The sequence below is a fragment of the Cryptomeria japonica genome, chromosome 2, assembly GCF_030272615.1.
Source record: "Cryptomeria japonica chromosome 2, Sugi_1.0, whole genome shotgun sequence".
NCBI classification, from domain to species: domain Eukaryota; kingdom Viridiplantae; phylum Streptophyta; class Pinopsida; order Cupressales; family Cupressaceae; genus Cryptomeria; species Cryptomeria japonica.
The window spans coordinates 185277128-185421306 of NC_081406.1; the positions used below are offsets into that span (position 1 = coordinate 185277128).

Genomic DNA, 144179 nt, shown 5'->3' on the forward strand with positions numbered 1-144179 from the left:
CACGTCTCCATGTTGGGGCATCATTCTTCCGTCTTTTACCCCCCACCAATTTTTTTGTTGCATTAAAGAGGGGCAAAATATAGACACCTAAAATTAATTAAATTAATTATTTAATTAATTTGGCCTTTCTAAATAATTAATTAATATAATTATTTCATCCCTATTCCTCTCAGAATTAATTAAATTTAATTAATTTTTTAATTATAGTCTAATACATAATTTATCAAGATAAATTAATTATTCCCCTTTTCTTCCAAAGTCCCTTTAATCATCAATTCCTCTAGAATCCCCTTAGGTTGTTAATTAATTAACTTAAGTCATTTGATTCCTACAAATCACTTCTTCTAATCATCACTTAGCCTAATTAATTCTTGTAGAATCCTAATTATCAATATTTCCCAATTTTACATCCATCCACTCATTCTCTCTCCTCATATAATATCCTCCTAACTTTCCCACTTGATCTCATAATCCCTCCTTAACTCAACTAATACCCTCACTAGTCATTTCCACATTGCTAATCTCCAAAATTAGGAATGAGTCAACCATTTTCCATAAATGGTTTGTCCTCTCTCAACCTCTAGCCTTAAATGCACCAACTTTGGTCATATCAAAGGATTTCAAATCCTTGCTCTTCCCCGTGCTCCCTCACTTCCCAACAAATTTTTAATTCCTTTTCTATTCCTTTCTCCCATTCAACCTTCTATTTTGGAATTTTTTATTCCTTTGTCCCCTCCCAAGGAATTTTAATTTCCTTTTATTCCTCCAAAGTGTATTGGAGACTCTTCCCTATGCACTTTGGGGAGTGTTGAGACAAGAAATGCCTTTATGGAAAATATAATGGTTTCCACACCTTGTACTCTCAATCCCTTCCATCACTTTACTTCAATCTCCTTGCTCCATTCCAAATCGACTTGGCTGTCCGTTTTCCTACTTTCAAATCTATAAATTGGGGTCTCCTCCCCTCATTTACACATCCACTTTCCATGCAATTTCATGTTGCCCATTTAAGTTTATAATCCATCCTTAGCATCTACATGATAGGAAAATTTATCCATAGTTAGTTATTTATATTTCTATCCATCCACCATGACATCTATCATCATTGTTTTTGTGTTGTGAAGAGAAATCCACATCGCCACCATAGGACCAATCCAATCAAGCTAAGGAGGGGTGCATCTTTAGCTTCACTGAAGGTCCAATCCAACGAGCAAGTGACAACATTGTGAAGGTATAAAGGTTTTATGGTATTTACTTGAATCTTAATCTTATTTTGATTAAAACTAACTTTTACATCATTGCATTGTTTTCCCTTGGTTCAAATTGGTCAAAATTTGGACCAATTAAGGGGCATTACTAATGTTTATATCATAATCCCTTGTGTATCCCCCATGTTATCTAAACTTAGAGCAATAATATCCAATGTAGAAACCATCACCATTGAGCACAATGTAATTCTTTGGTGGTGAAAGGCCATGAGGAAAAATATGTGGATGGCTTGTCCCATGATGAGGCGAAAAAACTCAAGATATCCAAAGGAAAAATTTCCACCCCATTTGTTAACTTTTGCACCAAATATCCCATAGATATCTAAAAACCAAAACTTTCCATCAAATGGTGTCAAAATTATGCCATGCAAAATAACTTTTGGGATCATTGGTGGATTGTTTTTGATAGACCATCCAACAACAATCTTGATTTGCCATTTTAATTCATCAAGAACTTATGTCAAGTTTTATTTAGGCAAGAACGTCAATTGCTTTGACATCAAGTATTTTCAGGGCATGGGGGGAGGTATACCCTAGGATATATCTTGGGTAGTTCAAGTTGTATAGGGTCCATATCTTCCCCCTCCTCACATTACTCACCTACCTCTAGTACAACCTCCATATATTATTGTTGAGGCAATGCACAAACTATATTGGCTATTAAAAATTTGAGTAGCCTTTTTGGTTTCTTAGGTGACAACACTAGCTCATCCACATGAGGGTGATGCTAGCATTGGATCAGGTGGCATTGACACATCCTCCTCGCATCCACTTATTTATGTGTTGTATACTTCCACTATGTGCCATCACATATGCTTAGGTCCTCTTGAAAAATCTATTGATCATCCTATCAACACATCTAATTATGAGGTGCATGATATGGTTAATGCACTAGATGAGACGATAGGAACTAGAGCACACCCTGGGGAGTACTCACATGCTAGAGATGAGGATGTACCTTCATAATACACTAATGATGTAGTGGTAAGAGTTAGCTTGTAATTTCACAGTGCATTTTATTTTAAATGAATATTTACAATAAATAGTATTAAGTAATAATATTTATATACATGGTCTATTTAGTTGTTGATGTCTGAAGGGGACATGACACAAGTCTAGGATGTCACCCTCTGAGCGATTTCATTTGGCCTTGACAACTACATGTTTATATTTTTGCACCTAGTCATTCATATTTTCTAATGTATACATGCTTGTCATTTAAATTGTTATCAGTTAAATTATATATATTAACTTATATGTTTATCTTATTTTACTCCTGTAGGAAACACTTAGTGTGAGTCCAATGTCTCACAATCCATACTCTAGAACCGTATTCAAAGACAAGGGGAAGGTAATTTAACGTAAATTTGATTGAATTAAGAGTTTACATAACTTATAGTAATTATACATGTCTACATAGATTGATAATTTCACATACTTTTCTTTTTTATGTATAGGGTATTGTTGATTTTGCATCCTTGTTGAATACTTCCATAATACCTAAAGAAGAAGAAGAAGAGATGTCTCTGGTATGTGTTTATTTTATTTTTTGTTAAGTAAATATGTTCCTATCACCAACAATTATATGCTAACTTGTATCAATGTTATGTTTGTGAACATATATAGGTTGCCTACAAAAATATCAATAACATCCCTTCTCTATGACATGCATATTCTAGGACTCCCAACCATCCTATGTGAAGACATGGATATGAGGTAATCAAGAATTCAATTTTAGAGTTCAATTATAGTTCAATGTATATTGATTTTGATGTTTACTTTCTAAATGTAAATTATATAACATAACTAAGCTCAAGTTTGGTTTGAATTTTTCTTATGAAGATCCTTCAAAGCCAAAGGGTGGTTTTGTTGGCAATAATAATGAGTGAAAACTGAGAGAGTGGGGGGGGTGATGAATCAGTTTTCACCAAATATACAAACATAATCATGATAACAAATATGATAAACTACAACAATACAATAAATAAGCAACATGATAACACAACACACAACACCAAGATTTTGATGTGGATAACCTGGTTAAGGGAAACCACAATGGGAACCTACCCACAAAAAGATGATACTCTACAGTAGTATTTGAACATATTACAATAGGGAATTCACATACATTAAAACACATTTCCTAGAGCTCCTTGCTCAAAAGATAATGACCTAGAAGGATACAACCTTCAGCGAAGTCTCACTGACTTACAACAAGATTCAAAATACAATCTGGAAGGAATGAACAACAATAATAGCATCTCCAAATGCCTAATGACAGTTCCAACTAAGCACAATGTTTTCTCTACAACACCAAACTCAACTCAATCACAATTTCAAAGGATGAATCACTTCATCACACATACACCACTCTCTAATAATGCAGACACAACTTCGATACCTAATTTACATGATAATATCACCTATTTATACAATTCATCAACCTTGACAACAAGGTCAGCTAAACCCTCCACTCACAATTAAAAACTCACATCACAAGATATAAGGATCAACCATCAGACCAATATAATTGTTTATATGACATAGCATGGACCTAAACCAAATATCTAAACACTCAACACCACCAAAAATCATGCCAAGATCAACTGCAACATACTACACCACCAGGAAAACTATATAACATGAATAACATCACCGGTTCAATAATAAATGTGGATCATCAAAAGAAATAGGAAATTCTTAGGAAACACCAGCAAGCACGTTAGAATCATCAGAAATAGTTGCACCAACACCACTTATAAAATCTTCATCGATCAACATCAGAAACTCAAGAACACTCAAACAACATCAACTGTCACAAAGAAAAGATAGCTTGCAGAGCACCAAATAATGAACCATCTAAAATAAAGATATGAAATACCATCCCAAACAATATCCCAAAATCTTAGAACAAGATCTTATCACACCGAAATATACCAAAAAAAATACTAAACTCTACAAAGCACCGATCAGATAAACAAACTACAAAACTGGATCATCTGACATGATCAATTAGGCTTCTTGGATCACCAAGACCAATACAGAAGAATATAATGATACAATAAATAATCCATACACCAAACCATAATCCCAATAAAAAAATGTGCAATCACTAGAGCAGGAATATGTTGAGATCAATGACAACAACATATCCCAGAAGAAACAATGTCCAAAAATCTCCCTCTTTGGCAGTGATGGCAACATATGAATGTGAAAAACAATCAATGCAAAGAAATAAATTATCTCCAACAAAATATCCTAAGATTAATAAAATAAAATAGTTTTTTACATGCTTCTCTGCCACCAATGCCAAAGACAAAATACAAATTATGCTTTACTCCCCAAAACTCATCCTCATGAATCTCTCCCCCTAAAACACATAACCAGGCTACTCTACTAGAGAAGTAGCACAAACTCATCAATACGGATAAAGAGATATGACTATGAATTATACTAGATTGATGCAACTCAATGCATCTAGTTCTCATCAGGAGGGGTGGATACCCCAAACTTGTCTCTCAAATAGACAAATGTATCTATAGGCAAAGGCTTAGTGAAAATATTCACAATCTCTTCCTTTGTAAATACATACTCCAACTTAACTTCCTTTTCCCTAATTTTTTGTCTCAAGTAATGACATTTAATTGACACATGTTTAGTCTTTAAATATTGCACATGATTCTTTGACGTTTTAATAGCAGTAAAATTATCACAGTATATGACAGTATGCTCATCATAGATAACTCTGGTATCCTTAAATATTTGCTTCATCCAAACTACTTGAGTGCAATTATTGTCGTGTATCTGTTATATCTGTAGCTGCAACACAAAACACTCAATAAATCATTATAAGCAATGGTTAGAAAATTAATCAATGAAAGATAAAACCATAGCTAATTGATCTATTGCCTCCTAGTAAATGCGAGTATGAATTTTACTCTCAGATCTGGTTATGCAATTTCCAGTGACTTGACTACATTTAAATGGAGGATTTAAATAATGAAGATGCATTATCTAGCAATGATAGCATGATTAAGCTAAATGATTTCATGATTATTCTAAAAAATAAGCTAGAAGGAAGATGCAATTAAGCTAAAATTGAACATGATAACAATGCTAAAATGATAAGCTAGATGCCTATAGTAACAATGCTAGAATGCAAATGAGATGGGATTTGGGATGGGATCCTTTGTGATCCAAAATGGGGTCTATTTATGGGAATTTCCAAGGCTAGGGGTGAGGTGGAAGGAAACAATGGTCAAGATTAAGTCTGAAGATATCAATGGTTAAATTGGAGGAGGTTGGTAAAGAGTTTGGATTAAAGGGAAAAATGTCATCTCCATGGTGACAAGTGTCAAGAGGCTTCTAGAAGAAGTTGGATGAAAGGGAACACTTAGTGACAAGTGTCACCAAGCTTTGCTCATGAGACGAAAATGTGTTCAAGGAAAGGGGACATGGTGTGTTGGTGTAAATAAATATTCATTTTGGATATTATTACAATTACTTAAGTTAACTTAGGATAATGCATCTCACCGTAATTTGGAATTGAGACACTTAGGGAAGTGTGCACTTAGGGATAGAGCTTGTAGGAGAAATTCCACCTTTTGTGGTATTATTTTGCTGTTACACTCCACATTCGGTTAGTCCAAGGGTTAGTCAAAACAACATAAAACTAAACCATTAAAAAGCATTATCAAGAAAGATTAAGCATAGAAGCATATTAGAGATAAAAATGAATAAAGATTAAGACTTCACTCATGATGCTCCCTACGCCATTAGCTCTCCCTTGTTCCTCTCCTCTCCAAGTTCCCAAATGAGTGTAGCTCTTAGTAGCTTTTTGCACTATTTTTGGACGTCTTATAGAGATTCAAGAGTATGAAGTAAATGCTCATGAAAATGCAAACATGAACAAGCTAAGAAATGAGATATTATGTAACTAACTAAGATTAATTCTAGACCAAAGTGAATTATGCTAAATTCTCTCTAGATTTTATTATAAGCTAGATGCATGCAAGTTTTCAGGATCTGGAGTATGAAGAAATGGGCTCTATTTATAGGAAAAATGGAGCAATGGATGGTTGAGATTGAAATATTCAATCAAGGGTTGAGTTTGAAAGTTGGGGATCCATGTGCACAATTGGCACCAATGAAATGGTGACAAGTGTCAACATAGGGTTGGGTTGAGAAAAGAGGTTGGAGGCATTAAAGGCCTGAGAAGACCTCATGGTTATCTAAAGGCTAAGGGTCAAGTCTAAATTAAGCTTACCCACTGGATTAAGAGTTAATCCAAGGATAAACCTTTGTGCAAATGTTTAAGAGATAATCATGGTCAAAGCATTAATGGCCTGATGAGACCTTTGGGTTGGATAGAGGTTGAGTCAAAACAAATGTTTTAACCATGTGGGAGGGTTTGAGTTAACCATTAATGGTTATTGGAGACTTTGGGGATTAAGTGGTTGAAGGTTGAAAGCCTTCAATGGTTATCAAAGACTTTGAGCCATTTAGTGGTTGAAGACTTGAAGCCTTTAATGGTTATCAAAGACTTTGAGGTTTTGAGAAGTGACTTCCCTTTGCTTAGGGATGTGACAAAGTTTAGAGGATGGATTAGACTAATTAGGAATGGGTTAGAAGAATCTAGAAGGGGAATAGATTTTGCAAGTGGATTTGGTGGGTGGGGGAAAATAGGATTTTATTAAAATAAAATTCATTTATTCCAATAAATGTGTGCAAGTTGCATTTGTAGGAAAATGCAAGTGGGGTGGGGGATAATGATTTAAATAAATGTTTTATTTAATTTATTTAAAAGAGGAAAAGGGTATTCTAATTAAATAAATAGATTTTATTTATTTAATTGATTTGAATTTGGTTTAATGAATTAATTAAAATAAATTAAATAATTTATTTAATTAATAGGAGAATGTTTGGAGATGAATTAATTAAATATTTATTTAATTAACTGATGGCTAGTGGATTTTTAATCAAATAAATAGCGAATATTTATTTAATTAAGCTGGACAGATTTATGTGACTACATTTGCCCCTCTTTGATACGGTGCGGTTTATCACGTCGTTTCAAAGAAAGAAAAACTGGTGTGAAGAAAATGCCCCATAAAATGTAAATTTAATGGATGGTATGCCCCCTCAAGAGATGGGCCAAAAAATTTCAAAAAATTGGGTGATCTCTCGAAAAAGAATGAGAAGTGAAGGGGAGGTAGAATAGAAGAAATTGACAACAACAGTGAAAGAATGGAAGAAAAATAGAGTGAATATGGAGAAACAACAAGCCAGCGAGTACCCTGAGGTCATGCAAGAGATACATAGCAGATGTAGTGTGGGGTTTGGATTGATGCTATACAATTGATCAAAATTGGTTGGACAATCTGGTGCAATTGGTTTAATTGCGCCGGTCAAGTCAAAGCATGACAGTTGATGTCAGTTGGTCGCTTGGACATGATAAAGTCTGAGTAAGTGAATCAAAGTGACCTGATGTGACTTAAACAATTGATGTAATTGCCCAATGAAGTCAAGGTATATGAAGCAAAATACTCATTGAGACGTAGACAATTGATGTAATTGTCCATTGGATTGTGTTTGATTGGTTGATCAATTGATAGTGTGTGCGTGTGATGGATGGTTGTGGGGAATCATGGCAGCCCCGTTGAGACTAGGTCATTATGATAAATGCCTGATGTAGTCTAGGATTACCATAATCGATTACCTGTTGAGACCCGAAGATACTTGATGAGAGTATCTGCTGATAGTCTAGGTGTGTGTGAGTCGATGTACCTGTGCAGACAGAGTAACTTGCTTGGCTTATTGGATGACTTAGCATAGGAAACACAATCCCTCCTATTTAGAGATGGATGGTGATGAACGTGGCTTGATTGGGTTTGATTGAGAAACGATGTAGGGTATGTGATGCTGATTATCATGATGGGGAGGGTGAGGGGGGGTGGGTTCGATGTTAGACAGAAGAAATGGAGAACCTATGACTCATTCCTATGGAAGAAGAGGAAAATAGAGTATGCATTATTATGACTATGTATGCATGATATGTAGCTATTATGAATGTATTGATGGGTGGAATGCAACGAAATGCAATATATACAGATGAGATGAGATGACGATCCATAGTGCTCTATTTTCATCATTGAGCTTTAAAATGTTGGAAGAGAATACAAGCATCTTGACATAATGATTCAAGATGACTTGAGTATTCCTTACATGGATTTTATATAGCAAGTTAATACAAGCAACTTGATATAATGGATCAAGTTGACCTGAGTATTGCTTGCGGAACAGACAAGGATTATCTCCGTTCATGCATGACTTGGATCGTCCTCCTTGATCTTAGGCTGATCATATCCTGAGACAAGTGCATACCGTACTAAGAGATAAAAACCTTTATCCACTTTGGATGAGGTAGGAGGAACCAAAGGAAGAGAATTGTACCTACAAACAAACAGTATATACATAAAGAATAAAGAATAAGGATCCTTAGTAATGGTTCATGCCCATATGGTCGAGGTATACGCTGTAGTCAGCAAGCCGTAATGATCTATGACTACTTTTGGCATAAGATCACGTAGCTTGGTGAACTTCCCACGTAGACACCATTAGTACATGCCCCAGAACTTCATCGGAAATAATGCGCAAACAAAACAAAACAATGCTGAAAAGATCCCGATACAGATAAACAAATGATTGTACTCACAAATCAACCAAGTTTTTGATAGCTTAACATAATTTTCTTGTCAAAGAAAATGTCATTTGTGTCTTTGTTTTTGGTAAGGAAGGATGCATCCTTGTTGAAGACAGTTTGATTGTTGATGTGGATTGTGTGGTTGATTGATAAGTGGTCATTGTGTGATTATTTTGTCAATGTTTGTTTTGGTATCTGCATGGATGAGTGTGTACAAGGTGTTGCCATGTTTTTGTGTGATTTTTGATGTTTTCTGATGTTTTTGGATTTTGTGAGACATTTTTGAATGTTTTTGGTATTTTGTGAGACATTTTTGAATGTTTTTGGATTTTGTGAGACATTTTTGAATGTTTTTGGTATTTTGTTGAAACATTTTTGAATGTTTTTGGATTTTGTTGAGACATTTTCCAATGTTTTTGGTATTTTGATGATTGCTTGAATGAAGAACTTAATGAATCATAAGACAATGTAGAATCCACTTCCATCAATAGTTTAAAGGCATTGCCCCTAGTTTTAGACATGACTTATGAAAAAGCGGGACGCAAGATGCATGAAGTATTTATCATAATTGCAGAGAAATAACAAGCCATGGTTTTTCGGATGGATGGATGTATGTATGAAGGAGATGTGATCGCAATAAGTCTGAAAGACAATGGAGTTAGAGCTTTTACGAGTGACGCCTGTTTGCCAGGTTTTCACCATCGTACTTACCCAAGGTGCCACCGGAGTGGTTGTTCACCGTTTGGATGCATGATTTTTCTTTACTTTTTTGAATGTTTTTGTATTTCTTCATGACATTTTTCTGAATGTTTTTGGTATTTTCTGGTATGCAGGGGAGCTTGATGCTCTGTACACCTTAGCTATAAAACCATTTGAGGTGCATGTTGTTAATTGGATCTGCAAGCGGTTCTCCCTCTGATGTAGCCAACTGATATGCCCCGAACTCGAACACAGCAGTGACAACATATGGGCCTAGCCAATTCGATTCAAACTTGCCCTGATGTTCTCTGTTTGGTTGGTTGTGAGGATTCTCTCGAAGAACAAGATCTCCTACCTCAAATGTATGAGGTCTAACTTGGTGATTGTAGCTTCTACTCATGCGCTGCTGATAGGATTTGAGGTGATTATATGCAGCTTGTCGCTTCTCATCAAGTAGCTCCAAGTCCTGAAGACAGGATACTCTGTAGGCTTCATCATCGATGAGATTGTGCAAGGAAACCCATAGTGATGGGATCTCGACTTCAATAGGTAAGATAGCTTCTGCACCATAGACCAATGAATAAGGAGTTGCACCTGTAGGGGTTCGAATGCTAGTTCGATATGCCCATAGCACTGGATTGAGTTGAACATGCCAATCACGGCCGACATCATTGACTGTTTTCTTTAGGATCCTCAATATGTTTTTATTGGATGCTTCGGCCTGACCATTTCCTTGTGGGTAATAGGGGTGGAAAAGCGGTGTTGGATATGAAACTTCTCACAAAGTTCACAGACATCTTGATTTTTGAAAGGAAGACCATTATCTGTGACGATGGACATGGGCACACCATACCGGTAGATGATGTAGTTGAGGATGAATAAGGCGATCTGCTTGCCGGTGACTTGGGTAAGTGGAACAGCTTCGATCCACTTTGTGAAATATTCAGTGGCAGTAATAATGAATTTATGGCCATTAGATGAAGATGGATGAATCTTACCCACAAGGTCAAGGCCCCATTGACAAAAAGGCCATGGTGTCGTGATTGGTTGCAGTTCCTGAGCTAGTGCATGTATCAGGTCGCCATGAACTTGGCATTTCTTGCACTTCCTGACAAAGTAGTAGGAATCTTTTTCCATAGATGGCCAATAAAATCTAGCTCGCAGGAGTTTCTTGGCTAGTGATGGACCACTTGAATGAGTCCCGCAAATTCCTTCATGGACTTCTTCCAAAGCCTTTGTTATCTCACCTTGTTCCAAACATCGAAGGAGAGTACCATCAAGACCGCGTCGGTTTAGGGTTTCGGCAATAATGGTATATCGAGCAGTTTGGCGAATGAAGGTTTTTTGTTGGTTATTTGATTGGTTGGAAGGAAGGGTGTGATCATGGAGATAGGTGTAGAACTCACCATACCATGGGGATTCAGAACCGACAAGGCGACATATCATTTCAGATTCAGGGATATCATAAGCGGGGTTCCAAAGCTGTTCGACCAAGAATTCATAGCGTGTTGAATTTTGTGGAAGATCTAGGAGAGATGCGATGGTAGCCATGGCATCAACACCTCGATTCTGATCTCTTGGTATCTGCTCAAAAGTGATAGTAGTAAATGATGTCTTTAGAGTGTCCACCATTTGCTTATATGGCATGAGTTTATCATCTTTGGTCTGATATTCATCTGTTGCTTGTCGAATGACTTGTTGGGAATCGCCATATACTTGTAGTTCTTGTAATTTCCATTGTACAGCTAGCCTGAGTCCCGTGATCAAGGCCTCATATTCTGCTATGTTGTTGGTACATGGAAACGTGAGCCTATAAGACTTCAGGATGCTGTCACCTTGGGGTGTGATAAACAGAATGCCTACCCCCGAGCCATGCCTAGTGTATGACCCATCAAAATATAGTTTCCATGGTTGTGCTGTTGTGATCATGAATATCTCTTCATCTGAAAAATTGGAAATAAGAGGATGATCGCCTGTGAGGGGTTCATCGACCAACTGATCTGTAATAACTTGACCTTTGATAGCCTTTCGGCCACATACTCAATGTCAAATTCACTTAGAATCATCACCCATTTGGCCAAGCGACCTGTCATTGCTACTTTGCTGAGTAAATACTTGAGTGGATCAATCTTTGCAATGAGTTGTACCTTGTGTGTCAATAGATAGTGCCTCAATTTTGTGGCTGCTAAGATCACTGCTAGGCAAGCTCGCTCAATAGGTGTGTAATTGAGTTCATAGCCAACCAGTGTGCGAGAGATGTAGTATACAGCACACTCTTTGCCTTCTGCATTATGTTGTGCCAGTAATACACCCAATGTTGTACTTGTTGCTGAGATATAGAGTAACAACGGTCTACTTGGATCTAGTGGGATCAGCAATGGTGGATTCATGAGATAGTCTTTAAGCGTCTGAAATGCTTGCTGGCATCTGGCATCCCACTGAAAGTGGGTGTTCTTGTGTAACAGATGTGTAAATGGGTGACACTTATCTTGAGACAATACCTTTGCTTGAGACAATGTATCCTAGAAGTTTCCTGGAGGTTACTCCAAAGACACATTTCTTTGGGTTGAGTCGAACATGGTATTGTTCCAGTCTATCAAAGATTTTATCTAAGATGTGGAGATGTCCTTCTCTGGTGAGTGATTTTGCTAGTAAGTCATCAACATAATCTTCCATCATAGTATGCATCATGTCATGGAAGATGGTGGTCATTGCTCTCTGATAGGTTGCTCCTGCATTCTTGAGACCGAAAGGCATTACATTCCAGCAATATGTGCCCCATGGATAGGTGAAGGTTGTCTTATGCTGATCTTCTGGTGCGATCTTTATCTGATTGTATCCTAAAAAGCCATCCATGAGTGAAAGCATGGCATGTCCTGCTGTCAGATCCACTATGATGTCGATATTTGGAAGGGGGAAGTCATCCTTAGGACATGCCTTATTCAGATCTCTGAAGTCAGTACAAATGCGGATGCCCCCTTTTGGTTTTCCAACAGGCACAATATTGGAGATCCACTCCGCGTAATCAATTGGTCTAATGAAACCAACGTCTAGGAGTTTCTTGAGTTCTGTTTTGACTAGTACTGCAATCTGAGGATGCATCTTATGAAGCTTCTGCTTGACAGGTTTGGCTCCTTCTACTACGATGAGGTGATGCATGACTAAATCAGGATCAAGCCCAAGCATGTCTACATATGACCATGCGAAGTTGATCTGACGCTTCTGGAAGAACTCTATAAATTTAGGTTGTTCCTCTAGAGTGAGAAGAGATGCCAGATGTATGATATGAGGATTTTCAGGAGTCCCCACATTGTACTCTTTGGTTTCCTCGATGAGAATTGTTGATCGTTCCTGTTGTGTACTATCAGGGAGAATGTCAAACCCTTCATCCTTAGGCACCTCAGAGAGGTTTTCACCATTGGATACGCTCTTTCTTTTTACTTTTGTCGGATCAAACAGTGCCACAGTGTGGTTTTCACTGGAAGATCCATGTTTTATTGTTATATTTTTGCAGCTAAAAGGTTTGGCATCCACCCCGAAGTATGCTGCGCTATTAAGTTCAATGGCGAATCCAGCTTTGTGATCCCCGCTTGGTAGGGTATCCCTTAATTCCAAAAAGTCAATGATAGCCTCATCATTTTGGAAGAAGTCAAGACATGGGGGATTTGGTTGGTTCCATTCAATGAGTTCAGGGTGGACAATGGGCATTACTTCATCGACTAGGTTAAGTTTGTTAGAGGTATCAGTGAGGGTTAAGATGTTATGGTGAAGGTCGTTGATGGTACTCTCCCTGTCAGAATCAGGTGTAGGATGAGACATAGGGTCTGTGGAAGACGTTTCAATCTCAGGAACCCAAGTGGTCTTTATCTGTGCTTCTCCATAAACAGGGATGTCTTTGCATGGTGGAGGTGACGATGTGTCTTCCTCATCTGAAGTGTTAAGCTGTACTGAATCAAATTCCCACTCATGTGAGTCGGTCTCTGAATCACTTTCTAGCATCCGATTACTATACCATACTGGGATGTCCTTTGAGTTAAATACTGCAGGTGTGATCGGTTTATGTACCTTTGTAGTGATCGGTGCTGTAGGAAGGTCAATGGGGAATAAAGGATCTGGTACAGGAAGTATCGACAGTGTTGCCTCAGTGGCTTCTGCGGGAACTGCTAGTACCATAGATGCTGTTGCAGGTTCTGATACATTTGCTGCTACTAATGGTACTATGGATGTAATGGCTGCTGCGAATGGGATTATTGGTTTGAGTGGTGGGATGATTGGCATTGGTGATGGCTGTGTTGGGATTCTGAGCCTCGATGGGGCAGTTGGGATGGTGGTTGATGCCACTTTGATAATGAAAGGTGGCCTTTTGGCAATAGGCTGACATAATGGTTTGTTGGGTTTTCCTTTGAATTTGAGCTTAGGAAATATCTCCTTTTCAAAGCCTAGGCCTGTATTACCTTTGGGTTTGAATTTTGGTAGTAGAGGTTCATGTCGTCCTTGTTTACAATATCCCAAAGCACTCTGACCATCATACCCCATTCTTTGCATAATGAGGAGACCTTTTCCATACTGGTCCGTAGGAAGTGTAACTCGCGGTATATCAGTGGTGATGGGATCTTTATAGATCCATTCCGCCAGGTCCTCATCTTGTGTTTCTTCCTCTTGACTCTTTCCAAGAATGAAAGGTGTCAAGGCACATGCTGGTATGTTTAGTGGTTGCTAGAGTACCTGCTATGGTTTACCATGAGTTCTAGGAGAAGTGGGCATCTGTCCCACACAAAAGAGTTGACTCAAGTTGTATTCCCCAGGACCTTCCTCTGCTACCTTCATCTCAAGCTTTTCTTGCTTGGGTATAGTGGTGTTTGAACTGGCAAGAGAGGCGGGACTTATATATGATGTGGAGGAAATGGCTTCTCTATTATTAGGAATAGTAATCTCTGGTTGATGGTTGATATTATGGCAATACGCAAAGGGATTTGTGTCACCCAGAATTGTGATCTCTACACCGTTATGTGGGAACTTGATACATTGATGGTAGGTAGATGGAACGGCTTGCATGGCATGTATCCAAGGTCTTCCTAATAATAGATTGTATGGCAGAGGAAGGTCCAGAACTTGATAGATGATGTGTTTTACTATAGGGCCCACTCGGATTGGTAGTACCACAGCTCCTTTGGATGAACGCTCTGCATCGTCATAGGCTTTGATTGTGATCTTCTTACGAGGATCCACTGATTCTACCACATATCCCAATGTTGTGACCAACTGTAGTGTACAAATATTTAGGTCTGCTCCATTATCGATCAAGACTCGCTTGATCCTATGCTGGTTAATAAATCCTTCGATGTGGAGTGAGGCGTTATGAGGTTGCTGGAAGGAAGAGTTGTCACTTTCAGAAAAAGTGAGACAAGGTGATGACTTTAGACTTCCAACCATTGCTTGAAATTGGTCTGTATTCAAGTTTGCAGGGACTGACGCCTCTTGGAGTGCTTGATCCAAGATAGTTTTATGAGATGGTGATAGACGCAAAAGCTCTAAAATGGATATAAGCACAGGGGTTTTGTCTAATTGTTCCACAAGATTGTACTGCTTTGGGATGGAGGTGGTGCCTTGTGGAGCTGCCTTGATGGTAACTTTGCCGTGATGCGTAACAACATTGCAATTTGAGTTGGGATTTTTGAAGGTTATAGTTGCAATTTTTTCATTGGCATCATACAGATGATTTACAGTGTAATTATACGCAGCCTGTGTATAATCAGTGGTATCAGTGCCTCGCCTGGAAGTGGAAGGATCCCTTTGATCTTGTGATGGAAGTGGATTTTTGAACATCAAATGATCATTATTGGTTGTTTTAGGGTTATGTCCTTCAATTTCAATTTCTCCTCGATCAATAAGATCCTGAATGAGATCTTTCAATCCGTGACAATTACTTGTCTTGTGCCCTCTTCCTTGATGGAATTCACAGTGTTCAGTATCTCTCCACCATGCTAGTTTGACTTGAGGCTCATAGTTTGATAGCTTAAGTAGAGTGACCAAATTTTGAGAGAGGAGTTGTCGCAATACTGTTTCAATGGGTTCCCCTAAGGGAGTGTATGTGCGTTTCTGTTTTTGCTGACAAGGTCTAGGTTCATCATGAGATGTGATGCGACCTTGATTGGATGGAACATTTGTGTTATTCTGAGGTGGAGGATTTTGTCCTGCAAACCGAACCACAGGTTGTGCATTTTGGATAGTCTGGGCATCCACAACCCCATCGTTGACGATATTCTTGTTTTTATTCCAGAAGTTTGGTTTATCGCTGTTGAAGCGTGGGCGAGGACCATCTTTTGGTTCGTTAAAGATTTTTATGAGTCCTTTCTTGATGAGTGCTCGTTCACATTTTAAACCCTTGGTGATCATATCATTAAAAGAGTCTGTGTCTTTGACATCCAGGTGAAATTTCATTTCTTCGTTTAAGTTGGAAATGAATATTTCCACTAGTTCTCGTTCAGGTAACTGAAGAGAATGTCTGCTAGACATTTGACGCCATCGTTGTAGGAATACTGAGAATTGTTCACCTGGTTTTTGTTTGGTGTTGCACAGATCCACCATGGTGATGTCGCATTCAATGTTATGAGAGTAATGAGCTAGGAACTTCTGGATGAGTTCCTCAAATGTTCTAATGCCACCTGGTAGTCGAGAAAACCATGATGTGGTTGTTCCTCCCAAGCTTTGGGGAAAAAGGTGCATTAGGTAGGTGTCTTCATATGCCACTTCAAGACAAGCGAAATGAAATTCTCTGACATGATCACGAGGATCTCCCTTTCCTCTATATTTTTCAAATTTGGGTGTTTCGAATCCTCTTGGAAAGGGTGGCATGTAAAGATTCCTGTCAAAAGGATAGGGACAGATGTCATTGAGGGAGAATTGGTTAATCTTGACACCACTATGAAGCTGTTGGGTGAGAGTCTCGACTTGTTGCCGCAACATCTCCATTTCATTTGGAGGAGGAGGTGGTGGGTTACCTCAAGGAATGTTATATTTGATGGGATCTCTACCTCTTTCCTCTTCATGACGACTTTGTCTTTCTGATGCTTGTCTTAATTGGGCAAGATCAAAGTCAGAGGGGAGTTTGGCTCCTTCTTGAGCGAGTCTTAAGAAGTGAGCATCCGCATTGCTCCTGAGTATTTCATCAAACAATCTGTTAAAGAGAGGGTTATGCTGAGCCCTTTCTATTGTTGCAGGAGTGGGAGTACTTGGGTTTTCGTCATCTGCATTTCCTCCAAGTGCTTCTTGAAATTCATTGAGATTTTCCTCTTCTTCTTCTTCCCTTTCTATTTCTCGTTGCCTGGACTGTGATCGGGTTTGAGCCATTTTGTTTATGAGTCTTTGTTGAAGTTGAGTGAAAATGATGATGAGTTTTTGATGAAATGAGAGGTTGATGGTTGGTGAATTGTGTTGTATGTGGATCTCTAGCACTTTTAAGGTAGATGTAACCGAAATTCCTTCTTTGAATTGCTTGCTTGTTTGATAAGATTGGATGTGATAAGGTGTAGAGAAATCTGAGATGTGTTACAGATTTAACTACCTAGTAATGAGAGGATTCACTCATGAACTAGTTTTAACCTGCGTAGATGTGTTTCTTAGGATGAGTTTATCCTAGATGTAGAAGCAATCTAAAAAGTGATGTGATGTGTTTGATTTCAAGCAATATCTAAAAAGAGAACTTGGGACAAGAACCTCTTAATGTTTTGAGAGTTGGGACGGATTGATGATGAAGTGATGATGTATGAGAAAGATGATGGATGAAAGTGTTTTCAACTTCAGTAAAAGCTTTGTGTTACAAATGGAATGAACTCTACCTCTTCTCTTTCAGGTGTTGGAGGTATTTCTTGAGCTATGTTGTAGGTGATGCAGATGTTGGGGAAAAAGTTGGGATTAATCTTTCCTCCTTGATTTTTGTGATAACTCAGAGCTCTATATTGCATAAAAGCTCTGCGGTTCAATGATTCTGAATCAAATTTGTTTGTTTTACCTTGAAGGTATAGACGCATGCGATGTAGAAAGACTCTATGGGAGACAAAGATTTGTCGATTGATATAGAAGAATTTCCTCCTTTTGATTAAAGCCTTTGAGCTTAATGGTCTTCTTTTCAAGTTGATATTCTGATGACACTTCTTCTTTCGCAAGATGTGAAGAATGGTCATAAAATTTGACTCTTTGTTATTTGTACCTTGTTTTTTTTTGATGTTTTTTGGTTGTTTTGACAGATGTTTGGTTGGATGAATACTTTGTTTTTGGGATGTGATTTTCTTATTTTTCTTTGACAAGAAAACAAAGCAAGCACACAAACACAAGAATGTTGCCCCAAAGGCACAAATGAGTATGGGTCTAGATTAACCCAATCCTTGGACTTGTATATGACCCTTCCTTTAGATGTATTTTAAGGTGTATTTCCAAAGCCTGAAGTCGGCTCAATTTGCACTTGGTCTGTAAAATGAACACACTTCAAACACTTTTTATCCCTAAGGTCAAATGGCCAATTGTGATAAATTTAGCCCACATCTTGATATTTCTTTGACTTTGGTACTACATACCTTATGAATCCCGTCGTGGTAGGTAAGGATGTGATATACTAAGTCTTGCACGAGCATAGAAAATAGATGATCCCTATGATGGGGGAGTCACCATTTTTATCAAGCCACAAGTGACTTTTCAAAAAGCTATGTTTCTACTCAAGGAAATAAGTATGGTGAGTATCTTGGGAGCAAAACCATCTATGCTCTTGCACTAAATTATATCGCAAATATCCTCAATCAATAGAACGGGTGGGCTACTATTTAAAGGTGTTTAGTCATGTTCGATGTTTTTGGACATAAGTTCATTCTGCAGTGACTCACTTAAGAGCCTTGTAACTGGTGGTGGGGCCCATTTTTCCTTTCGGCCAGTTACATTGTAGGAACAGCTATACCCAAGGCTACAACTTTCACTCACACCTGATTTCTATAGCGGCTCAAAGGATTTACCACTCGAGGTCGTTCCCAAGAGTATCGATCCCTTGGCAGGCCTCTCTTAAAAAGATAAAATTTTGAGTGTTACTAACACTTTTCTCTTGCACCTAGGACCACGAAAGCCAAGGGAGAGGATAGTGTGTATTAGAGGTAGGACCACTCGACTGACTTTTTGCACAAGTGTGCCAAGCATGAAAAACACTTGTTCTTTTTAACCCATCATCACAATGTGATCTAACTATTTGGAGATGTTGCTCCAACAGCCATGGTGTTCTTTTTAGCCAAGATAGCAAAATAAAGTGTTTGTTTTTATCCAAGATTGCAAGAATGATAGTTTGTTTTAATCCAAGATAGCAATGTGCAATTGTTCGTTTTAGTCCATATGGTAAGATGTGTTTGTTCTTTTTACCCAAGATTGTAGCAAAATGACAATGTGATTGTTTCGTTTAACCAATTTTGCAAGATGTGAATGTTCTTTTTAACCAAGATTGCACAATGTGATTGTTCATTTTAAACCATTTGTTGAAAAAAATGAAATTGCCTATCCAAGGATTGATCAATTTTGCCTCATTAAATGATTTAAAGAAAATATTGCAATTTGACCATCTTCAAACCCAACAAGACAATTTGTTAAAAATACGCTCCGTGATGTCCTGCACAAGATGTAAACCCAAAATTAGTCTCTAAAGTCAAAAATAGATTGATACTATCGAACAAATTAACATGTTGAGAAATATTAATCTAAAAAATTAATCTAATCACACTTACCAAATTTAGACTTAAAAAATAAAAAAAAATCTAAATAAAAGAACAAAACTTAACTACCAAACTAAAATTTAAAAATTAATTAACAAACTTAAGTTTAAAAACTAATTTAAAAAAAAAAAAAAACTAACTAATTAAAAAAAAATTAAAACTAACTAAATAAAAGAAACTAATTAAAAACTAACTAATTAAAAGAAACTAATTAAAAAATATCTTTACATACAATTATAAAAGCTATTCTAAATCAGAAAAAGAAAGTAAAAGAAATACTCCTTTAGCTTCACCCACGTGGGCCTTGAAAGATGTTTCTATTTTTTTTCTTAATTGTTTTTTTTTTTAAAGAACCTTTTTGGTAGGATATGCCTAATAAGAATGTTTTAAAAAGTATTTTGAAACTTTTAAAGCAGGGGCAATTGGCAGGTATAGAGCCGTATTCTATAGTCTAACAAAAATGCCTCACAGAGATGTCAACTCGGAAAAGTAATGACTGGAGGATATTACCAAAAATGAATTTGTTGTAGAAGGCTTTCGAAACTTTCAAGTAAGATGTAAATGACAGGGGCAAAGCCAAATTCGATAGCCTTTGGACAAATATGAATGCAAAACATGGAAGCATAGATTAAGGCATGGTTTTGACAGAATGCCATTAAAGAGATGTCATTTCATAGATTGGATATGCATAAAATGGATTTGTTGGAAAGACTTTAGAAACTCTCTTACAACCGTAAGTTGCAAATATGCACAAAATGATTTGTTGAAATGGTGTTAAAATGATTTTCTGTGCAAAGTGGTTTCTAAGTATGAAGCTCAATTCCCAGTCTCTGTGAGCAGCCGCCCTTGCCTCAAAGAGATGTCATTTCAAGGATTGCAGTGATTGTACACCATGCAGACAATAGGTTCAATGAAAAGACGTTTAGGAGCTATCAAGCAAATACAATTCGTAGGTGGAAAGTTCAAATTTGACATCTGTTGTTAGCAGCCTCACTTGCCTGTTCGACATAAAAGCCTGAAAGAGATGTCGGTCTCTTGGACTATGTGTTTGCAGGATATGTACGAAATGGATTAAAATGTTGCAATAGCCCTACAAAACGTGACGGGTCAAGATCTTGCAAAATGTAAAAGCATAAACAACAGTATAGTTCGATAACAAGCCATTAAAGAGATGTCATATCATGGATAGGATATGCATGAAATGAATTTGTTGAAAAGGTCTTTTGGAACTGTTCAGTGTCAAAGTATACTGCGCACTAACTTGTAATTGGTGAAGCCAGTTGATGTATTTGAGATTGATTCGCTCTGCAATCCTCTTGCACACGAAGTATGAAAATTGCCACAGATAATCAAAACACCCGGTCAATACAACATATGATCAAGCCAAAAAAAAAATGTGAATAAAAATGGTAACAATCCTCGGAGATGCAAACAGAGTCTTCCTCCCTACCTATGTTGTAAATGGAGCTTATAAACAAGGAATGGACAAGGATCGCAGCATAAAAGCACTAAATTGAACTGTTGGACCAAATGCTTGAAACTAAAAAGATGAATGTGATCGACAGATTTAAAACTACAACTTTTGCCAGCATCCTCCACAGTTTTGTGTGAATAGTGTAGCATCAATTTTGAGCACTAATGATGGAGTAATGTTATAACTCTATTCTCGTAAACCAATCACAAGCTTATTTGAACAGTTTAAAATATGAAACATGCAACTTTATAATGTATTCATGTGTGACTCCTCAACTTGAATCCGAATGAGAAATGAATAGAGGATTGAATTAAATACCAACCACCATTAAGTCAAAATAGTTAGAAAGATTGTTAGTTGCCATGACAAATCACAGATGCATTCATTTTACTAATAACACATCAAGAAAAAATTAGGCATACGAAAACATGAATGAGAAAGTATGATTAAAATCTCCCTCATGACGTTCTCATTATTCGATTCACGTTGGGTTCACCAAATGTAACACCATAAAACGGTTATTCCAAGGGTTAGTCAAAACAACATAAAACTAAACCATTAAAAAGCATTATCAAGAAAGATTAAGCATAGAAGCATATTAGAGATAAAAACGAATAAAGATTAAGACTTCACTCATGATGCTCCCTACGCCATTAGCTCTCCCTTGTTCCTCTCCTCTCCAAGTTCCCAAATGAGTGTAGCTCTCAGTAGCTTTTTGCACTATTTTTGGACGTCTTATGGAGATTCAAGAGTATGAAGTAAATGCTCATGAAAATGCAAACATGAACAAGCTAAGAAATGAGATATTATGTAACTAACTAAGATTAATTCTAGACCAAAGTGAATTATGCTAAATACTCTCTAGATTTTATTATAAGCTAGATGCATGCAAGTTTTCAGGATCTGGAGTATGAAGAAATGGGCTCTATTTATAGGAAAAATGGAGCAATGGATGGTTGAGATTGAAAGATTCAATCAAGGGTTGAGTTTGAAAGTTGGGGATCCATGTGCACAATTGGCACCAATGAAATGGTGACAAGTGTCAACATAGGGTTGGGTTGAGAAAAGAGGTTGGAGGCATTAAAGGCCTGAGAAGACCTCATGGTTATCTAAAGGCTAAGGGTCAAGTCTAAATTAAGCTTACCCACTGGATTAAGAGTTAATCCAAGGATAAACCTTTGTGCAAATGTTTAAGAGATAATCATGGTCAAAGCATTAATGGCCTGATGAGACCTTTGGGTTGGATAGAGGTTGAGTCAAAACAAATGTTTTAACCATGTGGGAGGGTTTGAGTTAACCATTAATGGTTATTGGAGACTTTGGGGATTAAGTGGTTGAAGGTTGAAAGCCTTCAATGGTTATCAAAGACTTTGAGCCATTTAGTGGTTGAAGACTTGAAGCCTTTAATGGTTATCAAAGACTTTGAGGTTTTGAGAAGTGACTTTCCTTTGCTTAGGGATGTGACAAAGTTTAGAGGATGGATTAGGCTAATTAGGAAGGGGTTAGAAGAATCTAGAAGGGGATTAGATTTTGCAAGTGGATTTGGTGGGTGAGGGAAAATAGGATTTTATTAAAATAAAAATTCATTTATTCCAATAAATGTGTGCAAGTTGCATTTGTAGGAAAATGCAAGTGGGGTGGGGGATAATGATTTAAATAAATGTTTTATTTAATTTATTTAAAAGAGGAAAAGGGGATTCTAATTAAATAAATAGATTTTATTTATTTAATTGATTTGAATTTGGTTTAATGAATTAATTAAAATAAATTGAATAATTTATTTAATTAATAGGAGAATGTTTGGAGATGAATTAATTAAATATTTATTTAATTAACTGATGGCTAGTGGATTTTTAATCAAATAAATAGCGAATATTTATTTAATTAAGCTCGACAGATTTATGTGACTACAAATATTCATTTTGGATATTATTACACTTACTTAAGTTAACTTAGGATAATGCATCTCATCGTAATTTGGAATTGAGACGCTTAGGGAAGTGTGCACTTAGGGATAGAGCTTGTAGGAGAAATTCCACATTTTGTGGTCTTATTTTGCTGTTACACTCCACATTCGATGGGTCATCCACCTCTTGTGGAATATTATATTATTTCTCCTACCTACCCTTAGTATTTCTTACCTAACCTTGTTTCTCATTGAGCCACATGTCATATTTGTGTGCTCATACATCCATATGGCCATGCCTATATAAGCAGGCCTCTATTCATTGTATTGGTTAATCCAGTTGATCATTTTGTATATTTATGAGAATACAGTTTGTTCTTGTCATTCTATTGTCTCTTTTATGCTTTTCATTGTGCCCTTGATCTTGGCAAAATACAACATGGTATCAAAGCTATTGGGGCTTCGTTGATTAGTTTTTGGAGACATCGTGGAAGGCTTTTACTTTCGGATTTGGGGATCTTCATTTTTTGGGGGCATCATACAGCGATTTGGACATCATCGTTGAATCTGGGAGGCCATTTCCATAAATTTCGACTATAAAGTCGACCTATTTTGGTGAGAAATTTTTTTTTCCCATTTTGGCTAAGTCGTACAGATTTCGAAAATTTTTTTCTTTTTAAAAAAAAAATTATTTTTTTCAAAAAGAAGATTTCAGAAAAAAAATAATTAAAGAAAAAAGGAGTTTCTTTTGGGGGTCCGCAAACCCCCCCGTACCCTTTTTGCCCGCAGGTGTTGCAGGCGCTGCCGTACCCTTCTGCAGGTCCCACCGCTGCCGCTACTGTGCTTCGTTCGCTGGCTGCACCGAACACCGTGCCACTACCGACCACGCTGAGATCTACCACTGCCCGCTCTGAACGCATCGCCGACGCCTCCACCGCCCACTGGCTCCGACAGCTCCCGACGCCTCCCCCGCTTCCCGGCCGCAGCTCCCAACGACTGTCACCGCCGCACCAAGATCCACCACCGCCGGTCCTTGGCTCCCGGCCCATCGGGATCTCCCATCTCCGGCAGCACATTCTCCGTCGGTGACCACGAAACCCAAGTGGCAACTGCGTCCGCCACGTGGCAGGCAGCCACTGGCCCGCGAGAAAATAGTCCAACTTTCCACCACGTCAGATCCGTACAATCCATACTGCACAGTCACAGAGCCATGCAGACGTCCGTACAGTGCCACGTCATCCGTACGGTCTACACAGTCACCTGTACAATCAGCAGTTCGTACAGTATGGATGCCTAGTCAGTAGGGAGGCGAAGTTTTTGTGATGTTCTTACGACCGTCAAATTTAACATAGTGACTTGTTGGCGTCAGCACCACATCAGCACTTTTTGAAAAAATTTTGACCCCTCTCCATTGGGCTTTTCAGTTTTGCAGTCCAACTTTGGAAGGCCATATCTTGCTCATTTTTTCTCCTTTTTTGGTGCAATTTTTTTTTAAATGGGCTTAAATTTCATGATCTTCGCAGTGGTGTGGTTATTTTTTGATTTTGGTGAATAGGTTTTTTGAAATTTTTGGATTCTCTCAACTGTACCTATCCAATCCTCAATTCTGCAACTTCAAAGGCCTCGTTTGAACTCATACGACCTCCTTTTTAGGTGCCCTTTTTTTTGAAAATGCTTATTTTTTTGTCTACTTTCAGAATCTATGATCAGATTTTAGAGATTTTGAGTGAAAATTGTACTTTCAGATATTGGTCTTATTTGGCCTATTAGGTACTTGTAAATTGCTTGGATCTTAGTTAGATCTCTTGCATTATCAGTTTGAGACTCTTTTGGCCTTATTGAGGCAGTTGTAAAATTGTAAATTAGAAGTCCACTTTGCCATTTTTTGCAAGTGGCCCATTGTATACGCACTACTTATAAAGTGCCAAATCATCACATTTGGGGGGGGTTCTTTGATTGAGTGAATTTGGGGGGGTGTCTTGTGTGATTGTGCCTCTCTTTGTGCTCTTTCCATTCTTGTTGCAATGAGTCCTAATAAGTTTCCACCATTAACTCCACATAATTATGCATCATGGAAAATTAAAGTATGGAGTAAACTAATGGAAAAGGGTCTCACACACTACATAGATGGAACAATAACATCACCACCTGATCCTAAGGCTGATCCAAATGCTCAATTAGAATGGCTCACAAAGAATTGCATGGCTCTTGGAACCTTACGCGAGTATGTATCAGATGACCTCATTTTCCACATTGAGAAGTGTAAAACAATTAAAGAGGCTTGGGATATGTTTCAAAAATTATATGGACAAGTTGATGAAATCAGAGGCTATCAGATTGATAATGAGCTCACCAACTTAGATCCCAAGAATTTTGATACAATCCAAGATTATGTAACCAAAGCAAATGAGCTAAGAGCAAAGCTAAAGGATTGTGGAATTGACAAGAAGGATGCTCAATTGATATTCAACTTGTTGGACAAGCTTGCACCAGAATATGTAGCATTTGTATCTAGCTTCCAAACTCATCATTTGACAGTGGGGAGTTCTTATGTTATGCCTTCTTTTGATGCTTTCATAGAAATGTTGATATTGGAACAATCTAATTTGTTGAACATGGGGTTTCTCAAGTCTTCAAAGTCCAAGGCTTTGGTAGCAAATCAAGGAAATCAAGGAAGTCAAGGCAAAGATTCCAACAAGAAGAAGAAGCAATCCAAGTCTAAACCACACCAGGAAAAAGGACAATCATCCTCTCCATCACAAGGCGATTTTTCATCCTCTTCCAAGAAGGGGACACCACCTAAGAAGGATAAACCAACTTGTGCATATTGCAAAAAGTATGGTCATGATGAGCATCGATGCCACGCAAAGCAGGTTGATGAGTTAACCAATCTTCTCAAGAAAAACAACATCAACTTGCCATCCGCCTACACAAAGAAGGATTCAACTCCTTCCTCTTCCTCACAATCTAAGGGAAAAGGGCAAGCATTTGTGGCTACAAAAGGTTCTTCACAGCAATGGATACTTGACTCAGGTGCCTCATATCACATGGGTTCTACACAGGAGCAGTTTTCTTCATTGGAGCCGTCCAAGGTACCACACATTTACATAGGTGATGACACACAAGTAGAGGTTGAAGGGAAAGGTTCAGTTGACATGGATGATGGAACATTTGAGAATGTTCTCTATGTTCCTAACTTGTCTACCAACCTTCTCTCCATCTACCAAATCACTCACTATGGAAATGAGAAAAAGGTTGAGTTTACACCAGATTCAGTTGTGGTAAAGGAACTTGATGATGATGCCTTGGTAGTAGTGGGACAAGTCAATGACAACTCAAGGCTTTATTCATTCTCCCACTTTGTGCCAAGTTCACCTTCTAGAGCCTTGCTTACTCATTCAAATTTAGAAAGTAAGCTATGGCATGAGCGGTTTGGTCACCTCAACTACCACTATCTTCAGTAGCTAAGCACTAAAGACATGGTCATAGGTCTACCTCGAATCAGTTTTTCAGAGGGTGTATGTTTAGGTTGTTCCATGGGCAAGCATCCCGAAGAGAAGTTTGATAAAGAGAAAACTTGGAGAGCTTTGGAAGTTCTTCAACTTGTTCACAGTGATGTAGCAGGTCCATTTCCAGCACCTTCATTCAGTAAGGCCCGCTATGTTCTTACCTTCATTGATGACTACTCCCACTTCACTTGGGTCTACTTTCTCATTCATAAGAGTGAAGTATTTGATAGATTTCAGGACTTCAAGACTCGTGTGGAGAAGCAATCAGGGAAAGTGGTCAAGATTCTTCGCACAGATAATGGAAGAGAATATGTGAACAAAAGACTTGAGGATTTTTGTACATTTGAGGGGATTGATCTTCAACATTCTATTGCATACACTCCACAGTAGAATGGGGTTACAGAATGCAAGAATCAAACTCTCAAAGAAATGGCTCGTTGTATGATACATGCACATTCTCTTGATCCCGCCTTTTGGGCAAAGGCTATTAGTTGTGCCACACACATCCAGAATCGGGTTCCTCACAAAGCTTTGCAAGGTATTACTCCTTTTGAAGTTTGGGCTGGTAGGAAATCGATTGTGAGACATTTCAAAGTCTTTGGGTGTCCAGCATGGGCTTGCATACCTCCACAGAAATGCAAGGCATTGGAACCTCAGAGTCGACCTTGCATATTTGTTGGATATCCTAAGGGTGTTAAGGCATACGGATTGATGGATCTAGAGACACATGAGGTATTCATTGAGAGGAGTGTTCACTTTGAGGAAAGCTCTCCTAGCTTAGGCTCTCTACTCCTCCACCTTCCTCCATTGTGGATAGTGATGTTAGTGATTCTGATGATGAGACTACCTCAACTCCAACTCGTAGGGTTCCACCTCTGCAGGGTCCACTTGCAGTTGAGGAGCCTTGTTCTCCCCCTCTACCTAGACCTCATTGGGCTCGATAGACACTTGAGTCCACGAGTTCTCTTGTTGGGGATCCTTCGGATACACGGAGAACTCAATCACAACATTAGGATCTTCCACATGCATTCATTGCTACCACTTTCGATCCACAGACATTTAGGGAAGCATCAGGGGTTCTTGAGTGGGACCAAGCTATGGAGGAAGAGTATAGTTCCTTGATGAGAAACAACACATGGGATCTAGTCCATCTCCCTAAGGGGAGAAAGATGGTTTGATGTAAGTGGATCTATCGGACCAAGTTTGTAGCGAATGGTAGTGTGGATAAGTATAAGGCTCAGCTTGTTGCAAAAGGTTTCTCGCAGGTTGCAGGTGTTGACTATACTGAGATCTTTGCACCTGTAACCAAGATGAACTCCATTCATTTGACACTTTCTATTGCTGTAGCTCATGGTTGGGCTGTACATTAGATGGATGTGAAGAGTTCTTTTCTTCATGGTGATCTTGATGAGGAGATTTATATGGAGCAGCCACAGAGTTTCATCTAGGATACTTCCTTGGTTTGCAGACTAAGGAAATCTCTCTATGGCCTTAAGTAGGCCCCTAGGGCTTGGTACGCCAAGATGGATTCCTTTCTTCTCTCTGTCGGGTTCACCAAGTGTCATTCCGATCCGAATGTTTACATTTTGTGACAGGGTGACTCTCACTTGATACTTGTGCTCTATGTTGATGACTTGATCATTAAAGGGAGTACTTCATCCATCATTAGCAGGGTCAAATCTGCTTTGCATGACAGATTTGCTATGACTGACTTGGGTCTTTTGCACTACTTTCTCGGGATAGAGATCTCACAGTCACCTTCCGGGATCACACTATCATAGCCCAAGTATGCTCTTGATCTACTTGCACGCTTTGATATGGCTAATTGTAAGCCTGCCCTGACTCCCTTTCTTTCAGGAGTCAAGCTTGAGGCTCAGTGTTCTTCTACACCAATTGATGCGACTTTGTATCATCAGCTTGTGGGCAATCTCATCTACTTGACTCATACACGCCCTGATATTTCATTTGCAGTTGGCATGGTTTCCTGCTTCATGCAGGAACCACATGAGCTTCATTGGAAAGCCGCCAAACGCATTCTACATTACATCCAGGGTACACATCACTATGGGATTCACTATGCAGCAGGCACAGGACTTCGCCTGGTTGGCTACATAGACTCTGATTGGGATGGCAATCTAGTTGATCGTAAGTCTACTTCTGGTTATAGTTTTCACCTTGGTTCGGGCCCCATTTGTTGGCAGAGCAAGAAGCAACATGCTATTGCTCTCTCTTTGATTGAGGCTGAGTATCGAGGCGCTGTTAACGCAGTGACTGAGACCATTTGGCTCCAACAGATTCTCATAGAGTTTGGTTTCACCACTCCACGACCGATAGTTCTACATTGTGACAATTAGAGTGCTATTGCAATCTCGAAGAACCGGGTCCAGCACCAGTGGACCAAACACATCAAGATTCATATGCACTATATCCGAGAGCTCATCCAGGAGCAGGTCATTGATTTGCAGTATTGTCCTACAGCAGAGCAGGTTGCAAACATATTCACCAAACCTTTCACTGAGAGTAAGTTCCAGTAGTTGTGAGCTCTCTTGGGGGTACGGGATGTGTCATTAGGGGGGGTCAGCTGACTTCTCCTTCCTCTCTTATGGGGGGGACTTTTTCCTCTTTGAGGTTTTGTCCTTCTTCTTTGAGAGTCTTTTGTACATTCATCTCTCTTTTTGGGGGGAGTTTTTTTTCCCACTGGGTTTTCTCCCTTTCTTCATTTGTGAGAGATTGCATTGCATTGTTTTGCTTGCATTTGCATGTTGTACATGGGTACCTATCATGGCCTAGTAGTCGGGACCCATCTTGCATTGTTGACTTGAGTCTTCATTCCCCTAAGTTGCACTTAAGGGGGGGTGTTGGTGTAAATAAATATTCATTTTGGATATTATTACACTTACTTAAGTTAACTTAAGATAATGCATCTCATCGTAATTTGGAATCGAGACACTTAGGGAAGTGTGCACTTAGGGATAGAGCTTGTAGGAGAAATTCCACCTTTTGTGGTCTTATTTTGCTGTTACACTCCACATTCGGTGGGTCATCCACCTCTTGTGGAATATTATATTATTTCTCCTACCTACCCTTACTATTTCTTACCTACCCTTGTTTCTCATTGAGCCACATGTCATATTTGTGTGCTCATACATCCATATGGCCTTGCCTATATAAGCAGGCCTCTATTCATTGTATTGGTTAATCCAATTGATCATTTTGTATATTGATGAGAATACAGTTTGTTCTTGTCATTCTATTGTCTCTTTTATGCTTTTCATTGTGCCCTTGATCTTGGCAAAATCCAACATGGTGGTTAGATGGAATGGGTTAGGTTTAGAAGGGGTTAGGAGAATTTGAATTTAAAAATTCAAATATTAGCAAAAGGCTAATTAATTTGAACAACTCATAAATTGATTTGTTTTAATTAACTAGGGGATTATGAAGAAATGAATTTGATGGGGGAAATTAATTAATTTGAAAATATTAATCAAAGGGGATTATTTGAAAATGAACCTATTAAATAAATCCTTAGATTTATTAATAAGTAGATGAAAAGGGGGATTTAATCAAATTGTTGATGAATTCAATAATTTCTTATTCAATTAATTATCTTCAGACCATTTTTAGGTGTATACATTTTGCCCCTCTTTGAAGTGAGATGTGATGATGCATTGATTCAAAGAATAATCTCATTTTGATTATGATTTGATTTGATAGGATGCCCTAGCTCTTGATTGCTAGATTCTAGTATGATGATTCCCCCTCGGGAGATCAATTGAGATAATTGATATGTGGAGTTTTTGGATTTTTGTGAAATTGATGTCCCCATTAGAATTGATTTGATTTTTGTAATGTTGATTGATGAAAATGCGAGTTCTTTGATCTGGATGATACGATTATGATTGATTGATAAAGCTTGATTTGATATGATAAGATTGATTGAGATTTAGTCTAGTTTCAGGAAGGATACCTCCTATATAAGACAAAGTTGATCAGAGCATCTGGTTTCAAGAAGGATACATCATGTATAAGACTTGATCAGAATGTCTGGTTTCAAGAAGGATACGTCCTGTATAAGACTAGATCTGAATGTCTAGTTTCAGGAAGGATACATCTTGTATAAGACATAATCAGATAGATTAGATGTAATTGATTGACAAACTTGATAAGGTTGGTTGGATAAAGAACTTACAGTTTGTTGGTATTAGGTTGCAAGATGATTTTGATTTGCTGATGTTGATTCTGTTGAGAGGATAGCATTATATTTTTGTTGGGTTGTCAATATCTGAAGAGATATGAGTCATTCGTTTGATTGCATATACACTTGTGATGATACTTTGATTATTCCTGTGATATATTTAACCTTGGATGAAAGGATCATGTGGGATCCCATACAAGAATAAAATGCAAGGTAAAATGCAAATGAAAATGCAAAGCTACGACCGGACCAGTCACTGGATTATTACGTTTTTGTCATCATTGACCTTTTGAAATGTGGGAAGTGAGTGCAAACATCAATGGTATAATTAAACCATGATGACCTGAGCAATATTTTCCTAGATTTTGATATAGAAAGTTACCACAAGCATTGAGGTATAATTGAACCGAGATGACCTGAGTGTTGCTTGTGTAAAATAGGCAGTATTAATCATTTTAATACATAAATCAGAAATGTCTTCAATGATACTCCAATGATCATGTCCTGAGACTAATTTTCACATATTAATGATTAATTTTTAGATAGCAGACAAGAAAAATATCATGTTCGTTGTTCCTCTAGTCAAAGACATCCTCGAGTCACTCAAAAATCATGATAGCGAAAAGCAATATAGAAAAGTTGAACAATCATGTTAAAATAATTATCCAAAGGATATTATCCATGCGTTTAGACTGACTTTGTGATAGTTTCATGGTTGATAATTTGATCTCATGTTCCATGTTGGATATGTCTCAGTTTTGGCTTGATAAGAGTTGTCTAACTATTGTTTTACTTGTTTGATTAAGCTCAAAAAGATCAAGAGTTCAACCCCAGCTAGGTGTAGAATTTTGCCCCAAGCCTAGAAACAAAGTTGTTATGATATATCCAATGATCCAAACCATGGCAAGAAGCCACTTGGGATGCCTGTGTATGTACGAAGGCTTCATTATGGTCAGCGCTGATGAAAAATGAATGAATGCAAGCAGGAAGATGCACAAACTAATAGATGGAAGAGCTAGTGGACAGATAGCACCCATTTGCCAAGTTTTCACCATCTATTTTTATTGCACTTTTTCTCATATTTTTTTTTCTTTATTTTTTATTTTTTCTACTTTTTCACTGTTTTTGATCTTTTTTTTTGCTTTTTCACTATTTTTGAATTTTTCTAATTTTTCAAACATAAAACTTTTTTCAGATGCATGTTATTGATAGGTTCCTCGAGCTGATCTTCATCCTGTGTTGATAACTGATATGCTCTTGATCCAAATACTGTTGTGACCACAAATGGACCTAACCAGTTTGGTTCAAAATTTCTTTTCTTTTCTCGATCTACTTGGTTGCATGGATTTTTCTTTAATACTAGTTCCCCCGCTTGAAAGATTTGTGGTTTGATCCTGTGATTATAACTTTGACACATTCTTTATTGATATATCTTTAGATGATCAAAGGCATTTTGTCTGTGTTCCTAGATTAGTTCTAACTCTTGTAGTCTAGACATTCTTTGTTCTTCATCTCAAATAAGACCTTTTAAGGATACTTGTAGAGAGGGTGTCTCTACTTCGATTGGTAATATGGCTTTTGATCCATAGACAAGGGAGAAAGGTCTAGCACTTTTTCATGTGCGGATACTAGTATGGTAGGCCCATAGAGTAGGGTTTAATTGGATATGCCAATCTTTTCCAGCATCATTCACTGTCTTTTTGAGGATTCTCATAATAGTTTTGTTAGATGCTTCTGCATGCCCATTTCCCTATGGATAATATGGTGTGGAGAATTTGTGCTGGATTTTGAACTTCTCACATAGCTCTTATGCATCTTGATTTTTGAATGGTCGCCCATTATCAATGATAATGGTTATTGGTATTCCATAGCAACAGATGATGTAGTTCAAGATAAATGCAACAATTTGTTTTCCTATGATGTTTGTGAGAGGTACTGCCTCAATCCATTTTGTAAAATATTTTGTAGCTACAAGGATGAATTTGTGACCATTAGATGAAGAAGGGTTTATCTTTCCTACCAGATCCAGACCCTATTGGTAGAAAGGCCAAGATGTTGCTAGAGCATGAAGTTCTTATGCTAGTGCATGAATCAAATTCCCATGGATCTGACATTGTTTGCATGTTCTAGTTATCTGAAAAGAATCTCGTTCCATAGTTGGCCAATAATAGCCCAAGAATATGAGTTTTTTTGAAAGGGTAAGACCACTTGAATGAGTGCCACAAATGTTGTTATGGACTTCATGTAAGGCCTTCTCAGATTCTTCTTGTTCAAGACACCTTTAAATAGTACTATCTAGACCTTGTTTAAATAGGGTATCCACGATGAGAGTAAAATGGGATGATTGACGAATAAAGTCTCTTTTGGTTCTTTGATAAATCAGGAGGTAGGGTGTTATGTTTCAGGTATGTGTAAGTTTGGCCATAGTGGGAGGAATCATGTCCCACAAGTTGACAAATGGTTTAAGAATCAAGACAATTATAGGTAGGGTAAAACAACTCTTCCACCAAGAATTCATAATGCTATTGTTTTTCCTATGTTTGAAGGAGAGAAGCAAGTGTAGCCATGGCATTTGCTACTTTGTTGTCATTTCTTAGAATCTATTCAAAAATTATTTCTACAAAGTACTTCTTGATATCATCAACCATCTTTTTGTAAGGCATTAATTTTTTGTCCTTTGTTTTATAGTCATCATTGATTTGATTAATGATGAGCTGAGAGTCTCCCAAGACTTGAAGTTGTGTAATGTTCCATTCTATAGCCATTTTGATACCTATAACCAAAGCTTCATACCATATTGTATTGTTGGTGAATAGAAAACTTAATTTGTATGCTTTTGGGATTGTATGACCTTGTGGTGTGATGAATAGAATGCCTTCTCCTGATTCACGTTGTGTTCTATTATTGATACTTGCTCTTGGACTGATATTTGGGTGATGTATTGTAAGATATGGATCGAACCCTGAAATGTCTATATATGAACATCTTTTGATTTGCCTCCTTTTGAAGGGTTCAAAATATTTCTGTCTTGCTAGTTTTGATAGAGAGATTGTTGGATGTAGATTAGTTGTGCCAATGATAACTACCTCTACTGGTTCTATTAGGATAGATAACTTCTCTTGATAAAATTCATGTAAGGTGTCAAATCTCCCATCTTTCGGCACCTCGAGGAGGTTTTCACCGTTAGACAAGTCCTTTATTTTTACTTTTTCTTGATCTAATGTTGCCAAGAAATGGTTTTCAACATTAGACCTGATATTGTTTTCTTTATTTTCACTTTTGCGACTATGAGATTCGGCACCCACTTGACATGAAGATATGTTAGTAGAATCCTTGGTGGAAGTTGTTATGGGTTTGATTTCATTAAGATATATGGATATGACATGGTCATTAGGTAAGGTATCAATAGTAGTAGGTTATTCATTTTCCTAGTCCATAGGTTCAGGACAGATTAATGGTAAAGGATCTTTAGGCTAAGATGTTTCAAAGATATTAGGGGTCATGATAGAGATGACAGAGCTTTCGATATGTATGTCGATGTCTAGAAGGATACTCTCATCAGAATGACCTCGCATAAGAAACTCTTGATCATCCTCAGTTAAGTCCATGTCAACTGAATGTAATTTTGATTCAAGTAGGCTAGTTCCTAAGGTTTGTTCTACATACGTGTGAACTACATCGACTTCTACATCTTCTTTTTCCATTTCAATTTCAAGTTGCCCTAGTTTGTTTTTCCATGATAGCAAATATTCTCTGGTCCCTTGATCTCTTAGCTGTATTTGTTTTTCCATGTTTGACAAAATTGATGCAAATGATTGTTCCTTGAATTGTGTCCTTGAAGCTTTTACCTCTCTGTTATATGAAATAATGACCTCTTGAGCTGATTTCAAATTATTACAACATTGCAATGGATTTGAGTCTGTTGATGTTGTGATTTCTTGTCCATTGTATGGAAATTTTTGTTAGGTCCCAGAGAGAACTGAGAGGGGGGGTGAATCAATTGTCAAATAAATTCAAACCAAAATTAACTTAACCAAAACTTAATGTACAAAATTTATGGCGGTAGATAGTCTTAATAGTTAATTGTAGTAGCGGTAAAGAATAATGCATGAAACAAAAAGACAATAACATCCACAACACATAACACCAATATTTGTACATGGAAACCCTGTAAGGGGAAAAATCATGGTGGGAAACCTTACCCACAATCAGATGATACTACTGCAAATAGTATGTGTGTACAATAGGGGGTCTGCACATGCAGAAAGGCCAAGCGCCTAGAGATCACTGCTCAATCACAAAATGAGAGTCACATTGACTACAATTGGATGATTAAATCCAATGATAATGTACTGCTCAAAATAGCATCTCCATATGCTAGATTCAGTACCGGTTTAGCTTTGATACACCTTCTTCAAACCTTCCTTCAATCATGAATGATGTCTACATGTATAGCTCTTCTTATATTCACATACACCTTATTACAACCCTTTTCCCTACATATCTTAATCTCACAAATGAGATCTTACATTTATACCATAACCTAAGACCAATTGAGTAGGTTAGCTCACTAAAAGATATTACAATAAAATCAATTATAAATGAAACAATATCCGATGCATGATGTCAGCTCAATGCATTTATAATAGCAACAAATTATCTTCTTGACATGCCATGCTAATCAAGAATAGATATGCCTACCGGTGTATATCCTGGACCTATTTGCTGGTAACAACAAATATGTAAACTTGAATAAGCCAATGAACAAATCACTAAAACAAAGTGTCCAAATGATGTTTTCAACATAACCAAGTAGTCTCCAAGTGATTCCAAGGGCCGGTGAACAATATAACCTATCGGTGAACCAAATGCCAATGACTGTGCATAAGTCACATGCTTGTCGGTGAACATAACCAATTTGGCTAGTATTGATAAATGTTGACATCAATGACAAAACCATATCAACATATCCAAAATACCAACAATCTCCCCCTTTGGCATTGATGTCAACACAAGATGGAAAAACCATCAAAGTACCAAAACAGAAATGCCAAAAATTAAAAACCAACAATCTCCCAAAGAGATCATAACCAGAAATCAAAATACATCATATATCTCCCAAAAGTAAGAATCTCTCCCCAAGGGATAAAGTCTCTCCACCTAGGAATAATATGTATTTTTCATGTTTTTTTCCATATCAATCTCTCCCCCTTTGACATCAAATGCCAAAGCAATACAAAAACCAGGTTCAAATACAAAATACCAACTCATTACAAAATACCAACTAGTCCCCTTAAGAAATAGTTCTCCTCATCAAAGCCAGAATAAAATATTTCTCTGTTAATTATGTTGGTCAATGACAAACATCAACTATCTAAGTCTCTACTGGTGGGGTTATAACCCCAAGTTGATCTCTAAGATATTCAAAAATCTCCATAGGAAAAGGCTTAGTGAAAATATAGACAATCTTCTCTTTAGTATTGACATAAACCAATTTCACTTCATTTGCTTCAACATTTTCTTTCAAAAAATTGAATTTGATAGAAACATGTTTAGTTTTAGAATGTAGTACCGGATTCTTAGATATATCAATTATTGTTGTATTATCACAATAGATAGTTATAGGTTCCTTGCATTTTACCTTTATGTCTTTCAACATTTGCTTAAGCCATAATACCTGTGTGCAATTAGTTGCTGCTGCAACATATTCTGATTCTGTTGTTGATAAAGATGTACAACTTTGTTTCTTACTTAACCAAGAAATTAATCTGCTACCAAGAAAAATGCTCCACCGGTGGTGCTTTTTCTGTCATCTACATCTCTTGCCCAATTTGCATCTATGTATACACATAATTCAAAGTTTTCATCGCTAGAATACCATAAGCCAAGATTTGTAGTGCCTTGTAAGTACCAAAAAATCCTTTTTACTACTGATTCATGATTTTCTTTAGGATTACTTTGAAATTTTGAAACAATACATGCTACATTGATAATATTAGGTCTTGTTTGTGTCAAATACAGTAAAACTCCTATCATAGACTTGTACCTAGTTGGATTAATAGGTGTTGATTCATCCCTTAGTGATAATTTGTTGGTTGTAGTCATAGATGTGCTTACTGGATTAGAGTTCTCCATACCAAATTTCTTTGGTAACTCCTTCAAGTACTTAGATTGACTCAAGAATATACCTTTATCAGTCTATGAAATCTGCAATCCTAAAAAGAATTTTATCTCTCCAATCATAGACATTTCAAATTCTTGTTGCATTTCATTAGAAAAGTCTTTACATAATCCATCTTCTCGTCCAAAGATTATATCATCAACAAAAACTTCTATAACCAAGATTTCATCATTAGTCACTTTGTAATATAAGTTACTATTAGCATTACCTTTAGAAAAACCAATCTTAAAAAGATACTTAGCCAATCTAGCATACCAAGCTCTTGGAGCTTGCTTCAACCCATACAAACCTTTCCTTAACCTGCAAACCATATCTTTGTCATCTGTCAAAGAAAATCCATCAGGTTGTTCAATATAAACTTCTTCTTCAAGATCTCCATTCAGAAATGCACATTTAATATCCATCTGATATATTTTGTAGTACTTGTGTGCTGCAAAAGCTAAAAATAATTTGACTACCTCAATTCTAGCTACCGATGCAAAGGTTTCATTATAATCAATTCCTTCTTTGTGTGAATATCCCTTACACACTAGTCTTTCTTTATTTCTAATTACTTTACCATCTTCATTAAGTTTGTTTCTGAATACCCATTTTGTTCCAATCACATTTTTATCTTTAGGCCGAGGAACTAATGTCCATGTGTTATTCTTTTCAATTTGTTCTAATTCTTCTTCCATAGCTTTAATTCAGTGTTTATCTTCACATGCCTCATTAACTGATGATAGTGCAATTTGAGAAATAAGACATACCTCTTCATTTTCCAGTCTTCCTCTAGTCATGACTCCTTGATACTTGTTCCCAATTATCTGATCTTCAGAGTGGTTCAATCTTACATACCGGGGTGTCTTTGTTTGTTGTTGTTCCTCAGTTACTGTGGAATTTTTAGATGATGCTGGTGTAACTAGATCTTCATTCTATATTGGTGTATTCAATGTAGGTTCATTTGTCAGTATCTTTGTTACCGGTTCTATGTACCTTAAATTTCCTCTAAATTGCTCATCAATTTTCACATTTGTCCTCTCAACAATTTTCTGCAATCTCTTGTTAAAAAATCTATATGCTTTGCTTTTAGATGAATAACCAAGAAATATTCCTTCATCACTTCTAGGATCAAATTTTCCAATATACTCATCTCTTCTAATATATCATTTACTTCCAAATATTTTGAAATATTTAAGAGTAGGAGTATTACCAAACCATAATTCATGAAGGGTCTTACCGGTTTCACCTTTCATGTGAACTTTTATGAATGTGTAAACCGATGTACTCACTACTTCTCTCCAGTATACATGTGGTAGATTTGCTTCTGATAACATACTTCTAGCTGCATCCAAGATGGTTCTATTTTTCCTCTCTATAACTCCATTCTATTGGGGTGTCTGGGGTGTTGACAACTATCTTCTGATCCCATTCACTTCACATAATGTATTAAATTCCCTAGATGTGAATTCACCTCCTTGATATGATCTTAGAAATTTAATTTTCTTCAGTTTCATTCTCTACCATCACCTTGAATAACTTGAATTTTCGAATGTGCTTCTAATTTCTCCCAGAGAAAAGTAACCCAACACATTCTAGAATAGTCATCAATGATTAGCATAAAATATCTATCTCCTTGTAAGCTTCTAGTTCTTGCTGGTCCACATAAATGAATAGGAATTAAGTCAAGAGCATTATTGGATTTCTCTAGAATAGTCTTAAAAGATGCTCTAACCTGCTTTCCAAATTGACATTCCTTACATACCAGATTGTGGGGTTTGAAAATCTTAGGTGAATCTCTTACTACCTTAGTTGTACTGATTTTCACAATGCAATCAAAATTTACATGACAGAGTCTCTTATGCCATAGCCAACTTTCATCAATATGTGCAATCAAGCATGTCTTTTCACTATTGTTCAAATGAAAGATATTAGCTCTAGTCTGATTATCGGTTGCAATTTCCAAACCAGTTTTGTTCATGATTTTGCATTTACCATTCTTGAATTGTAACTAAAATCCTTTTTCAACTAACTAACCAACACTCAAAAGAATATGCTTTAAACCTTCAACATAGTAAACATTATCAGTATTGTGCTTACCATCAAGACATATGGTGCCTTTTCCTTTGATCAAACAAGCCTTATCATCTCCAAATCTTCCTAGACCTCCATTGTATTCCTGAAAGGTTAAGAATTTACATTTATCAATAGTCATATGATGTGAACATCTTGAATCAATGATCTATTCATCCTTATCTTCAACTTTTTAGTTGTTAGGGCCTGCTCTACCGGTTGAATAGTAGGTGTCGGTTGATCTTCTGTTATAGCAACAAAAACTCATCCATTGTCTGTCGGATCCTCATCAGAATCATCAATGACTCCTTCATTAGCAAGATAACAAGATTTGTCTCTATTTTTCTTAAATCTGTATCTTTGATATTTAGGGTTAGGCTTGTATGTTCTTGTAGCTTCTTCTTTTAATCTTGCATCTCTATTGGGACACCTAGATGCCATATGACCAGTCTTGTTGTAGTTAAAACATTTAAATGGTTCTTTACCTTCATACTTACTTCCAATAGGACCTTTAGGCATTTTCCTTGCAAATAGTGCTTCAAGTTCTTCAAGTTTTTCATTTTCTTTCCTAATTTCTTCAAGTTCTCTTACATAAAAGGCTTTCCAATCAGATTTGTCAAATGATGATGATGCGGATGATTTTGATGCCTTGAAAGATAAATCTATTTTTATAATAGTAACAAGACCAAATTCCTCAATTTCAAAAGCTGAAAGTTTTCCAATCAAAGTATCTCTAGTTACTGATGTATAGGGCATTGTTCTCAATTCATTTATAGAAGTTACTTTCATTTTGTATACTGGTGGCAATGCTTTTAAAACTTTTGAAACAATTTCATCTTTAGTTAAGGTTCCTCCTCAACATTGCATACCCAAAACAATTTCATTTACTCTTTCCATAAAAGCAAAAATTCTTTCATCCTCTTCCATTTTCAGATTTTCATACCTGACCCGGAAGGATTCAAGTTTTGCAATTTTGGCTATGGTATCTCCTTCATTCAATGTTTCAAATATATCCCAAATAGATTTAGCAGTAGACCTATCTAATAATCCCATGATTTGCTGATCTGACAATGCACTCAAAAGTGCTTCTCATGCTTTGCAATCATTTTCTTCATCTTTAGTCAGATTTGGTGGATTAGGCTAACCTTGAGTAGGAGTAGTATAACCATTCTTTGTAACCTCCCATATGTCTTTTCCAATGCAATTCATATGTGTCTCCATCTTGATCTTCCATATGCCATAGTTGGTTCCATCAAGTTTAGGACTGCCCTTACTGAAATAGTTAGAAGACATTGGATCTCCTCAAGCTGTTAAACTTCTGCAAAAAGAGGACTAGGCTTTGATACCAATTGTTAGGTCCCAGAGACAACTGAGAGGGGGGGTTGAATCAATTGTCAAATAAAATCAAATGAAAATTAACTTAATAAAAACTTAATGTACAATACTGGTAAACCAAACTTTATGCCGGCAAACAGTCTTAACAGTTAATTATAGTACTGATAAAGATTAATGCATGAAATAGAAAGACAATAACATCCACAACCCATAACACCAATATTTGTACGTGGAAACCTTGTAAGGGGAAAAAACATAGTGGGAAAACTTACCCACAATCAGATGATATGATTGCAGATAGTATGTGTGTACAATAGGGGGTCTGCATATGCAGAAAGGCCAAGCGCCTAGAGCTCACTGCTCAATCACAAAATGAGAGTCACACTGACTACAATTGGATGATTAAATCCAATGATAATGTACTGCTCAAAATAGCATCTCCATATGCTGGATTCAGTACTATTTTAGCTCTGATATTCCTTCTTCAAACCTCCCTTCAATCTTGAATGATGTTTTCATGTATAGCTCTACTTATATTCACATATACCTTATTACAACCCTTTTCTCTGCATATCTTAATCTCACAAATGAGATCTTACATTTATACCATAACCTAAGACCAATTGAGTAGGTCGGCTCACTAAAAGATATTACAATAAAATTAATTATAAATGAAACAATATCTAATGCATGATGTCATCTCAATGCATTTACAATAACAAAAAGTTATCTTCTTGACGTGCTGTGCTGGTCTAGAATAGATAAGCCTACCGGTGTATATCCTGGACCTATTTGCCGGTAACAACAAATATGCAAACTTGAATAATCAAATGAACAAATCACCAAAAAAAAGTGTCCAAATGATGTTTTCAATGTAACCAAGTAGTCTCCAAGTGATTCCAAGTGCTGTTGAACAATAAAACCTATCGGTGACCCAAATACCAGTAATTGTGCATAAGTCGCTTGCGGTGAACATAACCAATTTGGTCAGTATTGATAAGTGTTGACATCAATGAAAAAACCATATCAACATATCCAAAATACCAACAAGTTTAAGCATTAATGACCTGTTGATGTAATAGCTTATATGTCCTGAATCCATGGTCTCCCTAAGAGTATGTTGTATGGTAGGTCCACATCTAGAACTTCGCATGTTGTGTCTTTCTTCAAAGGTCGCACTCTGAGGGGTAATGTCACCATTCCTTTAGATGAATGCTCTTCTTCATTATGTGCTTTGATGTTTATCTTTTTCTAGGGATCAACTACTTCTTCTAAATAGCCTAGAGCACATACAATATTCATAGAGAAAATGTTCAAGCCAGCTCCCCCACTCGTTTAACAAGCGTTCTATGAATGTGAACTTCAATTTTCAAGGGAGCTCTATGGGGATTTTGCAAGGAATCAATGCTTTGATATGAAGGAGATGAGCTTTGAATGGGATCCTCTAAAATAGGGTTAATGGCAATTATGGATATCCCTTGGGGAACTTCAGCTTTGGATGTATTCTTTGGTAATGATGCTATGGAAGATTCTTGCAAGATTTCAAGAGGTGTAGGAATAGATGCCTTTGGAGAGTCAATTTGTTTATGGGGATATGAGCCATTTCTAGACATGGGTGTATGATTTTGATCTTCTTTAGCCAAATCTTTTAGGGATCTCTTTATGAGTTGCATAAAAGAGCCACCTTTCTTTTGAGATGTATTTGAATCCTTGTGAGGTTTTAGCATAGTTGGATTTTGATTTTGAACTTGTTTGATTGCTCTGATATGTTGACTTCTTACTTGTATTTTGCTTTGGTATGTCATGTTGTTTCAAATGTTTATGTTTCTATTTTAGGGGTTCGATTGTCCAAAAGTTGTTTCGATAAGTGATCAACTGTCAATGTAAACGTGATAGTGTGATATGACAGGAAAAGATGATTCAAGTGTTTAAAAGTTTGCAAGTTTTTTGATCTTCGGATTTGGAGTGCAATGATGATGATTTGACAAAGATCAAGTCCAATAGGAATAATATATCCTATGATGTGGGACAAGATTGTCCTGACCAAACATTTTAGTTTCATGATAGAGGATGTTATATCCTGATGAGAAACTATGTTTGAGTGATCAGTTTACTAAAGAGGGTGATAATACACTTTAAGATGTTTAGATTTTGAACTTGTTGAGGGTAATGGCTTAAAAACCTTGAGGTGTATATGTCTAGAGTTTGATTTGATGGGAAATAACTTGTTCAAGAAATCCAAGTAGACAATTTAAGCACTAAATGATAGATAACAAATGTTTATGATTAGTATAAATTGATCAAGAAAAATGACAGACCTGAAAAAGTCATGCAAAGCAGCAGTTCTGGACTAGTAAACACAAAGTTTCGTACGATAGATTATGTATTTTAGAATGACAAGAGATATGAGCCCATATGACAAAGAATAAGTTTTCATGTAAAAAGAAAAGACTCGTATGACAATATTTTCTGAACCATATGACAAAACAGATTCCTTGTATGACAAATCACCTGACTTGTATGACAGACAATAGGACAATGAAAAATATGTTTTGTTTTTGCCGAATTTGATTAGTGAATTTTGGTGTTTTACTTATGTCTTCTAGTTTTAGATGTTTGATTTTTCAATTGAGGGATGAACACATAGAAAACACATGATGTGATAAGTGACTCCAAGCATGCTAAACCTAAGGAAGTTGGTTGAGCAGATAAAACCTTTTCTTGCAAGCTTAGGCACACACCTAATAGCTAATCAGAATACGACCACTAAGTCTCATGCAATGGATTCTCAACACCGTATTATCTGACTCCAAATGCTAATGGGGACACTATATGGCAAGTGTCTTGGGAGAGTTACTATCTCTCTTGCAGAAAGATTATCACCTTTTTAGAGGTGAATCGGGTAGCTTCTAATTTAACTAGAACTAGTAAGGGATCCGTTCAGCATGTTGGGGTATAATAATCAATTAAGAGCTCTCCCAGCCTTAAAAACCAAGGTTTGATATACCTGAAGGTACAGAGGAGAGCTATTCCTGGGTACTGCCATTGACTTGATTTTGATCAAATCATATTTATTTTATAGTGGGTTGGATTACTTGGTGTTAGCCGTTCTCACTTAGGTCATTCCCCTCACACCGGTCGTGATGGCTTTAAGAGTTTTTAGGTCCTTGGGAGGGCAGGCTTACTAAAGATATGCACTAATGAAAGAAAAGATGAGTCTAGCTTTTTGATCACCTAAGAAAGGTGAGAGCATACTCGCCTATCATCAAAAACACAACATACATGATTGCTCATTTTTAGCCAAAATCAAGTGTGCCTAAAAAAACTTTAAGGAATACACAAAGTTTTGTTTAATTCTTTTAGGCGGCCTGCAAAATAGATCCATCAGTAGTCATTGATTTGTTTTGAATTTGGTCTTTGACAAGCGTATTTTTGACAATCATTTTGTAGAAAAGAGTAAGGACAGGCGTGAATGTGGATTACAAATGCATTAAATTTGTATTTATGAGAACTAGAAAGGATATGAGAAAGATAAATCTGAGGCTCCAGCCCCACGGTGGGTGCCAAAATGCCCTATATCTATGAAGTGTGTACCTATTATACCTACAAATGCAACACAAAACACTCAATAAATCATTACAAGCAATGGTTAGAAAATTAATCAATGAAAGATAAAACCATAGCTAATCGATCTATTGCCTCCTAGTAAATGCAAGTATGAATTTTGCTCTTAAATCTGGTTATGTGAATTCTAGTGACTTGACTACACTTAAATGGAGGATTTAAATGATGAAGATGCATGATCTAGCAATGATAGCATGATTAAGCTAAATGATTTCATGATTATTCTAGAAAATAAGCTAGAAGGAAGATGCAATTAAGCAAAAATTGAGTATGATAACAATGCTAAAATGATAAGCTAGATTCCTATAGTAACAATGCTAGAATGCAAATGAGATGGGATTCGGGATGGGATCCTTTGTGCTCCAAAATGGGGTCTATTTATAGGAATTTCCAAGGCTAGGGGTGAGGTGGTAGGAATCAACAGTCAAGATTAAGTCTGAAGATATCAATGGTTAAATTGGAGGAGGTTGGCAAAGAGGTTGGATTAAAGGGAACAATGTCATCTCCATGGTGACAAGTGCCAAGAGGCTTCTTGAAGAAGTTAGATGAAAGGGAACACTTAGTGATAAGTGTCACAAAGCTTCTAGAAGAGGTTAGATGAAAGGGAACACTTAGTGACAAGTGTCACAAAGATTTGCTCATGAGAAGGCAAAGTGTTCAAGGAAAGGGGACATGGTGGTTAGATGGAATGGGTTAGGTTTAGAAGGGGTTAGGAAAATTTGAATTTAGAAATTCAAATAATAGGAAAAGGCTAATTAATTTGAACAACTCATAAATTGATTTGTTTTAATTAACTAGGGGATTATGAAGAAATGAATTTGATGGGAGAAATTAATTATTTTGAATTAATTAATCAAAGGGGATTATTTGAAAATGAACCTATTAAATAAATCCTTAGATTTATTAATAAGTAGATGAAAAGGGGGGATTTAATCAAATTGTTGATGAATTCAATTAAATTAGGGAGGAGGATTAATTAAATAATTTCTTATTCAATTAATTATCTTCAGACCATTTTTAGGTGTATACAGTTACCAACAACAACAATGTACTCAGCTTCACCAATAGATAAGGATATTGAATCTTGTTTCTTACTAGCCCATGAAACCAATTTCTTACCCAAAAAGAAAGCACCACCGAATTTACTCTTCTGATCATCAACATCACCAACCTAATCAGCGTCAGTGTAAGAACATAACATAAAATCATCATTCCTCAGATAACACAAACCATAATCCACAGTTCCATTAAAGTACCTAAATATCCTCTTTACAATAGTGACATGACTCTCTTTCGAATAACCTTGATATCTAATAGCCATGCACACAACATGCATAATGTTCGACCTATTCTGAGTAAGATATAGCAGTCCACCAACCATAGATTTGTACAAAATTTGATTAGCTTTCAGAGGTTCATCATTCTTAGATAATTTGCAGCTAGTCACTATAGGAGTTCCAACCAATTTGGAGTCATCTAACCCAAACTTCTTCAACAATTCCTTCACATATTTAGTTTGAGATATAAAAATACCTTTTCCATTATGTGAAATCTCACAACCTAAGAAAATTTTCATCTCACCTATCATAGACATCTCATATTTTTCTGCATATGACCGACAAACTTCATGCTTAAGTTATCATCACCTCCAAAGATAATATCATCAACAAAGACTTAAACAATCAAGATGTTATCACTTTAAATATTAAAGTATAGATTGTTGGCATTTTGCATATAGATTGCATTAATGATATGTTGTCATTGATGTCAATTGAACTGGTGAACGGTATTCATAATATTGTTGATGTTATTGTTGTTATTGCTTTTGTCTTGTAACTAGTGTGATGAACTTGGAAGAAGATGTTATAAATCGGTATGTTAGTTTGTAAACCGATGTATAGGGTTAAAGCTTTCTATGTTATGTAACCGGTAAACCCTACCATTTATTTTTGATAACCCTAACCAATCAAGTTCATTGGTTTAAGATCTAATGTTGAGCGGTAATGATGGAGACACATGTGATCATTATATGAGGATAAGTTCAAATTATTTCGGCACATTTTTTTTCTAGTGAAGGAGAAAAGTAGATTGCATCAAATGCATAGCACATGATGAGTTACAAATTCTGATGAAGCAGTGATCATGGAGCAGTTGGAATTTTCTTGATTAATGTGAAGAGATTCTTATGATTTCTAATGGTCAAGATTGTACTGACTTGTTTGTAATCTCGATGATGAGAATTAAGTTTTTGTTGTGTTACCGAGCTAGTTGATTTGTATTTAAGGTCAATGAAGTTAATGTGTTACGCTGTTGGCAAGATTGGTAGAAACTAGTTGAGTATGAGGTTGCCTAACAGGTTGATAGATCTATAGTTTGAGTAAAGGCAGATTAAAGCTTAAGAAGGATCTGATCAAGCAGATGTAGTGCTACTCAGACAGATCAAGAAAACCTGTTGTTTTCTAATAGTTATAGCAAAATTAAAATCCCCTAATTGGGCAAACTCTAAAAAGCTTGGTTACTTCATAAATCCTCTAACAAGATGGTCCATTAGTTTGGATTCTCAAACCCTCTACCGAGGTTAGTCCTAATAGGGTATTTTTCTTTTCATCAAGGCATTTTTTGTAAATCCCTTAACCGGGTGATTCCTAATAGAATCAATTCTTAACATGACTTATTGTAAAAGCTTTAACAGGCTTGGCTCCTAATAGGGCAAACTTTAGAAGAGTCCAAATAGATATCCTTGCGAGTCTCATCTCACTATGGTTTTTACCTATTTGGATTTTCCACGTATAAGTATTTGTGTCAAGTGGTGAATGCTTTTGTTGTTATGATCTTGTTTGTTGATTTGATTAACTACTTAACTATTCTGATAAGGCATGATAGCTAGAAGCATTAAGAGATGAACATGTTGACATATGATTAGGCATTTTGATGTTTACAAGATTGAATTTATTTATTGTTAATTTGTCATAATAGTCAAATTGGTTGATGTTGAGTAATCTAATGAGATAGTATCTTGATAGTGTTATTTTTTGATAGGTTTATTTTGAGTTTGGGAGTTTGTATCAATTTTTCAGTTTATTGATTCACCCCCCCTCTTAGTAATGTACCAGATACTTATTCTTTCATCATACCATCAATTGGTATCAGAGCATCTCAAGGCCTCTTTCACCTAAAGCCTAACATATTGAGGAAAAGATCTTGTCGATCATGATGAAGAAGGAAGGTCCAAAGTTCAACAAATATAACTATAAAATATAGAGTGATAAAATGAAGATTTTCATTAAGAGTCTTGGAAGTCAATATTGGGATCATGTAGAAACGTTGTATGTTGCACCTACTGGAACCCCAAATGGTGATCAAAAGAAAGAACATAAAGAGAATCATCAAGAATTAGAGGCTATTATAAGTTCCCTGCTTGATGTTGAATATGTAGATGTTCATGGCCTTGAAATTGCATATGAAGTATGGAAAAAACTTGAAGAGATTTATAGCGGTGATGAACATGTTATGATTGCTAAAGAGGAGAGTTTAAGAGGAAATTTTGATGATATGAGAATGTTTGAAGGTGAGAATACCCAGTAGTATGGTCAAAGGATAAATGAGATAGTTGGTGAAATAAAGAGTGCAGGAGGGAAAGTGGAAATTACCACACTGATCAGTAAGGTACTGAGAACCTTGCTACCAGTCTATGCTATCCGAGTTGAAGCTATTCAGGAGCTAAAGTCCATTGACAAAACAAAGGTAACTCTTGACTCTATCATTGGAAATATTACTACTTTTGAACTAAATGGCTATGATGGTAGTGTACATAAATCAGAATTTGCATTCTGAGCTTTTGTTTCTAACCCATCTATGCAAAGTAGAGATATCAACCATAACTATGAATCTAGATCCACTGAATATGCTGATAATGAAGACAACTTAGTGGAACTTGAAGCATTGTTGGCAAAATGACTACCTAGAGGCACTAGAAATTATAGAGGTAAGCTAATAGTGAAAATGAACACAAGATAGACAAATTCAAGAAGTATAAGGGTAAAGGCAAGAGAGATTGTCTTGTATCTATTGATAGTGGTATTACTGATAATGATGCTAGTGAAGATATTGTGTTTGTGGCTATTAAGGAGGAGAAATCAAACCAGAAGGCATTAGTGTCCGGGGTGGATAATCTTGATGATTCATTCATTGATAGTGGTTGTTCACATCACATGACCGGTGATAGGAGAAAATTTATTTCCTTGAAATAATTTGATGGTGGCGTTGTCAGATTTGGCAATGACTCATCCTGTATGGTTAAAGGTAAGGGAGTAATTTCTCTTAATGAGAAGAGCAGTGCTGACGATGTCTATTGGGTTGAAGGTCTAAAGCATAATCTTATGAGTGTGGCACAACTTAATGATAGAGGATACCCACTGAAGTTTAGAAATGGTATGTGCAAAACCTCTGACAACAAAGGTGAATTGATTGCAACTGGAAAATAGACTAGAGGTAATCTATTTCATCTTAATCCTAAAGTTAGCAACTATTTGATTGGAAAGATAGATGATAGCTAGCTTTGGCATAGAATATTTTTTCATATAAACTTTGATAACATTGTTAAAGTGAGAAAGTCTAAGACAGTAAGAGGTTTACCTTAGATAGACAAACCAGTTAATGCTCTTTGTAAATAATGTCAGTTAGGAAAGATGACTTCTTCAACTTTCAAGAGTAAGTCCTTCTTAGCAGAGCACTTGCTAGATTTGGTTCATACAGATCTATGTGGACTAATAAGAACAAGAAGCATTCAAGGTGATAGATATTTCATGATCTTCATTGGTGACTATTCAAGGATGATGTGGGTCACATTCTTGAAGGATAAGAATGAAGATTTTGGTAAATTCAAGGCATTCAGAACCTTAGCTGAGAAAGAGAGTGGAAAAAAGATAAAATGTTTGAGAACAGATCAAGGCAATGAATTTACTTCTGAGGAATTCACTAAGTATTCTGATGAGAATGGTATCAAGCGGTAACTGTCTGCACCAAGGATAAAACAACAAAATGGTATCACAGAAAGGAACAACTAGTCAGTGGTTGAAGCAACTAGGACAATGTTGATACAAGGAGGTGTGGCAAAAACATTTTGGAAAAAAGCTATAAGTACAACTGTCTACACAATGAACCGAGTTCTAGTGAAGAGAGGTAAGGACAAGACCCCTTATGAATATTGGTATGGAAGATCACTTGATGTTAGCTATTTTAAGATCTTTGGTTGTAAATGTTTTATTAAAAGAGGTGATTACACAAGGAAGTTTGAAGCTAAGAGCGATGAAGGCATATTTCTTGGCTATTCTACCAAGAGTAAGGCATACTAGTGTTTCAACAACCTGACATAGATAATTGTTGAGAGTGTTGATGTTCGAGTAGATGAATGTCCTGAAACTTTCAGAAGGAACTAGTTCAAAGAAAAAGGATGAAGATACTTGCATTTTTCTTTTGGAACCTGAAACTGTTAAATCAGAAATTGGTAAAGCAAATTCTGATGTACTTGTTCAACTGAAAAAATAAATTTAGAAGAAGAAGACAATGAAGGAGACGAACTTGAAGAGAATGATCATGCTATTTCTAGATATGTGAGACTAAATCATAGTCCTGAGCAGATTATTGGGGATAAGGATGCTAGAGTACTAACTAGAAGGAGAATAAGAGAGAACTCTTGCATGATCTCCACCATTGAGCCAAGAAGTTATAAGGAGGTATTTGCTAATGATCATATAGTGAAAGCTATGGAGGAGGATTTGGATCAAATTGAGAAGAACAACACTTGGACCCTAGTACCACAACTGGTAAACAAGAATGTCATAGGTACTAAATGGGTGTTCAAAAACAAGTTAAATGAAGATGGTGTTGTAGTTCACATCAAGGAAAGACTAGTTTGCAAAGGTTTGCACAAGAAGGAGAAGATTATGGAGAAAATTTTACACCAATAGCAAGACTGGAAGGTGTCTAAACATTACTTGCATTTGCAGCTCATAAGAAGTTTAAGGTATACCAAATGGATGTTAAGTTTGCATTTTTTGGGATATTGGAAGAAGAGGTATACATAGAGCGTCCTGATGGTTATGCATTGATAGATAAGGAAGACATGGTATGCAAATTACATAAAGCTTTATATAGATTAAAGTAGGCACCCAGAGCATGGTATAAAAGGATTCATACACATCTGATGAAGATAGTATTTGCAAGAACTAGTTATGACAACAACATTTGTCTCAAATTTGAAGGAGATGAAATACTGGTCAGTGAAGTATTTGTTGATGACATTATATTTGGAGGTAATGATGTCATGAGTAAGAGTTTTGTAGATGAAATGAAGAATGAGTTTGAAATGTCATTAGTAGGGGAAATAAAAAAAATTCATAGGCTTTCAAATACAGCAAATGAAGAATGGTATTTTCATTACTCAATCTAAGTCTATGAAAGAGGTTTTGAAGACGTTTGGCTTGAGTGACTATAAGCCATTTGGAACACCAATGGTTATAGGTTGTAAATTGTCCAAGGAAGACGCATCTAAGTCTATTGATGAAAAAGAATACAAGTCAATGATTAGCAAATTACACTATGTTGTTCATAGTTGACTAGATATTGCCCATGTAGTTGGTATAGTTGCTAGATTTCAAAAAAATCCAAAGGAAGCATATTTGATAGCAACCAAGAGAATTTTTAGATATCTAAAAGGTACAATTGACTATGGATTATGGTATCCATATGGAGGAAATTTTGATTTGAAGGTGTACCTAGATGCTGATTGGGTAGGTAATATTTATGACCAGAAGAGTACTACCAGTGGAGCATTCTTTCTAGGAGTAAGGCTAGTTTCATGGAGTAGTAAGAAGCAAAGTTGTACTTCACAATCTACTATGGAAGATGAGTGTGTAGTAACCTATATGAATTGCACACAGACTGTTTGGATGAGGCACATTTTGGAAGGTTTTAAGATGAAGATCTCAGAACCTATAAAGATCTTATGTGATAATACAAGTACCATAAATATTTCTAAGAATCCTATTTTGCATGCAAGGACTAAGCACATTGAATTGAAGTATCACGTTTTGAGGGAAAAAGTTCAAAGTAAAGATGTTATCTTAGAGCATGTTTCTACCAAGGAGTAGCTTGCAAATATTTTTACTAAACCTCTACCTAAGGCTACATGTTAGTGTCTTAGAAGACAACTAGGGGTTGTATCCCTTCATGAGGTCAGTTGAACATGATGCTAATTGCATCAGTCCCTGAATCACTTGCATAATTTTACATGGATTGATGTAGAAGTGGATGTATTCCATAGGGGGAGCATCAAGTTGTAGTATGTTGTTGATGAATAGTGTGAGAAGAATTACATGTTATACTTTGAATTTGGCATTGTTGTCGAAGGGGAAGAAGAATTATGTGTCTAATTAGGGAAACTAGTGGTAGGCTGAAGACATATAGAGCATGGTGAATAATTGGTAATATAAACTAAGATTCCTATTCACCAATCCACAACAACAATCAGAGGCATTGATATTTATATTGCCATCAATGCCAAAAGGGGGATATTATTGGCATTTTGCATATAGATTGCATTAATGATATGTTGTCATTAAAGTCAATTGAACTGGTGAATGGTATTCATGATATTGCCAATGTTATTGTTGTTATTTCTTTTGTCTTGTAACCAGTGTGATGAACTTGGAAGAAGATGTTGTAAACCGGTATGTTAGTTTGTAAACCGGTGTATAGGGTTAAACCTCTCTATGTTATGTAACTGGTAAACCCTACCAGTTGTTTTTGATGAATCCTAACTGATCAAGTTTGTTGGTTTAAGATCTAATGTTGAGCGGTAATAAAGGAGACATGTGTGATCATTCTATGAGGATAAGTTCAAATTGTTTTGGTGTGTTTGTTTTCTAGGGAAGGAGCAAAGTAGATTACATCAAATGCATAGCACATGATGAGTTACAAAGTCCAATGAAGTGGTGATCATGGAGCAGTTGGAATTTTCTTGATTAATGTGAAGAGATTGTTATGATTTCTAATAGTCAAGATTGTATCAAACTGCTTGTAATCTTGATGATAAGAATTAGGTTTTTTTTATGTTACCGACCTAGTTGATTTGTATTTAAGGTCGATGAAGTTATTTTGTTAAGGTGTTGGAAAGATTGGTAGAAACCATTTGAGTGTGAGGCTGCCTAACCGGTGGATGGATCTGCAATTTGAGTTAAGGCGGATTGAAGCTTAAGAAGGATATGATCAAGAGATGTAATGCTATTCAGACAAATCAAGAAAACCTGTTGTTTTCTAACAATTATAGCATAATTAAATTCCCCTAACCAAGTAAGCTCTAACAAGCTTGGTTTCTTCATAAATCCTCTAACAAGATGGTCCATTAGTTTGGATTCTCAAACCCTCTACTGAGGTTACTCCTAATAGGGTATGTTTCTTTTCATCAAGGCATTTTTGTAAATCCCTTAATTGGGTGATTCCTAATAGAATCAGTTCTTAACAAGACTTATTATAAAAGCTTTAATAGGCTTGGCTCCTAATAGGGAAAACTTCAGAAGAGTTTAGATAGCTATCCTTGTGAGTCTCATCTCGCCGTAGTTTTTACCTATTTGGGTTTTCCACGTATAAATATTTGTGTCAAGTGGTGAATGCTTTTGTGGTTATGATCTTATTTATTGATTTGATTAACTAGTTAACTATTCTGATAAGGCATGATAACTGGAAGCATTAAGAGATGAATATGTTGACATATGATTAAGCATTTTGATGTTTACAAGATTGAAGTTATTTACTGTTAAGTTGTCATAATAGTCAAATTGGTTGATGTTGAGTAATCTTATGAGATATTATCTTGATAGAGTTATTTGTTGATAGGTTTATTTTGAGTTTGGGAGATTATATCAATTTTTTAGTTTGTTGATTCACCCCCCGCTCTCAGTAATCTACCAAATACTTAATCTTTCATCATACCATCATAGATTACTATCAACAACACCTTTGTTAAATCCCAATTTCAGCATATACTTATCTAATCTAACATACCAGGATCTAGCGGCTTGTTTTAATCCATAAAGATCTATCTTCATTTTACATACCATGTCTCCATCATTTGATAATGAAAATACATCAGGTGTATACTTCTTGCTATTGAAATAAATTCTTGTTTTCTTACCCAATTGACATTCCTTACATACTAGATTAGCAGGCTTAACAATTTTAGGTAGATCTCTTACAACTTGAATAGAACTAATCTTAATCATAGAATCAAAATTAACATGACACAATTTCCTATGCCACAACCAACTTTCACCAATTTGAGAAATCAAGCAAATTTTGTCACCAACATTCAAATGAAAAATGTTACCTCTAGTCTTCATTCCAGATGCAATCTCTATACTGGAGGTATTTAGGATCTTGCATTTATCATTCTTGAATTGTTAATCATAACCTTTGTCAACGATCTGTCCAACACTCAAAATATTATACTTCAAACCTTAAAAATACAAGACATCATTAGTATTATGCTTACCATCAAAAGAAATAAAACCTCTACCATGGATCACACAAGCCCTGTCATCTCCAAATCTCACTATTCCACCATCATACCTTTCTGTACTCACAAATTTTCTTATCTCAAAAGAAGCAATCTTTCTAACCAACATATCTCTTGTCACTGTAGTCACACTTTGTATCTCAACTATATCAGCTACCTTATGTTTATAGGAGGGAAGCAAAGATCTCAACACCTTAGTAACAATTTCATCTTCTTCAAGGGTTCCATCGACACATCTGATTCCTAAGACAAGGTCATTCACCTTAGCCATAAAGGTATTTATATTCTCATCTTCTCCCATCTTTAGCATCTCATATTTTCCTTTCAAACTCTGCAACTTAGCAACTTTCACTTGTTTATCTCCTTCATACAGGGTCTACAACTTCTCCTAGATCTCATGTGTGGTCTGAAGTCACATTACATTTGTCATTTAAAAATCAATTAGGGCACTTAGTAATGCTTCATTCACTCTAATGTTATGTTCAACTTTCTTGATCTCATCAGTAGTAACCGGTCCATTTGGAGGATCAGAATAGGCATTCTTTGAAATCTTCCAACAATATTCTCCAAGACATCTCAAGTGCACTTCTATCCCGTTCTTCCATATATGATAGTTACTACTATTAAATCTTAGACTCTCCTTCTTAAAGATAACACTTCCACTTCCAGTTACCATCCCAGATCTCCTCAAGTGATTAAAATTCTTCTGAAGGATCTAGCTCTAATACTAATTGTTGGCAACAACAATGAGGGAAAACTGAGAGGGGGGTGAATCAGTTTTCACCGGATGTACAAAATTAATCACAAAATTAGAATTGATAAACTGCAACAATAAAAAAAATAAGAAACATGATAACACAACACACAACACCAATATTTTGATGTGGAAAACCCAATTAAGGGACAAACCACTATGGGAACCTACCCACAATAAGATGATACTTTGTAGTAATATGTGAAAATATTACAATGGGGAATTCACATGCATTCAGACACACTTCCTATAGCTCACTACTTAAAATATAATGACCCAGAAGGATACAACCCTCAAGGAAGTCTCACTGACTTACAACAAGATTTAGACTACAATCTAGAAGGAATGAACTGCAATAATAGCATCTCCAAATTCCTGATGACAGTACCAGTTAAGCACAATGTCTTCTTCGCAAGACTAAACTCTTCTCAATCACAATATCGAAGGATGAATCACTTGATCACACATAAACCACTCTCTCATAATTAAAAGACAACTTTGATACCTAATTTATGTTGGCATATGTGCAATGTATGATGACATAATGGTGTATGTTGTCATTGCTGTCAATATGCTAAAGTATGAACCGATATATTGAAGTAAGTAAACTAGCAAGTGAACTGGTATGATGGTATAAAGTGAACCAGTATGATGAAGTGAACCGATATGTGAAAAGGTGAACCGATATATGTAAAAAGGTGAACTGGTATGTTGGAATGTGAACCAGTATATGCAAAGTTTGTATCAGGATTTCTGGTTGATGCATTCTAAATCTCTGTGATTCAACCAATGACATCCTACGATGAGTTAGCATTGAAATGAAGATGAGATCGCGTTGCCATGTCAGCCTTGTGCATGTGAAGAATCTTCTTGAGGATCTTGCATGAAGAAGATTGCTTCTATCCACCTTGGGAATGTGCAAAATCTTAGTAAATGCTCGAGAGCGTGTGATGGGTTATTAGCTTCTAGAAGAAGCAAAGAATGAATGATGGAGAACATCTTCAGATCTATTCTAGATTTTTTTACTCTATGCAATCTGATGAAATGGTCAGAATTGGACCGATTGTATTGTTAACCCAGATGCTTAGGGTTTAGGGTTTATGTTACCAACCTAATTGTTGTCTATAAGGTCGATGATGATTTGCATTGTAAAGTTGTTGGCAAATGTTATGTGTGCATCCAAGTGAAGATATACTTGATTCTTGCCAAACCGAAGTAGTGAGTAGAGATCTATAGAGTGTGATTGCAAAAGTAAAGGAACTAAAGTGGATCTGCCTTAGCATTGAGTGTTGTTATCAGATCAGTGTATTACCTATTGACTTTTAATCATTTCAATAGTTGGAAAATCCCTTAACCGGGTAGCTTTAATAGGCTCTTTTTAAATCCTTTAACAGGGTGACTCAAAATCATTGAGTTCTTCAAATCCTATTGCGAGGTAACCTTTAACAGGGTTCTAACCTTTAATCGGGTATTTAGTTATCCCTTAACTAGGTGATCCTTAGCAGGATTGGTTCCTAGCAGAACCTATTGTAAAAGTCCTTAATCGGACTAGGCTCCTAATAGAGTAGACTTCAGAAGAGTTCAAAGAACAACTTGTGGGTATTCATCCCCACCATGTTTTTTCCCAGTTGGGTTTCCATGTGAAAAATATGTGTGTCATGTGTGATGCTTTTTCATGTGATGATTAGTGTTTTCTATTAAGTGGTAAAGCATGTTGATCCAGTGGTCTTTATATTTCTGATGTATTACTTTCTTATGCATATGGGTGAAGTGGAAATGATTTATTAGGTTTTGTGAAGAGCTAAGTGTTACCGGTTTATGTCTTTCATAGTCCCACTGTGTTTTACCAGTAGTGCCCTTTTTTATATTGGTGATACTGTTTACCAATTAGTGCAGTCTTTGCAGTCAAAGTGGTTTAGAGAATTTTTTTTTCTATACTGATTCACCCCCCACTCTCAGTATCTGTTGAGTATTTAGTGATCATCATTATTCATCAATTGGTATTAGAGTGGTCCTCTATGTTATAAGATTAACCGCTTGAGGAAAAGACCCTATTCTAATGATGAAGAGGGAAGGTTCTAAGGTCAACAGAGATAACTTTAAGATATGGAATGACAGAATGAAGATATACATTAAAAGCATGGGTTCTCAACACTAGAGTTATATTGAGAATACTTATGTTGTCCCTGTGGGTACTCTCACCGATGATCAAAGAAGAGAAATTCAGGAGAATGGGCAAATTGTGGAAGCTCTTATCAGCCATCTATCTGATGTTGAGTTTATAGATGTTCAAGAAAAAGACAATCCCAAGGATATATGGGATACTCTGGAGTCTATCTATGGAGGTGATGAGCATGTAAAGTAGGCTAAGGAAGAAAGCCTTAGAGGAAAGTTTGAAGACACGTGGATGGTTGAAGGAGAGACCATTCAACAATATGGGATAAGAATTAAAATTGTTGTTGGAGACATCAAGAGTGTAGGAGGTACAATGGATGATTCCACCATTGTTAGTAAAGTTTTGAGAACTTTATTACCGGTCTATGCAATAAGGGTTGCTGCTATTTAGAATTTGAGATCTATTAACAAGACAAAGGTGTCACTTGATTCTATCATTGCTAAGTTGGCAGCATATGAGCTAAACAGTTATGATGGTAGTGTTCAGAAGATAGTTCAACCTTTAGAGCATCTGCTAGAGTATCTAGAAAGGGAAAAGAAGATAGTACCGGTTCTGAACCAAGACAAAGAAGAGATATGGATGATGAGGAGATCCTAATAGAATTTGAATCTCTTCTTGCCAAGAGAATTCCTAAGGGAACTAGAAAATACAGAGGTAAGCTCCCTTTGAAATGCTTTTCTTGCAATAGGATAGGACACATTGTTATAAACTATCCTAATAGTGATAATAAGGATAAACTGGAGAGGTTCAAAAAGTTCAAAGGAGGAAATAGGAGAAATTGTCTTGTTGCAATTGATGAAGGTGTCATAGATGATGAATTAGAAGATGAAGAAAGTGAAGACATAGTTGTAGTCACACAAATCTGTCCATCTTAATTAAATGAATATTTCGTATTTATTTGATTAAAAATCCACTAGCCATCAGTTAATTAAATTAATATTTAATTAATTTATCCCCAAACATTCTTCTATTAATTAAATAAATTATTCAATTTATTTTAATTAATTCATTAAACCAAATACAAATCAATTAATTAAACAAAATCTATTTATTTAATTAAATCCCCCTATTCCTCTTTTAAATAAATTAAATAAAACATTTATTTAAATCATTATCCCCCCCCACTTGCATTTTCCTACAAATGCAACTTGCACACATTTATTGAAATAAATGAATTTTTATTTTAATAAAATCCTATTTTCCCTCACCCACCAAATCCACTTGCAAACCTAATCCCCTTCTAGATTCTTCTAACCCCTTCCTAATTAGCCTAATCCATCCTCTAATTATTGTCACATTCCTAAGCAAAATGGAGTCACTTCTCAAAGACTCCAAAGTCTTTGAAAAGCATTTAATGCTTTGTGTGTTCAACAAATTAACCCCCAAAGTCTTCCAAGACCACTAATGGCTCTTACATAACCATTTATGGTTGTTTCAATCTTGTCTCCCCAAACATTTATTGTTTTGACCATATTCATCCATTTCACATTTGCACAAGAGTTTATCCATTTGATAAAAGCTTTATTATTTGAATAAAGAGTTTATTCATTCAACCAACCTTGACTCAAAATCCCAAAGTCATGTCAGGCATTTAATGCTTATTCCCTCTCCTCTCAACCTATCAAACATTGACACTTGTCATCCTGGGATTGGGTTGAAAGCCCTCACATGGATTTGAAATCATTCAATCCTGACCCTTGTTGAGATTACTCAATCTCAACCATCCATTGCTCCATTTTTCCTATAAATAGAGCCCATTCCTTCATAATCCAGATCCTGAAAACTTGTATGCATCTAAGCTATAGACATTTTAGAGAGCATTTTAGCATAAACAATCTAATCTTTTGTCTTTTGGTTAAAATATATCATTTTAGCATTAGCATTAGCTTTTTATTTCACATTTAGAGTTATATTACAATCTCAATCCTCCATAAGCATCCATAGTGCAAAAAGCTGCTGAGAGCTACACTATTTTGGAACTTGGAGAGGAGAGGAACAAGGGAGAAGGAGCTAATCTCATGCTAAGAGATAGTTGGAGATGTCTCATTGTCTTTACTTCTTTAGTTAGATTCATTAGCATGTTTTTAGTGTCTCTCTTGGAATGCCTTCATATGTTTTAGTTTTTGATTGATTAACGCTAATGCTTTGTGTGTTTTATGTTGTTTGATCTTAAACTAACTATTTGTGCCATTTAGGAGGGCATGATTTGGTGAACCTGATGTGAATTGAACACGCAACCTTCTGATCTTTGTTTTTGAAAATTAACATTTTGCTTGTTGAAATTGCCACACAGGTCGCGCTTCGGCGCTATTGAACGCGTTTTAGCGCTGTTGCAAAAATTTCTTTTAGCGCTATTGACCCTAAGATAGCGCTATTAAAAAGATTTCAGCGCTATTGACAACATTCCAGCGCTATTGTCACCGTTTCAGCGCTATTGACACACTTCCAGCGCTTTTGTCTTCTCGGATTTTTCCCTTCTTTTAGCGCCTCGGTGCGAATTAGCACTTCTGCTCACGCAGACTAGCGCTATTATGTAAATTAGCGCTTTTGTAGAAACACAGACTAGCGCTATTGAGACAGAATGTTGTCCGATTCACTTTGTAACCAAAAAATCAAAACTTAGGCTTGTGGAAGCCCCCCCTTGAGCATTGGTTTTTGTTGACTTGTTTTTCTTTGTGCAGGTTAACAACCCAACAAAAATCACAAAAAATTTCATTTGGTGCTTAAAAAAAAATAAAATAAAATAAAAAAATGACAAAAACAGTTTTTCATTGTTTTCTAGTTAGGCCTCATTTTCCTTGGTGCTTAAAATTAACAACACAAAATTTGATTTCATTGCATCAATTGGGACCTAAAATTTACAATCCACATTTCAAAAATTTGGTGCAAATAAAACTGACAAATCACTTGTTTTTGATTTATTTTTGGCAAACAAATTTTCCTTCATGCAAACGTGTTTTTCATTAAGTTGACCAGGATTTCCCAATTCTAGATTACAAAACACATTGCCTTTGAAAGTTAAAAAGAACACCATGGCTGTTGGAGCAACATCTCCAAATAGTTAGATCACATTGCAAATGCTGGATTAAAAAGAGCAAGTGTTTTACGTGTTTTGGCACACTTGTGCAAAAAGTCAGTCGAGTGGTCCTACCTCTGACACACACTATCCTCTCCCTTGGCTCTCGTGGTCCTAGGTGCAAGAGAAAAGTGTTAGTAACACTCAAATTTTATCTTTTTAAGAGAGGCCTGCCAAGGGATCGATACTCTTGGGAACGACCTCGAGCGGTAAATCCTTCGAGCCGCTATAGAAATCAGGTGAGAGCGAAAGCTGTAGCCTTGGGTATAGCTGTTCCTACAGTGTAACTGGCCGAAAGGACAAATGGGCCCCACCACCAGTTACAAGGCTCTTAAGTGAGTCATTGCAGAATGAACTTATGTCCAAGAACATCGAACATGACTAAACACCTTTAAGTAGTAGCCCACCCGTTCTATTGATTGAGGATATTTGAGGTATAATTTAGTGCAAGAGCATAGAAGGTTTTTCTCCCAAGATACTCACCATACATATTTCCTTGAGTAGAAACATAGCTTTTTGAAAAGTCACTTGTGGCTTGATAAAAGTGGTGACTCCCCCATCATAGGGATCATCTATTTGTTATGCTCATGCAAGACTTAGTATATCACATCCTTACCTGCCAAGGCGGGATTCATAAGGTATGTAGTACCAAAGTCGAAGAAATATCAAGATGTGGGCTAAATTTATCACAACTGGCCATTTGACCTTAGGGATAAAAAGTGTTTGAAGTGTGTTCATTTTACAGACCTAGTGCGAATTGAGCCGACTTCAGGCTTTGGAACTACACCTTAAAATACATCTAAAGGAAGGGTCAGAAACAAGTCCAAGGATTGGGTTGATCTAGACCCATACTCATTTGTGCCTTTGAGGCTACAATCTTGTGTTTGTGTGCTTGCTTTGTTTTCTTGTCAAGGAAAAATCAGAAAATCACTTTCAAAAACAAAGTACTCATCCAACATCTGTCAACACAACCAAAAATACCAAAAACAAAGGGAAAACAACACAGAGTCACAACTTTTATGACCATTCTTCACATCTTGCGAAAGAAGAAGTGTCATCAGAATATAAACTTGAAAAGGAGACCATTGAGCTCAAAGGCTTTAATCAAAAGGAGGAAATTCTTCTATCTCAATAGACAAATCTTTGTCTCACATAGAGTTTTTCTACATCGCATGCGTCTATACCTTCAAGGTAAAACAAACGAATTTGATTCTGAATCATTAAACCGCAGAGCTTTTATGCAATATAGAGCTCTGAGTTATCACAAAAATCAAGGAGGAAAGATTAATCCCAATTTCTTCCCAAACATTTGTATCACCTACAACACAGCTCGAGAAGTGCCACCAACACCTGAAAGGGAAGAAGAAGAGTTTGTTCCATTTGTGACACAAAGTTTTTATTGAAAGTTGAAAAACAAAACATCCAGCATCTTATTCATATATCATCACTTCATCATCAATCCATCCCAAAAACTCTCAAAACATTCAGAGGTTCTTGTCCCAAGATCCCTTTTTAGATATTGCTTGAAATCAAATGCATCACATCACTTTTTAGATTGTTTCTACATCTAGGATAAGCTCATCCTAAGAGACACATCTACGTAGGTTAAAACTAGTTCATGAGTGAATCCTCTCATTACTAGGTAGTTAAATCTGTAACACATCTCAGATTTCTCTGCACCTTATCACATCCAATCTTATCAAAACAAGCAAGCAATTTAAATAAGGAATTTTGGTTACATCTACCTTAGAGTGCTAGGGACCTACATACCACCAACCCACTAAATCATCCATCCTTCATCAAACAACTCATCATCATCTTCAATCAACTTCAAAAACAAACTTGCAAACAAAATGGCTCAAACCCGATCACGATCAAGGCAACGAGAAATAGAAATTGAGGAAGAAGAGGACAACCTCAATGAATTTCAAGAGGCACTTGGAGGAAATGGGAATGATGAAAACCCAAGTACACCCACTCCTTCAACAATCGAAAGGGTTCAGCATAACCCCCATTTTAACAGATTATTTGATGAAATACTAAGGAGCAACGCAGATGCTCACTTCTTAAAACTCGCTCAAGAAGGAGCCAAACTCCCCTCAGACTTTGATCTTGCCCAATTAAGACAAGCATCAGAAAGACAAAGTTGCCATGAGGAGGAAAGGCGTAGAGATCCCATCAGATATAACATCCCTCGAGGTAACCCACCACCTCCTCCTCCTAATGAAATGGAGATGTTGCGGCAACAAGTTGAGAATCTCGCCCAACAACTTCATAGTGGTGTTAAGACCAATCAATTCTCACTTAACGACATCTGTCCCTATCCGTTTGATAGGAATCTTTATATGCCACCCTTTCCACGTGGGTTCGAAACACCCAAATTTGAAAAATATAGAGGAAAGGGGGATCCCCGTGATCATGTCCGAGAATTTCATTCCGCTTGTCTTGAAGTGGCATATGAAGACACCTACCTAATGCACCTTTTTCCCCAAAGCTTGGGAGGAACAACTACATCATGGTTTTCCCGACTACCAGGTGGCATTAGAACATTTGAGGAACTCATCCAGAAGTTCCTATCTCATTACTCTTATAATATTGAACGCGACATCACCATGGCTGATCTATGCAACACCAAACAAAAACCAGGTGAATTATTCTCAGTATTCCTACAACGATGGCGCCAAATGTCTAGCAGACGTTCTCTTCAGTTACCTGAACGAGAACTAGTGGAAATTTTCATTTCCAACTTAAACGAAGAAATGGAATTTCACCTAGATGTCAAAGACACAGATTCTTTTAACGATATGATCACCAAAGGTATAAAATGTGAAAGGGCACTCATCAAGAAAGGACTCATCAAAATCTTTAATGAACCCAAAGATGGTCCTCGCCCGCGCTTCAATAGTGATAAACCGAACTTCTGGAATAAGAATAAGAATATCGTCAACGATGGAGTTGTGGATGCTTGGACTGTCCAAAATGCACAACCTGTGGTTTAGTTTGCAGGACAAAATCCTCCACCTCAAAATAACACAAATGTTCCTTCCAATCAAGGTCGCATCACGTCTCATGATGAACCAAGACCTCGTCAGCAAAAACAAAAACGCACATACACTCCCTTAGGGGAACCCATTGAAACAGTGATGCGATAACTCATTTCTCAGAATTTGATCACTCTACCTAAGTTATCAAATTATGAGCCTCAAGTCAAACCGGCATGGTGGAAAGATACTAAACATTGTGAGTTCCATCAAGGAAGAGGACATAAGACAAGTAATTGTCACCGATTGAAAGATCTCATTCAGGATCCTATTGACCGAGGAGAAATTGAAATTGAAGGGCATGACCCAAAAACAACCAATAATGATCATCAGATGTTCAAGAATCCACTTCCATCACAAGATCAAAGGGGTCCTTCCACATCCAGACGAGGTCCTGATACCACTGATTATACACAAGCTGCGTATAATTACACTGTCAATCACCTGTATGATTCCAGTGATCAAATTGCAACTACCACCTTCAAAAATCCCACCTCAAATTGCAATGTTGTTACATGTCGTGGCAAGATCACCATAAAGGCAGCTCCACAAGGCACCACCTCCATCCCAAAGCAGTACAATCTTGTGGAACAACTAGACAAAACGCCTGCACTTATATCCATTTTAGAGCTATTGCGCCTGTCACCATCTCATAAAACTATCTTGGATCAAGCACTCCAAGCGGCGTCAGTCCCTACAAACTTGAATACGGACCAATTTCAAGCCATGGTTGGAAATCTAAAGTCATCACCTTGTCTCACTTTTTCCGAAAGTGACAACTCTTCCTTCCAGCAACCTCATAACGCCTCACTCCACATCAAAGGCTTTGTCAACCAACACAGGATCAAGCGAGTCTTGATCGATAATGGAGCAGGCCTAAACATTTGCACACTACAGTTGGTCACAGCATTGGGATATGCAATAGAATCAGTGGATCCTCGCAAGAAGATCACCATCAAGGCCTATGATGATGCAGAGCATTCATCCAAAGGAGCTGTGGTACTACCAATCCGGGTTGGCCCTGTGGTAAAGCACATAATCTGTTAGGTTCTGGACCTTCCTCTGCCATATAATCTATTATTAGGGAGACCTTGGATACATGCCATGCAAGCTGTTCCATCTACCTACCATCAATGTATCAAGTTCCCACATAATGGTGCAGAGATCACAATCCTGGGCGATGCAAATCCCTTTGCATTTTGCCATAATATCAGCCATCAACCAGAAATTACTGTTCCTAATAATAGGGAAGCCATTTCCTCCACATCATATGTAATTCCCACCTCTCTTGCCAGTTCTAACACCCCTATACCCAAGCAAGAAAAGCTAAAGATGAAAGTAGCAGAGGAAGGTCCTGGAGAATACAACTTGAGTCAACTCTTTTGTGTGGGACAAATGCCCACTTCTCCTAGAACACATGGTAAACCACAGCAGTTACTCCAGCAACCACTAGTCACGCCAACATGTGCCTTGACGCCTTTCGTCCTTGGAAAGAGTCAAGAGGAAGAAACACAAGATGAGGACCTAGCGGACTGGATCTATAAATATCCCATCACCACTGACATACCGCGAGTTACACTTCCTACGGAACAATATGGCAAAGGCCTCCTCATTATGCAAAGAATGGGATATGATGGTCAGAGTGCTTTGGGATACTGCAAACAAGGACGACATGAACCTCTGCTGCCGGAATTCAAGCCCAAAGGTAATACAGGCCTAGGTTTTGAAAAAGAGATCCTTCCTAAACTCAGATTCAAAGGAAAACCTAGCAAACCATTTTGCCCACCTACTGCAAAGAGGACACCTTTCATAATCAAAGCACCATCAAACACTATCCCCACTGCCCCATCGAGGCTCACAAACCCACCACAACTATCTACAATATCAATCATCCCACCAAACGAACCCGTAATCCCATCAATAACACCAATAGCAGCAGCAACTGTATCAGAACCCGCAGCAACATCTATGGCACCAGTAGTTCCAACAGAAACCGCTGAGTCACCATTACCAATACTTCCAGTAACAAATCCTTTAAACCCCATCACGGTTCCTGCAGCACCGATCACCACAAAGATACATAAACCAATCACACTTGCCGTGTTCAACTCCAAAGACATCCCAGTATGGTATAGCAATCGGATGCTGGAAAGTGATTCAGAGACCGACTCACATGAGTGGGAATTTGATTCTGTACAGCTTAACACTTCAGATGAGGAAGACACATCACCACCTCCGCCCCGCAAAGACATACCTGTTTACGGAGAAGCACAGATAAAGACCACTTGGGTACCTGAGCTGGAAACATCTTCCACAGACCCTACGTCTCATCCTATGCCTGATTCTGATAGGGAGAGTACCATCAATGACCTTCACCACACTGTCTTAACCCTCACTGATACCTCTAACGCACTTAACCTAATCGATGAAGTAATGCCCATTATCCACCCTGAACTCATCGAATGGAACCAATCAAATCCCCCATGTCTTGACCTCTTCCAAAATGATGAGGCTATCATTGACTTTTTGGAATTAAGGGATAATCTACCAAGCGGGGATCACAAAGCTGGATTTGCCATTGAACTTAATAGTGCAGCATACTTCGGGGTGGATGCCAAACCCTTCAGCTGCAAAAATATAACATTAAAACATGGATCTTCCAGTGAAAACCACACTGTGGCACTGTTTGATCCGACAACAGTAAAAAGAAAGAGCGTATCCAATGGTGAAAACCTCTTTGAGGCACCTGAGGATGAAGGGTTTGACATTCTCCCTACTAGTACACAACAGGAACGATCCACGATTCTTATCGAGGAAACCAATGAATACAATGTGGGGACTCTTGAAAATCCTCATATCATACATCTGGCATCTCTTCTCACTCCAGAGGAACAACCTAAATTTATAGAGTTCTTCCAGAAGCGTCAGATCAACTTCACATGGTCATATGCAGACATGCCTGGGCTTGATCCTGATTTAGTCATGCATCACCTCACCGTAGCAGAAGGAGCCAAACTTGTCAAGTAGAAGCTTCGTAAGATGCATCCCCAGATTGCAGTGCTAGTCAAAATAGAACTCAAGAAACTCCTGGATGTTGGTTTCATTAGACCAATTGATTATGCAGAATGGATCTCCAATATTGTGCCTGTCGGCAAACCAAAAGGGGGCATCCGCATTTGTACTGACTTCAGAGATCTAAATAAGGCCTGTCCTAAGGATGATTTCCCCCTACCAAATATTGACATCATAGTGGATCTAACAGCAGGACATGCCATGCTTTCACTCATGGATGGCTTTTCAGGATACAATCAAATAAAGATCGCACCAGAGGACCAACATAAGACAGCCTTCACATGTCCATGGGGCACATATTGCTAGAATGTAATGCCTTTCGGTCTAAAGAATGCAGGAGCAACCTATCAAAGAGCAATGACCACCATCTTCCATGACATGATGCATACCATGATGGAAGATTATGTTGATGACTTACTAGCAAAATCACTCACTAGAGAAGGGCATCTCCACATCTTAGATAAAATCTTTGATAGACTGGAACAATACCATGTTCGACTCAACCAAAAGAAATGTGTCTTTGGAGTAACCTCCGGGAAGCTTCTAGGATACATTGTCTCAAGCAAAGGTATTGAGGTCGACCCAGCAAAGGTAAAAGCAATCATGGACATGCCACCACCAAAGAATATCAGTCAGCTAAGGACATTACAAGGGTGGCTTCAATCCATCCGAAGATTCATTGCACAATTGGCTGATAAGTGTCACCCATTCACACACCTGCTACACAAGAACATCCACTTTCAGTGGGATGACAAATGCCAGCAAGCATTTCAGGCACTTAAAGACTATCTCATGAATCCACCATTGTTGATGCCACCAGATCCAAGTAGACCATTGTTACTTTATATCTCAGCAACAAGTACAACATTGGGTGTACTACTGGCACAACATAATGCAGAAGGAAAAGAGTGTGCTGCATACTACATCTCTCGCACACTAGTGGGCTATGAACTCAATTACACACCTATTGAGTGAGCTTGCCTAGCAATAATCTTAGCAGCCACTAAATTGCGACACTATCTATTAACACACAAAGTACAACTCATTGCAAAGATTGATCCACTCAAGTATTTACTCAGCAAAGCAACATTGACAGGTCGCTTGGCCAAATGGGTAATGATTCTAAGTGAATTTGACATCGAGTATGTGGACCGTAAAGCTATCAAAGGGCAGGTTATTGCAGATCAGTTGGCCGATGCACCACTCATAAGTGATCATCCCCTCATTTCCAATTTTTCAGATGAAGAGATATTCATGATCACAGAAGCACAACCATGGAAACTATATTTTGATGGTTCATACACTAGGCATGGCTCGGGGGCAGGCATTCTGTTTATCACACCTCAAGGTGATAGCATCCCGAAGTCTTACAGGCTCACATTTCCATGCACCAACAATATAGCAGAATATGAGGCTTTGATCACAGGACTCAGATTAGCCATACAATGGAAATTACAAGAACTACAAGTATATGGCGACTCACAACTGGTCATTCAACAAGCAACTAATGAATATCAGACCAAAGATGATAAACTCATGCCATACAAGCAAATGGTGGACACTCTAAAGGCATCATTTACTACTATCACTTTTGAGCAGCTACCAAGAGATCAGAATCGAGCTGCTGACGCCATGGCTACCATCGCATCTCTACTAGATCTTCCACAGAATTCAACATGCTACGAGTTCTTGGTAGAACAGCTTTGGATCCCTGCTTATGATATCCCTGAATCCGAGATGATATGTCGCCTTATTGGTTCTGAATCCCCATGGTACGGTGAGTTCTACACCTATCTCCGCGATCACACCCTTCCTCCCAACCAATCAAATAACCAACATAAAACCTTCATTCGCCAAACTGCTCGATATACCATTATTGCCGAAACCCTATACCGATGCGGTCTTGATGGTACTCTCCTTCGATGTTTGGAACAAGGTGAGATAACAAAGGCTTTGGAAGAGGTCCATGAAGGAATTTGTGGGACTCACTCAAGTGGTCCGTCACTAGCCAAGAAACTCCTGCGAGCTGGATACTATTGGCCATCTATGGAAAAGGATTCCTTCTACTTTGTCAGAAAATGCAAGAAATGTCAAGTTCACGGCGACCTGATACATGCACCAGCCCAGGAACTGCAACCAATCACAACACCATGGCCTTTCTGTCAATGGGGCCTTGACCTTGTGGGTAAAATTCATCCATCTTCATCTAACGGCCATAAATTCATTATTACCGCCACCGAATATTTCACAAAGTGGATCGAAGCTGTTCCACTTACTCAAGTCACTGGCAAGTAGATCGCCTCATTCATCCTCAACTACATCATCTGTCAGTATGGTGTGCCCATGTCCATTGTCACAGATAATGGTCTTCCTTTCAAAAATCAGGATGTCCGTGAGCTTTGTGAGAAATTTCATATCCAACACCGCTTTTCCACTCCCTATTACCCACAAGGCAATGGTCAGGCCAAAGCATCCAATAAAAACATATTGAGAATCCTAAAGAAGATAGTCAATGATGCCGGTCGTGATTGGCATGTTCAACTAAATCCAGCGCTATGGGCATATCGAACTAGCATTCGAACCCCTACAGGTGCAACTCCTTATTCATTGGTCTATGGTGCAGAAGCTATCTTGCCTATTGAGGTTGAGATGCCATCATTACGAGTTTCCTTGCACAATCTCATCGATGATGAAGCATACAGAGTCTCACGCCTTCAGGACTTAGAGTTACTTGATGAGAAACGACAAGCTGCATACAATCACCTCAAAGCCTACCAGCAGCGCATGAGTAGAAGTTACAATCACCGAGTTAGATCTCGTACATTTGACGTAGGTGATCTTGTTCTATGAGAGAATCCTCGCAACCAACCAAACAGAGAACATCAAGGCAAGTTTGAATCAAATTGGCTCGGCCCATATGTTGTCACTGCTGTATTCGGGTCCGGGGCATATCAGTTGGCTACATCAGACGGAGAACCACTCGCAGATCCAATCAATAGCATGCACCTCAAAAGGTTCTATACCTAAGCTGTACAGAGCATCAGGCTCCCCTACATACCAGAAAATACCAAAAACATTCAGAAAAATTTCCTAAAGAAAATACAAAAACATTTAAAAAAGTAAAGAAAAAAATCATGCATCCAAACAGTGAACAACCACTCCGGTGGCACCTTGGGTAAGTGCGATGGCGAAAACCTGGCAAACAGGCGCCACTCGTAAAGGAAATGGCTCTAGTATCTTTTAGGCTCGTTGCGATCACATTCATACATACACACATCCATCCATCTAACCATGGCTTGTTATTTGATCTGTAATCCAAGAAAGTACTTCATGCGTCTGGCATCCCACCTTTCAGAGTCAGGTCTACAAACTGGGGGCAATACCCTTACCCTCGTGATGGAAGTGGATTCTACATTGTCTTATATGTCATTACGCTCTTCATTCAGGCAATCATCAGAAAATATCAAAAACATTCAAAAATGACTCTCGAAAATATAAAAAACATTCAAAAATGACTCTCGAAAATATCAAAAACATTCAAAAATGATTCACAAAATCCAAAAACATCAACAAAACCCATCGAAAATAAACAAAAACATGGCAACACCTTGTACATACCCATCTATGCAGATACCAAACACGCATTGATAAAATACTCACACACTGACCATTTACCAATCAAACCAAAACAATCGACATCAACAATCAAACTGTCTTCAACAAGGATGCATCCTTCCTTATCCCAAAACAAAGACAAGATGACATTTTCTTTGACAAGAAAATTATGTTAGGCTATCAAATACTTGGTTGATTTGTGAGTACAATCGTTTGTTTATCTGTATCAGGATCTTGCAGCATTGTTTTATATCGTTTGCGCATTATTTCCGATGAAGTTCTGGGGCATATACTAATGGTGTCTACGTGGGAAGTTCACTAAGCTACGTAATCTTATGCAAAATGCAATCATAGATCACTACGGCTTGCTGACTACAGCGTATACCTCGACCATATGGGCATGAACCATTACCAAGGATCCTTATTCTTTATTCTTTATGTATATATACTGTTTGGTTATAAGTACAATACTCTTCCTTTGGTTCCTCCTACCTCATCCAAACTGGATAAAGGTTTTTATCTCTTAGTATGGTATGCACTTGTCTCAGGATATGATCAGCCTAAGATCAAGGAGGACGATCCAAGTCATGCACGAAAGGAGATAATCCTTGTCTGTTCCGCAAGCAATACTCAGGTCAACTTGATCCATTATATCAAGTTGCTTGTATTAACTTGCTATATCAAAATCCATGTAAGAAATACTCAGGTCATCTTGAATCATTATGTCAAGATGCTTGTATTCTCTTCCAACATTTTAAAGCTCAATGATGAAAATAGAGCACTATGGATCGTCATCTCATCTCATCTGTATATATTGCATTTCGTTGCATTCCATCCATCCGTACATTCATAAATAAGCTACATATCATGCATACATAGTCATAATAATGCATACTCTATTTTCCTCTTCTTCCATAGGAATGAGTCATAAGTCCTCCATATCTTCTATCTAACATCAAATCCCCCTTCACCCTCCCTATCTTGATCATCAACATCATCCTAATCCCTTCATCGCTTCCCATCCTCACTCATCCACCAAATTAAGCCAGTTACTTTGTCTACATAGATACATCGACTCCCACACACCTAGACTATCAACAGATACTCTGATCAAGTATCTTCGGGTCTCAACAGGTAATCGATTATGGTAATCCTAGACTACATCAGGCATTTATCATAATGACCTAGTCTCAACGGGGCTGCCATGATTCCCCACAACCATCCATCACACGCACACATTATCAATTGATCAACCAATCAAACACAATCCAACGGACAATTACATCAATTGTCTAAGTCTCAACAAGTATTTTCCTTCATATACCTTGACTTCATCGGGCAATTACATCAATTGTCTAAGTCACATCAGGTCACTTTGATTCACTTACTCAGACTTTATCTTGTCCAAGCGACCAACTGAAATCAACTGTCATGCTTTGACTTGACCGGGGCAATTCAACCGATTGCACCAGATTGTCCAACCAATTTTGATCAATTGTATAGCATCAATCCAAACCCCACACTACATCTACTATGTATCTCTTGCATGACCTCAGGGTACTCGCTGGCTTGTTGTTTCTTCATATTCACTCCATTTTCTCCAATTCTTTCATCATTAGTTCTAATTTCTTCTATTCTACCTACCCTCCACTTTTCATTCTTTTTCGAGAGATCGCCCGATTTTTTTGAAATTTCTCGGCCCATCTCTCGAGGGGGCATACCACCCATTAAATTTACATTTTATGGGGCATTTCTTCACATCAGTTTTTCTTTGAAACGATGCAATAAACTGCACCGTCTCAAAGAGGGGCAAATGTAGTCACACAAATCTGTCCATCTTAATTAAATGAATATTTCGTATTTATTTGATTAAAAATCCACTAGCCATCAGTTAATTAAATTAATATTTAATTAATTTATCCCCAAACATTCTTCTATTAATTAAATAAATTATTCAATTTATTTTAATTAATTCATTAAACCAAATACAAATCAATTAATTAAATAAAATCTATTTATTTAATTAAATCCCCCTATTCCTCTTTTAAATAAATTAAATAAAACATTTATTTAAATCATTATCCCTCCCCACTTGCATTTTCCTACAAATGCAACTTGCACACATTTATTGAAATAAATGAATTTTTATTTTAATAAAATCCTATTTTCCCTCACCCACCAAATCCACTTGCAAACCTAATCCCCTTCTAGATTCTTCTAACCCCTTCCTAATTAGCCTAATCCATCCTCTAATTATTTTCACATTCCTAAGCAAAATGGAGTCACTTCTCAAAGACTCCAAAGTCTTTGAAAAGCATTTAATGCTTTGTGTGTTCAACAAATTAACCCCCAAAGTCTTCCAAGACCACTAATGGCTCTTACATAACCATTTATGGTTATTTCAATCTTGTCTCCCCAAACATTTATTGTTTTGACCATATTCATCCATTTCACATTTGCACAAGAGTTTATCCATTTGATAAAAGCTTTATTCTTTGAATAAAGAGTTTATTCATTCAACCAACCTTGACTCAAAATCCCAAAGTCATGTCAGGCATTTAATGCTTATTCCCTCTCCTCTCAACCTATCTCACATTGACACTTGTCATCCTAGGATTGGGTTGAAAGCCCTCACATGGATTTGAAATCATTCAATCCTGACCCTTGTTGAGATTACTCAATCTCAACCATCCATTGCTCCATTTTTCCTATAAATAGAGCCCATTCCTTCATAATCCAGATCCTGAAAACTTGTATGCATCTAAGCTATAGACATTTTAGAGAGCATTTTAGCATAAACAATCTAATCTTTTGTCTTTTGGTTAAAATATATCATTTTAGCATTAGCATTAGCTTTTTATTTCACATTTAGAGTTATATTACAATCTCAATCCTCCATAAGCATCCATAGTGCAAAAAGCTGCTGAGAGCTACACTATTTTGGAACTTGGAGAGGAGAGGAACAAGGGAGAAGGAGCTAATCTCATGCTAAGAGATAGTTGGAGATGTCTCATTGTCTTTACTTCTTTAGTTAGATTCATTAGCATGTTTTTAGTGTCTCTCTTGGAATGCCTTCATATGTTTTAGTTTTTGATTGATTAACGCTAATGCTTTGTGTGTTTTGTGTTGTTTGATCTTAAACTAACTATTTGTGCCATTTAGGAGGGCATCAATAGTATGTGTAGTTGTTAAGGAAGATGTGTCAGACAAGAAGGCTCTTGTCTCCCACTTTGATAATTTTAATGAGTGGATTATTGATAGTGGTTGTTCTCACCACATGAGTGGTGACCGAAGAAAATTCCTATCTCTGGAAGAGTATGATGGAGGTGAAGTCCAATTTGGTAATGATGCACCCTGTATGGTAAAAGGCAAAGGGTTCATCTCTCTAACTGGAAAAAGTAGTGCTAACAATGTGTATTGGGTAGAAGATCTCAAGCATAACCTTTTGAGTGTTGCTCAGTTGAATGACAAAGGACTCACTCTAGAATTCAAAGACGGAGTATGCAAAATAAAAGGAAAGAGTGATGAAATGATGGCCATCGGTATGCAGACCAAAGATAACTTATTTCAATTGAATACAAATATCAGTCAATGTCTAATGGCTAAATTTGATGATAGTTGGATATGGCATAGGAGACTCTACCATGTAAATTTAGATAATATTGTGAAGGCTAGTAAGATCAAGGCAGTTCGAGGATTGCTTGTGCTGAACAAATCCGAGAATCTTTTGTGTAGAGAATGTCAACTAGGGAAGATCTTCACACCCAATTGTTAGGATTCCCACAAATACTGAGAGGGGGGTGGGGGGTGAATTAGTATCTAACCGATGATAGGAATTTCTCAACTTAAAACATGCAGAGCATATTATAATAGTGTATTGGTATGCAAGAAATAATGAAATAAACAGTATTAAAAACATCCACATGAAAAGCACACCATGACACAAGGTTTTAATGAGGAAAATCGGTGTGGGAAAAACCTCAGTGGGATTTGTGACCCACAATATTCACTCACTCACCAATAAGAGAATATTACTTGCAATAGGGGCCTGCACATGCAAGAAGGCCAACTGCCTAGAGCTCACTGCTCAAGGGGAAGTCTCATTGACTTACAATGTGGATTATGTAAATCCAATAACTTGTACTACTTTACAATAGCATCTTCAATGCAAGATTCAGTATCAGTTTCTGCTCTGTTCTTTACATATACCCCTTATCCTATATTTCACATAATAGGTCTGCCTCCTAATTTTTCTACTTCCATACTAAATATCTAGAATGATCTCTTTTATATATAAGAGTCATTTTACAGCATGCCAAGTCTGCTTACAAAGTTTTTTACAATAATAAATAAAATGTAATATAACAAAATCCTATCGGCCTTTGTGTCGGTATACTTCTTTTCTCTGTGCCGGTGTCGGTGTCCTGAGTGCCAGTGTAGAGTGTGATCTACTGATACTGGTGCACTAACTTATCGGTGTAATGCCTTGCCGGTGTCATAGGATTGTAAGGTTGCCATTAATGACAAAACCTTCAATCACCTTCAATGTGTCTGTAGCATCCTAAAATTGTGACACTTGCAATTTCGATTGCATTTGAGTCTTCACGATGGCGGCGCAACGTTGAACCTGAATGGAGACCTTGAAACCTGTTTACGACACCAAAAACTACATTTTCTGCACCTTGGCCTGATCCCTCCTTGTACCCTGTTGTCCTGGGAGGTGGGACCACGGTGCCCAGCGCCCTGGTCCTTCAGGACCATGGTGCCCAGTGCCCTGGTCCCCCAGGACCATGGTGCCCAGCGCCCTGGTCTCTGGCCCTATTTTGGGCCCGGTCTCTTTTGGGCATCGGGTCTTTAAGTTTGCAAATTGGAAAATATTGTTTCTAGGTCGGCCTAAGGTCAGGAAAATCAGTCTATCAGCCCTAATTGACAAGTATATAAACTACATTTCCTCTTCCAAAAAAAAAGAGGAAGACATATGTGTGCAAAAGGTGGAAGCGATATTCAAACATTCAAACATTCAAGCATTCAAGCATTCCTTCAAACAATTGAGCATTCTAAGTCTCCATTCAAGGCTAGGTGTTGCATTCAAGACAAGGATTCAACCATTGAAGAGGAGATCACATACAACATACAACATACTACATACATTACACCTTCGCATGTAAGAATACAAACATTCTTACAACAAGGTATCAGTATTTGTTTACATTATGAACATTTACATTTATAGCATTCTCATTTCTTGGTTAATTCCAAAACCAGGGTTTGACCTAAAGGCAAACCCCTAATCCCTAACCCCCCATCGTCCTCTCTTTTCTATGTGTAGGTTGTAGGTACGTGGCTGTAATTGAAGATCTAGAATCCTTGTGCAGAGACGAACAGATCCCCCTTCGTTTTGCGGATTTTTCGGAGGGCCGTGTGCATGCCGGACGCCATCGTCCCGTCAACTTTCGCTCAAATTTGCATAACAGCACCGTCTTGACATTTTACTGCTAATTCCAGGTCCGCAGCTTCATCCCGTATCCCTATCTCTATTTATAAGTGAATCTTTCCTACTTTACATGCATTCCTAGTTCAATCATTCTATCTACATTCTTTACAAAAGAGGGTATCCTTGATGTCTTAACCCTTGAAACTCATTTAGAATCCAATCCTGCATTGTGTGGGATTGGATCTTATGGGTTTCAACCACTCTTTTGAATGTAAAGTCTCTCCTAAGTGAAAACCATCAACCCTAGTGACTCTTCCTTCTCTCTCCTTAGAGTTGGGGAGGGGAGAACAACTAGGGTTCGATTTTTCCGCATTACATTTTGGTGAACCCGACATGAACATCCTCATTCTAATTATTCATGGTTAGATCTGAAAATTTTGTTTCCTTAATTACATTTCCATGTTTGATCTTTTGCAAATTTTAGAGGTTGATTGCATAAAAACCCTAAAATTTTCTTTTTAGTAATTGAGCTTGTGAAATGTTTAATTGTTAATGCTTGTTTCAGATTTAAGTTTGCAAATTGGAAAATATTGTTTCTAGGTTGGCTTAAGGTTGGGAAAATTAGTCTATCAGGCCTAATTGACAAGTATATAAACTACATTTCCTCTTCCAAAAAAAAAGAGGAAGACATATGTGTGCAAAAGGCAGAAGCGATATTCAAACATTCAAACATTCAAGCATTCAAGCATTCCTTCAAACAATTGAGCATTCTAAGTCTCCATTCAAGGCTAGGTGTTGCATTCAAGACAAGGATTCAACCATTGAAGAGGAGATCACATACAACATACAACATACTACATACATTACACCTTCGCATGTAAGAATACAAACATTCTTACAACAAGGTATCAGTATTTGTTTACATTACAAACATTTACATTTACAGCATTCTCATTTCTTGGTTAATTCCAAAACCGGGGTTTGACATAAAGGAAAACCCCTAATCCCTAACCCCCCAATCATCCTCTCTTTTCTATGTGTAGGTTGCATGTACGCGGCTGTAATTGAAGATCTGGAATCCTTGTGCAGAGACGAACAGATCCCCCTTCATTTCGCGGATTTTTCGGAGGACCGTGTGCATGCCGGGCGCCATCGTCCCGTCAACTTTCGCTCAAATTTGTAGAACAGCACCGTCTTGACATTTTACTGCTAATTCCAGGTTCGCAGCTTCATCTCGTATCCCTATCTCTGTTTATAAGTGAATCTTTCCTACTTTACATGCATTCCTAGTTCAATCATTCTATCTACATTCTTTACAAAAGAGGGTATCCTTGATGTCTTAACCCTTGAAACTCATTTAGAATCCAATCCTGCATTGTGTGGGATTGGATCCTGTGGGTTTCAACCCCTCTTTTGAATGTAAAGTCCCTCCTAAGTGAAAACCATCAACCCTAGTGACTCTCCCTTCTCTCTCCTTAGAGTTGGGGAGGGGAGAACAACTAGGGTTCGATTTTTCCGCTTTACATTTTGGTGAACCCGACGTGAACATCCTCATTCTGATTATTCATGGTTAGATCTGAAAATTTTGTTTCCTTAATTACATTTCCATGTTTGATCTTTTGCAAATTTTAGAGGTTGATTGCATAAAAACCCTAAAATTTTCTTTTTAGTAATTGAGCTTGTGAAATGTTTAATTGTTAATGCTTTTTTCAGATTTACCCTTCTATTGCAAATTGTCAATTCATATTTGTGCTTTAACTCTGAAAATTAAGTGGTTAAATGTCAAAACCCTAATTTTTAAAACCTTCTTGATTCAACCTTTGTCTGATAAGTTCACTGATCAAAACACCTCCAAATCGGCTATAACTTTGGATTCCGCAATAAAATCACAATATCTCTCATCCCTGAAAATTTGGAAAAAAGTTGCGAGGACCGTGTGCACCCCGAGCACCATCATCCCCGACATTTTTTCTGAAATTTCGGGAGCTAGATCTTACTGTATTTTTCTGCTAAAATCCAGAATTTTGGCTGATTTTATCAATTTTAACACTTTCAAAATTAAAGTCAAAGTTGGTCTAGTGATTGCTTGGATTGAGGCTTCTAATAATTCAAAAATTGTTGAAATTAAAATTCATATCAAAATTGTGTTCCTTACTGTACTAAATCTGAAAAGTGTGTTAGCATTCATTCGAAATTTCAGTGCTTTATTCAAATCTTTACAATTTGTGACTTTTGAAATTAAGTGTTTAATTACAGCAACTCTGATTTCCGCTTTCAAATTTGAATTTTGCATGAAATTGAGTCAACTTTTAAATTTCAAAGACTGCATTGCTTTCAGCATTCCGTCTAAAATCACAAAATTCAAAATTTCAATTTCCCCCTCTTTTTCAAAATTCAAATTTTACATTTTTCAACAATCTTGGTAAGGTTCAATTTTGAGATTGCAACTTTAATTTGGCCTACCTACAGATCATAAAATCACTCAATTTTTTCAGATTAGCTTTAAAATCATCATAACTTTCATCCCTGAAAATTTCAAAAAAAGTTGCGAGGACAGTGTGCACTCCGTTCGCCACGGCCTTCGACATTTTTTCCGAAATTTCAGGAGATTGTCCTGATTGCATTTAACAGCTTAAATCTAGGAGATTGGCTGATTTTATTGAAATTTGCTACCTCTAAAATTCAAAATCTTCTCTCTCTCTTTAGTGCATGAGTTTTACAACAATAAGCCCTACTTACACTATTCCCGTTAGACGAAGCCTTAGAATTAAGTCTTTCCAAGGTTTAATTACTGAGAGATGGAACCTAATTTGAATAACCTTTTTAACGAGGACATGAGTAATTCCTCTAATCCTCTTAATGATGAAGAAGCTCTCCATGAGGTTTCTATAGAACAACTTTCAAAATTGGATAACCAATTTGATGATTTTCGACAATGGATGTCTCAAGAATACCCTAATAGTGAAGCTCTTTCATTGATTGAGGGTCTAAAACGTATGGTTCAAAGTGATAAGAATGGAATTGATATTTTGCATGGTATTGCACACATTGTGGATTCGAATGTGATGCCTATGAAGAGTTGTGCCAAAACTTTAGGTTATACACAACCTCCTACTCAAGTTAATCATTCTACCCCTTTGACAACTCCTATTGCTAGTATACCTACTTTTACATCAAACATAATGACTACTTCAATACAAGACATTCCTCCTATGATCACTAGTCATGGGGGCAATCCCTCTTCTTCAATCAACCCTCTTCCTTCATTCAATCCAACTTCTTCATTCATTCCTTCAATAAGTGTTCCTATTATATCTCCGCAAATGAACATGACACAAGGGGGCAATTCATTTAACCATTCCATTCCTCCATGTAGTGTTACTCCTTTCCAATAATCTCCTATGACTAACTATCATAGTGTCCCACCACCTTACTCTCAATCAATACCTTCTTTCAATAACATAATACCTCCATCACAATCTAACACGTCTAATATGAACTCTTCGACTGAAGCGACCATTAACAATCTTGCACAAACTGTCTCTTCTTTGCAGCAACAAATTGCCTCTATGAATCAATCTAAGTTTAATGTGCCCACATTTGATGTCACGAGCCCACTTTCTCTTGACATTGTTCGAGCTATCCCCCCTAAACATGTTGAAATTCCGCATTTGGAGCTTTATAATGGTAAGGGTGACCCTCTAACACATGTTAAGACCTTTCAAACAATATGTACCAATTTTTCTTATGACCAAAGGTTGCTTGCAAAACTGTTTACTAGAACATTAAGAGATAAAGCCCTACAATGGTATTGCTCGTTGCCTTCTTATTCTATTACTTCTTTTGAACAACTTGCAAATGCTTTTATTCAACAATTTCAAAACAATATAAGTCCTGAAGTTACTTTGATTGATTTAATGCATTGTAAACAAGGTGTTAAAGAAAAAGTGACTGATTTCATTGGTAGATATAAGCATTTGTATGCTCAAATTTCCTTTCCAGTACCTGACAATGATATTCAGAGAGTCTTTATTTCTAATTTACAAAAAGATATTAGAGAAAAAATTTTGTTTTCTGAGTTTACTTCTTTCCAACAGTTGTGTGCAAGTCTTCAAAATTATCAACTGACTGTGAGTCAAATGGAACAAGCAAATCCTATGGCTCGGAGTGATAAGGGTGATAGTAGTCAACAACCATTTGGGAAGTTTAAACCGAACAAAGAGTCCTTTAAATTCAATGAAAACATCATCAACAACAATGTGAATGCAGCATCAGGTGTGCCTCCTATTTCTAAGTTTTTCAAGAAAGAAAGAAAGTTTACTCCTTTGAATGAATCATTGCATAGTATTATGAATAAGTTATTGGAACAAAATGTGCTTACTCTTCCTCCTATAAGGCAAATAGATCCTGCAAAGATTAATTCACCCTATTTTGATAACAAATCTTTTTGTCAATTTCATCGTCAACCTGGGCATGATACTGAAAAATGTTTTGCTTTAAAGGGTAAAATTCAAGATTTGATTGATAATAATACTATCTCTGTTTCTGGTGTGAATGATAAAGGCAACACATCTGTAGCTCCTCCTAACCAAAATCTTAAGATTTTTATTGATCCATTGCCTTCTCATACCTCTAATGCAATTGATACTACTGATTCCTCTGTCTCACCTGATGATCTTGTGTCCATGACTCCGAATGTGATTAACTTTGTAGAGCAACAGAAAATCCCTAAAGAACCTTCCATCACCTTTGATTCCAGTGAAACTATCAGGGCACCTGATGGTCCTTTATATATAGTTGCAAAAGTCAAGAATACACCTTGCCGTGGAGTGCTTATTGATCCTTCTTGTATGGTTAATATCATTACTGAAGAATTTCTTTTTACTTTGCAATTGAATCAAGTGATCTATGATGAAACAAATGTGGTTGTGAAATTATTTGATGCATTTTCTTCTCCTGCAATTGGTTCTATTACATTACCTATTGAGGTCCATAACAAATCCCTTGATATGAGCTTTGCTATTATTCCATCATCGAAACAGTTTTGTGTGAAGCTAGGCTATCCTTGGCTATCTTCCATGAAAGCTATTGCATCTCCTATTCACAAGTGTTTGAAATTTCCCCATAATGGTGAAGTTGTTACTGTCAATCATAGTCTCTTTAAACCAGCTGAAAGAACTTCTAGCGTTCCTATTGATTACTTTTGGCCTAAACAATTTCAATCTCTTCCTCCGCAAAGTGATCATCTTTTTAAATCTTATCAAAAGTGGAAAAAAGATATGATCCTATCTCTAAGCGAACCTAGAACACCTAAACTTGATATTCCTATCGTTCTTGAGAAGGAAGTTCTTCCTTTAACAGATAAAACTAATGTCTTTCCTCAAGAAGATTCCCAACCCATCCCTATGAATGTGACTATGCCTATATCTAATAAACTTCCTAAAAGTAGACCTATGCCTCCTCGTCATGATGGACTTGGTTTCCTTCCTAAACCAAATATTCCTCCCTTATATGGAGCAGTTCCTCCTCCTTCCTCTTATGGAGAGAAGAGACCTTCCTCTTCTCCTATTATTCAACCTAAGAGACCACAACCTAAACACCCAAGTGATAAGGATGAGAACATTCCTCCTCCTCAATCTTCTCAACTTCCTACTAAGACTAGACGAAATTGTTCTGCACGTGAACGCCGACGAAAGCGTCGTCTTAGAGCTCAGACAGCTGCTTCTCAAACTTTGCAATCCCCCAAAACACCTTCAGCCAGTATTATTCCATTTTCTCCTCAACCGACAATTGAGCCGAAATCTCCTAAACATAAGATGCATGATGCCCTTGATCCTGTGCGAGTTAAAGATCCTATTTTTATAAATCTTGATGATGATATAGATGAAAATTTTATTCATGATGAAAATGTTACTCCTGTTCATTCTGATAGTGAATATGAATATGTTGATGTTGATAACCATTTATCTAACGAATTTTCTAAAGCACTTATCCTAGCTCCTAGACAAGAACAACGTGGCTCGAAACATGAACATAGACCTTGTTTGGATCTTGTGATAGCTCCATCTGCTATGTTGGATGTTCCTCCTCTAGCGTGTTTCCTGCCTTCCTGAAATATTGATCAACAAGATTGGGGGGTAGATGACGTGCTAGACTAGTAACATTAGCATAGTAGACTCTCTCTTGATCTCTTTTGTTACCTCTTCTATGTGTTATTCTCATTCTTCTATTTGTTGTCCTTAGTGTTGTCTACTTGAGGACGATGTAAAACATTGAGATCTCTTTTGGTCTCTCTCATGTTGACTCAAAAGACACATGTGTTCCCTTCTTCTAGGTGACCTTCCTTGATTGGGGAATGAAGAACAATTATGCATACATACATATGATATACATGAATTATCATACAACATACTGACCCCGAGGAAAGCGAAGTCACCTTGTGCTTTGAGTTTTGTGTCTATTATCCTTGGGCTTATCTCACACTTGGGGGCTAAATCCTTGTGATAACGTGCTCCTTTCTCATTTCTTATATGTATCACTACCTTAAAGCAATCTCCCCCGGTGAGGCCTGTGCGATCGCTTTAATGTAGGGGGGTATACATCCCATTCATATCGTTTCAAGATACTTGAAAATTTCTTGACAAATTTAGCTTTGCCTTGAAAATTTTTGATATCTTTCTTGCATGACTCATAGTGAGGAAACCTTACTACTGATAGTCATGGTTCTCCCTCGTGATCTTCCCTTTTACTTTGTCAATCGAAGTCGTAAGATCCTTAGTCCACTGGGGGCTTGGTGTATCTTGCCTCCTTGACATGGTGAAAGTCTCTCAATGTTGTTTCCTTTTACTTTACCGGAAGTATGAGCATACGCTTATACTCCCGCTAAAGTGGGGGCTAAATGTAGTGTTCTAAAATTGTGACACTTGCAATTTTGACTGCATTTGGGTCTTCACAATGGCGGCGCAACGTTTAACCTGAATGGAGACCCCGAAACCTGTTTACGACACCAAAAACCTGCTTTTTCTGCACCTTGGCCTGATCCCTCCTTGCACCTTGTTGTCCCGGGAGGTGGGACCATGGCGCCCAGCGCCCTGGTCCCTGGCCCTATTTTGGGCCCGATCTCTTTTGGGCATTGGGTCTTTAAGTTTGCAAATTGGAAAATATTGTTTCTAGGTTGGCCTAAGGTTGGGAAAATTAGTCTATCAGCCCTAATTGACAAGTATATAAACTACATTTCCTCTTCCAAAAAAAAAGAGGAAGACATATGTGTGCAAAAGGCAGAAGCGATATTCAAACATTCAAACATTCAAGCATTCAAGCATTCCTTCAAACAATTGAGCATTCTAAGTCTCCATTCAAGGCTAGGTGTTGCATTGATTTTCGACAATGGATGTCTCAAGAATACCCTGATAGTGAAGCTCTTTCATTGATTGAGGGTCTAAAATGTATGGTTCAAAGTGATAAGAATGGAATTGATATTTTGCGTGGCATTGCACACATTGTGGATTCGAATGTGATGCCTATGAAGAGTTGTGCCAAAACTTTAGGTTATACACAACCTCCTACTCAAGTTAATCATTCTACCCCTTTGACAACTCCTATTGCTAGTATACCTACTTTTACATCAAACATAATGACTACTTCAATACAAGACATTCCTCCTATGATCACTAGTCATGGGGGCAATCCCTCTTCTTCAATCAACCCTCTTCCTTCATTCAATCCAACTTCTTCATTCATTCCTTCAATAAGTGTTCCTATTATATCTCCGCAAATGAACATGACACAAGGGGGCAATTCATTTAACCATTCCATTCCTCCTTTTAGTGTTCCTCCTTTCCAATCATCTCCTATGACTATGAACTATCATAGTGTCCCACCACCTTACTCTCAATCAATACCTTCTTTCAATAACATAATACCTCCATCACAATCTAACACGTCTAATATGAACTCTTCGACTGAAGCGACCATTAACAATCTTGCACAAACTGTCTCTTCTTTGCAGCAACAAATTGCCTCTATGAATCAATCTAAGTTTAGTGTGCCCACATTTGATGTCACGAGCCCACTTTCTCTTGACATTGTTCGAGCTATCCCCCTTAAACATGTTGAAATTCTGCATTTGGAGCTTTATAATGGTAAGGGTGACCCTCTAACACATGTTAAGACCTTTCAAACAATATGTACCGATTTTTCTTATGACCAAAGGTTGCTTGCAAAACTGTTTACTAGAACATTAAGAGATAAAGCCCTACAATGGTATTGCTCATTGCCTTCTTATTCTATTACTTCTTTTGAACAACTTGCAAATGCTTTTATTCAACAATTTCAAAACAATATAAGTCCTGAAGTTACTTTGATTGATTTAATGCATTGTAAACAAGGTGTTAAAGAAAAAGTGACTGATTTCATTGGTAGATATAAGCATTTGTATGCTCAAATTTCCTTTCCAGTACCTGACAATGATATTCAGAGAATCTTTATTTCTAATTTACAAAATGATATTAGAGAAAAACTTCTGTTTTCTGAGTTTACTTCTTCACAACAGTTGTGCGCAACTCTTCACAATTATCAACTGACTGTGAGTCAAATGGAACAAGCAAATCCTATGGCTCTGAATGATAAGGGTGATAGTAGTCAACAACCATTTGGGAAGTTTAAACCAAATAAAGAACAAATATGAAGAACAATTATGCATACATACATATGATATACATGAATTATCATACAACATATTGACCCCGAGGAAAGCGAAGTCACCTTGTGCTTTGAGTTTTGTGTCTATTATCCTTGGGCTTATCTCACACTTGGGGGCTAAATCCTTCTAATAACATGCTCCTTTCTCATTTCTTATATGTATCACTACCTTAAAGCAATCTCCCCCAGTGAGGCGTGTGCGATCGCTTTAACGTAGGGGGGCATACATCCCGTTCATTTCTTTTCAAGATACTTGAAAATTTTTTGACAAATTTAGCTTTGCCTTGAAAATTTTTGATATCTTTCTTGCATGATTCATAGTGAGGGAACCTTACTACTGACAGTCATGGTTCTCCCTTGTGATCTTCCCTTTTACTTTGTCAATCGAATTCGTAAGATCCTTAGTCCACTGGGGGCTTGGTGTATCTTGCCTCCTTGACGTGGTGAAAGTCTCTCAATGTTGTTTCCTTGTACTTTATCGAAAGTATGAGCATACGCTTATACTCCTGCTAAAGTGGGGGCTAAATGTAGCGTCCTAAAATTGCGACACTTGCAATTTAGACTGCATTTGGGTCTTCACGATGGCGGTGCAACGTTGAACCTGAATGGAGACCCCGAAACCTATTTACGACACCAAAAACTGCTTTTTCTACACCTTGGCCTAATCCCTCCTTGCACCCTGTTGTCTCGAGAGGTGGGACCATGGCGCCCAGCACCGTGGTCCCTAGCCCTATTTTGGGCCCGATCTCTTTTGGGCATCGGGTCTTTAAGTTTACAAATTGGAAAATATTGTTTCTAGGCCGGCCTAAGGTCGGGAAAATTAGTCTATAAGCCCTAATTCACAAGTATATAAACTACATTTCCTCTTCCAAAAAAAAAGAGGAAGACATATGTGTGCAAAAGGCGGAAGCGATATTCAAACATTCAAACATTCAAGCATTCAAGCATTCCTTCAAACAATCGAGCATTCTAAGTCTCCATTCAAGGCTAGGTGTTGCATTCAAGACAAGGATTCAACCATTGAAGAGGAGATCACATACAACATACAACATACTACATACATTACACCTTCGCATGTAAGTATACAAACATTCTTACAACAAGGTATCAGTATTTGTTTACATTACAAACATTTACATTTACAACATTCTCATTTCTTGGTTAATTCCAAAACCAGGGTTTGACCTAAAGGCAAACCCCTAATCCCTAACCCCCCAATCGTCCTCTCTTTTCTATGTGTAGGTTGTAGGTACGCGGCTGTAATTGAAGATCTGGAATCCTTGTGTACAGACGAACAGATCCCCCTTCATTTCGCAGATTTTTCGGAGGACCGTGTGCATGCCGGGCGCCATCGTCCCGTCAACTTTTGCTCAAATTTGCAGAACAGCACCGTCTCGACATTTTACTGCTAATTCCAGGTCCGTAGCTTCATCCCGTATCCCTATCTTTGTTTATAAGTGAATCTTTCCTACTTTACATGCATTCCTAGTTCAATCATTCTATCTACATTCTTTACAAAAGAAGGTATCCTTGATGTCTTAACATTTGAAACTCATTTAGAATCCAATCCTGCATTGTGTGGGATTGGATCTTGTGGGTTTCAACCCCTCTTTTGAATGTAAAGTCCCTCCTAAGTGAAAACCATCAACCCTAGTGACTCTCCCTTCTCTCTCCTTGGAGTTGGGGAGGGGAGAACAAATAGGGTTCGATTTTTCCACTTTACAGTGTCATTGAGTGTTCATATGCCAACTATCTCCCCCATTGGCATTGATGGCAACACTCATGAGAAATTTCAAAAGTGTTATTCAAAAAATGTGGAGTCCAAAAAATGTTACCAAAAATGTGTGCTCCCCCTGAGCATGTGATCCCTGTGATATTTTAATTTTCTCATACCTCTACTCCCCCTTTGGCATCAATGACAAAGGTTGTCCAGATGTCAGTAGAGTTTGTAGTTTCAACCTTGTAACTGGGAAGTTACAATTTGAAATAGATATGCCAAAATTAAGTTTCTGCTCTCCATAAACTTTTTACTATCTTTGATAGCTGTCTTTGTCCTCTGGACTATACCGGTGAGTTTCTGCAAGTGTTCGACTAGTGTCCTCTATCCCTATACAAGTGCCTCAGATATCTCCTTCCGCATGAATACTAGATAGTCCAATCTTGGAATCAGTCTTAGCCTTAACCTTTTTGCCTTATCCACTATTCTCTCCTTTTCTCTTCCCAACTTTAGTATCTCATCCTCATAATTTGTTATCTATTTTTCAAAAACTGATATTGTATCAAGTGAGTTCACAAAACTATCTGCAAGTCTATTTATTTGATCTCGTGCCTTGCTCATCTATTTAGATATATCAGTTGTTAGTAGATTTGTCTTACATATTTCACTATACAAGGTCTTGAACTCTTTTAGTAAATTACATAATTCTGGTAGAAGTGTGTCAAATTCTTTGGTACACTTCTTTATTTGCTCATCAAAAAATCTTTGCTCTTCAATTTCTACTTTGTCCTTCAATATCTCTTCCTTTATTTTCTCAATATTCTCTATGATATATTTACACAAGGTATCAAGTTGTCCTAAAGAATCTTTATTGTCTATATTACAGTTAGGAGCAATTACCTTCAAAATTGGTATGGTGTCATCTATTGCCTTATAAGCTTGTGAGTTGCAATCTGTTATCTTTTTAATTGAATCTAAGAGCACCTCAGTCACATTAGTTGATTTGTAGCCTGATGATGAGGAGCCTACATTCTGAATACCGCTAGTGGAAGTAACCAAGCTTGTATTGACCTCTAGTAGGCTTGTTTATGTTTGCATTTCCTTAAGCAATGGTTTATCTACTTCTCCAGTTGTTGGTTTCCTTGTTTCCACATGACTCTGTTCCTATTTCTATTCTAGAGCCTGTTGCTCAGTTTGTGTCTCTGATGGTGTTCTAGTTTGTTGCTCTGTTTGTTGCTCATTTTGTTGCTCATTTTGTTGCTCTGTCTATTGCTCTGTCTCAGTCTGGGTTCCTACCTATTCCCCTATGTTATCATCTGTTGGTTTCTTTTGAGTGTTATCAGTCTGCTCAACTATCGATGGCTCACTAGCCATTTTAGTCTTACCAGTTGTATCTTTGTCTACCACAATGTTGATCTTTTATGTATCAACATTTACTATGTAGAAGACTTCAGGATTAGGATTGACATCCTCTACTTCCATACTTTCAACTATCGGTTGGTCTTCTGTAGTAGTTGTTGTTGTTATTATTACTAGTGGAGTAATCAAAGGAGGTGGGGGTAAGTTGTCTTTAACTTTAATACTAGGTGGTCCACCAACTTTACCTTTACCCTTATCTCTTTCTTTCTGATATACCTTTATAGGTTTGTGGCTCATGTATTCTTCTTGTTTTTATTTTTCAACTAGGAAAATGTCCCATGCATTTTATGTCTCCTCAGTCACCTCATTAACTCTTCCAACCATTAAAGCAATGTACCGGTGTGCAGTAGAAAATACTGATCGGTTGGCTTCAACAATTAAGTCATCAATTTCTTTGGGTGTGTTCACTGGGTACACAACAAGTATCTTTTCTATCTTGATTTTCTTATCAAGTTTGACTACTGCTTGTCTTCTTGCTTCCAATCTTTGAAATAGTTCATTTGGTACTTCATCTGCTACTTCCATCAAAAATTTCTTATACATGTCCATATGTAATATAATGCTGTTTTGTACTTGTTCTTTTTCATCAGCTATCAGAGTGTCATATAGTTTCTCTATATTCTTCATTTTCCCTTCCTCTATAATTTTATTCAATAGTATATCAAGAGAGGCCATGTCCTTATATGTCCTCTTCTTCTTCTTGGGTGTCAGTTTCTTCTTTGGTGTAGCCTATCTTACCGGAGATCTCACTACTTGTTGTTTTTGTCTTGTCCTTCTAGAGGAGGGTGTGGTTGCTAGTGAGGGATCTCTTTTCCTTACAACTCTCTTTAAAGTTGTAGGTATGTCATTCTCTGAATATTTGCCTACCGATGATAGGTGAGTTTTAGGTTCAAGTGTTTCTAACTCAGCCTTAGTGATGTTGGTTTTCTTAAGTGCATCTTCCTTTATTGCCTTAGCTTTTCTACAGCCTCTTCTCACAACAGCTTCAACCTTTTTGATATTTTTCTTAGATTGAATTTGGCTCTCTATGGTCTCAGCATTACCGAAGACTTTCTCTTCTGTTTTTCTGGGTGCTTCTAGAAGTGCTTTATCATATGTTTCAATGATTAGATCATCTGTCTCATAACCCATTTCTGTTACCCAAACTGTCCTAGGGATGACTGCTTCCATCCAAATCTCATCCTTCTTAATCACAAAATAGATTTCTTTCTTGTATTTGTCAACAATATTTTGTGATAGTCTGATTCTCTTCTTCATTTTGTCCTTAAATGCTTGAAAATAGTCATTTATATTTTGTTCCTTATCTTCTCCCATATTATTAAATAGTTCTGTCAGTTGTTTACCTACTGGTATATCAAATCCAAGTTCTTTGTAGCCTATACCAGGAACTTGTTTGGTTATATGTAGCATTAGGAATACTAACAGATTTCCAAACCTAAAAGTTCCTTTCTTATCTTTCTTAATCTTTCCAAGGTTGTCAATTAATTCATCCTTCAACCACTCACATACATCAATCTTTACATTATCAGTAACCATGTCATAAGCACTCTTAATGCATAAACTTGAAACTGAATTGAGTCGGTTTGCATGAGTTTCCTTATACCCTAATATCATGCTGACAAACCTTACACTGGTGTTAGTTACATCATATTCTTAAGGACCTTTTATCAGATGTAGCACTAGTTAAACTAGTAACTAGGTCATTTGAGACCTTCTTAGTCTTGTCAGGCCTTTTACCTATGGTCGGTAACCCTATGACAACTTTTATAGCTTCCTTGGTGATTTTGTGAATTGCATCTAACTAGAAAATTCTCCATGAACCCTTCTTAAGACTATCCTAATCACATCCTTGGGAAATTCAGGAATGTTAAGGATCTCTATAAATCCTAGGGTTTCAACAATTTTATGTTCATCTTTTACATTACCAGAAGCATCACATATGACATATTTAAACATGGTTTTAATCTCTTCATCACCTAATTCCTCTATGTTGCAATGGATGTAGATTCTGGGGTCTTTAGCATAAATAGCTCCTTTAGGAATTTGGGAAAAAGCACCTACAGTATCATCCTTCTTTGCTGCTTTGGGAACTAGTTAAAAAATGGGCCTAGGGCATTTTATAACCTCGACTATAGTAGGGTTTTCTATAAATTCAAGTGTAGAGGTGGATGCCATAATGATAAATACCTTTTTTTGCCTTACAGTGGATGAGTGCTTGAAATCCTTTGCTTCTTCACTTGAAATGCCTTTGCTCTGGAGATTTCACGCTCTTCAGGTGTTTGAATTCGTATTGAAGTGAAATGGAGCTAAAACCTCATATTTATAATGTTTATTTCACCATCTACCATATTTAATGTATGTTGGTTAAGTAGTCACTTAACATTGTCTGCTGGTATAGAAGTAATTTTTAACTTCTCATCTTTAACCGAGGGAATAATAGCACATGTGTCATTAGATTGCTAAACCCTCTGAGAAACTTCCTCTAATTTGATGAAGAGCTTCCTATCAGTGGAGTACTTCTCTGTCCTTCCAGTGAAGCATCACTTTGTCCTACCAGTGGGGTGTTGATTGGTTCTACTGATGGAGGAGTATTCCCAACATCTAGATCTGCTTTTTTAATCCATTGTTTTGATAATTCTTGCTTGACTTCTTCAATTTTTTCTTTCCCTTTCAAGCTAGCACTTTTGTTATCTGCCAGTGATCCTTTGCTTCAATAGAATTTTGCAATATGCCCAATCTTGTTACATGCATAACAAGTTACATTATTCTTTTGAATAGTTTTGCCATAACCTATGTCAATTTGTGTTTTGCATTGATTAGATAAATGTCCAAATCTTCCACAAACATAACATCTCACATTCATTCTACAATTTTTAGAGTTGTGACCAACTTTGTTGCATTTTGAACATTGACTGGTGGGTGTGTTGATATTTTGATAATTTCTAGATCTACATTCATTTTCTCTATGATCATACTTATTACAATTACAACATTTTCCATTGAATTTATAAGCATTAGGTTGTCTTACCGGTTTTTTGTGATCCTGAGTATTTGCAATACCAGAGCTTTCACCAACTTCAAAGCCAATTCCAGAAGTGTCACCTTTTGGTTTTTGATTTTTTAGCAAGGTGCCAAGTTCCTCTGGGCTTTTCTTGAATTTTTCTTTATGTTGATTTGCAGTTTCTAGTTCTCTTTCTAAGATTTCTTTGTATCTCATTAGTTCATTTAAGTCATTCTATGTATGCATCAGATCTGTCTTCAACATGTCATTTTCATAGCTAAGTCTTGTGTTCTCATTTGCTGCATCACTTAGTCTTTTGGTCAATTCTTCTTCATTCTTTTTCCTATCTTCAGTTTCTTTACAGAATCTCATGGTCACATCTTGCATCTCATTCTTCATTGTTATGTTTTCTAGTTTTAGTTTGCTTATTTCATCATTAAGTGATTCCTTTTCATCATTCTCTTTTTGCAACTTTTCACATAATTCTCTTCTCTTGTTTCTTGCAATGGTAAAATTTTCTTGAAGTGCCTGAATGATATCCTAGGCTTCCTTTAGATCATTTTCAAGTTTGATGTTTTTCAATTTTCCTAAACCATAGTCTGAGAGAGCTGCTTCAAGTTGTTTCATTAGATTTTCCATCTCTGTCGGTATCAAGATCTTCCTCAAGCTGTTAGGCTTTTGAAAATAGAGGACTAGGCTCTGATACCAATTGTTAGGATTCCCACAGATACTGAGAGGGGGGGGTGAATCAATATCTAACCAGTGATAGGAATTTCTCAACTTAAAACATGTAGAACATATTATAATAGTGTACCGGTATGCAAGAAATAATGAAATAAATAGTATTAAAAACATCCACATGAAAAGCACACCATGACACAAGGTTTTAATGAGGAAATCCAGTTTGGGAAAAAACTTGGTGTGATTTGTGACCCACAATATTCACTCACTAGCAAATAAGAGAATATTACTTACAATAGGGGCCTGCACATGCAAGAAGGCCAACTGCCTAGAGCTCACTTCTCAATGGGAAGTCTCACTGACTTACAATGTGGATTATGCAAATCCAATAACTTGTACTACTTTACAATAGCATCTTCAATGCCAGATTCAGTATCAGTTTCTGCTCTGTTCTTTACATATACCCCTTATCCTATATTTCGCATAATAGGTCTGCCTCCTAATTTTTCTACTTCCATACTAAATGTCTACAATGATCTCTTTTATATATAAGAGTCATTTTACAACATGCCAAGTCGGCTTACAAAGTTTTTTACAATAATAAACAAAATGTAATATAAAAAAAATCATGTCGGCCTCTGTGCCGGTATACTTCTTTTCTCTGTGCCAGTGCCGGTGTCCTGAGTGCTGGTGTAGAGTGTGATTTGTTGATGCCGATGCACTAACTTGCTGGTGTAATGCCTTGCCAGTGCCATAGGATTGTAAGGTTGCCATCAATGATAAAACCTTCAATCACCTTCAATGTCTCATTGAGTGTTCATATGCCAACAGTGTGGTCCTATGAAAACTAGGAGTGTTCAGGGAGATAGGTACTTTATGATTCTAACTGATGATTTCTCAAGAATGATGTGGGTCACATTCTTGAAAGACAAGTCTGAAGCTTTTGGAAAATTCAAATCCTTCAAAGCACTAGTTGAAAAGGAAAGTGGTAAGAGGATCAAATGCCTTAGAACCGATCAAGGAGGTGAGTTCACCTCTAGAGAATTCAATAAGTACTATAAATAAAATGGCATCAAGAGGCAACTGTCTACCCCCTGGACTCCATGATAGAATGGCCTTGTAGAAAGAAACAACCAGATTGTAGTTGAAGCAGCCAAAACAATGCCGATTCAAGAGAACGTTGCTCACACTTTTTGGAGAGAAGTGGTGAGCACTGTAGTCTACACTATGAACCAGGTACTCATCAAGAAAGGTAAGGATAAAACTCCTTATGAGTATTGGACTGGTAAAACTCCAATGGTAAGCTCCTTTAGAGTGTTTGGTAGAAAATGTTATATCAAGAGAAGTGAACACCGGAGCAAGTTTGATGCAAAATGTGATGAGGGAATATTCCTAGGGTATTCCACCAAGAGCAAAGCTCTTAAGTGTTTTAATAATAGGACTCAAATAATTATTGAAAGTATCAATGTTAGAGTTGATGAAACCTCTGAGAAACCTGAGGAAATCGACAGTGAGCAAGTGGTAGATGAACCGGTCGTAACCTTCTGAGAACCGGTTGCAAAACAACAAAGTTCAAGCAACAATACTCCTACACCGGTGGATGTTGATGTAGATGTTGATGAAGATGAGGATGAAGGGGAAAAGAAAGAGGAATCACTCAAGACCATTCCTAGGTATGTAAAGCTACATCATTATCCAAAGTAGATCATAGGAGATAAAGATGTAGGAATTCTTACAAGAAGAAAGGTCAGAGAAAGTTCTTGCATGATTTTTGAATTTGAGCCTAAAACATTTAAAGAGGCACACAAAGATGAAGACTGGATTGAGGCAATGGAAGAGGAACTTGACCAGATAGAAAATAATGGTACATGGTCTTTGGTACCCAGACCTGAGCACAAAAATGTTATTGGTACCAAATGGGTTTTTAGAAATAAGTTGAATGAAGATGGAAAAGTGGTAAGAAACAAAGCAAGATTGGTATGTAAGGGATATTTTCAAGAAGAAGGAGAAGACTATGGATAAACCTTTGCTCTAGTAGCTATATTAGAAGGTGTTCAAATGCTACTTGAATTTACACCCTTCAAAGGATTCAAAGTGTATCAGATGGATGTAAAATCTGCATTCCTAAATGGAATACTTGAAGAGGAAGTGTATATAGAGCAACCGGATGGGTTTTCTCTATCAGAAGATAGTGATATGGTGTGTAGGCTACATAAAGCCTTGTATGGATTGAAACAAGCACCTATAGCATGGTATGAACATTTACACTCACATCTTGTGAAGATTGGATTTGAAAGAACAAGTGAAGATAGCAATATCTATCTGAAGTCAGAAGGAGATCAGATTCTGATCTGAGAAGTGTTTGTTGATGACATAATTTTTGGTGGAGATGACAAGATGAGCCATGAATTTGTAGATGAGATGAAGAAGAAATTTGAGATGTCACTAATCAGAGAGATTAAGTTCTTCATTGGACTATAGATTCAACAAATGAAAGATGGTATCTTTATCAATCAGTCCAAGTATGTCAAAGAGGTCTTGAAGACCTTTGACATGGAAGAAAGCAAACTGGCTGGTACACCGATGATGACTAGTTGTAAATTGTCTAAAGAAGATGACTTAGTGTTGGTGAATGAGAAAGATTAACAGTCAATGATTGGTAAGTTGCACTATGTAGCACATAACAGACCAGACATAGTACATGCAATGGCCATTGCTGCACATTTTTAGAAAAGTCCAAGAGAATCCCACTTGGTAGTAGTCAAGCGGATTCTTAGATATCTAAAGGGGACTATTGATTATGGATTATGGTACCCATATAGTAATGATTTCAATCTCAAAGTATTTACTGATGCTGATTGGGCTGGTAATGTGGAAGACCAGAAGAGCACAACTGGTAGTGCATTCTTTCTGGGTGGTAGACTTGTCTCATGGATGAGAAAGAAGCAAAGTTGTATCTCTCAATCCACAATAGAAGTAGAATATGTAGCAGCATTTATGAACTATACTCAGACAATTTGGATGAAGCATGTATTAAGGAGTTTCAAAGTCCCTGTATCTGAATTGGTGAGTATATTTTGTGACAACACAAGTGTAATTTATACTGATTCACCTCCCCCCCTCTCAGTATCTATTGAGTATTTACTAATCATCATTATTCATCAATTTACATGATAATATCACCTATTTATACAACTCATCAACCTTGACAACAAGATCATCTAAATCCTCAACTCACAATTAAAAAATCACATCAAATGATACAAGGATCAACCATCAGATCATTATAATGATTTACATGACATAGAATAGACCTAAACCAAATATCTAAACACACAACACCACTGAAAATTAGGCCAAGATCAACCGCAACATGCTACACCACCAAGAAAACTGCATAACACAAAGAACATCACCGGCTCAGCAAAATCACCAACAACTCACACAAAAATCAATGCATATCATCAAAACAAATAGGATATGCTTAGGAAACACCAGAAATAACATTAGAATAATCAAAACTAGGTGCACCAACACCACTTATCAAATATTCATTTATCAACATTTGAAACTCAAGAACACTCAAACAACATCTATCACAAAGAAAATATAACTTGTGTAGGACCAAATCATGAACCATCTGAAATGAAGATATAGAAGACCATCTCAAACAATAGCCCAAAATCTCAGTACAAGATCTGACCACACCGGAATATACCAAAGGAAATACTAAACTTTGAAAATAACTAATCAGATAAACAAATTGTAAAACCGGGTCATCCGATATGATCAATTAGGCTTCTCGGATCACCAAGACCAATACATAAGATTATAATGATACAATAAATACTCCATACACCAAACCATAATCCCAATAAGCCAATTTGCAATCATCAGAGCAGGAATATGTTGACATCAATGATAATGTCCAACAGGTTCGAAGAGGATCGATTTTGCTGATCCATGAGTAGTTTAGGATATGATAGATACATTTTGGGATACATACATGTCTATTTGGCATGTAAATTTTTTATATAGGCATACACTTACATATGTGGACATACATTTTGTTTTCAAGTTGGCATTTATGCCATTTTTGTATATGGACATACACTTGCAGTTATTCGACAATTTGATATATAGAAGTTGAGATTCGATATAATTTATTCCTCATTAGCATGGATTAATTCTTTGAAATTTCAATCTTGAATGTAATAATGAGCAATAACATGTTATTTGTATAATCTTGAGATTCAATATAATTTGTTCCATCTAAATATTAAGTGTTAAATTTGACTTCCTAGGGCAACTTCACCAAATTTAATGACCATATTGGTATTATTATTGTAGTGTCCTAAATTGTATTCCCTTATAATGTTTTCCTCATTTGTTCCCTCACCTTAGTGTTTGTCACTTGAGGCTTAATCAAAGCCCAAATTCTACTAACACAATGCATGAAACTTAATTTTTTTAGCATACACACTTTCTCCCTCGATTTTCTATATCCCTGATTTGTTAGGACTAGAATGCTAGCACCCTAGTCCTCCCAATTAGGGCCCATTTTGGAGCCTCACTCATTTCAAATAAGAGGGATTATTGATCTTGTGTTGGCTCATGTAAAAAAATTTAAGTTGTTTTTGGACTAGCATGTATAAAAGGGGGTATGCCCCTCTCATTTTGAGAGAACCAAAAAAAACAATCATTTATCACATCCATCAAGTAATCAAGAATTCAACTTCAAGTGAGAAAATAATCAGTCTTCTTTCAAGCATTGAAGTAGAAGTAAGGTCAAGATTCAAGCATTGTGTTGGGATGTGCAATTGTTTTCTTCTTGTGCCAAAATTGTCTAGGTTTATTGGCCTAATAATCTAAACCTTGACTCTTAAACCGTAAACCTTAGTGTTGACACCCATATCCTTTTCCCTTTTGTTATACTTGATTGTTAACCTACTACAACCAATATTTGGTCTCTTTAGTCATGACTTGATCCTTTTTATCTATTGTTTTGATGAACCCTATGTGTTAGCCAACCCGTCATTATGGTCTACGTCCCTTTTCCTTTATTGTGCTTGTAAGTTTCCTATGATCAATGGTCATGATTCTCACGCAACTGCATGATTAGTGAAAGCTTCTCACTCGACCTAACTCCATAACCCCACCCATAGACATTGTACAAGGGCTCTACTATAAAAGGCTCATTACACATGGACCAATTAGGTTGTGATATATATGTGATTATGTAGCACGACAAGAGTATGGGCCCCACATGTCCACCATGTAGCCGAGATAACGATAACCCATATCTGATGAGATCGATGACTTAGATCGAATAGGTAACTAGTGAAATATGCTCATGAAACCTAAATTTACAACCCTAAAAGGGTTATTAAAAGTGGCTATTTTATAAAAATAAAATAAGGTTATGTTTCCTTTCTCTATTTGTCACCACCTAAAAGGAGAATTTGTTTTATCTATTTGTCACCACCTAAAAGGAGCATTTGTTTTAGGATCCACAATATTCAAATATGAATCTTAACGGATACTTCATGCCATTACACTTGAATACGTGTCTGCAGTTAATGACCTAGGTTTTGTTGGTATAACCTAGATTCTTGATTCACTTTATTTCAATCTAATCTTACTACATATGCTCTTGTGGTATTTTGGTATTCTATGTAAAGCTTTTACAATTTAAAATATCAATTTCTAAGTTTGTTTCTTTAGGGTTTCCACATAGTAATTATTGCATTTGCACATCCACTAATCTTGGTGCTTTCATTCAAGGATTTATCTTTATAAATTGTAATATTACCAAGTGTTACTAAGGAGTCCTTTCTTTTGAATTATGTTTTAAAACCCTAGCAAGTGCTTGTACCTATTTATATAAACCCTGTCTAAGAAGATGGTTAAATCTTTTAGCTAGGGCAAGAGGAAATTCTTAGAGGAGATATTTACATAGCTCTTGAGGTCAACAGAGACTCAAAAGAGGTCTAAGCCAAGTTCTTGACTGGATGACTTCATAATTGATCATACCAGTGGATTTAGAGACCCCATTATTGAACCATGGGAGTTTATCCTCTGGAAGAGGAGCTATAATAAGAATAAAGAATGGGTGTCTGTGTCTAATATTTGGAACTACAATTTGGCAAGACTGGTTGTCCCAAATGTTTTTCTAAATATTGATTTGGTTACAACAATTTCTGATAATTAAAATCCCAATATGAGAGAAATTATCGCCAAAGGAGGAAGATTGGTGGCCATCACTAAGGAAATGATTGATGAGGTCTTTATGCTCAATGTCAATGTTGATTGACCCATCAACCTACAGAATCTTGAAAAGGAATACAAGACCCATGAGAGATTATATAGGGATAAGATTTTAACTGTTAGGCCCCTACATTTTAAGATGGATGAGAGAACATTAACTTCAAAGGATGTTGCACCCTACAAGATCAATTTCTTCATTGGATACTTTAGAGATACTTATTGTATACACTAAATATTGGATTGGAGAGAATTAATTAAATATGAGTTATTTAATTAATAGGTCCTTAATTCTTATACTTATAAATAAATTGAATAATCTATTTATATAGTCCACTTTCTAAAATCTTCCCATCATAAATCATTTTCTTCATTTGCATAATTAAATAGGAAAATTTAATTAATTTAATTATTCCTTCCCACTTAATTGGAATTTCTATATTCATTTTTTTATCACATGCCTCCTAACTTCTAACCACCTAACCCACCATCTAACCTTGGGTTGAACCAACCCTATCCCTTTAAACTACCCCTATCCTAACCTCCTATGGAGTACCTCTCCCCTCATTAAGACACATGGAATCATTTCCGTATGTCTTCCCTCTCTATTCCACTTTCCCTCTTGTAGAACATGTGTGGAATTTGTTGGATATTCCCTTGCCACTTGTCCTTCTAAAAATAATAAGTGTGATATATTCCCAAGCCCATCCTAGCTTCTTCATCTCTGATCATCTATCTCTCCACACTAAATATAAACCATTGAATCCTACCACCAAGGATCATACCTTGGAAATGCTATAAATTCCCTCTCTTTTCTTTCATGAAAGGATATTCTTTATCATGCATACTTAAAATCTTTAATCTTGCATTTTGAGCTTAGCATACACATTTAGCATAGAAGCATCTATAATTCTTGCTTTTAACATAGCAATCATGTTCGTAACATATCAATCATGTTCATAGCATACCAATCATGTTAATCTATAATCATGATCATTCATCTCATCTTCATTTAGTTCATAAGATATCATAGTATAGCATACTCATTCTTTAGGTTGTCATCTTGGAGGTCCATGCTGCGGAGAGCCAATCAATAGACCAACAAGATCTTGAAGATATAGGAAAATAAGACACCATTGGGGAGTGCTCTTTTACTTTTCTTTTTTTTTTATTCCCTAATATAATATTTTATTCATGTGTTGGGTATTTTAATTGACCGATTCACATTCCTAGCATACATTTTTAGCACCCACTGTGGAACCCTTGCCCTATTTTTAATATCTTTTTGCAGGTTTTATTGGTAGGTTAGCTCGGAGAAGAAGTTAAACACATCTTCTACATATATAAGAGCATAGGTCTTAAATATCAGCACATCAAAATTCTATTTTGGCACATTCACTACCTAGATCTCCGCCTCTGTCTAGTGTTTCTACACATCAACAGGATCTGATTGCCTTTTCTATTTTTCATACTTTAGCGTATTGAATAAATAAGGTAGTGCATAGAAAGTTTCTTTTAGCAAATAAACTAGTTTTAGTAGCACATCTAGTCTTTGTTTTAGCACACCTGTCTCTATTTGCATATTTTTAAATGTCCAAGTCTGATTTGTATCTTTCTATTTTACAGGCACATTTTACACTGTCAAAGACCAAAATATGAAACTATTAATGGTGTTTGTAGGAGTTAAGCTATTGCATTTCAATGTTAAATTAGGCATCTAATTTAATTAGAAGGTTAAATAACACCATGTATTCCATGTTTATAAACTGATAGGCATATCCTCTCCCCTTAATTGGGTGACCAAAATGTTAGACTGACTCTTTCATTTATTGCATTAGGATAATACCTTTAGAAGGCGTGCCTTCCTGAGTAGCCCATAAGATCGGGTGAGAGGGGAATGACCTAAGTGGGAATGAAGCTAAGTAATTCCAACCCACTATAATAAAATGTGGTGGTGATGAAAATCACCTCCAAAGGTAGTGTTCATTGATAGCCCTCTCCCAGTATTCGTGTGATGCATAAAGCCTTTGTTCTAAAGGTTGGGAGGCCTCTTGAGGGATTTTTTCCTTGACACATTGAATGAAAACCCATACTATGAACCATAAGCATAGAATCTAGCGGAGTTACTAACCAGACATTGTAATATCATAGTGAAAGGGTAGGGAAGAAACTACCCCCAAGACATTCACCATAAGGCTCTGAAGAAAATGATCAAATTGAGGAAAAAATCTCTTTGGTTCAACTTCTAGCAAAAGGCAAAAAAACTAGTGCACCCAAGGGTTTCAAGAGGCAGTTTGAGCTGACAAAGATTCTAAGATGTGTGAGTTGTGATATTAGGATGAATTTATAGAATAGAAAAGTTTTATTGATTTGTCTTTAATTATCCAAACCTCTAAAAATCAATGGGATAAAAAACTTGTAGAACATACACTTAATGTTTAGATCATAGAATAAAACAATTGTTTGACTACTTGCTTTTGTGTTTGCAATAATTATTTAGAAAATTATCCATTGAAAAACTCAGAACTTTCAATTTGAAATAAGATCAAACTATCAAAACTTTGAATATTAGAGCAATTTAGCACATAGATATAGTAAAACAATGCATAGACTGAATATATTAGCACATCCAAAGAATATATTAGTGCATTGGAAGCATACAACAATGCATAGACCAAATAGATTAGCACATACACAATGTAATTTAGCACATAGACCTATTCATATATCAGTCAGGGAGAAAAATCTAGCATATGATAGAAAACAAAAGTCAGATCTGGATACCCTTTTTAGAGTTGAGTTCACTTTTAGATCAATTTCAAAGTTAGGAAAATTTGGTTTTTCAAGTGAAACCTTTTTAACATAGTCTAGATCAAAACATTTTAAGTGTATAATTATCATTTTGATCTTTGATTTTCAACATAGTTTCTTTATCACGATATATCATCCTTAATCATGAAACAAGGGATTTGAAAAAGATCAACCTAGTCTAATCAATAGGATCTTTCCTATTTGACTTGGCTAACTCTCATCAAATTATCACTTTAAACAAAGATCAAAGCTTAAAAACCTTTAACCACGTGCATGCTGGTTTTGACTAGAAATCGGGAGAGAAAACTATTAAAAAAACAAAAACAAAAATCCACAATGGAAGAGGAAAATCATTTTTTTATTGAAATATACCATAGGATGATTATAATGAGGAAATATCAAAGGAAACAATCAAAGAAGTGCAACAAGATCCTAGATTTGGTAAATTCATGGAAAAGGTGTTGGAAACTAACAAAGAGAAGTACTTTCTAATGTTCAAACACTTGGGTGTTAAATTACCTAAGGACTTTGATGTTACACAATTAAGACAAACCAAAGGGACAAGTGAAGCTCAAAACACTACAAATCGAACTGCTGACACTCAAACTCATGGTGATAAGATCAAGGATAGTAGAAACAATGAAACAAGGAATGGTACATATAATACCCTCTTAGCACTCACAACAAATACAAGCACTTCTACAACAAATCCAAAATACACAAAGGGGCACAAAAATGAAATACTCATTGGAATATATTTTCCCATATCCATTTGACAAAAGTTTAAACATGATACCTTTTCCACCAAGTTGTGAAATTCCAAAATATGACAAATACAATGGAAAAACTGATCCACAAGATCATGTGAGAGAATTTTGTACATTAAGTATGAAATTTACACATAATGAGACCTATCTAATGAGGTTTTTTCCAAGGAGCTTGGGTCGACAAGCCATGGAATGGTTTTCCAAAATTCCACTTGGTATCAGATCATCTGAAGAATTAGTAGACAAATTTTCTTTTCATTATCATATAACATCAAGCATGAAATAACCATGCTTGCCTATGCAACACGAAACAGAAAAATGGAGCCATTCATTGTATTCTTGCAAAGATGGAGGCGATTTCTTGCTAGGTATCCTCGTACCATGCCTAAAAAGGAAAAGATGGACATTTTTATTGATAATATAAATAGTGAAATGAATTATAGACTCAAGTTACAATCTCCACCAAGTTTTGAAAAATTAATCGAAAATGGAATCAATGTTGAAGAAGATTTTCTTAAAAGAGGAGTATTAAAACTCTAAAAAGAGGGATCAAATTATTCTAACAATAATAATAATAATGATAAATAAAAATTTTGGACAAGAAATAGAAACATTGTCAATGATGTAGTGGTTGATGCTAATAAGGTAAAATTGAAACAACCCATCTTCAATCTATCAAGTCATACCATGGTGGTTAATCAAGACATCAAAAAACCTAAACCACCTCCCACCAACTTTCATATAAAATTTACACCTATTGACGAGCCACTTGAATCATATTTGAAAACACTCCTTGCACATAAATTGGTCACATTACCAATAACAAGAGATTTCAAGCCCAAAATCAAACCAGCATGGTGGAATGACAATCATTATTGTGATTTTCATAGAAGGGACATAAAACAAATGATTGTCAAAGATTGAAATATGTTATTCAAGACTTGATAGATAACATTCTCTATCAGATTTGCCACCTTCTCCTAGATCATATAGGAAACCATCCATGTCAAAGAAACAACTGGTTTCAAAACCACTCAAAATATTTGATGGATCATTTGTTAGGGCGGGGACTCCATTTGAAGAAACTGGAGATAAAGACATCCTACAGTGGCTATACAAAGATGAGGAAGAATCCTGTCAAGAAATAAACAATGTCAACATACCAACTGAAAAATATGAAAAAGGATTTCATATCCTGTAGAGAATGGGATATGACGGTAGTGGTCCTATAGGCAAAAGAAAGCAAGGTATTCTAGAACCTATACAACTTCCTTCTTAATGGGTCAAAGACAAGATGGGAATATTTTTTGGATAGGACAAACTAACACGTAAGAAAGAAAGGAAAACAACACCTAAACAACAACAAGAAGAGGAAGCTATCTGCAAACAACAAGAAGAGGAAGTAGTCCACAAACAAAAAGAAGATGAAGTGGTTTGAAAACCATAAGAAGAAGAAGTAGTTTGTAAGAAACAAGAGGAGGAGAATAGTTGAAAACAAGAACTTGTCAATAAGAGAGAAGAATCTATCCATAATCTTTATCAAAAAATATTTGGATTACAAACTTCTAGTGAGATAGATTCCAATGAGTGAGAGTGGGATTCATATCATTCTAAAAAATCCTTTGAAGGATCTTGTTATTCAAAAGACGTTGATCTTGATATAGATCACTCATATGTAGGACAAATGTTGGAGTATAGACCACTTGAATTAGAATCACAATCTATCGATTCTGATTACATCAAGGATAATCAGAGACTAATCCCAAGAGGTAATTCTAGGAAGAATAACATCATAGACCTGGAAGTAACCATTGAGAAAATTAGATATTTTCATTATGACCCTTAATTTCTTTGAGACTAACCAATAAAATGACCCTTTACCTTTGGTACATCCAGAGCTTATTGATTGGGAGAAAAATGAATCCATTGAGATAGATACTTTTCCCAATGACTATGCTATTTCTCAATATATCAATGTCATAGAACCCAAAACATCTTTCACTAGTGAATTTAATGACATAAATTCTAGTTGAGGAGGTGTCAAGTCTCTTAGTCAAAAAAGAAAAATAAATAAATCAAATATCAGGTCTAATTCTCAAAACCATTTGATGGAAACATTAGATCAAGAAAAAGTAAAAATAAAAGACATATCCAATAGTGAAAACCTACTTGAGGTGTGAGAGGATGAGAGACTTGACACTCTTTCCAATTACTACCAAAAGAAGTCTTGAATATTGATTGAGCCAATAGAGCCAACCAACATTGATACAAAACCCAATCCAAAGATCAATCACCTAACATCATCACTATCAGAACAAGAGAAGCATGATTACATTGAATTTTTCAAACAAAGACAAATAAAATTTGCTTTGTTGTATGCATATATGCTAGGGTTAGATCCTGATCTAATATTACATCATGTAAATGTATCTCCTGGAGTTGAACCAATGAAGAAAAAATTAAGAAAAATTCATCCTCACATATCTCTACTTGTAAAAGTAGAACTAAAGAAACTATTAGATGTGGGGTTCATAAGATCAGTTGCCTATCCAGAATGGGTGTCAAACATTGTACCTATCAATAAGCTAGATAAAAGTATCAGGATACGTACAAATTTTAGAGATCTCAACAAAGCATGTCCAAAGGATGACTTTCCTTTACTGAACATAAACATTATTATGGATTGAACAACTGGACATGCCATGTTTTCTTTAATGGATTTTTTTTTTCAAGATATAATAAAATTAGGATAGCACCTAAGGATTAGGAGAAGAAAACTTTCACATGTCTTTTGGGAACATTTTTTTGGAATGTCATTCATTTTGGACTAAAGAACGTAGGTGTTGTTACAAGAACGATTGTTGTTGCACCAAAAGATCAACCTGTTAATGCTCAATACAACCACTAGACTTATAGAATCCACATGAGGCTGTTAAGACATCTCACAAACCTGAGTGCTCTACTGCACAACACAAGGATACCAAGGGAACACACCTTGCAACAATCGACCCTAGTGCAAGCGAGGGGTTTGAACCTATGACCAAGATCTGATACCACTTGTTATAAGTAAGGTTGACATTGCACCAAAAGATCAACCTGTTAATGCCTGATACAACCAATAGTATTATATAATCCATAGGAGGTAGCTAAGCCATATAACAAATCCAAGAGTTGCGTTGTACAACATAAGGATACCAAGGGTGCACACCTTAGAATAGGTGCAACATATCAAAGAGAAATGACAATAATTTTTCATGGCATGAATCATACATTCATGGAAGATTATGTTGATGACCTGTTAGAAAAATCATTAACAAAGAAGGACATCTTGAGATCCTAGAGAAGATCTTTCAATGGCTAGAAAAATTCAAGTTGTGTCTCAATCCAAGGAAATATGCTTTTAGAGTCACAGTTGGCAAGCTTTTAGGGTACATCATTTCAGATCAAGGCATAGAAGTTGATCTAGAGAAGGTGAAAGCAATTATGGAAATGAAGTCACCCAAGAATATTAGTAAACTAAGGTCAGTACAAGGAAGGTTGTATCAGAAGATTTATTTCTCAGTTAGTAGATAGATGTCATCCATTTACTCATCTATTGCACATGAATGTTCCATTCAGATGGGATGACAAGTGTGAAGGAGTTTTCAACAAACTAAAATAATATTTGATGAATCCACCTGTTTTAATGTCCCTAATAGAAGGAAAACCACTCCTCTTCATAATAGCTATATAGGTATCATTAGGTACTCTTTTGGCACAACAAGACCATGAATGAAAAGAAAGAGCTATCTATTGCATTAGCATAACTTTAGTTGGGTACGAGGTCAACTATACATCTATTGAAAAAGAATATTTAGTTGTAGTGTTGATGTATCAAAAATTGTGACACTATATGTTGAAACATTCATTCAAGTTGATAGCTAAGATAGATCCATTGAAATATCTTCTCAGTAAAGCAACACTAACAGGGAGATCAACAAAGTGGGTTATGATCTTGAGTGAATTCGATATTGAATATGTAGACAAAAAAGCTATCAAGGGTAGAGTGATTGTAGATCAACTAGCCCAAACACCATTACGTGATGATAATCCTTTGCACATTTAATTTGTAGATGTAGATGTTCTCATAGTTACAAAGAAACACATGGAAATTGTATTTTGATGGCTCTTATACTCAACATATGGATTAGAAGCTTGTATATTATTCATAGCACCTCAAGAACATACAATCCCAAAGCCATACAGATTAAAGTTTTCTTATACCAACAACATACAAGAATATGAGGCATTAGTTACTAAGATCAAAATGGCTATCGAATGAAATATCATAGAGTTTAATGTTTATGAGGATTCTCAAGTGGTAATTAACCAAATCAATGATGATTATTAGAAGAAAAAAAATGACAAGTTGATGCCTTACAAAAGGATGGTTGACAACTTCAAGAAGTACTTTGTTGAAATCATATTTCAAGAATAGATTCCAAGGTCTGACAACAAAGATACAAATTCTATGGCAACAATTTCTTCTCTTCTATAGACTTAGAAACAACAAGCTCATTATGAATCCGTGGTGGAAGATTTGTTTCATCCTTCATTTGATTGTCCTGATACCCAAATTATTTGTCACCAAGTGGGACCTAATTCCTCTCATTATGGACAAACCTATACCTACTTGAATGAAAATACCCTTCCCTTGGACCTATCAAAAAATTAAAAAAAGAACTTTATTTGATAATCCGCTCATTTTACCATCATTGCTAATACACTCTATCAATGAGGTCTGGATGGTACTCTCCTCAGGTGTCTTGAATGTGAAGAATCTCATGATGGTAAGGCCTTGATATAAGTTCATGAGGGTATTTGTGGCATTCATTCAAGTGGTCTTACTCTTGTGAAGAAACTCATGCGATTGGCTTATTATTGGCCAACTATGGAGAAAGACTCTTTTTAGTATGCTAAGAAATGTAAACAATGTGAAATTCATTGTAATCACATACCTGCACTGGATCAAGATTTGCACACTCTTGCAAATTCTTGCCCTTTTTATCAGTGGGGTCTTGATCTCATGGGGAAGATTCATCCTTCTTCTAATGGTCACAAGTTCATCATCACAGCGATAGAATATTTCACAAAATTGATTGAAGTTGTTCCTCTAACTTTTTTTTATAGGAAAACAAATTGCCTCCTTTATACTCAATTATATCTTCTGTTGGGTATGTGCAGGATCATGATAGGACAAACACACTTTTAAGTGGTAGTGAAAATTAAAAAAAAAAGAGTTAGGCAACTTGACATAAAATTTGAATAAGTTACCAACATTATTTCAAATATATATAAGAATAGAATCTATAGAAAAGTGAATGTAGTTTCTAAGCTAGTAGTTGTTTTCTGAAAAACAAAAAATCTATTTGACAATAATTTGAAATTTCAATGTAGTACTACTAAAATTTTAGAAAAAGATAAGAAGCAGGTGTCTGTTTGACCACCCTAACCATAATCAAATCATAATATATTTTTATAAGATTTTAGATATAAGTAGAAGACTCGTGTCTAGATGTGACACATTTTTTTGTATGTTTTTGAAATAAATAATTAATTATGATTCTTTTACTATAGCTTTTTAAAAATATGAAAACTTGTATGTCTGACCACCATAACTTGCTCAAAACTTTATGAAATTCAATTTTTCTTTTTTCAATCCTATAGTATACAAAGCGTAGAATGTGATGCATGTTTCAGATTTAAAAAATGTTATACTGTTTGAAAGTTATAGATATTTTTCAATCTGCCTATCAATCAGGACTTTAGTTAGAATATCGCCACTTTTTGGCCCCTAAGATCCCGCACATACCCTATTGTTATGACATTCCTATTTTCGTTATCACTGATAATGGGAGACCTTTCAAGAATCAGGATGTAAAAGAACTGTTGGCATTGTGTTATCATTGATGTCAACCGACATGATAGATTGTTGGCATTGTTGTCATTGATGTCAACCAGTATAGCAGGACAACCAGTATAGGAAAATAATTGATGTGTTGTCATTGGTGACCATCAGTATGAAGAAGGATAAAGCGGTATGTACCAATATGCTAGTAAGAGACCAGTGAGTAAAAGGTTGTTGACATAGTGATGCATACAACCAGTATGAAAGATAAGACATAGTGGGAGGCTAATTATGATGAAGAGGCAAAATGTTATTTGAAGCACATCAACACTAGAGGTGATTTGTGTAGGCCACTGGATTGCTAGTATGATGTTAACTAGAAGAACTCCCACTAGATGAAGAAGCTATCATAGGTTATGTTATAGGTTGACAGAGTATGATGCTTTTGTGAGCAAGCTAACATATGTCAAGTTGAAGATGTATCCTCCTCGGTGAAGTCACACTTCTACTGGCATAATGATTCCTTGAGATAGGAAGGTGAGTGAATGAACATACTAGATGACCAAGTAGAACATGAGAATGCTTCTAGAGTCTGAGATCAGTTAAGGTCTTGACAGAGTGTGATCAGAGATACACACCAAATAAGCATGTGAAGACAAGATGTGTTACCAGGATGGTGAAGGAAGATTTGAAGTGAAGGGTTTTGCCACTATGGAAAACTGATTGTGATATGAATTAGACAAATGATGCTATGTTTGTAGCTACACACAAAATAGAGTTACCAAAATGAAGAAGGTGTGTTGTGTTGCCACCGGTGCAGTTCTAATGAAGGATGATGAAATTGAGTCATCTAGGTAGTTACCGGTAAATCGGGATATCAGTATACAGTTGAGTAAGCTGAATGTAAAGAAGTAAAAGACCTTCATAAGATGAAGTTACATATGTGGAGTTACTCTTGATGGCTTCCGAGGACTGATATGGTTGATGTCCAGTTGAGGTGTTACACAAACAAGATTAAGCTGGTGTTGGCATGAAGGTTTACCAATAAGGTTTGTGTCAGTATAAGAAAATTGGTAAGGATAGACTTTGGTAAGGGTTTGCCAGATGTGAAAGCATGAATCGACTCTATGATACTAAGACTGGATGTATGAGAATGCAATACCACATGGAGCTAATGTCAAAAACATGCAGAGGTCGGTGATGTTTGGTATCAGAGAGCTAGTTGTGATTGGTTGATATTAAATGTTAACTGTGACAATCATAGGGAAGATATGAGATCTATTGATGCATGATATCCGACTGTAGATTGACCTCAAGAAGGAAACAACTAGATCATAAATGTGTCGATTGATTTCGAGGCTGAAGAATAGGGTTAGATTTGATATTTTTAGCACGTATACATTGGATGATGGAAAACATATATAGATGCATTCCTCCAATGCAGGTGATCGATCCAAGCTAGATTGGATCAGATCTGATGAAGATTTGATCAATAGAAGAAACCCTAACCGGCTGAAGCTTGAATTGGTTTTTGTCAAGAAAACTTGTTTATATATACGCAAGCCAAAAACAATCAGGATTGTTGGTTGAATGATGTTGTATGAGAAGACTATGCTAGATAGAGTGTTGGTATACCTTTATGAGTAATAAAGTCAATCTAAGTTAGTTTGGCGAAGATCTTAAGTGTCCGAGTATTGGAAGGCGAACCGTTAAGAGAGTTTAAGTGGTGAGGTCAAGGCTACTGGTGACAAGGTGGTAGAGAGTGAATGCAAGTTGAATGAAGAACCAGAGGAACCTAGTCAAGTAAGAAGCAATGGTAGAGAATCGGCAGTGACAGATAGTTGTGGTCAAGATAGAGGTAAATTGGATGAGAAGAGGCAGGGTGCTAAGGGAAGAAGGAACTGGTAAGCACCAATAGTATGAGGAAGAGAGAAGAGAGTGATAGAGGAGATCTAGCAAGATAGTGGCTAGGTTGTTAAATATTCAGTCAGAGTGAGCAAAGAATTGGTAAGGCAGAGGAGATACCTTACCAGCAAGGAGGATTGTATTGAGAAGTTACAAGATTCATTTGTAACTAGATTACTACTTTTTTATTTAATATAATGTATTGTGATCACTAAGTTGTAGCTCCTTTAGGTTGGTGCCCATAAACTAGCAGGGGTTGTAGCTCCTTTGGGTTGTAGCCCATAAATCAGTGAGAGGTTGGTTCTCCTTGGGTTGGTTCCCTAAACATTTTAATCAAAATATTTCATTGTGAGGTTGGATTGGAGTAGTAGTCTCTAGTAGCATTTCTCATCAAGTTTTTTCCCATCTTGGGTTTTCCTCATATATGCTGGTGTTATGTGATGTCCCTCTTGTGTGAATGAATTTGTGTATAGTCTCCTCACTAATCGGTAAGTCTGTATTCAATTAGATCTGCTAACCAGTATACTCACATAGGTTATTAAAGGGAAAAGTTTGAGAACCAATTATGGATCAAACTAGTTTATCGATCCTCTCCTGGGTTTGATGTATGGATGTCAGTTGTCAATGGTCTCCCTAAGAATGTTAGTCCTCCCATCAGATCTGAAGAAGAAAGAAGATGCTTGCAAAATGAAGAAGCCATGAAGGCTATTTTTAGTGGACTAACCTATGATGTCTCCTCACAGGTAGATATGTGTAAATCAACAAAAAGTCTATGGGACAGACTAAAGAAACTTTATGGAAATGAACCCTACACCACTAAATTAGTTTGTGAGTGAAAAGAGGAATGGTACAAACATTTATACATATGACAGAGGTAGATCAGATTGTTGCAGCAGCAATGGTGATAAGGAGACATATCTCTTCATGGCCCATGAGACAAACATTGACAGTCACACATAAAAAAGGGATAATGCAGATAGATCCCACTGGTATGATGTGTTTGATAGTGACCCTGAACAGGAAGAAGAAGAAGGAGACAAGGTAAATTAATCTAGCCGACAAGATCTATTTGGATATGATGATGAAGAAGAAAAATTTGAAGCCAATGTAGATCTTGAATGTGAATTGGTAAGTTCATTAGATGAGTTGCAAAGGGTTAGAAAGGATTTTTAAAATAACAAAGATTTAGTTCATGATGAATGCAACCCATTGAGAATATGCCTTGAAGAATCAAATAACAATATCTGCATATTGACATCTCAACTTGAAGAGGCAAAAGGACCGACTGGTGAATTGAAATCAGTCTTTGATGATAAGGAGAGAAGATGTGAGGATCTCCATCTAGAAGTGGAAACAAAGGACAAAGTGAGTCTGAAGCTGAAAAAGGAAATAAAGAGCATCACAAAAGACCATGAGAGATGTCAAAATGAGCTCAAGATAAGGATCTGGTTTGATGGTAGTACTAAGGCCTTGGACAAAATGTAAAGTAAACAAAAACATTCCAAGGATACTGGAGATTTAGGATGTGTTGTTGATGAATGCTCTATTGGTATTATAGATGACTTAGTCATGTGTTGCATTGGTTTTGTCATTGGTGTCAACACTTATCCTTCTCGAGGTCTACATTGTTGATTTGGAACTTTGGTTATATTGGTTTGTTGTTGAACTGACACATTATGGTTCTGGTATGGTTATTGGCTTATGCACAGTCACTGGTATATGCTTCATCGAGAGGATATATTATTCACCGGTAGTGATGATAACTTGTTATCATCTAGAGATCATTTGGTTATGTCAAAGACATGGATTGGATGTTTGGATTTGGCATTTTTCTTATTGGACTGATCAGGATCACATATTTTCCTTAACTGATAGATAGGTCTAGGTTATGCACCAATACAAGATATCATGTTCTAGATCAGCACGACATGTTTTGGAAATGGTTTATTGATTGGTTAATGTGTAAATGTATTGAGGCTGACATATTGTATTGAATCAAGACTTATTTTGTAATTTTAATATCTTTAGTGAGCCGACCTAATGATTTGGTCTTAGGGTTTTGTATAAATGTAAGATCTTATTTGATAGATGTAACATATGAGTGTGTGCGAATATTGAAGAGAGAAAATAAGAAAATCCTTGTGTGAATCAGACATATATTATCTAGAGGTTGAAGGAAGGTTATGAAGGTTTTTAGCACTCATGTTCAGAGCTTAAACCAGTACTGAATCCAGCATTGCAGATTCTATTCTGAAGCAGTACATTGTTATTTGATTTAACCATCCAACTGTAGTCAATGTGACTCCTATTTTGTGATTGAGCAGTGAGCTCTAGGCGGTTCGCCTTTCTACATGTGCACACCCCATTATTGTATACACTTACTATCTATAGTAGAATCATCTAATTGTGGGTAAGGTTTCCCACAATGGTTTTTCCCCTTATAGGGTTTCCACATAAAAATATCTTTGTCATGTGTTGTGGATGTTATTTTTCTTTCTGTTTCATGCATTAAGTTATATTGGTACTACTATAATAATTAATCTATTTTACCGATATTAAAGTTTGTTTTACCGACAATGATTTTTAAGTTGGAATAATTTGTTTTGATTTATAATTTATTGACAACTGATTCACCCCCCCTCTCAATTGTCCTTCCAGTTCCTAACATGCTATACAAGCAAGGAGACTTCCCACAAAGATATTGAATTTGTCTCCTCAAATGAAAATGGAAAAAGCCAAACCTTCACAGTCAAAGATACTCCAAGAAAGAAGGTTGACCTGACTTCAACCGGTAAAGACTTGAAGAGGAAAATAGGTACTTCATGGAGAAACAATGCAAATCTGAAAGTAAAGATGTGGGAAAATAGTGTTATCGGTAGCATGAATAGGAGAAGACCTCCTACCGTAGAAGAAAGAGAAATGTTGTTGCCACCAAGTCATGACAAGCATGATAGAAGTAGAGATCTGCAAAGCATGAACAACTTAGGATTCATCCCCAGAGAAGGAGACATATAGAGGCCAAACCGGTAAAATTACCTCATGTCTGGCAGAACAAATTTGTAAGTAATAAGCTACTTTCTTCTAGTTATTGCTTTGAATGTAAAGGATTTGGTCAGAGGGAAGATGAATGTAAAATGAGGCCTAAGAATAGACAAGGTATTCTTCCTAGGAATAACATGATAGATTGCAAGAGAAGAAATGCATGAGCATAAAGTATCAGAATATAGAAACATGCATATTCCCACTCCCGGTTATGCTAACAAGAATCCATTTACTACTATTATAAATGCAAATATTGTATGTTATGACTACAATGGATTTGGCCATAAAAATTATGATTGCAGGAAGAAGAACACACCTTCCTATGGCTATCAGTGGAACTAACCTAATCAACTCATAGGCAGTTATAGGACATATGAGAAACAAAGACTTGCATGGAACAAAATGAAAAGTGTTCCTGCACATACAAGGAATTCAAGAAAATCGATAACCGGTCAAAATGGCCTGGTTAGAGGAGGAAGAGCTAACCGGTATGTTATAAGGTTCCCCAATCATGAGGTTGGTATGGATGTTGTGTGCTACTATAGCACTACTTCTGGCTATAATGGAGTTTCCAAAAGTGAAAGGATCAATCAACAGGAGAAGAAGAAACCTACTCCCAGGACTGAAAAGGGGAAGGAAAGTGAGACCAAGTTGACATTGAGGAAGAAGTAGGAAAATAAGACCATGAACCATCACTATGCACTTAATGCACAGGTGATATCTCCTATGGATTAAAGGAGATATTGGTCTAAGAGGGAGCTAAATGTTGATCAAATCACTCACCCCCCTTAGTGAAAGTGGACAAGGAGATGACCAAGCTATTGCTGGTAAGAGAAAGAAAATGGGATGGTAGTGTGTGTGTAATTAACACCTTAACTACACATGGAAGATGGTCTACTACTACAAGTGAAATGAATGGTAGAAGAGGAAATTGGAACTGGGAGATAAAGGTAAAGAGGAAAGTGTCTCGGTAGAGATAAGAGACCGATATGTGCAGCATGTTACCGACATAGATGTTGATCAATGTTGCAGGTTATATAAGTCAATGAGTTGAGGGATCATTGCAGCAACTTTGGTAGCCTAGATGGATGAGGTTATGTGTAAGGTGATATTGGAAAGGACCTGAATGACATGTGTTGGTTCGATAGCTGACCTTATGTGCATACATCTTAATGGGTAAACCAATTGGATATGTGACTTGCAGTTGGAATTATGGTCATGATGATGGATGTCACAGGTATAGATATAAGTCCCAATTTAGGACCTAACTAAATAGATGAAGATTAGAGATCTGTGTTTTGGGGGGAGTTCAAGGCCATATTCTCTGATTAATTTCAGACATGCTAAACTCGATAGCAAATCCAACAGATGTTTGACAACACACGATGTCATAGGTATAGATATAAGTCCCAATTTAGGACCTAACTAAATAGATGAAGATTAGAGATCTGTGTTTTGGGGGGAGTTCAAGGCCATATTCTCTGATTAATTTCAGACATGCTAAACTCGATAGCAAATCCAACAGATGTTTGACAACACACGTGTGTTTGTGACTTTTGTATGTCTATATTCAATTTGTCCATCTATCAAATTCACCATCTATTATCCTAGTGAGGAAAATAATAGGGAGAATATGTGTTTGCCACTGGTAAAAGGAAGAAGAATTTGGTTAACTTGCACATAAGAGATATGTGACTTTAATAGTACAATCACATTTAATTCCTACTAGCTTTAGCATCAACAATTGGTAGTGTATGAGCCCCTGATGGTCAAAGAGGGAGAAATAAGGCTAAAATCAATATGATTTGTGTCAGACCAAGGTTCCCTATATGCTGCTCAAAGAGGGAGATGTAGCATAATCTGACAAGGAGGAGAGAAAGAGTTTATAGTGTGACCCTTTGCCATTATTGTCAAAGGGGGACAAAGATACTATAGTATACCAGACACTAAATGTGTTAACATCAATGCCAAAGGGGGAGATTGTTGGCATTGTGTTATCATTGATGTCAACCGACATCATAGATTGTTTACACTATTGTCATTGATGTCAACTGGTATAGCAGGACAACCAATATAGGAGAATAGTTGATGTGTTGTCAATGGTGACCATCAATATGTAGAAGGATAAAGCGATATGTATCGATATGCTAGTAAGAGACTAGTGAGTAAAAGGTTGTTGACGTAGTGATGCATACAACCGGCATGAAAGATACAACATACTGGGAGGCTAATTTTGATGAAGAGGTAGAATGTTATTTGAATCACATCAACACCAGAGGTGATTTGTGTAGGTCATTGGATTGCTAGTATGATGTTAACTAGAAGAAATCTCGCCGAATGAAGAAGCTACCAAATGTTATGTGATAGGTTGATAGAGTATGATGCTTCTATGAGCAAGATGACATATACCAAGTTGAAGATGTATCCTCCCCAGTGAAGTCACACTTATACTGGTAGAATGATTCCCTAAGATAGGAAGGTGAGTGAATGAACAAACCAGATGACCAAGAAGAAGATGAGAATGCTTCCAGAGTTTGAGATCAGTTAAGTCTCTAGATATTGTGATTAGATATACACACCAGATAAGCATGTGAAGAAAATATGTGTTACCAAGATGGTGAAGGAAGATTTCAAGTGAAGGGTTTTGCCACTATGGAAAACTAGTTGTGAGATGAACTAGACAAATGATGCTATGTCTGCAGTTGGACACAAAATAGAGTTATTGGAATGAAGAAGGTGTGTTGTGTTGCCACCGATGCAGTTCTAATGAAGGATGATGAAATTGAGTCATCTAGGTAGTTACCGGTAAACAAGGATACCGATATGCAATTGAGTAAGTAGAATGTAAAGAAGTGAAAGACCTTCATCAGATGAAGTTACACATGTGGAGTTACTCTTGATGGCTGCCAAGGACTGACATGGTTGATGTCCAGTTAAGGTGTTACACCAACAAGATTAAGCTAGTGTTGGCATGAAGTTTTACCAATAAGGTTTGTGTCAGTATAAGAAAAATGGTAAGGATTGATTCCAGTAAGGGTTTGCCAGATGTGCAAGCATGAATTGACTCTATGATGGTGAGACTAGATGCATAAGAATGTGATGCCGCATGGAACTAAGGTGGAAAGCATGCAAAGGTCGGTGATGTCTGGTGTCAGAGAGGTAGTTGTGATTGGTCGACATTAAATGTTGACTGCGACAATCACAGGGGAGTTGTAGAGTTTGCAGATTAATGAAAGATGAATGAAAAAGGAAGATCTGAGATCTGTTGAGGCCATGATTGATGCATGATATCTAACTACAAATTGACCTTGAGAAGGAAACAAATGGATCATAAATGTGTCGACTAATTTCAAGGCTGAAGAATAGGATTGGATTTTCTATTTTAGCAAATATGCATTGGATGATGGAAAACACGTATAGATGCATTCCTCCAATGTAGGTGATCGATCCAAGGTAGATTGGATTGGATCTGATGAAGATTTGATCGGTATAAGAAACCCTAACCAACTGAAGCTTGTATTGGTTTTTGGTGGGAAAACTTGTTTATATATATGCATGCCAAAATTAATGAGGATTGCTAGTTGAATGATGCTTCATGAGAAGAGTATGTTCGCAAGAGTGTTGGTATACCTCTATGAGTAATGAAGTCAGTCTAAGTCAGTTTGGCAAATATCTTAAGTGTCTGAGTATTGGAAGGTGAACCATTAAGAGGGTTTAAGCGGTAAGGCTGAGGCTATTGGTGAGAAGGCAGTAGAGAGTGAATGCAAGTTGAATGAAGAGCCAGAGAATCTCATTCAAGTAAGAAGGAATGGTAGAGAACCAATAGTGATAGATTGTTGTGGTCAAGATAGAGGTAAACCTGATGAGAAGAGGCAGGGTGCTGAGGGAAGAAGGAACTGATAAGAAGCAACAATGTGAGGAAGAGAGTAGAGAGTGATAGAGGAGATCCAACAAGATAGTGGCTGGGTTGTTGAAGATTCAGTTAGAGTGAGAAGAGAATGGGTAAGGCAAAGGAGATACCTTACCTGCAGGGAGGATTGTATTGAGAGGTTACAAGATTCATTTATAACTAGATTAGTACTTTTGTATTTGAATATAATGTATTGTGATCACTGAGTTGTAGCTCCGTGTAGGGGTTGTACCTCCTTTGGGTTGGTTCCCATAAACTAGCAAGGGTTGTAGCTCCTTTGGGTTGTAGCCCATAAATCAATGAGGGGTTGGTGCCCTAAACATTGTAATCAAAAGATTTCATTGTGTGGCTGGATTGGAGTAGTAGTCTCTAGCAACATTTCTCACCGAGGTTTTTCCCATATTGGGTTTTCCTCATATATATTGGTGTTATGTGATGTCCCTCTTGTGTGAATTCATTTGTGTATAGTCTCCTCACTAACTGATAAGTCTGCATTCAGTTAGATCTGCTAACCGGTATACTCACATAGGTTGTTAAAGGGAAAAGTTTGAGAACCACTGATTCAACCCCCTCTCAGTGGTGCATTGTGTCTAATAAGAACTTTGTTAGAAATTTGATATCTAGCACAAAATTTATACACCATACTTTCCATAAAGAAAAATTCAAGCTAAGGCGTCTAACAAAACTATCATGAAAATCTTGAAAATGACAGTCAATGACGTTGGCCAAGATTGACATATTCAATTAAATCATACATTGTGAGCCTACCATAATAGTATCCACACACCCATTGGAGCCACACCATATTACCTTAACTATGGATCTGAAGCAACCTTGCACATTGAGGTTGAAATATATTCCTTGTGGGTATCACTAAAAGGGTTAATTCCAAGTGAAGAATATCAAGTATCTAGGTTACAAGAGTTGGAATTGTTGCAAGAGTATCATCAGGATGCTTCTGATCATTTGAAAGCATATTAGAAGACAATGGAAAAGAGTTATAATCACAAGGTCAGACCTAGGGTATTTTATATTGGAGATCAAGTACAGAAAGAGAATCCACACAATCAATAGGATCATGAGAGAAAAAGGTAAGTTTGAACTAATTTGACTGGGTCCTTTTGTTATTGTGGCTACATATGGGTCTAGTGCTTACCATCTATCAACACCAGAAGCTGATCTACTTGAAGAGCCTATTAGCAGCTTGCATCTCACAAAGTTTTATATCTAAAAAAAAATACAAAAAAATCAAATATGACAAAAAAATGCAATAACACAAATAGTGAAAACTTGGAAACATATGCTATTTGTAAACTAGCTTCTCCATCTATTAGAAAGTGCATCTTTCCACTCTCATCCAAATTGACAATCATTTTATGTGCTCAAATAAAAGCCTTTTTGTATGTATTTAGGCATCTCAACAACATATCACCATAGCTTGGTGATCATTGTACTTGTCCATAATAAAAAGATTGATTTCTAGACTAGGGGCAAAATCCTGAAGCAAGTTACGACAATCTACATTGAGCTTAAAAGAACAAATGAACAATAGCAAGGCAAAAATTCTAAAATAATGATCATGAAATTCAACATTGAACATAGATCAAAATTTAGGATAACAACTATCAAGCTCAACATTAAGATGCATACACAATTATCAATGGATTATTTCTTGTGAATCATGGTTTGATCACTTTCATGTGAATGCTCAATAATTGTATCTTGATTTTTGTTATCATGTCTACTAAGTGACTCGAGGATTTTTTTAACTAGAGGAGCAATGAGGGAGCATGATATTTTCTTTATATGTTGTATGTGATTAATCATTAATATTGTGTAAATTTGTTGTAGGACATGATCGACAAAGTATCATCGAGGACATTTTGAATTTACACAGGAAAAGGATTAAATCTTGTCCATTTTATGCAAGAAATAATCAAGACATCTTGGTTCAATGACATGTTGATGATTGTACTAACTTGCAATATCAAAATCCATGTAAGCAATACTCAGGTCATCATGGTCTAATTATACCATCAATATTTGTACCAACTTACAACATTTTAAAGGCTCAACAATGATTAAAAGCATGACAAAATGGCCAACAAGATGACAACATTGCATTGATTATCTTTTTCAAATTTCAAATAGGGTGCATTCATAGTGTACATTGCATAAGCACTTCATTCATAGCCTTCATCACTTTTCTCAGGCTTGAAAATTTAAAATGATTTTATCTCTCTTATTAAGGGATTGAGTACACTAGATGTTAACAAAAACAAACAATTCATCTTAATTGAATTTCATTTTTATCCCATTGCATTTCATCATTGTAATTATTTATGATAGGTGTTTCATTTCATTAGTCATTATTCATCATTTTATTAGGTTCTCTTTGCATGTAGTTGCATATAGTGAAGCATTGCATTAGTCATTTGAGCATATAGTCATTTAATCATTTCATTTAGTTAAATTTTATCATCGCATCATTATATTCTCTCATAATTGTATATTATGTCATTCATTTAGTTGATCCATACATTTCATACATCATTGCAATATATCATCACATTTTTGTAAAATATTACATTTCATTTATCATTGCACTATGCACATCGTTACATTATTTCACATTTCATTCATTAGGAATTCTATTCTATTAATCATCACATCACATTGCATTTAAATTCATTTCATTTCATTCTCAATGTAGATAATGAAATTATACATACATAAGCATCAAGCATCAAGTGTTTGTAAGCATATCATATCATCATGTCATCAAATGCATTACATACTAGATTATCATCAATGCACATTAGTCATAACTTAGATTATCAGATCATTATTATTGTAAAAACCATCATGCAATGCATCACTAAGTGGACATCACATAAAGAATCATAGGTCACATGAGCATCATACATATCATAGGTCATCTAATCAAGTAAGAAAATGCATATATCCATCATATAAGTCAAGTAAGACATGTAGAATAAATGCATCCATCATGTAAATAATGCACAATTACACCATAAAAGAATATAAATGGCATCCATCAATAGTCTCCAATGTATCTCATATACTCAATAAATAATCAATATCCAATGTACAATGATATTAGAAAATATGAGAGATACATAAAAAATTAGCAAGAAGCATATGGTCTCTTAGCAAGTAAATGTATACATAGAAAGAAGAAACAAATGAATCTAAGTTGTGCTCCCTCGAAAAGTTGTAGGTCTAGATGAACATCCTATTGCTCCCATAGATGGCCCAACATCTAGATATCTACCTAGGGGATCCCTAGGAAGTGACTCGATAACATGCCTGCTCTTCGTATGTGACCAACTTCATCTGGATCATGTCCTAGAAACCTACACATAGCTAGGGGCATGCTGATCAATAGGAACCATATCCTCATATTGGTAATACTCAGCTTCCTTGGTTGAGTACTAGTCTCTCGAATGGTGTTGCCTATAATGGTGCCATCATCAACCCTCTCTAATATATCAACCAATGCCTCAATGCATCCATAGCACTTAATCATTGAATCTCTTTCAACATGTACCTAAGTAAGATGACCTTATGTCTAAGTAAGCTGAGACTGTACTTATGCTACCTATCAATATAGTTGTTGTACCATTCTTTGTAATATAGATATATGTGCCTACTACTGATGTGAAGGAACCATGATCTAAATTTGTTGTTAAATTGGCTGATGTTGTGTTGGATCCTAACTAGGGGAATCTACCCTACCTATAGCCTACATAAGAGGTCTCCCAGATCTCCTCCTCTAAACCACCCTAGCCTCTCACCCACTTAGCTGATCCTCTTATCTTCTCTGCTGGCCAGAGCTACTATCACCATCCCCACCATCCCCTCCATCCTCACCATCCCCACCATCCCCTCCACCATCCCTACCATCTCCCCCATCATCTCCATTTTTCCTTTGTCGAGGGCCCCTTCGTTGTGGTCTATCCTCATCATCAAATGGAGGTAGTGGCTCCTCAGGACATGATGACCTCATAATTGCATGTGTCATGAAACAATGAGAGTACTCTATAGTCATGAGGGATTCACTTACTCAACATGGGTTATAGCATTTGCATTCATGCCATACTAAATAATCCCCCTATTTTCAAAAAATATTTCTCTAAACTCCCTTTTTGTCACCCCCTCCCAATACACATCCTGAATTAAAATCCCCCTTATTTTCACCAAATATTGTATTTATTCATAGCTTCAATTAAAAACCCCCCTATTTTCATCGATAGGAAATATATTGCACCATCATTTTGGCATATTAAACTCCCTAATATGAATGCATGTGATATAATATTGTCTAGCCAGTGAAGCCCTCCTATCTAATGTCATCCCCCCATTTGTAGTACCTAGTAAATATCCCATATTTGTGCTCCAAGTGAAAAATAATCAGTACATGCTACCTCATAGGAGATCGTGGGACCCCAATCTAGCACATCTTGTTGTCTCCATACATATAATGTAGCACCATGTGGGAATCCTTGAAACCGACCATATTATTGGAACACTTTGGTATGGATAAATCACTCAATAACAAAGGGTGTCTCCCCAATTAGATAAAAAGAAGTGAAGACATATGGAATCTCAAGAGTATCCTTGGGCCAAGCCTTGCAATCCAGATAGGGTCTCCATATCACCAAGTCCAAATCATCTAGAACTCATCTCGAGTACTCTAGTTTTCCTAGATTGCACTGGACAACAACACCTATATATGCAAAGATATAGGGTCTCTCAACTATTTGATCCCTCACCCAATGCATGAGTAACCACTATATGACTCGATGACCATATCTAGAGTAGTGTCACTCCAGCTGATAGACTCATAGTGCCAAGGTACCCCACCTGATGTAAATCATATAATAAATGTGCTAGCATGCAAGAGCCCCATGCATATCGAGTACCCTATGTGATCATGCTCTCTAGTACTCTTCCTCAACTAGCTTACAGTCCCTTCAACCTATGGTGGGGACATATAAAACCTCCAATGAATCCAACTAGAACATAAGGTAATGGCTCATGCTAATCAAGCATATCCTATCAAGTGATGTCATAACCATAGATCTTGTCATCCTAGAATATCCTCTTGAGGATCTTGGTACGTCCCTGCTCTATCACCTCTTGGTTATACCAAGAAGAAGATGAATCACTAGTAGATATCCCCAAACAGATGTATCCTAAAGAATCTTTTATGATTGACAAGATGGGTTACAAAGGACATGGTCTTGGACCACAAGAATAAGGAATAAAAGAACCTATCTCACCTATCTCTTACACGAACAATAGGGGCTTGGGTTACTCACCATTTCCTAAGATCACTATCATATTGAGAAGAAGATGAAGCACTAGTAGATATCCTAAAGCATCTTCTAAGGTTGACAAGATGGGTTACAAAGGACATGGTCTTGGACCACAAGAATAAGGAATCAAAGCACCTATCTCTTACAAGCACAATAGGGGCTTGGGTTACTCACCATTTCCTAACATCACTATCATACCAAGAAAAAGATGAAGAACTAGTAGATTTCTCCAAATAGATGTATCCTAAAGCATCTTCTATGGTTGACAAGATGGATTACAAAGGACGTGGTCTTGGACTACAAGAATAAGGAATAAAAGCACCTATCTCACCTATCTCTTACAAGCATAATAAGGGCTTGGGTTACTCACCATTGCCTAAGATCACTATAATTGTTGCCCTGACAGACCCTCCTATAGAAGTAAAAGAATGTGATGAATAGGATTTCTATGAAGTTCCTTTCAAATGCCTTTATGACATATTTGATGATGCCTATATCAACACTATCCCCCCCGTAACCCCATTCACCTCATCTGAGCTTTGACTTGTCCATCATGAACTTATTGACTAGAACCAACAAGGATCACTCACTCTTGACATATGTATTTATGACAATTCCCTCTTGGAATTACTTACTATGCGAGACCTTGAGGACTACACTTTTGTAAATGGAATATAACTCAATAGGGAGGCATACTTTGGTAGTCAAGTCAACTGCTTTAGTCACAAAAATGAAAATAAAAATAAAAATAAAAAGTTGCATAGTGGAAACCTTTTTGAGGCACCTTTGGAGTTAGAAAAAGTAAAAATAAAGGACACATCTTCTAGTGAAAAACTGGATTAGGTGCTAGAAGATGAGAGACTTGACTTGCCTACCATGGTTCCCTTGTATCAGGAGAAATCATCATTACTTGTTGAACAAATGGACACCATCAATATATGTATAGAAGATAGTCCAAATAATGTGCTCATCTTTAAGTCTCTTATAGATTTAGAAAAAGTAAACTTCATGCATTTCTTTAAAGAGATGCAAACCAACTTTGCCTAGTCCTATGCTAACATGCAAGGCCTTGATCCAAAATTGGTAGTACATAGTCTTTCTATCAGACCAAATGCCAAGCTTGTCAAGCAAAAGATACATAAAATGCATCCACAAGTTGCCCTCCTTGTCAAAGTAGAACTCCAAAAGATTCTAGATGTCGAATTCAGCAAACGCATAGATTATCTTAAGTGGGTTCAAATATTGTACCTATTGGCAAGCTCGTTGGGGTCATCAAAATTTGTATAGATTTTAGAGACCTTAACAAAGTCTACCCAAAGGATGATTTCCCTTTGAAAAACATAGACATGATCATGGATCTCATAGCAAGCCATGAAATTCTCTCCCTAATGGAGAGCTTCTCAGGGTATAATCAAATCAAAATTTTAAAAGAATATCAACACAAGACCACATTTACAACTCCTTGGGGTACCTTTTTCTATCAGGTCATGCCTTTTGGTTTCAAGAACACATGAGCAACCTATCAAAGAGAAATGACAACTATATTTCATGAGCTTCTACACAACATCATGGAATATTATATGGATAATCTCCTAGGTAAGTCTAAAAAAAGAGATGAGCACATTCTATTCGTAAGGAAGATCTTTGAGAGACATGAGAAATACAAGATGTGCCTCAATTCTACGAAATGTGTCTTTGGGGTTACATCAGGAAAAATCCTAGGATTTATAGTATCTCTTAGAGGCATAGAAGTGGACCTGGAAAAAGTGAAAGCAATAATGGAAATGCCTCCTGCAAAGACACTAAGATAGCTTCGCATTCTTCAAGGGAAACTTCAATCAATCTGCATAATCATTACATAGCTAGCAGACAAGTGTCACCCATTTGCCCACCTCCTACACAAGGATACCAAATTTAAATGGGACCCTTTATATTAGAAGGCCTTCGATAAATTCAAAGAATACCTGGTCTCCCCTCAAGTTCTCATGCCACCAACTCTAGGAAAACCTCTCCTTTTATATATATCAACAACTACAATGGCACTAGAGGCATTATTAGCACAGATAGATGACAAAGGTAAAGACCATGCAATATATTACATTAGTCGTACTCTCATAGGGTATGATCTCAGCTACACTCCTATAGAAAGAGATTGCCTTGTGCTTGTTTTTAGCACACAAAAATTATGGCACTGCATGCTTAATAACAAGACCAAGTTGATAGCAACGATTGATCCTCTTAAGTACTTTCTATCCAAAGCTACTCTCACTGGATGTACTATAAAATGGGTTATGCTCTTGAGTGAATTTGACATTGAGTATCTAGACTAGAAAGCAATCAAAGGACAACTCATAGTTGATCAACTGGTTGATGCTCCTCTACAAGGTGACCACCCCCTTATCATAGAGTTCCCTAATGACTTCATCATTACTATGACCACATCTTCAAAATGGAAGATATACTTTGATGGTTCTTGCACACAAAATGGATCAGGAGCAGACATCTTTTTAATAACACCTCAAGGAGAGTACATCCCTAAGTCCTACAAGGTAGCATTTGCATGTACCAACAACATAGTAGAGTATGAAGCTTCAATAATTGGGCCCCATCTAGATATACAATGGAAGATCATAGAATTACAAGTCTATGGTCAATCTCAACTTTTCATTGAATAGGTAAATGATGAATATCAGACAAAGGACAACAAGTTCCTTCCTTATCAGAGCATGGTCAAAGATCTCAAACAACATTTCACTCTCATTCAATTTGATTAAATTTATAGGAGAAATAAAAGAGTTGTTGATGCCATGGCTACAATTGGCTCCCTCCTGTAGATGTTGGTAAAGAGTCATAAGTGTGAGTTCTTGGTTGAGCAACTCCTAGCACCGACATATGGTGTCCCCAAATGAGAAAAGGTGTGTTCTCATTGGTCCTAATACCCCCTGCTACCAATTTTTTTTTTCCTACCTATAAGAGAACATTATTCCCCCTCATCTCACTAAAACCTAGCAACAAAATTTCATCCATCAATCCACCCAATATATTATCCTTGGTGATTCCCTATTTTGAAGGAACTTTGATAGATACCTCCTAAGGTGTTTAGACAAAGAGGAGACTGAATGGGCACTATGTGAAGTGCACAAAGGTATCTATGGAGAACACTCAAGTGACCTAAATTTGGCTAAGAATCTCTTGTGCACATGATACTATTGACCTACAATGGAAGAAGATGCATATCACTATGTGAAGAAATGTATCCCTTGTCAGAAACATGGTGGCAAGATTCATGTGGCCTCTTAGGATTTGTAGTCATTTATCACACTTTGGCCCTTCTCCTAGTGGGGCCTCGATCTCATATGGAAAATCCACCCCGCCTCATCCAATGATAATAAATTCATAACTACTACAAAATACTTTACCCAATGGGTAGAGGACATACCACTTAGTTTTACCACTGGCAAACAAATTTTTAAGTTTATCCTAGACTACCTCATCTGCCACTATGGAATTCCTAAGGTAATGATAACAAATAATAGTAGACCTTTAAAAAATCAAGATGTTAAGGAATTATGCCAAATTTTCTTCCTTAAAATAATTTTTTCCATCCAACGTGGCTTTTTCACCCCATATTACCCGCAAGGTAATGGTCAAGTTGAGGCTTCAAATAAAACCCTTATCAAAATCCTAAAGAAAACAGTCAATCAAACTAGCTGTGATTGGTACTTACAACTTCATCTCTCTCTTTAGGCCTATTGCACAAGAATTCACACTCCCACAAGAGCCACCCCATACTCCCTAGTCTTCAGTTCTAAAGTCATCCTCCCCCTTTAGAACCAGATACCTTCACTATGAGTATCATTGTAAAACATTCTACCCAATAAGGAATATAGAGTGGCCAGATTGCAAGAGCTAGAATTGTTGGATGAAAGGTGTCTCAAGGCCTTGAATCATGTCCGAGTATATTAGAGCCACCTATGGTTAAGCTACAACAAGAAAGTTAGAACCTATGATTTTGACATTAGTAACCCAATGCTTATAGAAAATCAGAAGAATCTCCAAGATCGAGAAAAGAAAGGCAAGTTTGAGCCTATTTGGCTTGGACCTTATGTGATCATTACAAAGTATGGATTGGGAGCATATCAGTTGGCTACCCCTTAAGGAGATCCTATTTATAATCCCATGAACATCATGCATTTGAAGAAATTATATGCCTAGTCATCACAGGTTACCAGTATAAAAAAATCAAAAAAAGAACAAAAAAAATCATAAATACAAAATAATGAGAAAAAAAAAACTAAAGAACAAAACTCAATTCATCCATCAGTGAAAACCACTTTGTGGTGCTATAGGCAAGTACCTTGGTGATAACCTCATTTCAGGAATCAAGGTAAATAAGATAGATCCATCATCTTGCAGGACAATCCTTCTTTTCAGGACTGAAACTTAAGGAAATTTCCAGTCCATCGGCCTCGCGGTTTTTGCCACTCAACCACTTGATATCCATATTTTGCAATGTAAGACATTTATTGGACACTTAGCTCTATCATCATATGTCCAACCTCCATATTTTATTAGTAATGTCAAGAACGAATTCACCACCAATCCATCATCTACCTGCTCAGTTCTGCATCTATAATTTTTTTGTTATATGATGGGTTTACTCCATAATATGAGAATCTGTGCATGATATTCCCATTTTAATCACTTACTCCACTCCCCTCATGCTTCATCTCATTCCCCTTCATGAGATGATGAACTATTGTCCAAACTATGAATAAGGATCATGTTGGCATATGTGAAGAACTTGGTGACATGATGATATTGTATGTTGTCATTGATGTCAATATGCTGAAGTATGAATTGGTATATTGTAGTAAACAAACTAGCAAGAGAACTGGTATGATAATGTGAACCGGTATATGCGAAAAAGTGAAGCAGTATTTTGGAATGAGAACCAGTATATGGGAAGTTTTGTATCGGGGTTTCATTTGGCATGACTATCGGTTGGTAGTCTCAACCTTAGGATTTCCGGTTGATGCATTCCAAGCTTGTGTGATTCAACTGATGACATTTTGTGATGAGTTAGTATTGTAATGAAGACTAGATAGTGTTGCCACATCATCCTTGTGCATGTGAAGGATTTTATTGAGGATCTTGCATGGAGACTGATCATATCTACCTCGGGAATGTGCGAAGTCTCTATAAACGGTGGAGAGGGCATGATGGGTTATCAACTTCCTGAAGCAGCAAAGAATGAACATTGGAGAATGTCTTGAGATATGCTCAAGACCGTTGTATTCAATGCAGTATGATTAACGGCCAGGATTGAACTGATTGAATTGTTTAACCTAAATGTTTATGGTTTAGGGTTTATGCTACTGACCTATCTATTTCCTATAAGGTCGATGATGTTTTTCATTTCGAGTTTGTTGGCAAATGCTATGTGTGTATCCAAGTGAAGAGATACTTGACTCTTACCAGACTGGAGAAGTGTATTGATACCTGTAGAGTGTGATTGTAGAAGCAAAGGAGCTAAAGTGGATCTGCCTTGGCATTGAGTGTTGTTATTAGATCAGTGCATTACCTATTGACTTCTAACCATTTCAGCAGTTGGAAAATCCCTTAACTAGGTAGCTTTAAGAGGCTTTTGTGTAAATCCTTTAACAGGGTGAATCAAATCAATGAGTTCTTTAAATCTTCTTGCGAGGTAACCTTTAATAGGGATCTAACCTTTAATCGAGTATTTAGCCATCCCTTAATCGGGTGATCCCTAGCAGGATCTGTTCCTAGCAGAATCTATTGTAAAAGTCTTTAATTGGACTAGGCTCCTAACAGAGCGAAATTCAAAAGAGTTCAACGAAAAGCTTGTAGGTATTCATCCCCATCGTGGTTTTTCCCAGTTGGGTTTCCACATGAAAAATCAATGTGTCATGTGTGATGCTTTAATATTTTCTGTCAAGTGGTGAAGCATGTTGAACTGGTAGTCATTATATTTCTGATGATATATTACTTGTTTATGCATATGGGTGAACTGGAAATGGGATATTAGATTGTGTAGTGATCTAAGTGTTTACCGATTTATGTCATTCATACTCTCACTGTGTGTAACCGGTAGTGCCCTAATTTAGACTGGTGTTACTATTTACTAGTTATGTGCAGTCTTTGCAGTCAAACTACTTGATGAAAAGTTTTTGTCTATACTGATTCACCCCCCTCTCTCAGTACCGGTTTGGTACTAATTGTTCATCATTATTCATCAATTGGTATCAGAGCATCTTCTAGGTCCTGTGTGTTGTAAGCTTAACTGCTTGAGGAAAATATCCTACTCTAATGATGGAGAGGGAAGGCCCAAAGTTCAACAGAGATAACTTTAAGATATGGAAAGACAAAATGAAGATCTACATCAAAAGCATGGGTGCTCAACACTGGAGCTATGTTGAGAATGCTTATGTTATTCCTACCGGTACTCTCACCGATGATAAAAAAAGAGAGATTTAGGAGAATGGGCAAGTCATGGAACCCCTAATCAGCAGTCTATCTGACATTGAGTTTATTGATGTTTAGGATAAAGATAATCCCAAAGAAGTATGGGATGCTCTGGAGAATATCTATGGCAGTGATGAGCATGTGAAACAAGCTAAGGAAGAGAGACTTAGGGGAAAGTTTGAAGACATGCAGATGGTTGAAGGAGAGACCATTCAACAATATGGAATAAGAATCAAAATTGTTGTTGGAGACATCAAGAGTGTAGGAGGTAAAATAGATGATTCCACTATTGTTAGCAAAGTCTTGAGATCCTTGTTACCAGTCTATGCAATAAGAGTTGCATCTATTTAGGAGTTGAGGTCTATAGACAAGAAAAAGGTATCCCTAGACTCCATCATTACTAAGTTGACAACTTATGAGCTAAATAATTATGATGGCAGTATTCAGAAGACTGAATCAACCTTTAGAGCATCTATAGCACCATCTAGAAAGGGTAAAGAAGCTAGTACCAGTTATGAACCAAGACAAAGCAAAGAAATGGATGATGAGGAGATCCTAATGGAATTTGAATCTCTTCTTGCCAAGAGACTTCCTAAGGGAACTGGTAAATACAAAGGTAAGCTCCCTTTGAAATTCTTTTCTTGCAATAGGATAGGAAACATTTCTGTAAACTGTCCTAATGGTGATAATAAGGACAAACCAGAGAAGTTCAAGAAGTTTAAAGGAGGAAATAGGAGAAACTAGTTTGTAGTAGTTGATGAAGGTGTCACTGATGAGGAATCAGAAGATGAAGAAAGTGAAGACATTGTGTTTGTAGCAATTAACAAAGATGTGTCAGACAAGAAGGCTCTTGTCTCCTACTTTGATAATTCCAATGAGTGGATTATTGGCAGTGGTTGTTCTCACCACATGACTGGTGATTGGAGTAAGTTTTTGTCTCTAGAAGAGTATGATGGTGGTGTGGTCCAATTTGGTAATGATGCACCATGTATGGTAAAAGGCAAAGGGTCCATCTCTCTAAATGGAAAAAGTAGTGTTGATAATGTGTATTGGGTAGAAGGTCTCAGGCACAACCTTTTGAGTGTTGCCCAACTGAATGACAATGGACTCACTCTGGAATTTAAAGATGGAGTGTGCAAGATAAAAGGAAAGAGTGGTGAACTGATGGCCACCGGTATGCAGACCAGAGGTAACTTATTTCAGTTGAATGCAAATATCAGTACATGTCTAATGGCTAAGTTTGATGATAGCCAGATATGGCATAGGAGACTTTGCCATGTAAACTTTGATAATATTGTGAATGCCAATAAGATCAAAGTAGTTAGAGGATTGCCTATGCTGAGAAAACTGGAGACTCCTTTGTGCAGAGAGTTTCAACTAGGGAAAATGTCTTCCTCAACCTTCAAAGGTAAACCTTTCACTGTAGGCATTCTACTTGATCTTGTGCATACTGATTTGTGTGGTCCTATGAAAACTAGGAGTGTGCAAGGCAATAGGTACTTTATGATTCTCATTTATGACTACTCAAGAATGATGTGGGTCACATTATTGAAAGATAAGTCTGAAGCTTTTAGAAAGTTAGAAGCTTTTAGAGAACTAGGTGCAAAGGAAAGTGGTAAGAGGATTAAGTGCCTAAGAACTGATCAAGGAGGAGAATTCACGTCTGGTGAATTCAATAAGTATTGTGAAGAGAACGACATCAAGAGGCAACCGTCTGCCCCCTGAACTCCACAACAAAATGGCCTAGTAGAGAGGAACAACTAGACTGTAGTTGAAGTAGCCAGAATGATGTTGATTCAAGGGAAGGTTTCTCACACCTTTTGGAGAGAAGCGGTGAGCATTGCAGTCTACACAATGAACTGGGTACTCATCAAGAAAGGTAAGGATAAAACACCTTATGAGTATTGGACCGGTAAGACTCTCATAGTAAGCTACTTTAGAGTGTTTGGTAGCAAATGTTATATCAAGAGGAGTGAACATCAGAGCAAGTTTGATGCAAAATGTGATGAAGGAATATTCCTAGGATATTCCACCAAGAGTAAATCTCTTAAGTGTTTCAACAATAAGACTCAGAAAATTGTTGAAAGTATTAATGTCAGAGTTGATGAAACCTCTAAGAAACCTGAGAAAATTGGCAATGAGCGAGTGGTAGATGAACTAGTTGTAACCTTCTGGGAATTGGTTGAAAAACAACCTAGCACCAATAACAGTGCTCCTACACTAGTAGATGTTGATATTGATGAAGATGAGGACGAAGAAGAAAAGAAAGAAGAAATAACTAATATCATTCCTAGATATGTAAAGCTGAATCATGATCCAAAATAGATCATAGGAGACAAGGATGCAGGAATTCTTACAAGAAGTAAGGTCAAAGAAAATTCTTGCATGATCTCTGAATTTGAGCCTAAAACATTTAAAGAGGCACATAACAATGAAGACTGGATCAAGGCAATGGAAGAGGAACTTGACCAGATAGAAAAGAATGGTACATGTACTTTGGTACCCAGAACTAAGCATAAAAATTTCATTGGCACCAAATGGGTTTTCAAAAATAAGTTGAATGAAGATGGCACAGTGGTAAGAAACAAAGCTAGACTGGTGTGTAAGGGATATGCTCAAGAACAAGGAGAAGACTATGGAGAAACCTTTTCTCCAGTAGCTAGATTGGAAGGAGTTCGTATGCTTCTTGCATATGAAGCCTTCAAGGGATTTAAAGTTTATCAAATGGATGTAAAATCTCCATTTCTGAATGGAATACTTGAAGAGGAGGTGTATATAGAGTAACCAGATGGGTTCGCCCTATCAGAAGACAATGAAATGGTGTGTAGGCTACATAAAGCCCTATATGGATTGAAGTAGGCACCTAGAGCATGGTATGAACACTTACACTCCCATCTTGTGAAGATTGGATTTGAAATAACAAGTGAAGATAGCAATATCTACTCGAAATTAGAAGGAGATCAGATTCTGATATGTGAGTTATTTGTTGATGACATAATTTTTGGTGGAGATGACAAGATGAGTCATGATTTTGCAGATGAGATGAAGAAGGAATTTGAGATGTCACTTATAGGGGAAATTAAGTTCTTCATTGGACTACAAATTCAACAAATGAAAGATGGTTCTTCATTGGACTACAAATTCAACAAATGAAAGATGGTATCTTTATCACTCAGTCTAAGTATGTCAAAGAGGTGTTGAAGACCTTTGGCATGGAAGACAGCAAACCAGTTGGTACACTGATAGTGACCGGTTGTAAATTATCAAAAGAGGATGACTCAGTGTTGGTTAATGAGAAGGAATATTGATCAATGATTGGTAAGTTGCACTATGTAATACATAGAAGATCGGACATTGCACATGTAGTATGCATTACTGCATGGTTCTAGAAAAGTCCAAGAGAATCCCACTTGGTAGCAGTCAAGCGGATTCTTAGATATCTGAAGGGAACTATTGACTATAGATTATGGTATCCATACAGTAATCATTTCAACCCGAAAGTGTTTACAGATGCAGATTGGGCTGGTAATGTGGACAACCGGAAAAGCACAATTGGTGGAGTATTCTTTCTTGGTGGTAGACTGGTCTCATGGATGAGTAAGAAGCAGAGTTGTATCTCTCAGTCTACAATAGAAGTGGAATATGTTGCAGCATTTATGAACTGCACCCAGACAATCTGGATGAAGAATGTATTAAGTGGCTTCAAAGTTCCTATATCTAGACCGGTAAGTATATTTTGTGACAACACAAGTGCAATCAACATTTCCAAGAATCTAGTTTTACATGCTAGAACCAAGCACTTCAAGCTCAAGAATCATTTCTTGAGGGACAAGGTTCAGAACAAAGAGGTTGTATTGGAACATGTTTTCAGTAAGGAGCAGTTAGCAAACATGTTCACCAAGCCTCTATCAAAGGCTACATTTACCTATTTAAGAGGTGAATTAGGGGTGCTTCCCCTTAAAGAGGTGAACTAAAGGTGTGTGCTCCACACTAGTCAGGTATTGCAATTGATAAATATTTTTCAGGATTGGTGTGTTGAAGGATGCTACTCCTTAGGGGGAGAAACATAGTGGAACATAGCTATTTGTGCCTCCACTTTGGCATTGTTGTCAAAGGGGGAGAAGATGTGAAGCGGAGAAGATATCTGTAGTAATGGGGAGAAGATGTGAAGCAGAAAGATATCTTTGTATCTTGCCATCAATGCCAAAGGGGGAGATTGTTGGCATATGTGCAAAACTTGGTGACATGATGATATTGTATGTTGTCATTGATGTCAATATGTTGCAGTATGAACTGGTATATTGTAGTAAGCAAACTAGCAAGAGAACTAGTATGATAATGTGAACTGATAAATGTGAAAAAATAAAGTGGTATGTTGGAATGAGAACCAGTATATGGGAAGTTTTGTATCAGGGTTTCATTTTGCATGACTACCGGTTGGTAGTCTCAACCTCAGGGTTTCTGGTTGATGCATTCCAAGCTTGTGTGATTCAACTGATGACATCTTGTGATGAGTTAGCATTGTAATGAAGACCAAATAGTGTTTCCATGTCAGCCTTGCACGCGTGAAGGATTTCCTTGAGGATCTTGCATGGACATTGATCCTATCTACCTCGGGAATGTGCGAAGTCTCTGTAAATGGTGGAGAGGATCTGATGGGTTATCAACTTCCTGAAGAGGCAATGGATGAACATTAGAGAATGTCTTGAGATATGTTCTAGAATGTTGTATTCAATGTAGTATGATTAATGGTCAGGATTGAACTGATTGAATTATTTAACCTAAATGTTTAGGGTTTAGGGTTTGTGCTACCGACCTATCTGTTTCCTATAAGGTCGATGATGTTTTTCATTTTGAGTTTGTTGGAAAATGCTATGTGTGTATCCAAGTGAAGAGATACTTGATTCTTGCCAGACCAGAGAACTGTATTGATACCTGTAGAGTGTGATTACAGATGAAAATGAGCTAAAGTGGATATGCCTTGGCATTGAGTGTTTTTATTAGATTAGTGTATTACCTATTGACTTCTAACCATTTCAGCAGTTGGAAAATCCCTTAACTCAGTAGCTTTAACATGATTTTGTGTAAATTCTTTAACAGGGTGACTCAATTCAATGAGTTCTTTAAATCCTCTTGTGAGGTAACCTTTAACAGGGTTCTAACCTTTAATCGGGTATTTAGCCATCCCTTAACCGGGTGATCCCTAGAAGGATCGGTTCCTAGAAGAACCTATTGTAAAATTCTTTAACCGGACTAGGCTCCTAACAAAGCGGACTTCAAAAGAGTTCAAAGAACAACTTGTGGGTATTCATCCCCACCGTAGTTTTTCCCAGTTGGGTTTCCACATGAAAAATTGGTGTGTCATGTGCGATGCTTTTCATGTGATGCTTTAATATTTTCTATCAAGTGGTGAAGCATGTTGAACCGGCAGTCATTATATTTTTGATGATATATTACTTGTTTATGCATACGAGTGAAGTGGAAATGAGATATTAGATTGTGTAGTGATCTAAGTGTTTACTGGTTTATGTCACTCATACTCTCACTGTGTGTAACTGGTAGTGCCCTAATTTAGACTGGTGTTATTGTTTACTAGTTATATGCAGTCTTTGCAGTCAAACTGCTTGAGAACAAGTTTTTGTCTGTATTGATTCACCCCCCCTCTCAGTATCGATTTCGTACTAACTGTTGATCATTATTCATCAGATCATCCCATCACACTTAAATTTTTTTCCCATCACACTAAGCTTTCCCATTCTTTCTAAGCTTATTCCATCAAACTAAGATTCTTCTTAACTTGCTCATTATCCAAATGTCCATCTACACGAGCCTAAAATCTTAGCAGTCAATTCTTGCATCTGCATTCATGTGTGCATACCATCTACTCTGTTGCCCGTTCAATCCTAAGAGTTAACTTTTTCCCATCAAGATACGCCCTTCCCATGTTTGGAACTTATCATCCTAGTCCTAGTCCTACTATTGGAAAGAGATGGCAATTAGCCATGTGCATGTTGTTTGCCTGATTTTGTCTATTGCTTTGATTTGTATCTTTGTGTCCTTTGACTACTCCTATGTACAGTTGTCAAGATCTTCCTATATCTTGGTATGTCTTGGTTTGGTGTATACTGGAGCATGTTTTTGTTGTATGGTGTGTTTGAGCATTTCTCATGCATAATCTGCTATTCTTGCATTTACATCATCATGATGTTTCCAAGGGTGTGTACAAGAGATACTTATTGTCTGAGAGTCTAGTCCATGCCTCGGATCCTTAAAACATTCAAATTCCTATAATTAGTGATGTAGATCATCCTTGGGAATATTAAACTAGGTTTTCTCTTGACATCTACACAACAACAAAACATCCCTACTCCATTCACTTCATTTTTGCATTTCATCCCATTCCCTTATCTTGGAGACCTCAATTTATTCATTTTCTCCTCTTCTTTTGTCTAGTCTCGTATCATTGTATTATGGCTAGTACATTACAAAATTTATTTCATTCCACCTTTTGCATTGTCATTATCATTTAGTTTCATCATTATCATAGCATCTTCACTTAGTTACATTTTCCTTTTAGAAACATTTAATCATTATCATTTAGCATTATAGGTTCATTTTCATTATCATTGTCATTTGGTATTACATTATCATTGAATTTTCATTTTAGGTGCATTTTATCCTTGTTATTATCATTTACTTCCATTTTGATTACATTTTCATGATCATATAGCTACATTCATTTTGAACTTATTATCATTTAAGTCATATTTTTCTATTAGTTGCATTCATTGTAATTCATTTCCAATTAGGTGCATTTTTATAAATTGCATTCATTTCATTTAGTTGCATTTTAACATTTGGAACAATTCATATTGCATTTATCATATCACATATCAATCATCTCATATTACATCCATCAAATCATATGTACATCAAATCACAAATAAATTACTAGCTATATTTCAACTCCTAAAGGCATGCAATACAAGATATGAGTTGAAATAAAGGTAATTGCAATGATTTCAAATGCACATAAATCATGTAGAACATCCATTGCATTATATACATCACAAATAAGAATCAACATCACATATAATCACTAAATCATGTTTCTCTTGCACCAATGGGGAATGCCTATGCAGGAATTGATCCCCCATGCAAACGCTAAAATGATGATTGACATTTACACCCTGACAAGTTTTCTACCCTATTTAATACCCCTAATTTATGCTAATATACTAAATGATAGGTAGGTTGGGGTACATACTACTGATCCATACTCAATTGGTCATCGGTACAGTTGGACTCTCTCGGCCCGATGCTCGTGGTGTAGAATGTGGACCATGGCTCCTAGGTGCTCTAATCTCTCTTAATCTCCAAGGTGTATGTGTGACAATAACCCCTCCTAGGGCTTTGTGTGGCTTATATATCCCCCCCCCCCCTCACCCCCTTTTTCTCATTTTCTTCCATCTCTTTCCCTTTTCTCATTTTCTTCCACATTTCTTTCCCCTTCCTATTATTTTCTTCTTTTTTCCAAGATTTTTCTCCAAAAAAAATTCAAAATTTCCTTAAATAAATTCTCAAGGGGGCATATACCACTCGCGTCTTCACACTGGGGCATCATCCTTCTGTCTTTTACCCCACGCCAATTTTTTCGCTATGTAAAAGAGGGGCAAAATATAGATGCCTAATACTTATTTAATTAGTTTATCCTTTCTACATAATTAACTAATTTAATTATGTCATCCCTATTCCTCTCAGAATGAATTAAAATTCAATTAATTTTTTAATTATAGTCTAATTATTAATTTATCAAAATAAATTAATTATTCACCTTTTCTTCCAAAGTCCCTTTAATTAGTTGTTAATTAATTTTAATTAAATTAACTTAAGTCATTTGATTCCTATAAATCACTTCTTCTAATCATCACTTAGCCTAATTAATTCTTGTAGAAGCCTAATTATCATTATTTCGCAATTTTATAATCCATCCACTCATTCTCTCTCCTCATGTCATATCCTCCTAACTTGCCCACTTTCTCTCATAATCCCTCATTACGTCACCTAATACCCTCACTAATCATTTGAACATTCCTAATCCCCAAAACTAGGAATAAGTCAACCATTTTCTAGAAATGGTTTGTCCCCTCTCAAACTCCAACCTTAAATGCACCAACTTTGGTCATATCAAAGGATTTCAATTTTTTCTCTTTCCCATGCTCCTTTCACTTCCCAATGAATTTTTAATTCCTTTTATATTCCCTTTCTCCCATTCAATCTTCCATTTTGGAATTTTAAACTTCTTTTATTTTTCCAAAGTGCATTGGGCACTCTTCCCTATGCACCTTGGGGAGTATGGAGACAAGAAATGCCTTTATGGAAAATCTCTTGGTCTCTACACCTTGTGCTCTCAATCCCTTCCATCATTTTCCTTCAATCTCCATGCTCCATTCCAAATCAACTTGGCCCTCTATTCTCCTGCCTTCAAATCTATAAATTGTGGTCTTGTCATGCCCAAACTTTTGGGCAAAAACACACACAACAATTTTTATTTTTGAAACACTTAATTATATACAACCTATGCTTAATTAGATGTGACAACTTAACAAATTGTTCCAAGCGGAATCTTAAATTATAATAAAACGTTTTCTAACGTGAGTGATGAATAGTACAAATTTACCTAGAAGCCTTAGGTTTCTATAAAACTCCTAGATGACAACGTTAGGATATTCCTATCATATCAAATTACGATAACTCCTATAATCAAACGGAACAAAATGATTTTATAAGGACAATAATAAATTCACATCAAATGTCCCTTTTATTACAGTTGCAAATTATAATTCTTAATTAGATCGACTTCTACTAAATAGGCATTAATATAATTACTTGCTTCAATAATAATTATTTATCTCCTAACACATTTCCTCCATCCATGATAATATATCCTTCCTTTATAGCTTGATTAAATATTGCGTCTATAAATTAATTATTAATATTATTTTAACGTTATAATATTAATTAGTCGAGCAAATGAAAATTGAAGTGTCAAACATTAAAATGTTAGTTGCTTTATTTAGTATAAGATTCCATCTAGGCTAAATGAATTCGCAAGATCGAGATCTTGGACTTATTTTCAAGTATATATAACTCCACCATGATATCCTCTTCCAAAGAAATTATTATTATCCCACCAATTAATTAAATATATAAATTCACTAAGCACAAATCTCTACATTAATTGACAAGAGATACTATCAATCTCAAATAATCTTTTAATTACACGAAGCATTAATTATATCAAATCTAATATTTAGACTATTAACAACTTAGTATTTAGGGAGCGATAAATATAATGCATTTAAAATTCATCTAGAGGTTAAAGTGACCTTTACTAGCATTTGCTTCATAACTCTAGTTAATGTTGACCAAATAAATGATTCCCTAAGGTAAAAATACTAGTAAAGCACCTATTAATACATGCTAATAAAATAAAACCCATTAGTTGTCAATTGAAAACTAGTAATATATATATATATATATATATATATATATATATATATATATATATATATATATATGTAATATATATATTTTTACATACTTATAAGCTTTTCTATAGCCTAAATGTAATATATCCCTATATACCCTATCTAGAAAATGCCTTATAAAAGTTCACTATTATATGTATATTTTTTTTATATATATAATTAACATGTGTAAATTAGCACTTATATGAATTTATTAACTTAAGAAATTTAAATATAAACTATTAGTATTCAAAAGTATATATGGGATACCCTATTCAAAACTTGAATAGGGTTTCCTCCCTTTTCTTTTATTTCACTTAAACCATTTAATATTTGTAACCCTAGATTTAAAGTTACATTTACCACACATATTTTATTTTAATCTATTCTAAGTTTTGCCTAACTTGAAATTTGGATTAGGGTATGTATGTTTTGTAGGTTTGGAGGAGTCATGGCGGAGGAAGAGTTTTTGAGTGGCAGCAAGGTTTAATGGAGGCCATGGGGTGCACAGAGGGCGGAGGTGGAGGAGACCCTGGGGGCTCCCCACAGGGACGGCTGCAGCTGTGCCTGCGGGTCATGGCCCACAACGCGGCCTTGGCCGCCGCTATGGGACATAGCTCGTAGCCCGGCTGTGTCACCGTTGGGGGGCACCACCCACAGGGAGGTGCCGAAGCCTCCACAACTGTGGGTTGCGGCCCATAGCGTGCCGGGGGAGGGGGGGGCGAGGCTCCCCCTTTTGGTTTTTTTTTTTTTGATTTAAAAATAATTTTAGTGCTCCCTTTTTTTAATATATATATTTTTAAATAATATATATATATATATATATATATATATATATCTGTGGTATAAAAAGTTTTCCCTTTCTTTAAAAAAAAAAGAAGTTTCACAGACAGAGAAATAAATGTGAAGTTTTACATATGTATATATATTTATATCTTTATATATATACATATATATACACATTTAAGAAATCTATATATATATATTTAAAACCTTTTTGAATCATGCAAAAATTATTAAAATATTGACAACATGATAATAGGGCAAAATTTCTTTTATTTACTTTAAACAATCTGTTTATATTTTCTTTTTCTTTTCTAAAATCACTTAAAGTAGATTCTCAAAACTGGCAGATTTAAATAAGCATTTCTTTTTCTATTGAAAATCTATTTGCTAACTTTAGAGATGGATTATTAACTCTAGATTTAGTTATTGCAAATAAATAATGTGACAGAGTTTAATAAATTTATTACTTTACTCATTTCTATTATTATACTATGCATAAGGAGATAAAATGATCTTTTATTTTCAAAACTAACATGCATACAACCAATATTATTTCATTAACTATAGGAACTTAATCCAAAGATAAACATTTCATTTTGCAACAAAATAATACTTAATAAAAAAATAATGCATTTCTTTAAAGTGTATTTAAAATACAATATAGCCAAGAATACAAATGGGTGAGATATCCAACTAGCCTCTCATTTCTATTAAATGAGGACTTTAAATAAAATGAATGCATTTCTTTTTAAAAAATAAATATAACATATAGTTCTTCCTTTATATTGCTGCAACTAAAATATGGTATTCCATTCCTTAATCCTTTTCTACAAATCAAGTAAAACCAACAACTTCCAAACTGGTTTTTCTCTTTTCTTTCCTAGCAACCTGCAAATAAAGCATAAGGTTTTGACCATGGAGTCCTCACCTCCCAGCCTAGGCTTACTAGAAGCCACCCCTGAGCTTGGAGAACCAAGCCCTAGATAGGTTACACACATGCAAACACTTTCCCAACCAAGGCTACACTCCATCACAAAATGTGTTGATTTTACATCGGTGGTAGTGGACCAAATACCCTGAGGAGACTGCAAGAATGGTAGAACACAATGCCACCTCATGGAAAACAAATTTATTTCATAAGATCATTAACCCCACATTCCTTATGGCCCCCAAGGCATTCATGCCATACTTTCTCCCCTTATGACCCCCAAATGCACAAACCAGGCCATGCAGCAAGGGTCACAAATACACCCCTTGAGTTCGCTCTCATAAGGGAGTCTATCACTCTAGGGTTGTCAAACTTATACCACCCGCAATACCATCCTACTCTCCCAAGAGTAGAAGGCCTTGGTTACTCCCAAAACATAGAAAATGCATACAAGAAAATAAAAGATAGATCACATAATAACAATTTTCACAAAAGAAAATACAAGAGAATCACTTTCACATACAACCAAACTTTCCAACATAGACATGCAATGTAAAAAGCAAAGAGATGAACCAACCTTCAATCTGCCCAAAGGTATGCTAGAACTAGTTTGAGGATGAGCAGCCCCAAATCCACAATCCTCCCTTCTACAATTAGTTAAATTTCGAATCCAAAAACTAACTTTTCAAAATTGCATAGTCTCCAAAAATAGAGAGTGGGTGATTACCCACAAAATCTCTCATTCTTGCCTAAGAAGACCTCAGTGAGAGTTCTCATAAGTTTATAAAACTGAAAAAGGAAAAAGTAAGAAAAAGATCAAAAAGGATCTCTCATCAAAAGGGAAGGTTATCTAACCTAGATGGCACCTTCTAATTTTGAATTTTCCAACATCTTAGAAAACCCACTTTTTGGGGTGACTAAACAATCACATGGGAGTAGACACATGCCTAAAAATACTCCTAACCCATAGTATTGTAGACACCTAAAAATGGTCAACGCTTGCGGAGTCATACTTTAACATTTGCGCATTGCCTTATTTTAGGGTTTTTGCATCGCATTAACATTTATCCTATGTCACGCACTTGGTCTTTATCATTTGTGAGCATCGAGTCTTTCTTCTGCATTCTTCAATCATCTTGCTTTCGAATTTGGTCTAGTCGACAATAATTTTCAGTCATGATTTTGATCAATCCTATCTTGTCGCATCAATGTGCATGCTCATTTTGGACATCGTCAATTTTGTCATCTTGCGATAAATTTATCATCGATCGTCGTCATCATGTCAATTTCGATCAATTAGTCATTGTTCCTCATCAATTAGCACATTTTTCAATCAAATCATTTATCAATTCAAAATTATGATCAAATCGAATCGGCATTAATTATCTTTTGTCAAGACCTAATTGTCATCTTTGCATTTCTAATTCATCTTCCAAGGTTTTATGATTTATTCATTTAATCTTGTTTGGCATTTTCCCTCTAGGTTAAATAATTTATTTATTTATCCTAAGTCTTCTTGTCACAATTAAATGTTTATTTAATTGGCTAATTAATTTCCTCCTATTTTTGTAAATTAATTAATGAATGAGAAATTATTAATTAATTTACCTAATTTTCATCAATTTCCTAATTTCCAAGTCATCATTTCCAACTTAATTTTCTAATTTCTCCTAAATTCCTAAATGTCTATTTCTATTTTCAAAATCTTGTCATAAGTCCTTGCATAGCAATTTGTCATAAATTGTCATAAATCATCATAAGTCCTTGCATAGCAATTTGTCATTTTTGCTATTCTTGATTTGAATTTCTATTCGAATCACTATCATGCTAATTTGATCATTTCTCCAATTTATCTATAAATTGGATGAATTTCTTCAATCAAAATCCCCTGATCCCTGGTAATTACTTTGTCAAAATAATCGCTTTGTCAAAACAATCACATTTCGAGTACTCTTGCGCCATAATCTTGTCTATTTGCTTTCATCTCATGTGTATGCACTTGAAGGTGAGATCCACAAACAAAGGCTATTTGGAGAGGAAAGAAGAACAATGGAGCCGCATGAAGGAAGCATTCGGATCTACATTTGGTTTGCATAGTATTTAGTTTTGAATGTTTTGTCTTTATGTCTTTATTGAATGTGTTTAGGATAGATCATTACATTTAAGATTTCATGATTGAGCTAATGATTAGTTTCATATTGTTTGTGATGATTTACCAATTTCCTATGCTACATTAATTGGTGAACCTGACGTGAACACTAACCATCTGACCCCTTAACTGTGTTTTTGAGTTGATTTGCAGGTCAAAAACCCAAAATTAGGGTAGTGCAGGGTTTTCTGGGGACTTCTGCACCTGTGTAAGATAACTTGTGCTTGTGTTAAGCATTTTACGCTTGTGTAAAGTCCAGAAACAGAGGTAAAAATGCAGTGTTTTACTTGAAAATTGTTTGTTTTGCATTCTTTTTTCTGCTTTTTGGTTTTTGGTACTGATTCTCTATGCAGCACCTTGGCATACGCATGGCAAAGACAAACAAATGAAACTACTAACACATTTTTTTGCAGGTTCAATAGTCAAAGACCAAACAAATCAAACTCCTAACTTAGTGATTTTGCAGGTTGCCTTGGACTACAACTAAACCTTGTGTTTGCAATTAATTTTTAGGCACCTAGTGATTTCTAAATAGGATGGAATGAATGTATGTTTTCTTTTATTGTTGAGCTTGACATTGGAGTAGGAGAGTATGCTCTCATCCTTCTTAGGGTGATCAGAAATCCAGATCTTCGATACCATGCTTATTGTTTTGATTGTTTGCCACCTTTAGAGGGCCTGCCTTCCCGACCATTTGCTTTTGCAAGCAAGGGAACATCGTGAGAAGGGAATGACTCAAAGTGAGTATGGCTAGAATACCTTGGCATTCTAACTCACTATAAAAAAATACCCGATGAGTGAAAGCTTTGAAGGAAGGGTTACGTGGGAATTGTAGTTACTTGGGAAGTGATGACCCTTGAACTCTTTCTCATATCAACATCTAAGTAGGACCTCATGGTCTAAATCATGCTTGCGCGACTAAATTTGTTTGGTATCTTGATGGGCTTAATGTCTCAATCACACTTGCGTGACATCAAGGAGTAACGCTTAACAAAAATCCTGACTAAACACCTTGTTTTTAGAGGCCAAAAACCCTTCTAGTTGCTTGAGAAGGACAAGTTTGGATACTTGGAAGAGATACTAAGTTTTCCATGGGGAGATTTCCATGGGGACTGATGCTTGGCTGCCCTGAGAAGTGAGTGTTGTGGAGGGGAGCCCGTGGGGTCAAGCATCTATGTATTCTCCTTGAATCCCATAACAAGTCTACCTCTCAAGTAGCTAATTTCCTTGCCTACCATAAGAAATGTGTGAATGAGCATGATTGTATTGAGTCTAAGTTGAAATATCTTGTCTTCTTTGCTTGTCAAAAGTTGAATTGCATATCATTTCAAAAACAAGGCAAATTGATTCAAAACAAGGTTAAATATAAGAACATTTCATCCAACAAAGTTCAAGAAACACCTTCAAACATGGTTGTCAAACATTTTTCAAAATCTTGTCTCATCATTCATGTCACTTAGATTTAGGTTTGTCTTAGGTTTACATTTTGCAAATTCATTGTCAATTACCAAGGTTAAGTTTCACCTAGGTCATACTCCTTTGCATATCAATAAGGGTCATCCATTTGCATGTGTCCTCTTGCATTAAAGTCATACGATTGTCATACATTCATATTTGCATACCCTAGGTCTCTTCATTAAGCTTAGGTCATTATCATATCATATTAGGGTCACTTGCATAGTAATTGTCCCTTTGCATATAGTGTCAAAACTAGGTTTTGTCATACTTGAGTAATCCAAATCTTTGATAAACCCTAAGTCATTGTTAGGAAGTCTAGACCTTATCAAACCTTTTGTCCTTTTGTCATCAATGTCATTTCATCAAACCTAGCTTAGTATCCAAGCATATAGGGGAGACATTGTCATTTTGTCCTTTTGTCACTTGGTCCTTTTGTCCTTTGAGGTCTAGGCATCATTTCAATTTCCTAAGGGTTTCTCTTTTAGATTGGCATTCCAAAAAGTTTGTCAAAATCTTTAAAAAAAACAAAATAACATAGGTTGCATTCTTGCCATAGATTGCATTTCCATCTGTTTAGTTTGCATTTAGTTGCATATCATACATCATCCTTTAAAAATTCCATTGCAATAGTGACATGTCTATTGAAATAAGGTTCCAAGCACCAATGATGCAACAAAGTTTGACATATCAACCGACAATGCAATCGAATTTTAATCCAAGGCAATCACAATTATATCCAACCCAACAACAAGGCAATATTGATCAAACTTTTTATGATGAAACAAGTCTCCAAATACAAAAACTAGAGGAGAAACTAGCTCAAGAAAATGAGATTTTGGAACAAAGAGTGAAAAACATTGAGAAGAATAGATCACAAATGTCCAAAATGTTTCAAAAATTTCCAGGTCGAAATCTAAAGATTGAGCCAATTGATGTAAGATCTCTTCTTGAACGATCAGACATACCAGCTCTCCTCTCCCAAATAGAGATGATGAAACAATTTCAAGAAAGGAGACAACATCAACAACAACATTATGTGTCTCCACAACAAGAACAAGAAGGTGTTTACTATCAATTAGATTTTCAACCAATACAACCAATGGTTCAACCAATTGTTCAACATATACAACCAATACAACCAATGGTCCAATTTCAACAATATGTCCAACCAACTATACAATGTCCACAAATAGTTCAACCAATGGTGGAATATCAACAAGTTCAATCAACATATCAATGTCAAGAACCACAACCAAACATTCAAAAACAAAGGTTGCAGCACACACCAACCCAAGTTTCAAACATGTCAGAACAATTGAACCAAGTCCAATATCAAAACATGACATCAAACCAAAAACAAGTTCAAATTCCAGATACAACTATGTCAAAACCTCGAAAGAAAGGTGGCTTTATTGCAAGGCTCTTAAGGAACCTACCAAGTGAGTTCTTTGAGGAAGATCAAGATAATACACTTATGTCTAGCAATGCCTCATCCCCTCACAAACAAATTGACTCTCTAGTGGCATCTATCCCTACACCTTTAGAGGTTTCCCAAGAACCTTCCATATTGTCCCCATCAAACAATACACCTAAGGATGCAATTACCCAAGGGCTATCCATAATTGATTGCCAAGATAATCCAATTCATGATGCACATCCTTGTCATGTTTTAGAAATACAAGACCCAATGCAACCATGCACTTTATTGCCATTACTTGTTTTAGAGGACCCCATTCGAAGTCCCTCTTCCTCATGTTCAAGCATTGATTCCTTGTCAGAATCCATCACAAATGTTCAAAGTGCATTTCCTTCATGCCAAAACATTGATTCCTTGTCAGTATCCTCCATGCATATCCAAAGTCCAACCCCATGTCAAGAGGATAATTTAGAGCATGAAGAAAGATGTCTTAAAATAGATCAAGATCACAATCTCGAAACCTTATCATCCCATCCAATTGTTGAACAGGATCCCATTTTCCCAGACACTCATGATGATTCCCCTATTCTTGTCCATCCTATCCAAATTCCTATTGACACTCCATTCCCTGAGCAAGATCAAGATATCCCAGTCCATCCAATCCCAAACGATCCCTTTTCATTTCATGAACATAATGTCCTTTCAAATCCCATTGTCATTCCACTTCCTAAGAAAGAACAATATATCCCTTCCATCCTTTCCGATGATTCCATTAAAAGTCAAGAGAAAAGCACCTTTAAAGAGGATTCCAATGATCTTCTTCCTTGTCAAGATCAAATTATTCCTTTAAATCCTCCACAAGATCCACTTGTTCCTCCATCTCCTTGTCTTAATGCTCCATATACACTCCAAGATTGTATTTCTTTTGATGATCCCATTATTTCTCCCATTCCATCTCTTGAAGAGTCTGTCATTGAACCATGTCCACAATATGATCCTAGTCCCCCTCACGATCCTAATCCCACTCATGATTCTAATGTGTCAATGCAAGATGTTCATGAACCCTCGACATGCATAATGGGTTCTTCCACTTTGGTGCAATCCGATCCACTTCAAGATCTCATCATTTCTCTCATATCATATCCACCTCATAATGGACTTGCGTCTTCTTCCCAAAGAAAAGAGTATCCTACAAGTCAAGATATTCATAAAGGTAAAGGAGTAGACCTTCATGAGAAAGAACCCCTCCATATCAAAGAAGATCTTAAGGGTCATGTCTACACAACTCACTCTCAAGACATTGGTATCCCTCCGCAAAATCAAAATGTACACCTTCCCCATCATACTTTCCATCCATCTTAGGTCCTTATATTCCTTCATCCTCTATGCAAGGTCAGTAAAGGCACACATCCTTAAGTAAATTTCATCAATCCAAAAGAAGTCCATTTCATTCATATCCATCCATGCATTCCTTTCCCCCTCCAAGCAATTTGGATGCCAAGTATAAAAGTCATAAGTCTAGCAATCCACATGTATTCAAGGATCAATA

At 36.6% G+C, this 144179-nt stretch overlaps 1 protein-coding gene across 1 annotated transcript; it reads right to left on the reverse strand.

Annotated features, from left to right (window-relative positions):
- Positions 1-23687: 23687 nt before the first annotated feature.
- On the reverse strand, positions 23688-118564 carry LOC131859672 (uncharacterized). Its single transcript, XM_059213702.1, has 2 exons — positions 118402-118564; positions 23688-24052 (listed from the first exon to the last, which is right to left on the reverse strand). The coding sequence occupies exons 1-2, from the start codon at positions 118562-118564 to the stop codon at positions 23688-23690; spliced, it is 528 nt and encodes a 175-aa protein (XP_059069685.1).
- Between the last annotated feature and the right edge of the window lie 25615 nt (positions 118565-144179).

Excerpts from the sequence above, each read along its gene's own strand:
- LOC131859672 (XM_059213702.1), bottom strand. The coding sequence starts at position 118,564 with ATGAGGTCATCATGTCCTGAGGAGCCACTACCTCCATTTGATGATGAG. Across the intron at positions 24,053-118,401 it reads TGGAGGGGATGGTGGGGATG|GTGACTGTGTAGACCGTACG; the intron begins GTGATAGTAGCT and ends CTGATTGTACAG.